Source organism: Petromyzon marinus, unplaced genomic scaffold (assembly GCF_048934315.1).
Source record: "Petromyzon marinus isolate PM22_M1 ecotype Great Lakes invasive population unplaced genomic scaffold, UKy_Petmar_22M1.pri1.0 PM_G_Scaffold_68, whole genome shotgun sequence".
In the NCBI taxonomy this organism is placed as follows: Eukaryota; Metazoa; Chordata; class Hyperoartia; order Petromyzontiformes; family Petromyzontidae; genus Petromyzon; species Petromyzon marinus.
Window position 1 is genome coordinate 639,552 of NW_027423022.1, and position 144,179 is coordinate 783,730.

General features: G+C 47.8%; 1 protein-coding gene and 4 long non-coding RNA genes across 6 annotated transcripts; 4 read left to right on the top strand and 1 right to left on the bottom strand.

Annotated features, from left to right (window-relative positions):
• Positions 1-10,001: 10,001 nt before the first annotated feature.
• LOC142920132 (uncharacterized) lies at positions 10,002-13,934 on the top strand. The gene is made up of 2 exons (XR_012938682.1): positions 10,002-10,072; positions 11,466-13,934. It is a non-coding gene; the product is annotated as an uncharacterized LOC142920132 (long non-coding RNA).
• A 1,286-nt stretch (positions 13,935-15,220) lies between these two features.
• LOC142920138 (uncharacterized) lies at positions 15,221-19,092 on the top strand. Its single transcript, XR_012938686.1, has 2 exons — positions 15,221-15,309; positions 16,441-19,092. It is a non-coding gene; the product is annotated as an uncharacterized LOC142920138 (long non-coding RNA).
• A 16,443-nt stretch (positions 19,093-35,535) lies between these two features.
• LOC142920133 (uncharacterized) lies at positions 35,536-47,078 on the top strand. Its single transcript, XM_076062591.1, has 7 exons — positions 35,536-35,603; positions 39,912-40,016; positions 43,253-43,737; positions 44,154-44,380; positions 45,070-45,292; positions 45,822-46,042; positions 46,709-47,078. Exons 3-7 carry the CDS (start codon positions 43,614-43,616, stop codon positions 47,054-47,056), a joined length of 1,143 nt encoding a protein of 380 aa, XP_075918706.1. The 5' UTR covers positions 35,536-35,603; positions 39,912-40,016; positions 43,253-43,613; the 3' UTR covers positions 47,057-47,078.
• A 17,221-nt stretch (positions 47,079-64,299) lies between these two features.
• On the top strand, positions 64,300-69,762 carry LOC142920139 (uncharacterized). Its single transcript, XR_012938687.1, has 2 exons — positions 64,300-64,557; positions 68,124-69,762. It is a non-coding gene; the product is annotated as an uncharacterized LOC142920139 (long non-coding RNA).
• A 20,257-nt stretch (positions 69,763-90,019) lies between these two features.
• Positions 90,020-108,324, bottom strand: LOC142920134 (uncharacterized). 2 transcript variants are annotated; one of them, XR_012938684.1, is made up of 4 exons: positions 108,220-108,324; positions 102,358-102,479; positions 101,963-102,028; positions 90,020-90,633 (listed from the first exon to the last, which is right to left on the bottom strand). It is a non-coding gene; the product is annotated as an uncharacterized LOC142920134 (long non-coding RNA). The 2 variants fall into 2 exon arrangements; XR_012938683.1 differs by having other exon boundaries at positions 101,963-102,031.
• Between the last annotated feature and the right edge of the window lie 35,855 nt (positions 108,325-144,179).

Below are 144,179 nucleotides of genomic sequence, written 5' to 3' on the forward strand. Positions count from 1 at the left end.
CACACACAGTGTATACACACAGTGTACACACACACAGTATATACACAGAGTGTACACACACACAGTGTACACACACACAGTGTACACACCCACAGTGTACACACACACAGTGTACACACATACACTGTCCACACACACACAGTGTACACACACACACAGTGTACACACACAGTGTATACACACAGTGTACACACACACAGTGTACACACACACAGTGTACACACACTGTCCACACACACAGTGTATGCACACAGAGTACACACACACAGTGCACACACACACAGTGTACACACACACAGTGTATACACACAGTGCACACACACAGTGTACACACACAGTACACACACACACAGTATATACACACAGTGTACACACACAGTGTACACACACACAGTGTACACACACACACACAGTGCATACACAATAATGTCCACGTTGTTTTTGTAGCTGAGCCCACGCACCCAAGGGAGGGAGCAATGGAAATGAATCTAAATCAACTAAAACTCCAATCCCGCTCTGTGACGTCACCTCTCAACATTACTTCATCGGCGTGAAACGCCAGGGGGAGGTGTGACTCGCTAGTGACGTCATGTAACCAAAGTATTCCACCGCGCTCTTGAGCGCGACGTCACCTCCGCTTGGGTCACTGCTGATTGCGTTCCAGTGCCAATCCTTATTTGGGCAAAGCTACGTCCAGTGACTGGTGGCTCATTAACATAATGTATTCGTTAAAGCCGTCGCGAGTTTATTGCGACCAGTTCATTGCCCACGACACATGGGACGGGTCACATTACCATAATATATTAATTCTCTAATTTATTTAGTTACGGAGCAGCTCATTGTGGGAGGAGCGTGTTTTGTACTCCAGAAGTGACGTCACGTCACCTGCTGCCGCGTGACGTCACGAGGTAACAGGAAGCTATCGCTTCCTGCACTGAAATCCGAGGTGAGAAATTCTCATTGCGATTGTGATTGTTGTGGTGGTTGTTGTTGTTTACCAATGTAGAGCCTCTCTCTCGTAGGGATGTCAGTTGAGTAGCAGCGAGCATTGGAATCGATGTCCAGGTTGGAACTTTACAACGCGGGGCCTAGCCACGCGTGGCCTTGCCTCCTGCCCTCGCCTGATTGCGTTTACTTTAATTATCTCGCTTAAGTTTAATTTGTCTTCACCCGGCTCGCCACTTTGTAACTTTGTTTTATTGTAAATATTCACTCAGTTTTTATTTTCTTTTGTTAGCAGGCCAAGCCCGCTTGAGCTGCTATACCGCTCTTGTTATCAGAAGCGACCTGCCCACAACAACACAAGGTGAGGCTTTGTCAACGTGTGTGAATGTTTTGACTTAAAACTTTGGTGACTGCAGGAATTAATATTCTTGGTTCTTTCGGTAAAGTCACGTAGATAGAAAATAAAATAACAGATAATAATTTTTCTTTTTTACAATGAAGCAAAAAACCCCACAACGTTTCTATGGCAACATTAATGTTGAAGATGCGAGGGCTTACAGGAATATTTATGACATTTGCCCTCTCATTGCGTGCCATGACAGTGCTGTTTGCACAATCACACATAGTCACTGTAAGATGTTTTTCTTGGTCCTGTTTTTGTTTTGTTGCTTGTTGTGGTTGCACCCGATTCAAGAGCCGAATGGCTCACAGGACTATAACCAAAATAAATCAAACTGAAAATCAAAAAACTGAAACCGCGTGATGAATTTTGGGAAAGTTTTTCACTGCATCTCCAAGTATATATAAAAGGCAAAGTTGTGATTGTGTGTGTTGTCTGTTCAAAATGTTTAGCGTACTTCCCGACATGCAACAAACTGGAAATTTGCCATGTGGGTACTTTCCAGACTGTACACCGTGCATACATTATACAAATACACTTTTGTTTCTAGGGGTGGGTGGGGGAGCTCAATAATGTATAGATTTTTTGCACGGCAAGTGAGCTGTAACGTCAAATTTGTCACGTGACCCTCGCATGTGGAAGCGTCACGCATTGTAGTGTAGCAGTTAGCGTTGTCTGTGTGTGTCTGTGTGTGTGTGTCTGTGTGTGTGTGTCTGTGTGTGTGTGTGTGTCTGTGTGTGTGTCTGTGTGTGTGTGTAAGCGTAACGCATTGCAGTGTAGCGGTTAGCGCTACGCCGCACTACGAACCCGGCGACCCGAGTTCGATTTCCGCTCACGGCCACCACCGGCGATGATTATTTGAACCGCTTCTGGGCCTCCCCTAGGTCGACTCAGCCTCAAACGAGTAACTGTTGTGGTGTGAACATCGCCACTGGGGAGACAAAGGCGGCCGGACGTGGTGGATCCAAGTCCCGGGCGAAGCCGGGTAGTACAGCTAGTCATGAATACATGAATGAATATAGACGTGTAAGTCACGTGTGACTGTATATATTCATTCCTCCATGGCTCGATACTGACGTGTCGATGGTGTGGATATTCTTATTTTCTGTCTGCAGCTGACCCTGGTCTGATAGAGCAAATGCACTCAGCACAGCAGCTCGGTACGACAAGTCAACAATGCGACCAGCGTGCATACGGCACGGATCGGACTGGAAATTTGACACAGCACCAGAGAACTCGCACAGGAGAGAAACCCTTCAAGTGCACTGTGTGTGACAAGGCATTTTCAGATTCATCGGCTCTTAAAAAACACCAGAGAACACACACGGGAGAGAAACCCTTCAAGTGCACTGTGTGTGGGAAGGCATTTTCAGATTCATTGACTCTTAAAAAACACCAGAGAATGCACACGGGAGAGAAACCCTTCAAGTGCACTGTGTGTGGGAAGGCATTTTCACAGTCATCTGCTCTTAAAATTCACCAGAGAACACACACGGGAGAGAAACCCTTCAAGTGCAGTGTGTGTGGGAAGGCATTTTCAGATTCATCTACTCTTAAAAAACACCAGAGAACACACACGGGAGAGAAACCCTTCAAGTGCAGTGTATGTGGGAAGGCATTTTCAGATTCATTTGCTCTTAAAACGCACCAGAGAACACACACGGGAGAGAAACCCTTCAAGTGCAGTGTGTGTGGGAAGGCATTTTCAGATTCATCTCATCTTCAAAGACACCAGAGAACACACACGGGAGAGAAACCCTTCAAGTGCAGTGTATGTGGGAAGGCATTTTCAGATTCATTTGCTCTTAAAACGCACCAGAGAACACACACGGGAGAGAAACCCTTCAAGTGCAGTGTGTGTGGGAAGGCATTTTCAGATTCATCTCATCTTCAAAGACACCAGAGAACACACACGGGAGAGAAACCCTTCAAGTGCAGTGTGTGTGGGAAGACATTTTCAGATTCATTTGCTCTTAAAACACACCAGAGAACACACATGGGAGAGAAATCCTTCAAGTGCAGTGTGTGTGGAAAGGCATTTTCAGATTCATCTCATCTTCAAAGACACCAGAGAACACACACAGGAGACAAACCCTTCAAGTGCAGTGTGTGTGGGACGGCATTTTCAGATTCATCTACTCTTAAAAAACACCAGAGAACACACACGGGAGAGAAACCCTTCAAGTGCAGTGTTTGTGGGAAGGCATTTTCACATTCATTTGCTCTTAAAACACACCAGAGAACACACACGGGAGAGAAACCCTTCAAGTGCAGTGTGTGTGGGAAGGCATTTTCAGATTCATCTCATCTTCAAAGACACCAGAGAACACACACGGGAGAGAAACCCTTCAAGTGTAGTGTGTGTGGGAAGACATTTCCAGATTCATTTGCTCTTAAAACACACCAGAGAACACACACGGGAGAGAGACCCTTCATGTGCAGTGTGTGTGGGAAGACATTTTCAGATTCATCTACTCTTAAAACACACCAGAGAACACACATGGGAGAGAAACCCTTCAAGTGCAGTTTGTGTGGAAAGGCATTTTCAGATTCATCTCATCTTCAAAGACACCAGAGAACACACACGGGAGAGAAACCTTTCAAGTGCAGTGTGTGTGGGAAGACATTTTCAGATTCATCTACTCTTAAAACACACCAGAGAACACACATGGGAGAGAAACCCTTCAAGTGCAGTGTATGTGGGAGGACATTTTCAGATTCATCTACTCTTAAAAATCACCAGATAACACACACGGGAGAGAAACCCTTCAGGTGCAGTGTGTGTGGGAAGACATTTTCATGGTCATCTGCTCTTAAAACACACCAGAGAACACACACGGGAGAGAAATCCTTCAAGTGCAACACACCAGAGAACACACATGGGAGAGAAACCCTTCAAGTGCAGTTTGTGTGGAAAGGCATTTTCAGATTCATCTCATCTTCAAAGACACCAGAGAACACACACGGGAGAGAAACCTTTCAAGTGCAGTGTGTGTGGGAAGACATTTTCAGATTCATCTACTCTTAAAACACACCAGAGAACACACATGGGAGAGAAACCCTTCAAGTGCAGTGTATGTGGGAGGACATTTTCAGATTCATCTACTCTTAAAAATCACCAGAGAACACACACGGGAGAGAAACCCTTCAGGTGCAGTGTGTGTGGGAAGACATTTTCATGGTCATCTGCTCTTAAAACACACCAGAGAACACACACGGGAGAGAAATCCTTCAAGTGCAGTTTGTGTGTGAAGACATTTTCAGATTCATTTGCTCTTAAAACACACCAGAGAACACACACGGGAGAGAAACCCTTCAAGTGCAGTGTGTGTGTGAAGGCATTTTCACGGTCATCTGCTCTTAAAACACACCAGAGAACACACACGGGAGAGAAACCCTTCTTGTGCAGTGTGTGTGGGAAGACATTTTCTGATTCATCTGCTCTTAAAAAACACCAGAGAACACACACGGGAGAGAAACCCTTCTTGTGCAGTGTGTGTGGGAAGACATTTTCTGATTCATCTGCTCTTAAAAAACACCAGAGAACACACACGGGAGAGAAACCCTTCAAGTGTAGTGTGTGTGGGAAGACATTTCCAGATTCATTTGCTCTTAAAACACACCAGAGAACACACACGGGAGAGAGACCCTTCATGTGCAGTGTGTGTGGGAAGACATTTTCAGATTCATCTACTCTTAAAACACACCAGAGAACACACATGGGAGAGAAACCCTTCAAGTGCAGTTTGTGTGGAAAGGCATTTTCAGATTCATCTCATCTTCAAAGACACCAGAGAACACACACGGGAGAGAAACCTTTCAAGTGCAGTGTGTGTGGGAAGACATTTTCAGATTCATCTACTCTTAAAACACACCAGAGAACACACATGGGAGAGAAACCCTTCAAGTGCAGTGTATGTGGGAGGACATTTTCAGATTCATCTACTCTTAAAAATCACCAGAGAACACACACGGGAGAGAAACCCTTCAGGTGCAGTGTGTGTGGGAAGACATTTTCATGGTCATCTGCTCTTAAAACACACCAGAGAACACACACGGGAGAGAAATCCTTCAAGTGCAGTTTGTGTGTGAAGACATTTTCAGATTCATTTGCTCTTAAAACACACCAGAGAACACACACGGGAGAGAAACCCTTCAAGTGCAGTGTGTGTGTGAAGGCATTTTCACGGTCATCTGCTCTTAAAACACACCAGAGAACACACACGGGAGAGAAACCCTTCTTGTGCAGTGTGTGTGGGAAGACATTTTCTGATTCATCTGCTCTTAAAAAACACCAGAGAACACACACGGGAGAGAAACCCTTCTTGTGCAGTGTGTGTGGGAAGACATTTTCTGATTCATCTGCTCTTAAAAAACACCAGAGAACACACACGGGAGAGAAAACCTTCAGGTGCAGTGTGTGTGGGAAGGCATTTTCAGATTCATCTACTCTTAAAAAACACCAGAGAACACACACGGGGGAGAATCCCTTCAAGTGCAGTGTTTGTGGGAAGACATTTTCACGGTCATCTGTTCTTAAAACACACCAGAGAACACACACGGGAGAGAAACCCTTCTTGTGCAGTGTGTGTGGGAAGACATTTTCTGATTCATCTGCTCTTAAAAAACACCAGAGAACACACACGGGAGAGAAACCCTTCAGGTGCAGTGTGTGTGGGAAGACATTTTCAGATTCATCTACTCTTAAAAAACACCAGAGAACACACGGGAGAGAAACCCTTCAAGTGCAGTGTTTGTGGGAAGACATTTTCACGGTCATCTGCTCTTAAAAAACACCAGAGAACACACGGGAGAGAAACCCTTCAAGTGCAGTGTGTGCGGGAAAGCATTTGCACATTAATCAAATCTTCAAGTACACCAGAGAACACAGACAGGAGAGAAACCGTTGAGGTACACTCTGTGTGGGATAATGTTTGCACAGTCATCACATCTTAAAGTACACCAGATAACACACGGGAGAGAAACCCTTCAGGTGCACTCTGCGGGAAGGCGTTTGCACATTCATAAAATATTCAAGTACACCAGAGAACACGGAAGCATCAGAAGATCTGCAAGGAGTGGAATCTGAAATCAGCTTGTCAAAGTCAAAGTGCCACAATAAGCCCATCCCTCATGAAACAAGAACCGGACGAAAATACCAGCTTGGACACTTTTAAAGGTTTCGAGGTGAAATATGAAGAGGTGATGGTGAAGAGGGAAGAAGTGATGGTGAAGAGGGAAGAAGTGAAGGTGAAATGTGAAGATGAAGATTCAACTCCAAAATGGGACCTTCACATCGATGGAGGCAACGTGAAGCAGGAGGAGAATTCTGACTGTGAGGCAGAGCGAGGCAACTCCCAGCAGTTTGTGGAAGTGGAGGTGTGGGTGGACTTCCTCCGAGACAATCCAAAGTCAAGTGGAGACCCGGTAGATGTGTAAGCCAGAGACGATGTCGCTACAATAGATGCACCTTTGTCACAGGCCTTTAATGACAATGTGAAGTTGAACACTTTGTGGACCCGTGGGTTGGGTAGATCTCTAACCAGGAGCCAGAGCCAATAAGCTCCCAAGCGTTCACTATGTTCTAATAATTGCTTTTACACGGTGCTTGCTTAATCGCCTCAGCAACTCGGAGTTTTGTGTCGTACCTCGTCTGAAACACTCGAAGAGCATCCCCAAGTAGCAGCTGCCCCTGTGTGGCACAAGGTGGTGGCCCTGCACCGGCCTGCATGTGGACAAGAGCCTGTCAGTAGGGGGCGATGATTGATGTGTCATCTCAGTTGTGTAGTTTGTAGGTAATGTTTAGAATCTGCTACATTTTCACTCAGACGCCAGCATGCAATGGCCTACTCGTTTTGAATGACACAATATGTTTTACATACACTCTGAAGCAGACTGCAACTTTTTTTTCAAAGCTTGTTAATACGATGTAATGTGATGCAGTATATTTCACTGCAGTAATCCAATTTTGTTAATATGCCTGTCAATAATTTAGAATGTATACTTGTCTGGTTTTGTGCATACTTGTAACATTTGATCTGTAAGGGTCAAACATTGAATAAGTGATGTTAGGACAAAGTGTGTGTGTGTGTGTGTTTGGAAGTAACCTGTACAGAGAACTCAGGTGAGACCCGTTGTTCTTGTGATACAGGTCAAACGGTGTTTTTGTGTTCCACGAAGCATCTGGAGCAACTCATTGTCTTTGAAATAGGTAGTACGCTCGGATCATTCATCAGTTACAAGGTATACCACTTAAAGGTTACACGTATAGGAGGAGGTACATTCTCTACAACACGAATTGTAGTTTTGTGTTACGTGTTGACGTAGATTTTGTCTAACTGGGACTAGAAATGCTCCTTGCTGATTAACGTCTGGATGTTCGTTACCTATCGGTTGAAGCAAACCCCACTGCTGTTGTTGAGACGCTGTGCACCATTTAATGCTCCAACACATTGACGGCCTTCAGGCCAGGAAAGTCACAACATTTGCACACGAAGGACGCATTCACGCAAGTACCCCATGCTCCGTTTTGAAGTTTTAAAATGAAACATCTTTGAATTGTGTTGTGTTTTGAATTAGATAATTTGTATTTCTTCATTAAAAGCTTGTTTCAATTTACATCTGGAACACTTCATTGAAAAGGACATTTCGTGTGAATTTTCTCTCGTCATTAAGTAGATGGCCTTGCCGGGGGTTCGGTTCAATGCGGACACAAACAGTGAACACACACACAGTGTACACACACAATGTACACACACAGTTTATACACAGTGTACACACAATGTACAGACAGTGTACACAGACAGTGTACACACACACAGTGTACACAGTGTGTACACAGAGTGTACACAGAGTGTACACACAGTGTACACACACACTGTATACACAAAGTGTACACACACACAGTGTACACACACAGTGTACACACACAGTGTATACACAGTGTACACACACAGTGAACACACAGTGTACACACACAGTGTCTGTACACAGTGTACACACACAGTGTATACACAGTGTACACACAGTGTACACACACGCACAGTGTACACACACAGGGTACACACAGTGTATACACAGTGTACACACAGTGTACACACACACTGTATACACACAGTGTACACACACACAGTGTACACACACTGTACACACACAGTGTACACACTGTACACACAGTGTACAAACATACAGTGTACACACATAGTGTACACACAGGGTACACAGTGTACACACACACAGTGACACATACACACAGTGACACACAGTGACACAGTGACACACAGCGACACACAGTGACACACACAGTGTACACACACACAGTGTATACAGTGTACACACAGTGTATACAAATAGTGTACACACATTGTACACACACAGTGTACATACACAGTGTGCACACACAGTGTACACAAACTGTACACACACAGTGTATACACACAGTGTACACACACAATGTACACACACAGTGTACACACACACAGTGTACAAACACGCAGTGTACACACACAGTGTATACACACAGTGTACACACAGTTTACACACACGCAGTGTACACACACAGTGTATACACAGTGTACACACACACACAGTGTACACACACACACAGGGTATACACAGTGTACACACACACAGTGTACACACGGTGTACATACAGTGGATACACCCAGTGTACACACACAGGGTACACACACAGTGTATATATACACACAGAGTGTACACACACAGTGACATAGTGACAAGCACACTGACACACAGTGACACGCACACAGTGACACAATGACACACACAGCGACACACAGTGACACAGTGTATACACACAGTGTACACACACACAGTGTATACACAATAATGTCCACGTTGTTGTTGCTGAGCTCACACACCCAAGGGAGGGAGCAATGGAAAATGAATCTAAATCAACTTAAACTCCAACTGTGTGACGTCACCACTCTGCATTACCTCATCGGCGTGAAACGCCAGGGGGAGGTGTACCTCGCTAGGACGTCATGTCACCAAGGTATTCACCCCTCCCCCGTCCACCGCGCTCTTGAGCGTGACGTCACCTCCGCCCGTGTCACTGCCGATATCGTTCTAGTGGCAATCCTTATTTGGGCAAAGCTACGCCCAGTGACTGGCGGCTCATTAACATAATGTTACCATTAAAGCCGTCGCGAGTTTATTTGCGATGGGTTCAGCGCCCACGCCCCCATCCCTCCACATATGGGCCGGCCTCATTAACATAATTTATTCAGTTACAGAGCCGCTCGTGGGAGGGAAGTGACGTCATGCTACTTCCTGCTGTCGCGAGGTAACAGGAAGCTGCCGTGTGAGCGCTTGCACTGAAATCCGAGGTGAGAAATTCTCATCGTTGTGGTTGTGGTGGTGGTGGTTGTGGTGGTGGTGGTTGTTGTTGTTTACCAAGGTAGAGCCTCGCTCTCTCTCTCAGGGATGTCAGTTGAGTAGCAGCGAGCATGGGAATCGATGTCCAGGTTGGAACTTTACAACGCGGGGCCTAGCCACGCGGGGCCTTGCCTCCTGCCCTCGCCTGATTGTGTTCACTTTAATTATCTCTCTTAAGTTTAATTTGTCTTCACCCGGCTCGCCACTTTGTAACTTTGTTTTATTGTAAATATTCACTCAGTTTTTATTTTCTTTTGTTAGCAGGCCAAGCCCGCTTGAGCTGCTATACCGCTCTTGTTATCAGAAGCGACCTGCCCACAACAACACAAGGTGAGGCTTTGTCAACGTGTGTCAATGTTTTGACTTAAAACTTTGGTGACTGCAGGAATTAATATTCTTGGTTCTTTCGGTAAAGTCACGTAGATAGAAAATAAAATAACAATAACATAATAAACATAAAAATATTAAATAAAGCAAAAAAACCCCCGCGTTTTGATTGCAACACAAGTGGTCTTTATTTAATGTAATTGTATTATCAGTTATTGTTATTTTTAATCTACGTAACTTTACCGAAGGAACCAAGAATACGTGTGTCAATGTCTATCGGTCAAAGACACTATACGTAGAGACGCGCAAACTCCAAATATACAGCAGGCGTCATGGTCGGGATCGAACCCACGACTTCCTGTATACCAGGTGAGGTAGTTAACATCTCACCACGGAGAGAGACACGCAAACTCCAGTTAGCCTCGGCTATGTTCGTTGATCCTCAATTAATTACTTGGTGGAGTGAGGAAGCATTAATGCTGAGCAGATGAAGGTGGCCAGGCATGGTTCTGGACATGCCACTGCCTCTTGACCCGTGCCAGTGTGTGACAGTGTCAAGTTTGTGTTTGCAGTAAAGTCTATGCTAAATTAGCCTGTTATGTAAACCCCTTTGTCAAGGTGCCTCACTTCTCTCAACCAGCTTAAAAGACTCTGCGAATCTTAGCAGCGTTCATTGTAGCTCTGTCGTCCCGACAGGTCTGTTCCTTTCACCTGAAGAAGGCCACTTGTGTTGTGGCCGAAACGTCGTGAGAATTTTATTGTTTTATTTTATTATTTTCTCATTCTACGTGACTTTACCAAAAGAACCAAAGAAGATCTATTAACTCTGTTGAACACGGAAGTTATATCAAAACAATAGTTTATTTTTGTTTTCCTCTGGCACTCTTTGTAAGAATGGAAACAGGACGTGAACACAGCACACACATTCAGCTGAAGTCGGAACTGTTCATCCCAGCATTTAAGGACATCTGAGCCTGGATTCACACCTCTAAGTTGCGATTGAACATTAATTTATGAATTTCTGCATAACACAAATAGTATTATTTTCAACACCCTTTGCTAGGTCAGCTGAATTTAGCTCTCATAAATATTCCTTTTGTAGCCAGTCAGCCGAAATTGTGTGCTCGGAGTTTTGGGTGAACATTCATTTTGAAGATACGAGGGCTTCCAGGCATGTTTATAACCATTTGCCCTCTCATTGTGTGCCATTACAGCCTGTGTGATGAATTTGGGAAACGTTTTTACTACATTATGAATATATGAATAAGTATAGACGTGTAAGTCACATGTGACAATATATATGCATTCCTCTCTGCCTCGATACGGTCGTGTAGATGGTGTGGATATTATTTTTTTCTGTCTGCAGCTGACGCTTCCTCTGACGCTTCCTCTGCAGAATTGGTCTGATGGAGCAAATGCATTCAGCGCAGCTCGGTAGGACAAGGCAACAATGCGACCGGTGTGCATACAGCACGGATCGAACTGGAGATTTCACACGGCACAAGAGAACTCACACAGGAGAGAAACCCTTCAAGTGTACTGTGTGTGGGAAGGCGTTTTTACGGTCATCTGTTGTTAAAAAACACCAGAGAACACACACAGGAGAGAAACCCTTCAAGTGCACAATGTGCGGGAAGGCGTTTGCACAGTCATCACATCTTCAACTACACCAGAGAACACACACGGGAGAGAAACCCTTCAAGTGCAGTGTGTGTGTGAAGGCATTTGCACATTCATCAAATCTGCAAAGACACCAGAGTACACACACGGGAGAGAAACCCTTCAAGTGCACTGTGTGTGGGAAGGCGTTTTTACGGTCATCTGTTGTTAAAAAACACCAGAGAACACACACGGGAGAGAAACCCTTCAAGTGCATTTTGTGCGGGATGATGTTTGCACAGTCATCACATCTTAAAGTACACCAGAGGACACACAGGAGAGAAACCCTTCAGGTGCACTCTGCAAGAAGGTGTTTGCACATTCATAAAATCTTCAAGTACACCAGAGAACACAGAAGCATCGGAAGATCCGCAAGGAGTGGAGTCTGAAATCGGCTTGTGAAAGTCAAAGTGCCGCAATGAGCCCATCCCTCATGAAACACGAACCGGAAGAAAATCCCAGCGTGGACACTTTTAAAGGTATCGAGGTGAAATATGAAGAGGTGATGTTGAAGAGGGAAGAAGTGATGGTGAAAAGCGAAGAAGTGAAGGTGAAATGTGAAGATGAAGATTCAACTCCAAAATGGGACCTTCACATCGATGGAGGCAACGTAAAGCAGGAGGAGAATTCTGAGTCAGAGTGAGGCAACTCCCAGCAGTTTGTGGAAGTGGAGGTGTGGGTGGACTTCCTCCGAGACAATCCAAAGTCAAGTGGAGACCCGGTAGATGTGTAAGCCAGAGACGATGTCGCTCCAATAGATGCACCTTTGTCAGAGGCCTTTAATGACAAGAATGTGAAGTTGAACACTCAGCTCCTAGGTTCAACTTGCAGAGTAAGAGCGGCCAGTCTTTGTGGACCTGTGGGTTGGGTCGATCTCTCACCAGGAGCGAGAACCAATAAGCTCCCAAGCATTCACGATGTTCTAATGATAATTGCTTTTACATGGTGCTTACTTAATCGCCTCGGCAACTCGGAGTTTTGTATCTCGTCTGAAACTCTCGAAGAGCATCCCCAAGTAGCAGCTGTCCCTGTGTGGCACAGGGTGGTGGCCCTGCACCGGCCTGCATGTGGACAAGAGCCTGTCAGTAGGGGGGGATGATTGATGCGTCATCTCAGTTGTGTAGTTTGTTGACAATCTTGATTCGAAGCTTTTGTGACTGCAGGAATCCACAGTCTCTAGTTATTTCGGTAAAGTCACCACGTGGGTAGAAACATAACAGACCACGGCGTTTAGATCACAACACGCACAATCGTCATCAGGTGGGACAACCACAGCAAGAGAAACTGCTGAAGTAGTAGGCGCCTACTCCAGCAGTTTCCTCTTATTGCTGCTGTGCTTGTCCCACCTGATGACGATTGCTTGTGTTGCCATCGAAGCGCCGTCATCTATTATTTGTAGCGTAATGTTTTAAATTTGCTACATTTTGACCCAGACGCCAGCATGCAACGGCCTACTCGTTTTGAATGACGCAACAATAGTACGGTGTACATACACGGTTAAGTAGACGGTGCGTATTTGTAAAATAACTTCTTGTTAATACGATTTAACGTGATGCAGTCAATTTCGCTGCAGTAATTCAATGTTAATATGCCCGTCAATTATTTAGAATGAATACTTGTCTGATTGTGCGCGTAAATGTAACATTTTGTCTGAGGGTCAAACATTGAATAAGTGAAGTTAGGACAAAGTGTGTGTGTGTGTTTTGGAAGTAACCTGTACAGAGAACTCGGGTGAGACCCGTTGTTCTTGTGATACAGGTCAAAGGGTACTTTTGTGTTTCACGAAGCGTCTGCCTCTGGAGCAACTCATTGGCTTTGAAATAGGGAGCACGCTCGGATCATTCATCAGTTGCAAGGCATACCACTTGAAAGTTACACGTATAGGAGGAGGTACATTCTCTACAACACGAATTGTAGTTTTGTCTTACGTGTTGACGTAGAGTTTGTCTAACTGGGACTAGAAATGCTCCTTGCTGATTGACGGCTGGATGTTTGTACCTATCGGTTGAAGCAAACCCCACTGCTGTTGGGGTCCAACACATTGACGGCCTTCAGGCCAGGAAAGTCACAACATTTGCACACGAAGGACGCATTCACGCAAGCACCCCATGCTCCATTTTGAAGTTTTAAAATGAAGCATCTTTGAATTGTGTTGTGTTTTGAATTAGATGAGTTTATTTCTTCATTAAAAGCTTGTATCAATTTACATCTGGAAGACTTAATTGAAAAGGACATTTCGTGTGAATTTTCTCTCGTCATTAAGTAGATGGCCTTGCCGGGGGTTTGGTTCAATGCGGACACAAACAGTGTACACACACAGAGTACACACACACAGTGTACACACACACAGTGTACACACACACAGTATACACAGTGTACACACAGTGTACACACACACAGTGTACACACAGTATACACAGTGTACACACACAGTGTACACACACAGTGTACAAACACAGTGTACATACACTGTACACACAGTGTACATACAGTATATACACAGTGTACACACAGGGTACACTGTATATACACAAAGTGTACACACACAGGGTACACACACAGTGTATATATACACACAGTGTACACACACACAGTGACACACACAGTGACAGCGACAAACAGCGACACACAGTGTATACACAGTGTACACACACACAGTGTACACACATACACAGTGTATACACAATGTACACACACAGTGTACACACACACACAGTGTATACACAATAATGTCCACGTTGCTGAGCTCACACACCCAAGGGAGGGAGCAATGAAAAATGAATCTAAATCAACTCCAACTCTGTGACGTCACCACTCTGCAATACTTCATCGGCGTGAAACGCCAGGGGGAGGTGTACCTCGCTAGTGACGTCATGTCACCAAGGTATTCACCCCGACCCCCGTCCACCGCGCTCTTGAGCGTGACGTCACCTCCACGTGGGTCACTGCCGATATCGTTCCAGTGCCAATCCTTATTTGGGCAAAGCTACGCCCAGTGACTGGTGGCTCATTAACATAATGTTTTCGTTAAAGCCGTCGCGAGTTTATAGCGACGGGTTCAGCGCCCACGCCCCCATCCCTCGACATATGGGCCGGCCTCATTAACATAATTTATTCAGTTAGAGAGCCGCTCGTGGGAGGGAAGTGACGTCAAACTACTTCCTGCTGTCGCGAGGTAACAGGAAGCTGCCGTGTGCGCGCTTGCACTGAAATCCGAGGTGAGAAATTCTCATCGTTGTGGTGGTGGTTGTGGTGGTGGTTGTTGTTGTTTACCAAGGTAGAGCCTCGCTCTCTCTCGTAGGGATGTCAACTGAGTAGCAGCGAGCATTGGAATCGATGTCCAGGTTGGAACTTTACAACGCGGGGCCTAGCCACGCGGGGCCTTGCCTCCTGCCCTCGCCTGATGGCATTCACTTTAATTATCTCGCTTAAGTTTAATTTGTCTTCACCCGGCTCGCCACTTTGTAACTTTGTTTTATTGTCAATATTCACGCAGTTTTTATTTTTTTCACCAGGCCAAGCCCGCTTGAGCTGCTATACCGCTCTTGTCATCAGAAGCGACCTGCCCACAACAACACAAGGTGAGGCTTTGTCAACGTGTGTGAATGTTTTGACTTAAAACTTTGGTGACTGTAGGAATTAATATTCTTGGTTCTTTCGGTAAAGTCACGTAGATAGAAAATAAAATGAAAATAACAAAAAAATGTAAATAAAGCAAAAAAACTCACGTCGTTTTGATCGCAACACAAGTGGTCTTTATATAATGTAATTATATTATCTGTTATTGTTATTTTCTATCTACGTAACTTTACTGAAAGAAACAAGAATACGTGTGTCAATGTCTATCGGTCAAAGACGCTAAACAGAGTGACACAAACTCCAAATATACAGCAGGCGTCAGGGTCGGGATCGAACCCACGACTTCCTGTATACCAGGTGAGGTAGTTAACATCTCACCACAGAGAGAGACACGCAAACTCCAGTTAGCCTCGGCTGTGTTCGTTGTTCCTCAATTAATTGCTTGGTGCAGTGAGGAAGCATTCATGCCAAGCAGATGAAGGTGGCCAGGCGTGATTCTAGACACGCCACCGCCTGTTTACCCAGTGACAGTGTACAGTTTGTGTTTGCAGTAACGTCTATTAACTCTGTTGAACACGGAGGTTATATCATAACAATAGTTTACTTTTGTTTTCCTCTAGAACTCTTTATACGAATGGAAACAGGAAGTTAACACAGCACGCACATGCAGCTGAAGTCGGAACTGTTCATCCCAGCATTCAAGGAGATCTGAGCCTGGATTCACACCTCTAAGTTGCGATTGAACATTGATTTATGAATTAATTTATGAATTAACACAGATAGTATTGTTTTCAACACCCTTTGCTATGTCAGCTGAATTTAGCGCTCATAAATATTCCTTTTGTAGCCAGACAGCCGAAATTGTGTGCTCGGAGTTTTGGGTGAACACTAATTTTGAAGATACGAGGGCTTCCAGGCATGTTTATAACCATTTGCCCTCTCATTGTGTGCCATAACAGCCCTGTGATTAATTTGGGAAAGTTTTTACTACATCATGAATATATGAATATAAACGTGTAAGTCACATGTGACTATATATGCATTCCTCTGTGCCTCGATACTGACGTGTAGATGGTGTGGATATTATTTTTTTCTGTCTGCAGCTGACACTTCCTCTGACGCTTCCTCCGCAGAATTGGTCTGATGGAGTAAATGCAGTCAGCGCAGCTCGGTAGGACAAGGCTCCAATGCGACTGGTGTGCATACAGCACGGATCGGACTGGAGATTTGACACGGCACCAGAGAACTCACACAGGAGAGAAACCCTTCAAATGTACTGTGTGTAACAAGGCATTTGCATGGCCATCAGTTTTTCAGAACCACCAGAGAACACACACAGGAGAGAAACCCTTCAGGTGCAGTGTGTGTGGGAAGGCGTTTTCACAGTCATCTCCTCTTGTAACACACCAGAGAACACACACGGGAGAGAAACCCTTCAGGTGCAGTGTGTGTGGGAAGACATTTTCAGATTCATCTACTCTTAAAAAACACCAGAGAACACACACAGGAGAGAAACCCTTCAAGTGCAGTGTGTGTGGGAATGCATTTTCATGGTCATCTCGTCTTAAAACACACCAGAGAACACACATGGGAGAGAAACCCTTCAAGTGCACTGTGTGTGGGAAGGCATTTCCAGATTCATATAATCTTCAAAGACACCAGAAAACACACACGGGAGAGAAACCCTTTAAGTGCAGTGTTTGTAGGAAGGCATTTTCACAGTCATCTGCTCTTAAAAAACACCAGAGAACACACACGGGAGAGAAACCCTTCAAGTGCAGTGTGTATGGGAAGCCATTTTCACAGTCATCTGCTCTTAAAGCACACCAGAGAACACACGGGAGAGAAACCCTTCACGTGCACTGTGTGTGGGAAGGCATTTTCACAGTCATCTGCTCTTAAAAAACACCAGAGAACACACACGGGAGAGAAACCCTTCAAGTGCAGTGTTTGCGGGAAGGCATTTGCACATTCATCAAATCTTCAAGTACACCAGAGAACACAGAAGCATCAGAAGATCCACAAGGAGTGGCGTCTGAAATCAGCTTGTGAAAGTCAAAGTGCCGCAATGAGCCCATCCCTCATGAAACACGAACCGGAAGAAAATCCCAGCTTGGACACTTTTGAAGGTATCGAGGTGAAATATGAAGAGGTGAAGGTGAAATATGAAGAGGTGATGGTGAAATGTGAAGAGGTGATGGTGAAGGTAAAATGTGAAGGTGAAGATTCAACTCCAAAATGGGACCTTCACATCGTGAAGCAGGAGGAGAATTCTGACTGTGAGGCAGAGTGAGGCAACTCCCAGCAGTTTGTGGAAGTGGAGGTGTGGGTGGACTTCCTCCGAGACAATACAAAGTCAAGTGGAGACCCAGTAGATGTGTAAGCCAGAGACAATGTCGCTCCAATAGATGCACCTTTGTCACAGGCCTTTAATGACAAGAACGTGAAGTTGAACACTTTGTGGGCCCATGGGTTGGGTAGATCTGTAACCAGGAGCGAGAGACAATAAGCTCCCAAGCATTCACTATGTTATAACAATTGCATTTACACGGTGCTTCCTTTATCGCCTCAGCAACTCAAAGTTTCGTGTCGTACCTCGTCTGAAACACTCGAAGAGCATCCCCAAGTAGCAGCTGCCCCTGTGTGGCACAAGGTGGTGGCCCTGCACCGGCCTGCATGTGGACAAGAGCCTGTCAGTAGGGGGCGATGATTGATGCGTCATCTCAGTTGTGTTGTTTGTAGGTAATCTTGATTCGAAGCTGTCGTGACTGCAGGAATCCACACTCTTGAGTTATTTCGGTAAAGTCACCACGTGGGTAGAAACATAACAGATCACGGCGTTTAGATCACAACACAAGCAATCGTCATCACGTGGGCCAACCACAGCAAGAGAAACTGCTGAAGTAGTAGGCGCCTACTCCAGCAGTTTCTTCTTAATGCTGCTGTGCTTGTCCCACCTGATGACGATTGCTTGTGTTGCCATCGAAACGCCGTGATCTATTATTTGTAGCGTAATGTTTAGAATTTGATACATTTTGACCCAGACGCCAGCATGCAACGGCCTACTCGTTTTGAATGACGCAACAATAGTACAGTGTACATACACTGTTAAGCAGACGGTGCGTATTTGTAAATAACTTCTTGTTAATACGATGTAACGTGATGCAGTCAATTTCGCTGCAGTAATTCAATGTTGTTGATATGCCCGTCAATCATTTAGAATTAATACTTGTCTGATTGTGCGCGTACATGTAACATTTTGTCTGAGGGTCACACATTGAATAAGTGATGTTAGGACAATGTGTGTGTGTTTGGAAGTAACCTGTACAGATATCTCAAGTGAGACCCGTTGTTCTTGTGATACAGGTCAAAGGGTGCTTTTGTGTTTCACGAAGCGTCGGCCTCTGCAGCAACTCATCGTCTTTGAAATAGGGAGCACGCTCGGATCATTCATCGTTACAAGGCATACCACTTGAAAGTTACACGTATAGGAGGAGGTACATTCTCTACAACACGAATTGTAGTTTTGTCTTACGTGTTGACGTAGATTTTGTCTAACTAGGACTAGAAATGCACCTTGCTGGTTCACGTCTGGATGTTCGTACCTATCGCTTAAAGCAAACCCCACTGCTGCTGCTGTTGAGACGCTGTGCACCAATGAGGGTCCGAGCATTTTAGGGCCTTCGGCCAGGAAAGTCACAACATTTACGGCACACGAAGGACGCATTCACGCCAGCGCCCCGTGCTCCGTTTTGAAGATTTAAAATTAAACATCTTTGAATCGTGTTGTGTTTTGAACCGCCTCAGCATCTTGGAGTTTTGTGTCGTACCTCGTCTGAAACACTCGAAGAGCATCCCCAAGTAGCAGCTGCCCCTGTGTGGCACAAGGTGGTGGCCCTGCACCGGCCTGCATGTGGACAAGAGCCTGTCAGTAGGGGGCGATGATTGATGCGTCATCTCAGTTGTGTAGTGTGTAGCTAATCTTGATTCGAAGCTTTCGTGACTGCAGGAATCCACACTCTTGAGTTATTTCGGTAAAGTCACCACGTGGGTAGAAACATAACAGGTCACGGCGTTTAGATCACAACACAAGCAATCGTCATCAGGTGGGACAACCACAGCAAGAGAAACTCCTGAAGTAGTAGGCGCCTACTCCAGCAGCTTCTTCTTGCTGCTGTGCTTGTCCCACGTGATGACGATTGCTTGTGTTGCCATCGAAACGCAGTGATCTATTATTTGTAGCGTAATGTTTAGAATTTGCTACATTTTGACCCAGACGCCAGCATGCAACGGCCTACTCGTTTTGAATGATGCAACAATAGTACGGTGTACATACACTGTTAAGCAGACGGTGCGTATTTGTAAAATAACTTCTTGTTAATACGATGTAACGTGATGCAGTCAATTTCGCTGCAGTAATTCAATGTTGCTAATATGCCTGTCAATGATTTAGAATGAATACTTGTCTGATTGTGCATGTAACATTTTGTCTGAGGGTCACACATTGAATAAGTGATGTTAGGACAAAGTGTGTGTGTTTTGGAAGTAACCTGTAAAGAGAACTCAGGTGAGACCCGTTGTTCTTGTGATACAGATCAAACGGTGTTTTTGTGTTTCACGAAGCGTCTGGAGCAACTCATTGTCTTTGAAATAGGGAGCACGCTCGGATCATTCATCAGTTACAAGGCATACCACTTAAAAGTTACACGTATAGGAGGAGGTACATTCTCTACAACACGAATTGTAGTTTTGTCTTACGTGTTGACGTAGATTTTGTCTAACTAGGACTAGAAATGCTCCTTGCTGATTCACGTCTGGATGTTCGTAACCATCGGTTGAAGCAAACCCCACTGCTGTTGTTGAGACGCTGTGCACCAATAAGGGTCCAACACATTGACGGCCTTCAGGCCAGGAAAGTCACAACATTTGCACACGAAGGACGCATTCACGCAAGTACCCCATGCTCCGTTTTGAAGTTTTAAAATGAAACATCTTTGAATTGTGTTGTGTTTTGAATTAGATGATTTTATTTCTTCATTAAAAGCTTGTATCAATTTACATCTGGATGACTCCATTGAAAAGGACATTTCGTGTGAATTATCTCTCGTCATTAAGTAGATGGCCTTGCCGGGGGTTTGGTTCAATGTGGACACAAACAGGGTACATACAGAGTGTATACACACACAGTGACACACACAGTGTACACACACACAGTGACACAGTGTGCACACGCAGTGTACACACTGTCACAGTGTACACACACACAGTGTAAACTGTGTGTGTGTACACACACACAGTGTACACACTCAGTGACACACAGTGACACAGTGACACAACAACAACCGCCATTCGCCACTAAGTGGCGGTGACGTCACCACGACGCTTGTGCCAGGCACAGTGACACACACAGTGACACACACAGCGACACACAGTGACACAGTGTATACACAGTGTACACACACAGTGTACACACACAGTGTATACACAGTGTACACACACACACAGTGTACACACACACAGTGTACACACACAGTGACAGTGACACAGTGACACATAGTGTGCACACACAGTGACACAGTGACACACAGTGTACACACACAGTGTACACACAGTGACACAGTGACATACACACAGTGACACAGTGACATAACCGCCATTCACCACTAAGTGGCGGTGACGTCACCACGACGCTTGTGCCAGGCACAGTGACACACACACACAGTGACACAGTGACACACACAGCGACACACAGTGACACACAGTGACACAGTGTATACACAGTGTACACACACACAGTGTACACACAGTGTATACACACGCAGTGTATACACAGTGACACACAGTGTACACACACACAGTGTACACACACAGTGTACACACACAATGTATATACGTACACACAGTGTACATACACACACTGTACACACACAGTGTACACACACAGTGACACACAGTGACACACACAGTGACACAGTGTACACACACATAGTGTACACACACAGTGTACACACACACACAGTGTACACACACACAGTGTACACATAATAAAGGTTTTTGGGTTAGATCGCGTTTATTTATAAATGTGTCGTAACCCTCCACCACCCGACACGGCCAATCAGCAAAAAAAAAGTGTCACGTTGACAAAAGACAAATAATTCACTACTTTTGCTGATTGGCCGTGTCGGGTGGTGGAGGGTTACGACACATTTATAAATAAACGCGATCTAACCCAAAAACCTTTATTATGAATAATATTGGTCGCGAAAGCCTACGTGTTAAACTGACAGTGTACACACATAGTGTACACACAGTGTATACACAATAATGTCCACGTTGCTGAGCCCACACACCCAAGGGAGGGAGCAATGGAAAATGAATCTAAATCAACTTAAACTCCAACTCTGTGACGTCACCACTCTGCATTACCTCATCGGCGTGAAACGCCAGGGGAGGTGTACCTCGCTAGTGATGTCATGTCACCAAGGTGTTCACCCCAACCCCGTCCACCGAGCTCTTGAGCGTGACGTCACATCCGCTTGGGTCACTGCCGATATCGTTCCAGTGGCAATCCTTATTTGGGCAAAGCTACGCCCAGTACTCTTTGGTTCTATTGGGTAAATTCTAGATTTAAAGCTTGGGTAAAGTCACGTAGGTGAAAATAAAATAAATAAAAAATTAACAAAAAATCACGACGTTTCGGCCACAACACAAGCGGCCTTCATCAGGTGAAGGGACGAGACTGTCTGGAGGACAGCGCTGGAGTGGAAGAAGCCACGCTTAGATCACGACCTTTAAGCTGTGTGAAAAGAAAAAGACCAAGCGCCTTGACAAAGGAATTAGCATATAATTAAGCATTGAAATGGCTCATTGAAATAGCTAAGTTAAAGTATACACAACCGCAGAGATACCCCTTGACAAAGGAATTAGCATAGAATTTAGCATTGAAATAGCTGAGTGATTAGCTGGTAACTGGTCACAGAAATAGCTATGTTAAAGTCAGAGCATATACATTCACCGAGGCACCTAGTACTCATCACGCACAGTGACTGGCGGCTCATTAACATAATGTATCCGTTAAAGCCGTTGCGAGTTTATTGCGACGGGTTCAGCGCCCACGGCCCCATCCCTCCACATATGGGCCGGCCTCATTAACATAATTTATTCAGTTGGAGAGCAGCTTTTGGGCAGGAAGTGACGTCATACTACTTCCTGCTGTCGCGAGGTAACAGGAAGTTGCCGTGTGCGCGCTTGCACTGAAATCCGAGGTGAGAAATTCTCATCGTTGTGGTGGTGGTGGTTGTTGTGGTGGTGGTTGTTGTGGTGGTTGTTGTTGTTTACCAAGGTAGAGCCTCGCTCTCTCTCGTAGGGATGTCAGTTGAGTAGCAGCGAGCATGGGAATCGATGTCCAGGTTGGAACTTTACAACACGGGGCCTAGCCACGCGGGGCCTTGCCTCCTGCCCTCGCCTGATTGCATTCACTTTAATTATCTCGCTTAAGTTTAATTTGTCTTCACCCGGCTCGCCACTTTGTAACTTTGTTTTATTGTAAATAGTCACGCAGTTTTTATTTTCTTTTGTTACCAGGCCAAGCCCGCTTGAGCTGCTATACCGCTCTTGTTATCAGAAGCGACCTGCCCACAACAACACAAGGTGAGGCTTTGTCAACGTGTGTGAATGTTTTGACTTAAAACTTTGGTGACTGCAGGAATTAATATTCTTGGTTCTTTCGGTAAAGTCACGTAGATAGAAAATAAAAAATAACATAAAATAATAATTGTAAATAAAGCAAAAAAACCCACGTCGTTTCGATCGCAACACAAGTGGTCTTAATTTAATTGTATTTGTTATTGTTATTTTCTATCTGTATTTGCAGTAAAGTCTATTAACTCTATTGCACACGGAGGTTATGTCAAAACAATAGTTTATTTTTGTTTTCCTCTGGAACTCTTAATAAGAATGGAAACAGGAGGTGAAGTCGGAACTGTTCATCCCAGCATTCAAGGACATCTGAGCCTGGGTTCACACCTCTAAGTTGCGATTGAACATTAATTCATGCATTTCTGCATAACACAAATAGTATTGTTTTCAACACCCTTTACTATGTCAGCTGAATTTAGCTCTCATAAATAATCCTTTTGTAGCCAGACAGCCGAAATTGTGTGCTTGGAGTTTTGAGTTAACATTCATTTTCAAGATACGAGGGCTTCCAGGCATGTTTGTGATCATTTGCCCTCTCATTGTGTGCCATAACAGCCGTGTGATGAATTTGGGAAACGTTTTTACTACATCATGAATATATGAATAAGTATAAACATGTAAGTCACATGTGACTATATATGCATTCCTCTGTGCATCGATACTGACGTGTCGATGGTGTGGATATTATTTTCAGTCTGCAGCTGACGCTGGTCTGATGGAGCAAAGGCAGTCGGCACAGCTCGGTATGACAAGTCAACATTGCGACCAGCGTGCATACAGCACGGATCGGACTGGAAATTTGACACAGTACCAGAGAACTCGCACGGGAGAGAAACACTTCAAGTGCAGTGTGTGTAACAAGGCATTTGCACGGCCATCTGCTCTTAAAATACACCAGAGAACTCACACGGGAGAGAAACCCTTCAAGTGCAGTGTGTGTGGGAAGGCATTGCAGGGTCATCTGCTCTTGTAGAACACCAGAGAACACACACGGGAGAGAAACCCTTCAAGTGCAGTGTGTGTGGGAAGGCATTTGCGCAGTCATCTGCTCTTGTAACACACCAGAGAACTCACACGGGAGAGAAACCCTTCAAGTGCACTCTGTGCAGGCAGATGTTTGCAAATTCATCAAATCTTTACGTACACCAGAGACCACAGAAGCATCAGAAGATCCACAAGGAGTGGAGTCTGAAATCAGCTTGTGAAAGTCAAAGTGCCGCAATGAGCCCATCCCTCATGCAACACGAACCGGAAGAAAATCCCAGCTTGGACACTTTTAAAGGTATCGAGGTGAAATATGAAGAGGTGAAGGTGAAATGTGAAGAAGTGAAGGTGAAATGTGAAGATGAAGATTCATCTCCAGAATGGGACCTTTACATTGATGAAGGCAACGTGAAGCAGGAGGAGAATCCTGACTGAGGCAGAGCGAGGCAACTCCCAGCAGTTTGTGGAAGTGGAGGTGTGGGTGCACTTCCTCCGAGACAATACAAAGTCAAGTGGAGACCCGGTAGATGTGTAAGCCAGAGACGATGTCGCTCCAATAGATGCACCTTTGTCACAGGCCTTTAATGACTAGAATGCAAAGTTGAACACTCAATTCCTAGGTTCAACCTGCAGAGTAAGAGCGAGCGGCCAGTCTTTGTGGACCTATGGGTTGGGTGGATCACTAACCAGGAGCAAGAGCCAATAAGCTCCCAAGCATTCAATATGTTATCATAATAATTGCTTTTACATGGTGCTTGCTTAATCGCCTCAGCAACTCGGAGTTTTTTGTCATACCTCGTCTGAAACACTCGAAGAGCATCCCCAAGTAGCAGCTGCCCCTGTGTGGCACAAGCTGGTAGCCCTGCACCGGCCTGCATGTGGACAAGAGCCTGTCCTTACGGGGCGATGATTGATGTGTCATCTCAGTTGTGTAGTTTGTAGGTAATGTTTAGAATTTGCTACATTTTCACTCAGACGCCAGCATGCAATGGCCTACTCGTTTTGAATGACAATAGTATGTGTTACATCCACTGTTAAGCAGACGGCGCATTTTTTTTAAATAGCTTAATCAGATGTTATCTGATGCAGTATATTTCACTGCAGTAATTAAATGTTAAAATGCCTGTCAATAATTCAGAATGAACACTTGTCTGATTTTGTGTGTACATGCATCACTTCATTTATAAGGGTCAAACATTGAATAAGTGATGTTAGGACAAAGTGTGTTTTGGAAATAACCTGTACAAATAACTCAGGTGAGACCCGTTGTTCTTGTGATACAGGTCAAAGGGTATTTTTGTGTTTCGGGAAGCATCTGAAGCAACTCATTGTCTTTGACATAGGAAGCACACTCGGATCATTCATCAGTTACAAGACATACCACCTTAAAGTTACACGTAGAGGAGATACATTCTCTGCAACACGAATTATAATTCTGTCTTACGTGTTGACTTGGATTTTGTCGAACTTGCACTAGAAATGCTCCTTGCTGATTAACGTCTGGATGTTCACAACCATGGGTTGAAGCAAGCCCCATTGCTGTTGAGACATTGTCCACCAAAACCGGTCCACAGTTGGCTTGCACACACTGTACACACAGTGTACACACACACAGTGTACACACAGTGTACACACACACAGTGTACACACAGTGTACACACACACACATAGTGTACACACAGTGTACACAGTGTACCCACACAGTATACACACAGTGTACACACACACACAGTGTACACACACACAGTGTACACACACACACTGTCCACACACAGTGTACACACACACACACAGTGTACACACACACAGTGTATACACACAGTGTATACACACACACACGGTGTACACACACACAGTGTATACACACACAGTGTACACACACACAGTGTACACACACACAGTGTACACACACACAGTGTACACACAGTGTACACACACAGTGTACTCACACAGTGTATACTCAATAATGTCCACGTTGTTGTAGCTGAGCTCACACACCCAAGGGAGGGAGCAATGAAAATGAATCTAAATCAACTTAAACTCCAATCCCGCTCTGTGACGTCAACACTCAGCATTACTTCATCGGCGTGAAACGCCAGGGGGAGGTCTACCTCGCTAGTGACGTCATGTCACCAACGTATTCCACCGAGCTTTTTAGCGTGACGTCACCTCCGCTTGGGTCACTGCCGATTGCGTTCCAGTGCCAATCCTTATTTGGGCAAAGCTACACCCAGTGACTGGCGGCTCATTAACATAATGGGTTCGTTAAAGCCGTCGCGAGTTTATTGCGACGGGTTCAGCACTCACGACATATGCAACGAGTAACATTAACATAATTTATTAATTATCCAATTTATTCAGTTACGGAGCCGCTCATTGTGGGATGAGCGTGTCTCGTACCCCGGATGTGACGTCACGTTACCTGCTGCTGCGTAACGTCACGAGGTAACAGGAAGCTATCTCTTCCTGCACTGAAATCCGAGGTGAGAAATTCTCATTGCGATTGTGGTTGTTGTTTACCAAGGTAGAGCCTCGCTCTCTCTCTCGTAGGGATGTCAGTTGAGTAGCAGCGAGCATGGGAATCGATGTCCAGGTTGGAACTTTACAACGCGGGGCCTAGCCACGCGGGGCCTTGCCTCCTGCCCTCACCTGATTGCGTTCACTTTAATTATCTCGCTTAAGTTTAATTTGTCTTCACCCGGCTCGCCACTTTGTAACTTTGTTTTATTGTAAATATTCACGCAGTTTTTATTATTTTCACCAGGCCAAGCCCGCTTGAGCTGCTATACCACTCTTGTTATCAGAAGCGACCTGCCCACAACAACACAAGGTGAGGCTTTGTCAACGTGTGTGAATGTTTTGACTTAAAACTTTGGTGACTGCAGGAATTAATATTCTTGGTTCTTTCGGTAAAGTCACGTAGATAGAAAATTAAATAAAAATATAAAAAAACCAACGACGTTTCGATCGCAACACAAATGGTCTTTATCTTATTAAATTTAATCTGTTATTTTTATTTTCTATCTACGTGACTTTACTGAAAGAACCAACAATACGTGCGTCAATGTATCTATCGGTCAAAGACGCTAAGCGCGTGCCGCTGTTGACTCTGAATGTGTGGAGGGGAACACCTTCACCACGGGGAGAGAGAGACAGAGACACGGATAGCCTCGGCTATGTTGATGATCCTCGATTCATTACTTGGTGGAGTGAGGAAGAATTAATGCTGAGCAGATGAAGGTGGCCAGGCATAGTTCTGGTCACACCACCACCTGTTTACTCATGGCAGTGTGTGACAGTGTCAAGTTTGTGTTTGCAGTAAAGTCTATTAACTCTTATTCTTAGTTTTTTCGGTAAAGTCACGTTGAAGAGAAACAACAAATATAATAAAATATATATAAAACAATAAAAATTCTCACGACGTTTCGACCATAACTCAAACGGTCATCTTCAGGTGTGTTGGTTTGCATACATTTATTTTTAAACGGCGCATTTATTTATTTAAAAAACGTTAGCGCCACGCGCAGCGATTTGGCAGTTTACCCAGGACTAGTCCATCTATATTCTGAAAAGAGGAGGGGGGGGACGACATTTTTTTATAATGTATGCTGTCTGAAAGCCACTGTAAGCGTGAACAATCAATTAAGAACTGAAATGGTTTATCAAATCTTTCCAATGATTGCTAAGATAGAATCCATCTTCTCGGTTGAAATTGTCTCTGTGCTTGTATATGTGGATAGCCTCATGAACGCCAGATGGTTTACAAAGAACCTCTGTCTTGGAAAAGTCAATGGCATGTGAGCCTACTGAATTAGAACAATGATCTGCTACGGCCGAGGTGTTGGTCCTACCGTGTTTAAGGTCTGCTTTGTGTTCACGAATGCGGTCCGAGACATGGCGTTTGGTTTCTCCAATGTAACTACTACCACAGAGGCAACTTAGTTTGTAGACACCAGGGTATTGTATGTCCGGAATCACATCTTTTACAGACGGAACCAGATCACGGATTTTATGTAATGTGTTGAAACGGACCTGGATCTTGTGTTTATTCAAGATTTTGGAGATCTTTTTTGTGATTCCAGCAATGTAGGGTAAAGTGATGTTTTGAAAGGCTCCTCAAGAGGGTTCTTCTTCATGGTTTGAGTGATAGCTTTGCGGATTGTATAGTCGGAGTAACCATTAGCCCTAAGAGCTTGGTGTATGTGCTTGAGTTCACTGCTTATGTGTTCCTGGTCGGATATGTATTGGGCTCTATGATACAGAGTCTTGATGAGAGAATTCTTCTGTGATGGATGGTGGTGGGAATCCGGTTTCAGATAAGCATCCGTATGGCTAGCTTTCCTGTAGACAGAGTGGCTCATTGAATCATCAGGTCTCTTTTTAATTAGGACATCCAAAAAAGGTATCTTGCCCTCTATTTCGACTTCCATGGTAAATCTGATGGCTGGGTGTATGGAATTGATGTGGTCGAAGAATTGGTCTAGAGCAGGCCGGCCATGTGGCCAGATGACAAAAGTGTCATCCACGTACCTCTTCCATAAGGTTGGGCGCAGAGTGGCAGTCTGGATGGCGTCAGTCTCAAATTTCTCCATGAAAATGTAAGGAAAACCTGATTTCCAAATTTAACCTCCTCTTCAACAAAAGACCGGACCCACACACCAAAAAGTTAGACGTTAATAAAGTCGTAATTAATTGCAGTAACAGTTCTATTTCCGATGGTCTGAAATCCGTTTTAGCTAAAGGTCTAAACTTTGCAGTCACACCTAAACACATACCAGTTAATGATATAATTGCCCAAGTAGACGTTGCTCTCAGGGGCCTGGGTCACATCGCTGCAGACGTAGCAAGATCTGAAATCGCTGCAACCCTCAAAAACGCGAAGATGCCAGCTAGCAACCTCAACAAAGATGAGCGTTTTGAATTATATAAATTAAAAAAGAGGAATGATATTGTAATCCTCTCAGCTGACAAAGGCAATGCTACTGTCATCATGGATAAAATAGAATACAACAACAAAATTAAAGAATTACTCGACGATGGTAGTTATACAAAACTAAAAAGAGATCCCACCAACAGCCTCGTCACACAAACCAACAAAATAATTTCTGATTCAACCGCATTAATTGATCAATCTAAACAGTTTTCGTTGAAACCTTCTGCTGCCAGGCCACCAAGATTATACGGCTTACCAAAAATACATAAAGTAGATACACCTCTTCATCCCATAGTCTCTACTATCAGCTCCCCCACCTACAAACTAGCTCGTTTTTTGTCTGAAATCCTGCGTCCTTTCACTGGAAAGACCACCTCTGCGGTACAAAATTCTACTCACCTGGCATCGACAATCAAGGGTATTTCCCTGTCCCCAGACGACCCGCTTGTCAGTTTTGATGTAGTTTCCTTATTCACCAAGGTTCCTGTACTTGACACCATTGCAATCATTGAAGACTTGGTTCATCAAGGACTAAACACTGAGGTACCCCCCCTGGTGAGACACTGTTTAACCAATACATACTTCACTTGGAATGGAACTTTCTACAAACAAACTGAGGGCACCCCAATGGGCTCCCCCCTTTCTCCAGTTATAGCTAACATTTTCATGGAGAAATTTGAGACTGACGCCATCCAGACTGCCACTCTGCGCCCAACCTTATGGAAGAGGTACGTGGATGACACTTTTGTCATCTGGCCACATGGCCGGCCTGCTCTAGACCAATTCTTCGACCACATCAATTCCATACACCCAGCCATCAGATTTACCATGGAAGTCGAAATAGATGGCAAGATACCTTTTTTTTGGATGTCCTAATTAAAAAGAGACCTGATGGTTCAATGAGCCACTCTGTCTACAGGAAAGCTAGCCATACGGATGCTTATCTGAAACCAGATTCCCACCACCATCCATCACAGAAGAATTCTCTCATCAAGACTCTATATCATAGAGCCCAATGCATATCCGACCAGGAACACATAGGCAGTGAACTCAAGCACGTACACCAAGCTCTTAGGGCTAATGGTTACTCCGACTATACAATCCGCAAAGCTATCACTCAAACCTTGAAGAAGAACCCTCTTGAGGATCATTTCAAAACCATCACTTTACCCTACATTGCTGGGATCACAAAAAGATCTCCAAAATCTTGAATAAACACAAGATCCAGGTCCGTTTCAACACATTACATAAAATCCGTGATCTGGTTCCGTCTGTAAAAGATGTGATTCTGGACATACAATACCCTGGTGTCTACAAACTAAGTCGCCTCTGTGGTAGTAGTTACATTGGAGAAACCAAACGCCATGTCTCGGACCGCATTCGTGAACACAAAGCAGACCTTAAACACGGTAGGACCAACACCTCGGCCGTAGCAGATCATTGTTCTAATTCAGTAGGCTCACATGCAATTGACTTTTCCAAGACAGAGGTTCTTTGTAAGCCATCTGGCTTCCATGAGAGATTCGTTCATGAGGCTATCCACATATACAAGCACAGAGACAATTTCAACCGAGAAGATGGATTCTATCTTAGCAATCATTGGAAAGATTTGATAAACCATTTCAGTTCTTAATTGATTGTTCACGCTTACAGTGGCTTTCAGACAGCATACATTATAAAAAAAATTCGTCTCCCCCCTCCTCTTTTCAGAATATAGATGGACTAGTCCTGGGTAAACTGCCAAATCGCTGCGCGTGGCGCTAACGTTTTTTTTATAAATAAATAAATGCGCCGTTTAAAAATAAATTTATGCAAACCAACACACCTGAAGATGACCGTTTGAGTTATGGTCGAAACGTCGTGAGAATTTTTATTGTTTTATATATTTATTATTTTGTTGTTTCTCTTCAACGTGACTTTACCGAAAAAACTAAGAATATGAATTACTGCAGTCACGAAAGCTTTAAATCAAAATTTCTATTAACTCTGTTGAACACGGAGGTTATATCAAAACAATAGTTTATTTTTGTTTTCCTCTGGAACTCTTTATAAGAATGGAAACAGGAAGTTTACACAGCACACACATTCAGCTGAAGTTGGATCTGTTCATCGCAGCATTCAAGGACATCTGAGCCTGGATTCACACCTCTAAGTTTCGATTGAACATTGATTTATGCATTTCTGCATAATACAAATAGTATTGGTTTCAACACCCTTTGCTATGTCAGCCGAATTGAGCTTTCATAAATTTTCCTTTTGTAGTCAGACAGCCGAAATTGTGTGCTTAGAGTTTTGGGTTAACATTCATCTTGAAGATATGAAGGCTTCCAGGCATATTAATGACATTTGCCCTCTCATTGTGTGCCATAACAGCCCGTGGAGAGAAACCCTTCAGGTGCACTCTGTGCGGGAAGGCGTTTGCACGTTCATCAAATCTGATGAATTTGGGAAACTTTTTCACTACATTATGAATATATGAATAAGTATAGACGTGTAAGTCACGTGTGCATTCCTCTGTGCCTGACGTGTAGATGGTGTGGATATTCTTTTTTTCTGTCTGCAGCTGATGCTTCCTCTGCAGAATTGGTCTGATGGAGCAAAGGCACTCAGCGCAGCTCGGTACGACAAGTCAACAATGCGACCAGCGTGCATACAGCACGGACCGGACTGGAAATTTGACACGGCACCAGAGAACACACACAGGAGAGAAACCGTTCAAGTGTACTCTGTGCGGGAAGGCGTTTTCAGATTCATATAATCTTGTAACACACCAGAGAACACACACGGGAGAGAAACCCTTCAGGTGCACTCTGTGCGGGAAGGCATTTGCACATTCATCAAATCTTAAAGTACACCAGAGAACACACACAGGAGAGAAACCCTTCAAGTGCAGTGTTTGTGGGAAGGCATTTTCAGGTTCATTTGCTCTTAAAACACACCAGAGAACACACACGGGAGAGAAACCCTTCAAGTGCAGTGTTTGTGGGAAGGCATTTTCATGGTCATCTGCTCTTAAAAAACACCAGAGAACACACACGGGAGAGAAACCCTTCAAGTGTACTCTGTGCGGAAAGGCGTTGTCAGATTCATGTCATCTTGTAACACACCAGAGAACACACACGGGAGAGAAACCCTTCAAGTGCACTGTGTGCGGGATGGCGTTTGCACAGTCACCACATCTTCAAGTACACCAGAGAACACACACGGGAGAGAAACCCTTCAAGTGCAGTGTCTGCATGAAGGCATTTGCACAGTCATCTGCTCTTGTAAAACACCAGAGAACACACACGGGAGAGAAACCCTTCAAGTGCAGTGTGTGCGTGAAGGCATTTGCACAGTCATCTGATCTTGTGAAACACCAGAGAACACACACAGGAGAGAAACCCTTCAAGTGTACTCTGTGCGGGAAGCCGTTTGCAGATTCATCAAATCTTCTAAGACACCAGAGAACACAAAAGCATCACAAGGAGTCGAGTCGGAGTCTGATATCAGCTTGTGAAAGTCAAAGTGCCGCAATGAGCCCATCCCTCATGAAACAAGAACCGGACGAAAATCTCAGCTTGGACACTTTTAAAGGTATCAAGGTGAAATATGAAGAGGTGAAGGTGAAATGTGAAGAAGTGATGAGCGAAGAAGTGAAGGTAAAATGTGAAGATGAAGATTCAACTCCAAAATGGGACCTTCACATCGTAAAGCAGGAGGAGAATTCTGACTGTGAGTCAGAGTGAGGCAACTCCCAGCAGTTTGTGGAAGTGGTGTGGGTGGACTTGCTCCTAGACAATACAAAGTCAAGTGGAGACCCGGTAGATGTGTAAGCTTGATATAATGTCTATCCAATAGATTCACCTTTGTCACAGGCCTTTAATGACAAGAATGTGAAGTTGAACACTTTGTGAGCCCGTGGGTTGGGTAGATCTCTAACCAGGAGCAAGAGCCAATAAGCTCCCAAGCATTCACTATGTTATAATAATTGCTTTTACATGTTGCTTGCTTAATCTCCTCAGCAACTCGGAGTTTTGTGTCATACCTCGCCTGAAACACTCAATGAGCATCCCCAAGTAGCAGCTGCCCCTGTGTGGCACAAGGTGGTGACCCTGCACCGGCCTGCATGTGGACAAGAGCCTATCCGTAGGGGGCGATGATTGATGTGTAATCTCAGTTGTGTAGTTTGTAGGTAATGTTTAGAATTTGCTACATTTTCACTCAGACGCCAGCATGCAATGGCCTACTCGTTTTGAATGACACAATAGTATGTTTTACATACACTGTGAAGCAGACTGCATTTTTTTAAAAAGCTTCTTGTTAATACGATGTAACGTGATGCAGGATATTTCACTGAAGTAATCCAATTTTGTTAATATGCCTGTCAATAATTTAGAATGAATACTTGTCTGATTTTGTGCATGCTTGCAACATTTGATCTGTAAGGGTCAAACATTGAATAAGTGATGTTAGGACAAGGTGTGTGTGTGTGTTTGAAAGTAACCTGTACAGAGAACTCAGGTGAGACCCGTTGTTCTTGTGATACAGGTCAAATGGTGTTTTTGTGTTCCACGAAGCATCTGGAGCAACTCATTGTCTTTGAAATAGGTCACGCTCGGATCATTCATCAGTTACAAGGCATACCACTTAAAAGTTACACGTATAGGAGGAGGTACATTCTCTACAACACGAATTGTAGTTTTGTCTTACGTGTTGACGTAGATTTTGTCTAACTAGGACTAGAAATGTGCCTTGCTGATTGACGTCTGGATGTTCGTACCTATCGGTTGAAGCAAACCCCACTGCTGTTGTTGAGACGCTGTGCACCAATAATAATCCAACATATTGACGGCCTTCAGGCCAGGAAAGTCACAACATTTGCACACGAAGGACGCATTCACGCAAGTACCCCATGCTCCGTTTTGAAGTTTTAAAATGAAGCATCTTTGAATTGTGTTGTGTTTTGAATTAGATTATTTTATTTCTTCATTAAAAGCTTGTCTCAATTTACATCTGGAAGACTTCATTGAAAACGATATTTCGTTTGAATTTTCTCTCGTCGTTAAGTAGACGATGGCCTTGCCGGGGGTTCGGTTCGATGCGGACTTTCACCTGATTGGGATTGCGGGATCGAGATAAGGCGACACGGAGCTGCTGGCCGTCTGCAGATCGATTCCAACGTAATCGAGTGTCTGCCCCTGCGACTCCGTCGTTGGTACAGGCGGTGCGTGTCTCCGTTGTGGAGTTTCTGGATAATGTTTGGAATTTCCGCAATTTTGACCGTGACACCAACATGCAATGTGCGTTGTGAATGACGCAACGTTATGTTTTACATCTGCCGTTTAGCAGACTGCGCATATTGTGGTGAATGTTACTGGGGTAGCCAGGTGTGCCTGTCAGATTTTAACCTTGAACCTCTGCAATAAATAGAGAATGTGCTACCACATTCTTGGTTCTTTCCATAAAGTCACGTAGATAGAAAATAAGAAAAACAAGAAAATTGGAAAATTATAAATTGATGAAAAGATGCCCATTGGTCGACTGAGATGACTGTGCCCCCCACAATTTACACACACACACAGTGCACACACAGTGCACACACAGTGTACACACACACAGTGTACACACACACAGTGTGTACGTGTACACACAGTGTACACACACACAGTGTACACACACACACAGTGTGTACGTGTACACACACACAGTGTACACACACAGTGTACACACACAGTGCACACACACAGTGCTCACACACACAGTGTACACACACACATAGTGTATACACACACAGTGTGTACGTGTACACACATAGTGTACACACACACAGTGAACACACACAGTGTATACGCACACACAGTGTACACACACACAGTGCACACACAGTGTGTATGTGTACACACACAGTGTTCACACAGTGTACACACACAGTGTACGTACACACAGTGTGTACACACACAGAGTGTACACAATAATTTCAGTTTATTTATTTTGGTATACCACTGTGAGCCATTCGGCTCTTGAATCAAGTGCAACCACAACAAACACGAACAAGAAACACATCTTAAAGTGACTACTTTGTGTGACTGCAAACAGAAAATCCATGAATAAAAAACAGCAAAATATTCCTGAAAAAAGCACCGTACACCAACGCTGTGTGCTAAAATTCCCAGTGGGATGCAATGTCCACGTTGTTGTTGTTGCTGAGTTCAAGGGAGGGAGCAATGGAAAATGAATCTAAATCAACTTAAACTCCAATCCCGCTCTGTGACATCACTACTCAGCATCACCTCATCGGCGTGAAACGCCAGGGGGAGGTGTCCCTCGCTAGGACGTCATGTCACCAAGGTATTCACCCCACCCCGTCTACCGCGCCCTTGAGCGTGACGCCACCTCTGCCTGGGTCACTTCCGTTATCTGTACAATCCTTATTTGGGCAAAGCTACGCCCGGTGACTGGCGGCTCATTAACATAATATATTCGTGAAGGCCGTCGCGAGTTTATTGCAACGGGTTTCAGCACCCACGCCCCATCCCTCCACGTATGGCCCGGGCTCATTAACATAATTTATTTAAATTAGGACCCGCTCGTTGCGGGAGGGGAGTGTCTTGTACCACGCAAGTGACGTCATCTCCTGCTGCCGGGTGACGTCACGATGTAACAGAAATCTGCCGCTCCGCGCGTGAACTGAAATCCGAGGTGAGAAATTCTCATCGCGGTTGTGGTGGTGGTCGTTGTGCTGGTGGTTGTTGTTTACCAAGGTAGAGCCTCGCTCTCTCGTAGGGATGTCAATTGAGTAGCAGCGAGCATGGGAATCGATGTCCAGGTTGGAACTTTACAACGCGGGGCCTAGCCACGCGGGGCCTTGCCTCCTGCCCTCGCCTGATCGCGTTTGCTTCAATTATCTCGCTTAGTTGAGCAATCTTTGTAAGAAAGTAATCTACCAGGCTATGCGTTTATTGTGTGTTGACCGACTCTCTGTGTTGCATTGCATTACATTTCCAAATTTTACTCAGTTTGTTTGATTAAGTGAGCTTTTGATTTAAAGCTTTCTTGACTGCAGGGATTCATATTCTTGGTTCTGTCGGTAAAGTTACCACCACGTAGAAGGGAAACAATAAAATAATAAAAATATAAAACAATAAAATTCTCACGACATTTCGACTGCAACACAAGCAATCATCATCAGGTGTGAAAACCATCAGCAAGAAAATGTTCTTGTGTTGCTGTGGTTTTCACACCTGATGATGATTGCTCGTCTTGCAGTCGAAACGTGAGAATTTTATTGTTTTATATTTTTATTATTTTATTGTTTCCCTTCTACGTGGTGACTTTACCGAAAGAACCAAGATTATAAGTGAGCTTTCTCTCTCTCTCTGCGTGTGCTCGTGTTATTATTATTTCCTGCAGTCACCAAAGTTCCAAATCTCTCATTGACACAAGGCCGTAATGATAATGTTATAATAGTTATGATATATATTGGTGGGGGACATATCCCCCCCCAATAATCAAATATGCTCAAAATATATTGCATTAAAAATGTTATTTAAAATAATAATTGCTATGCTATGTTAATAAAAACAATTTGCTAAACCTTGGCCACAAAATGTGGACTTGTCTTCACGTAACAATGCGTAGATTTGTGTTTGTATGATTGCCTTGTACTTTATGAATCCCTAATCTCTGCCAATACATACTATGAAACAAGAAAAGTTAAAGAATAAACAACACAGAGCAATGTAATACAATACAATATTATACATTATTGTATCAAATAAAACAAAAATTCCATCCCATGTGTTAGTGAAATTTTTCAATATTTTAGGAAATGTCAGGAAATTAGTTTTCAAATTTAGATTTTTCTTTCTGGGGGGGGGGGGACCCCAGACCCCCTGGTAGATTTGGTCCCCCCCAATGTTGACTCCATGGCTACGGCCTTGCATTGACTCACGGATTTCTCTACACCCCCTCCCCTCTCTCTCTGCCCCCCTCTCTCTCTATTTAAGGCCTCGACACTGAGGCGTTGTTTCTCTGTGTGCCTACAGTGAGGGAAAAAAGTATTTGATCCCCTGCTGATTTTGTACGTTTGCCCACTGACAAGGAAATGATCGGTCTATAATTTTAATGGTAGGTTTATTTGAACAGTGAGAGACAGAATAACAACAAGAAAATCCAGATAAACGCATGTCAAAAATGTTATAAATTGATTCGCATTTTAATGAGGGAAATAAGTATTTGACCCCCTCTCAATCGGAAAGATTTCTGGCTCCCAGGTGTCTTTTATACAGGTAACGAGCTGAGATTAGGAGCACACTCTTAAAGGGAGTGCCCCTTATCTCAGCTCATTACCTGTATAAAAGACACCTGTCCACAGAAGCAATCAATCAATCAGATCCCAAATTCTCCACCATGGCCAAGACCAAAGAGCTCTCCAAGGATGTCAGGGACAAGATTGTAGACCTACACAAGGCTTGAATGGGCTACAAGACCATTGCCAAGCAGCTTGGTGAGAAGGTGACAACAGTTGGTGCGATTATTCGCAAATGGAAGAAACGCAAAAAAACTGTCAATCTCCTTCGGCCTGGGGCTCCATGCAAGATCTCACCTCGTGGAGTTGCAATGATCATGAGAACGGTGAGGAATCAGCCCAGAACTACACGGGAGGATCTTGTCAATGATCTCAAGGCAGCTGGGACCATAGTCACCAAGAAAACAATTGATAACACACTTCACCGTGAAGGACTGAAATCCTGCAGCACCTGCAAGGTTTCCCTGCTCAAGAAAGCACATATACATGCCCGTCTGAAGTTTGCCAATGAACATCTGAATGATTCAGAGGACAACTGGGTGAAAGTGTTTTGGTCGGATTAGACCAAAATGGAGCTCTTTGGCATCAACTCAACTCGCCGTGTTTGGAGGAGGAGGAATGCTGCCTATGACCCCAAGAACACCATCCCCACCGTCAAACATGGAGGTGGAAACATGCTTTGGGGTGTTTTTCTGTTAAGGGGACAGGACAACTTCACCGCATCAAAGGGACGATGGATGGGGCCATGTACCGTCAAATCTTGGGTGAGAACTTCCTTCCCTCAGCCAGGGCATTGAAAATGGATGGTGGATGGGTATTCCAGCATGACAATGACCCAAAACACACGGCCAAGGCAACAAAGGAGTGGCTCAAGAAGAAGCACATTTAGGTCCTGGGGTGGCCTAGCCAGTCTCCTGACCTTAATCCCATAGGAAATCTGGAGGGAGTTGAAGGTTCGAGTTGACAAACGTCAGCCTTGAAACCTTAATGACTTGGAGAAGATCTGCAAAGAGGAGTGGGACAAAATCCCTCCTGAGATGTGTGCAAACTTGGTGGCCAACTACAAGAAACGTCTGACCTCTGTGATTGCCAACAAGGGTTTAGCCACCAAGTACTAAGTCATGTTTTGCAGAGGGGTCAAATACTTTTTTCCCTCATTAAAATGCAAGTAAATTTATAACATTTTTGACATGCGTTTATCTGGATTTTTTGTTGTTATTCTGTCTCTCACTGTTCAAATAAACCTTCCATTAAAATTATAGACTGATCATTTCTTTGTCAGTGGGCAAACGTACAAAATCAGCAGGGGATCAAATACTTTTTTTCCCTCACTGTATGTATCTCTCTCTGTGTGTCTCTGTGTTATCTCTCTCTGTCTATGTGTCTCCGTGTCTGTGTTTTGTCTCTCTTTCAAATTGAGCAATCTTTGGAAGAACGTTATCAACCAGGTGGGGTGTTGACTCTTATGTTGGCCGACTCTCTGTGTTGTATTGCATTACATTTCTATTCTAGATTTTAAAGCTTTCGTGACTGCTAGGATCCATACTCTTTGGTGCTATTGGGTAAAGTCACGTAGGTAAAAAATAAAATAACAAAAATCACGACGTTTCGGCCACAACACAAGCGGCCTTCATCAGGTGAAGGGACGAGACTGTCTGGAGGACAGCACATAATTACAAGTTACCGTTGTAATTATGTGTAAGATGTACCCTTTTTTGAGCTGCCGTTTTGTATTTACAAGAGGTGGTCCTTTTTTGAGTTGCCGTTTTGTATGTGTAAGATGTTGCGTGTTTGAGCTGCCGCTCTCGCTCTGGCCCCTCCCCCCCTCCAACCGTATTTCCTATTTAAGCTTCTGTTCATCCCTCCCCCCCCTCTCTCTCTGCCTCCCTGTCCGTCTTTCCTCCCTCCTTACCTCTTGGTGGACTTGTATATGTATTTCTACTGACCGTGTACCTCGTATTTTTCATTCTATCTATGCTGGTATCTGCAATCCAAAGGTTGAACATGAAATTTAACACTCTTCTGAAATTTGTGGTCCGCCAGGAGATCATACAAACTCCACTCACTCTGTAGAACAGGGGGAGATCATACAAACTCCACTCACTCTGTAGAAGAGGGGGAGATCACACAAACTCCACTCACTCTGTAGAACAGGGGGAGATCATACAAACTCCACTCTGTAGAACAGGGGGAGATCATACAAACTCCACTCACTCTGTAGAACAGGGGGATATCACACAAACTCCACTCTCTAGAACGGGGATATCATACAAACTGCACTCACTCTGTAGAACAGGGGGAGATCATACAAACTCCACTCTCTAGAACAGGGGGAGATCATACAAACTCTACCCTCGCTAACTTTGCAAAACAGAAGGATATAATACTAACTCCACTCGCTATTATCAGGTAAGCTACTTTACGTAACTTTCAGCCAAGGATTATTCAATGCGCACTATAACTGCAGTTTGTGTGTTTTCATGGTTTTGGTCGAACAGTTGGTTAATATAGCAGCAGACACAACACCGTGCATTACTAGGCAAGAACCAGGCTCTTCCACGTGGGCGACCCACTAGGCCCAAACTCGTGGTCGGCGAGGCACCGATGTCCGTGTGGACGTGGAACCGTGCCCCTAACGCTGTTCTTGCCATTGTTGTTGCTGCTTCTGCTGTTGTTGTTGTTGCTGTGACACCTCTCAGCGTGGTTGTCTCTCTTTCGTCTCATTGGGCACCCTGCCTCGTTCTCTCGTCCGGAAGACTCCACCGTCCATTTCAACTGGGTGGACCCCTTGCCCTCTGAATCTGGTAAGACCTTCACACATTCGAACCTCATGGTGTGACCTCGGGGTCCCGTAAGCCCCCGGCTCTCGCACGAACTGCGTTGCGACGCCATTGTATATCTGTTGAAGGCGAACTATTCCTCTCGACGAGCTTTACACGATGCGCTAATCAAAGTTTTGTTCAGTCTGCGCATTCGTCCTCGCTGCTGTGCTTGGACGACGCACGACGAGGACAGAATTATCTCAGCGCCAGGTGGGTCACGGCGTTTACGTGCGCGGTGGGAACGGAGTCGCCCAAAATAAATGAATTTCGATTTTGACTTCCGTTTGGTTCATTTCACGTCAGGGGCTCTTCGACAACATCGACCGCCGCTGAGTTGTCACGTGACTGTTCGTTACTGCACCCCCCACCACCCCCCACCCCCCCTTTGCATTTTACAATTCTCACGAAGAAAAATTAGTTGCAAAGAAAAATAAAATACAAACATCATCCCAATGTCTGTGTTCACTTTCATTATTTTTTTTGTATCTCGAAACTTAAACTCAAAATGTCAATGCCAAGACAACTATCTCCCCATCCCCATGTAGACTGTAACAGGTTGTAGGGGCAAGTGGTGCTAGTAGCGAGCAGCAGCACCTACGGCGACACCGCCCTCGGGGGGGGGGGGGGGGGCAGGGTCAAGGTCAGGCACGGGGTAAAGGTCAAAGTCAGGAGCATCAAGGTCAAGGTCACGACCGGGGTGATGGTCAAGAGCCAATCCAGCTCGTGCCCTCACACTTGGGGAGCAGGACCCCTCTGGAGGGTGCAGCTCCACGCCACCAAATCGCTGCACCGCCACCGCCGCTCCCACAACGCAGCAGGGACGTTGCAGCAGTCAGAACAAAGGTTTTGGATATCCACTGCGGTCATTCTCAATGCAGCAACGGACGGAGGCCTCCACCCACCCACCCCCCACTTTACATCGCCGTCGGTAAATCACGCGTCACGCATTGAGACTCTACAGGAGCACCGTCAGTAGTGGGCGCAGTGGTGGCTGGGAGATGTTAACTACCTCGCCTGGTGTACAGGAGGTCGTGGGTTAGATCATGTCTCTGAGAGATGTTAACTACCTCGCCTGGTATACAGGAGGTCGTGGGTTGGATCATGTCCCTGAGAGATGTTAACTACCTCGCCTGGTCTACAGGAGGTCGTGGGTTAGATCATGTCCCTGAGAGATGTTAACTACCTCGCCTGGTCTACAGGAGTTTGTGGGTTAGATCATGTCCCTGAGAGATGTTAAGTACCTCGCCTGGTGTACAGGAGGTCGTGGGTTCGATCATGTCCCTGAGAGATGTTAACTACCTCACCTGGTGTACAGGAGGTCGTGGGTTAGATCATGTCCCTGAGAGATGTTAATTCCTCGCCTGGTATTAAGGAGGTCGTGGGTTAGATCATGTCCCTGAGAGATGTTAACTACCTCGCCTGGTCTACAGGAGGTCGTGGGTTAGATCATGTCCCTGAGAGATGTGAACTACCTCGCCTGGTGTACAGGAGGTCGTGGGTTAGATCATGTCTCTGAGAGATGTTAACTACCTCGCCTGGTCTACAGGAGGTCGTGGGTTAGATCATGTCCCTGAGAGATGTGAACTACCTCGCCTGGTGTACAGGTCGTGGGTTAGATCATGTCTCTGAGATATGTTAACTACCTCGCCTGGTCTACAGGAGGTCGTGGGTTAGATCATGTCCCTGAGAGATGTTAACTACCTCGCCTGGTGTACAGGAGGTCGTGGGTTAGATCATGTCCCTGAGAGATGTGAACTACCTCGCCTAGTGTACAGGAGGTCGTGGGTTAGATCATGTCCCTGAGAGATGTCAACTACCTCGCCTGGTGTACAGGAGGTCGTGGGTTAGATCATGTCCCTGAGAGATGTTAACTACCTCGCCTGGTGTACAGGAGGTCGTGGGTTAGATCATGTCCCTGAGAGATGTTAACTACCTCGCCTGGTCTACAGGAGGTCGTGGGTTAGATCATGTCCCTGAGAGATGTTAACTACCTCGCCTGGTCAACAGGAGGTCGTGGGTTAGATCATGTCTCTGAAAGATGTTAACTACCTCGCCTGGTCTACAGGAGTTCGTGGGTTAGATCATGTCCCTGAGAGATGTTAACTACCTCGCCTGGTGTACAGGAGGTCGTGGGTTCGATCCTGACTTTGACGATGCCTGCTGCTGCTGTATATTTGGAGTTTGTGTGCCTCTCATCACGGTGGCTGAGATGTTACCGACCTCACCTGGTGTACAGGAGGTCGTGGGTTCGATCCTGACCCTGACGATCATCACGGGGGCTGTGAGATGTTAACTACCTCGCCTGGTGTACAGGAGGTCGTGGGTTAGATCATGTCCCTGAGAGATGTTAACTACCTCGCCTGGTGTACAGGAAGTCGTGGGTTAGATCATGTCCCTGAGAGATGTTAACTACCTCGCCTGGTATACAGGAAGTCGTGGGTTAGATCATGTCCCTGAGAGATGTTAACTACCTCGCCTGGTATACAGGAGGTCGTGGGTTCGATCCTGACCCTGACGATCGTCACGGGGGCTGTGAGATATTAACTACCTCGCCTGGTATACAGGTGGTCGTGGGTTAGATCATGTCCCTGAGAGATGTTAACTACCTCGCCTGGTATACAGGTGGTCGTCGGTTCGATCCTGACCCTGACGATGCCTGCTGCTGCTGTATATTTGGAGTTTGTGTGCCTCTCATCACGGTGGCTATGAGATGTTAACTACCTCGCCTGATGTACAGGAGGTCGTGGGTTCGATCCTGATCCTGACGATGCCTGCTGCTGCTGCTGTATATTTGGAGTTTGTGTCTCTCTCTCCGTGATCGTGTGGATGTTTCTCCGGGTCCTCCGGTATTTGGCTGCGATCCATGTCCACGTGATAAGCCAACTAAGTTGAACTTTCATTTGTGGCCAGGTCGCTTCTGAAAAATAGCTACGTAGCTCTGTGGAGACTTATAAATATATTTTTTACGTAAAAAATTGTTTATTATAACATATTAAATATAAAATATAATATAACCATTAAAATAAAATGCTATATTATATGAAATAAATCTATAAAAAGAATTATGAACAAAAAGGTGTATTATATATTTAATATTATAATATGAAATGTAATAAAACCATTAAGGGGCCATCAATTTAGTCGGCACGCAAAAATCTGTCAAAACTTGACCCCTCCCTCCCTGTACGCACGCGGAATTTTTACACCACCACCACCAGCACCACCCATCAGCACCACCCACCACCAGCAGCACCAGCAGCACCACCACTACCACCACCAGCACCACCAGCAGCAGCACCACCAGCAGCAACACCACCCATCAGCACCACCCACCACCAGCACCACCCCCCTCAGCACCACCACCAGCACCACCACCCCCCTCAGCACCACCAGCAGCAGCAGCAGCAGCACCACCACCACCAGCACCACCACCATTACGATCCACTACCACCACGATCCACCAGCACCACCACCACCACGATCCACCAGCATTACGATCCACCACCACGATCCACCAGCACCACGATCCACCACCACGATCCAGCACCACCACGATCCAGCACCACCACCATCAGCTCCATGGCTTCGGGATTTGTCCGCACGACGTCTCTGTACAGCAGCAGGAGGAGGAGGCGTCTGGGGTCTCTCCTCGCCGTCTGCGTCGCCGCCACCGCCGTCTACGCGGTGGTGACCGCTCACGAAGGTAACGAGACGAGTGGGGAGCTCACAAAGTGTGTCACACTGTCACACTGTGTGTGACAGTGTGACACTGTGTTAGTGTCACACACACAGTGTGTGTGACACTAACAGTGTCACACACACAGTGTGTGTGTGTGTGACACTGTGTGTGTGTGTAACACTGTGTGTTACACACACACACAGTGTGTGTATAACACACACACTGTGTGTGTGTGTGTTACACACAGTGTGTTATACACACTGTGTTATACACAGTGTGTTATATACAGTGTGTTATATACACTGTGTGTTACACACACTGTGTGTTATACACACACACTGTAACACTCCCTCCCTCCCTCCTTGACCCCGTGACCCCCGACGCTCGTCCTGACCCCGTCACCACCCGGGGGGCGGCTCCCCCCTCCCCCCTGCGTGCAGGGCGGGGCCAGCCCCAGCGCCCCTCCCTGCAGGACGGCCTCCCGGCCAACGTCACGGCGGTGGTGGGGAGCGACGCTCAGCTCCGCTGCGTCGTTCTGAAGGGCAGTGATGGCGGCGATGAACACCACCACCAGCAGCACCAGCACCACGTGCAGTGGCTCAAGCACGTGGAGGTGAACGGGAGCCTGGAGGCGCCCAACGGCTCGCCCTACGTGCGCATTGTCACGGTGAGCGAGCGAGGCACGGGGGCACTCACTCACCACTCACTCACCCACTCACTCACCACTCACTCACCCACTCACCCACACTCACTCACCCACTTACTCACCCACTCACCCACACTCACTCACTCAACCACTCACTCACCCACTCACTCACCCACTCACCCACTCACTCACTCATCCACTCACTCACTCACCCACTTACCCACTCACTCACCCACTCACTCACCCACTCACCCACTCACTCACCCACTCACTCACCCACTCACTCACCCACTCACCTACTCACTCACCCACTCACCCACCCACTCACTGACCCACTCACCCACTCACACACCCACTCACCCACCCACCCACTCACTCACCCACCCACCCACCCACTCACCCACCCACCCACCCACTCACTCACCCACTCACCCACCCACCTACCTACCCACCCACTCACTCACCCACCCACCCACCCACTCACCCACCCACCCACCCACTCACTCACCCATCCACCCATCCAAACTCAGTGGAGGCCGACATCACCCTCAACACAACAGGACCCAGCAGCTCCCCGCTTGGCTCAGACTCTACGCGTTCGCTGAGTGACGACAGATACAAAAAAATGAACCCCACGTTGGCGTGGGAACGCAAGATTCTGACTTCCTCTCGTCTCTCTCTCTCCGTGCCGCCCGTCGGTTCGCATCAAGACGGTCGGAGTGGAGGTCACGGACGTGGAGACGAACGTCCTCTACCTGCGCAACGTCAGCACGGACGACTCGGGCCGCTACACCTGCCTGGCGGTCAACGCCGTGGGGTTCGCTCGGCGCTCCGCCTGGCTGCTCGTCGTGCCGGGCGAGACGCCGGCGGGGGGCCGCACGCTCGCCGCCACGACGACCTCGGGGGCCGGGAAGATGTTGACCACCTCGCCTGGTACGCAGGAGGTCGTGGGTTCCATCCCGACCCTGACGACGCCTGCTGCTGCTGTATATTTGTGGAGTTTGCGTCTCTCTCTCTGTCATCATCATCATCCTCACGGTGGCTAGGGAGACGTGACAACAAGAGTGACCCCGGCAGTGTCTCTCGCCACTGCCGGGGTCACCGTGTGTCACCGTGTGTCACCGTGTGTCACCGTGTGTGTGTCACCGTGTGTCACCGCGTGTCACCGTGCGTGTGTCACCGTGTGTCACCGTCTGTGTGTGTGTGTCACCGTGTGTCACCGTGTGTCACCGTGCGTGTGTCACCGTGTGTCACCGTGTGTGTGTCACCGTGTGACACACAGTGTGTAACACAGTGTGTGACACACAGTGTCACACACTGTGTGACACTGTGTGTCACACTCCCTCCCTCCCTCTCCTCCCTCTCCTCCCTCCCTCCTTGACCCCGTGACCCCCGACGCTCGTCCTGACCCCGCCACCACCCGGGGGGTGGCTCCCCCCTCCCCCCTCCCCCCGGCGTGCAGGGCGGGGCCAGCCCCAGCGCCCCTCCCTGCAGGACGGCCTCCCGGCCAACGTCACGGCGGTGGTGGGGAGCGACGCTCAGCTCCGCTGCGTCGTTCTGAAGGGCAGCAATGGTGGCGATGAGCACCACAACAACCACCACCACGTGCAGTGGCTCAAGCACGTGGAGGTGAATGGGAGTCTGGAAGCACCCAACGGCTCGCCCTACGTACGCATTGTCACGGTGAGCGAGCGAGGCACGAGGGGACTCACTCACTCACCACTCACCCACCCACTCACTCACCCACTCACTCACTCACCCACTCACACACTCACACACTCACTCACCCACTCACCCACTCACACACTCACTCACCCACTCACACACTCACACACTCACTCACCCACTCACACACTCACTCACCCACTCACACACTCACTCACCCACTCACTCACTCACCCACTCACTCACCCACTCACCCACTCACCCACCCACTCACTCACTCACTCACCCACCCACTCACCCACTCACTCACTCACCCACTCACTCACTCACCCACCCACTCACACACTCACCCACTCACTCACCCACTCACTCACTCACCCACCCACTCACTCACTCACTCACCCACCCACTCACCCACTCACTCACCCACTCACTCACTCACCCACTCACTCGCCCACTCACTCACCCACCCACCCACTCACCCACCCACCCACCCAATCTCAGCGGAGTCCGACGTCGCCCTCAACACAACAGGACCCAGCAGCTCCCCGCTTGGCTCAGACTCTACGCGTTCGCTGAGTGACAACAAATACAAAAATATAAACCCCACGTTGGCGTGGGAACGCAAGATTCTGACTTCCTCCCGCCTCGCTCTCTCCGTGCCGCCCGTCGGTTCGCGTCAAGACGGTCGAAGTGGAGGTCACGGACGTGGAGACGAACGTCCTCTACCTGCGCAACGTCAGCACGGACGACTCGGGCCGCTACACCTGCCTGGCGGTCAACGCCGTGGGGTTCGCTCGGCGCTCCGCCTGGCTGCTCGTCGTGCCGGGCGAGACGCCGGCGGGGGGCCGCACGCTCGCCGCCACGACGATCGCGGGGGCCGGGAAGATGTTGACCGCCTCGCCTGGTACGCAGGAGGTCGTGGGTTTCATCCCGACCCTGACGACGCCTGCTGCTGCTGTATATGTGGAGTTTGCGTCTCTCTCTGTCATCGTCATCATCGTCATCATCACGGTGGCTAGGGAGATGTGACAACAAGAGTGACCCCAAGGTCACCGTGTGTCACCGTGTGTCACCGTGTGTGTGTCACCGTGTGTCACCGTGTGTGTGTCACCGTGTGTCACCGTGTGTGTGTCACCGCGTGTCACCGTGTGTCACCGTGTGTGTGTCACCGTGTGTCACCGTGTGTGTCACCGTGTGCCACTGTTGTATACGGCCCTTTTTCCACAATTAATATCCGTAAGAATATTTACGGATGCATACACCTAGATTTCTTTTTCCTTTCTTTCGTGACAAACAATATATATTTTTAATAATGAATCAAACCCATAAGCCAGAAACACGAAAAACCAGATGTCGGTCATAAACAGACCATTAAGAAATAAAGAAATAATAAAACTCTCGAGGCGAGGATGTAACAGCTATCGGCGAAAATCTCCAGAGGAACAAGAGTTTGATGGGCCCCTTAGGAAAGGTCCCCCCCGAGGTCAGAACACCAAGAGAGCAGACACCAGACGCCAACAGGGTAAATCGTATACATATTCTTTTCCTTATTTTCCAGTAAAACAACAACAAAAAAATTAAAAGGCAACAACAAGAATAAGATAAAAGTAGCGAGCCTAACGCTCACTCCAATTAAGAACAGGCCACCAGACACATCAGTGAATTATTATACAATGATTAATTCGCTATCAAATGATTTTCACCTTTAATACTTTTACTGTTAAAACAAAGCTTGGAGACAAAATACCGAGTCACATCAAAGGTTATCGAGAAGGAATGAGGCGAACGGGCAAACTTACGAAAGAGTTTAAACAATATCCCAAGCAACCCCGACCATCTTTGTCTCTCTCACAGCGCGGAGAAGCAGGAATTACACCTTATCACAAGGGGCCATCTGGAAAAGCCAGCCGTGTTTGATGAGGAGACACACCCCACCCCACACACGGCAACCAGACAAACAAGTTTTAAAGAAATTGCAAAATAACATTAACAATAATGTGTTAACCTTAAACGATATTCCATTATAGAACCTTACAGAACCAAGGGATATGGATTCCAACAATCTGGAAACGGACCTCTTAAACTCAGGATGAAAATTATTTTTCTTTTTAATAATTCCATCATAACATTTCGAACCTCGGTAAACCGAGAGGTGTCGGGAGGACGTAGTTACAAACACGAGTCGTGGCGAACATGGGACCAAATGGTATTTGAGAAATAAGTCGAAAGTATAAAGAAAGAGGTGCTCCCGGCCACCTTTGTCTTTCCCTGCAGAACGTGATAAAATGCATACGCTCGGAAGAGCATCTTCACTTGGAAATAAATCAAATACTATGAATCACAAGCAGGATCATAACTGTGTATGATAAGATACCAACTGTGATGTGAAATGTTAAACTTAAAAAAAAAAAATCTTAACCATTTCTTTGTGCGTCGGAACGCGTACGGAAAAGGGGGGGGGGAACCCGCCCCTCTCTCTGGGTGGAGGGATTAGACAACCAGACGCCACCAAGATGAATCGAGGTGTCTGTTGTCTTGATGTTTATGGCTTGAGGAAAGACCCCAACAGAGCCATGTCATAAATGACACACACACAAACATACACACTGACACACGAACCCCCCCCACCACCGACATACGATCAGATCAAAGATAGCTCCACCTCGTGAGGGGGAGCCGAGAAGGGGAGAGATTTTTGGCATAAAAGGAGCCGTTTCAGCATTGAAATCAACTCATCAGCCCTCGGGGGCAGCTCAACAGAAGAAGACTCATCTCAACTCAACTCAACAGAAGAAGACTCATCTCAACTCAGCTCAACAGAAGAAGACTCATCTCTACTCATCTCAGCAGAAGACCCGCTCAACTCATCTCAGCAGGAGAGCAGCCATCACCGACGCCGGAAACGTCTCTACAACTCGCCGAATTGGCGAGTGTCGCCAATTGGCGACCCGCTGCCGCTGTTAGCGGCCAGCGCCACCACGAGCGAATCGTGAGCCTGCAATCTACAACCGCCGACGACGGAGCACCAGCGCGCCGCTGCGGGCGTGCTTCTAACGCCATCAACCAGACGGTCATCTCAGCTACAACAACGCATCTACTCGTTCACCAACGTCCGTCGAGTCCGAACCAACTACTGAAAGAAGAATCAACTGATACGTATGATACACTGCCCCCCACTACACACAAACCAGACGTCTGCTTGACGCAAAGAATCGATTCTGAACATTGGCCTACTCTTACACCACTCACACCATTCAACACACACACACGGGTCATTAACAAAGCCTAAAAACCTCAAGCCATTGAACCATCCGTGATTGTGGAAACATCGCAACGACCGAGTGAATAATCCATCGTTTTTAAGAGTGTTCATAATTTTTCTCTGTAATATTGTGCTGGGGCTGTACTTCTAACCGCATAAATTACCAACTGACCCATTAACAAGGATTAATTCTTGGCTCCTCACCACGGAGCGCCGCTCGCGGGGATAGAGAGCTTGTTCAACCGGTTCCCTGTCAGGGGTCTGGCCACAATCAATTAAAAGATTGGCCCGAGATAAGGATCTCAAAAGGAAACATCGCCACCCATTGAGTCGCGTTGAGAAGTTGATTAGGAATACTTGAGTCGTTCGTTAATATTTGTCTTTCTGCATAATCTTGCCGGTATCCACGAATGAAATAACGAATTCAAACGCATATTTGTGCCTCCAAGAATAATACCGGTTGGAGTGCCCTGTCAACGAGTAGCGTTGCATAATAATCAGTCATCCTATTGTTAACAACGTGACAATAATTGCATTAAGGGCCGCGCATGATCAGTGACCGAATGCTGTTTTGTGTGACGATTCAAGTAACGAAGCTTTGTGGCCATCGAGTGGTGTTGATAAGGCAATTAGAAGTATTACAGTCGAACGCTTTAAATTCATAATCGTTATGAATCAATGAACGAACATCAACGTGGTACTGTGCTGACGATTTCAAGCATAATAACTTCGCATATCAGAATGTATTAAGGATTGGATACGAATCAAAGACCAAGTGCCGTGTTGTGTAACAATTCAAGCATACGAGTTTGCATATTATAAAGTTAAGGTTTGATAGAATAGTTCGCATGTTTTTAATCTCTCTCTCAACAACCGATCGATTGCGTTACGCGTCGGGAATTAACCACAGGTGCCGCTATCGAGGTGAAACAACGCAATCGTGATGGTATCATGTTAACGCTGTGTTGGAATTCCAAAATCCCGAGATTGAGTTTTCATATTATCCAAAAATTAAAGTTAGCTAGAAATAAAATTGATTAATGCAGAAGGTTTGCGTGTGATTCTTCCTGAAATTCTGCATAATATTGTTCTGCGTATGAGATCTGAATCTTGGGGACCTATCATAAGCACACTATCACCACACATAATCCATAACACACATAATCCGTAATGTTCAATCGAGAGTAATCGTATCCTTATCGATAATACGGAATTAAAGAGCAGAGTCGAATCGACTCTCTCTCATTCACGCTCACAACGCCTGCGTCACTGCATACGATTAATTGCGTTATTCCAATTCATAACACAATCCTCGTCACCGAGGCTCGACCTGATAATCCATAACGACCTGCATTATCATAACCACGCCCACTCGCATAAATTAATACGATTATCTCTCGAATCAGCATAATTTATGTGCATAATTTTATCAATTAACATAATTTCGGATAAATTATGCAAATCTCAAATTTCATTTAATTTTCATTATTTTCATCAATTTTCATAACACCTATATATACAACATATTGGGGGCTCGTCCGGGATCTCTCGCAGACAGTTTATGCTTGAATTAAGGAACAAATCACTGTTGTATTAACCAAGGTTTTATGATCTAACGTTACCCTGTGACTGTAACGGGTGTAAAGCAAACAAAAAAACGCACTCTGAAGGGAAATTCCAGAGTAGCAGGGTATAACAAAGACAATTGAAGTAAGATTATTTGCTCGAGTCAAACTGACCATATCCTGTGATACAATTGTTTATACGTGCTCCGAAGGGAATTTCCAGAGTAACTCACACCACAAATGAAATGTCAGAATTAAGATACACTCTTAAGTCTATCAAGTACACCACATAAGATAGATGGAACTGGATCTGCAACATTCGGAGGCTGACACCCCAACGCATACCACTGACTCAGAGGGGACCTCCCCGGAGGAGATGGAATCTATGGAAAAACAATATCGTGAACTTGTGTTAAAACGTACTGGCCGGACTGCTAAAGAGCAGGCAGAACAGAGAGACATATGGGAGGGGACACATATCGAGGACATTAAGGAACATCGGAAAAAACTTCTTAAGGACGTGATAAAATGTAACAAATCCGAACGTGATGTAAAAATTGCGGAAATAGCAAGGTTAGACTCACACCTCCTCATACAGACAGACAGGGAAAGGGCATGGAATGCGGAAAAATTTGAAAGGGAAAGAGAGGATAAACTGTCCCTGATGGGGGAGGTAGAACGTCTGCGCGCCCTCGTGGGAGAGAAAGGATCAGAGCTAGCTGCACCAGTGAAACCCCCAGACGTTGATACACATAACACATACGGGAGTAGCAGTTTACCATACTCCGAGCCACGCATACGTAGCCCAGGGCCAAAATCCCCAAAAAGTATGACCACCAAAGAAAGCAATTTTGACAGAGAGACCCCCTTGCAATTCGAGAGGAAGGAAGGAGAAACAGTGATAAAAGTGGAAAAACATGCGGATGACAACCTCGAAATTAGAGAGACACAAAAACCCAAAATAAAATTGCCAGGATACGCAGTACGAATAGCACCAAAAGGGGCGGAACCAGGGCGGAATGAGCGGCACAGAGACAATTCGCCAGGAAGACGCACGCTACGCAAAAATGACCGATATGATGCAGAGGACAGAGACAGCTCACTAGGAAGACACATTCCACACAAGCCCGACCGACGTAGAACCCACAGCTCTCCAGAGAGACGCACAGCACGCAAAAGTGACCAGTCAGACACAGACGGCTCACCAGAGGAACGCACCTCACGTAAACATGACCGACATGACACGGGTACCAGGGAGAGCTCCCCAGAGAGACGCGCAACACATAAAACTCACCAACGCAAAACAACCCGCACCACAGAAAACAGACACAGGAATCCTGACAGTCACAAAATACGAGACCAACGTAAACGCAGCATATCACCCAGCAGACACCACGCACGTGATAGACGGTATGAAGGTCAAGGACAAAGACACTCACCACATAGACACAGCTCAAGGAGATCACACACACCAACCCACAAGCACGATTCACCAGACCCACATAGGAAAAACAAAGGACACAAGCCACGGGACAGATACAAATCCTCGGACAGAGGGAGACCACGGCACAAGCAAGGGAAACATGATAGCAGTGATAGCGAAGACAGGGACAGCTTGAGTGAGCACTCCTCAGGAACAGACACCACTGACGACGAACAACACACTTTTAACAGTAAAACCCTCAAACGAATGGATAAAGCGCTCGTGAGAATTCCCTACTTCGATCCACACAACAAGAACAGGGATATCCACACTCACATAGCCACAGTAGGACAGGAGGCTAAGATCCGGGGTCTGTGTAAATCAGCAGAAAAAGCATGTCTATTATCAAGAAGCTTGCATGAGTCAGCCAGACCATGGGTAACCTCCCTGCCCAACAGGGTCAGGAGCGATTTCAAGCAATTAAGCCGAGTAGTAGTTAAGAGATTCGGGGAATACTCCACACTGTCTGAAGGATTGAATGCGGCAAAATTGATGACTCAGCGTGCAGACGAGGACCCACGAGATTATCTCCTACGCCTCAAGAGAGCGTATTACGCAGGCGACGTGGATAACGCCCAAGAAGAAGGGAAAATATTAAAAGTTATGTTCTTCCAATCCCTAAGACCTGAAATAATGAAGATAGTAGGAATGATGTTGGATCCCGAGACTGCCTCCCTGCGCCAGATTGAAAGCAAGGCTCACACGGCCTGGGTGAATGGCCGAAGAACCACAAACATAGCCAAAACACACATCATCACCAAAGATAGAGAACGACTTGATCTGGAGGGAAGCGAATGTCCAAGAAATAATAACCACACCATACGGGACGGACATGAAACCCCCCTGGAGAGGGCGCCTAATCTACTACAATCAACACCCATCAACGGCATGCTGAATAACACTCCACGTGGGGAGAGGAGCGAGGCAAGAGGGACTTGGCATCCACGGACAACACAGCCATGGAATACCGAAGGAGGCGGATCCTGGAACTATGGAGGAGGAAGAGCGAGTGATGAATCATACCTACACCACGGGGGCCGACGCCCACCGAATCAAACACCATATCGTCTTCCACTGCCGCCTCCACTAGCAATCGAGCATAGACCACAGTCAGCCAACAGGAGTCGATACGCCCACCACATTCGGATGGAAAGAGGACACCAAGAGAGTATGAAGACTCCGATACCAACACCAAAGACAAGAAGACCAACAGAACACACACAGGAAGAGGGCACACCCAACGCCAGAGTAGACCAAGTAAACATAGGAAACTCAAGAAACACCAAAGCAGTCGCCGAGGTGATACCAGAGGGCAAAGGGTACCATCTGGGAGAATTAATTCCCGCAGGACCGGTCGGGCGAGTCCACATGGAAGTAACACTGCAAGACACACTGACCAGCCAGGGCCTTTGTGATACTGGAGCAGAAATATCAATGATATCCAGGGACCTATTTGACGAACTCCAGACTGCCCTCCAGAGGAAGAATGAAGCACTGCAGATGATGCCAAGCAAGCTTACCTACTCTGGATGCGAAGGGACCCACATGCGACCATTGGGCAAGGTCACGATGAAGCTCAAGTTCAACGAAGTCAACATGAGCCATCCATTATATGTCGTACAGAACCCAGGAAAAGAGCTGATCATTGGGATCGAACTACTGAATCGCCTTAAACCCATTATGAACCTTGAATCCCGACAAATATGGGCACAGTCAATGCCGGAGCAGCATAGGGATCCAGAAGAGGAAGAAGTCGCAGAAGACTCTATGGGAATTCAAGTAACCACACCAGAACTCAACGACCTATCACAGACAACCAAGAACAGAACCAAGCGTCCAGCAGGAATACGAACCACTCAACTGCTGACAAATAAACCGGGAAAGGACCTTGAGGAAGCAGACCTACGACCAGCAGTTCCCAAGGACTGTCCCCTCGTGGGGTATATGCCGCCTACTAGTGGTCAAACAGGTGAACAGGGGACTTTTGAAGGACAACACAAGATCAAGAGCATATTCCACTCTAGTGAAGCAAAGGCAATTCAACCGATAATAACGCAAGGGAAACAACCCACTGAGCTACCAGGAATCACAGAAGCTTTAGACCCAGACCAAGGAAAAAGAGTCCCTACAATAGAAGAACAAATTGAACAACAAATTGAAGCGGCAGACGCCCTTGAAAATGACACTCAACGAAACGAGCTCCGACAACTGCTCCAGAAATACCACTTCCTGTTCTCAGAAGACTCCTATGACTGCGGCAAAACCGACCTACATGTGGTATCTATTCCCACCCTGGAGGGAGCACCAGCGGTATACGTGAAACAATACAAGATTCCACTGGCCGCCTACGAATCAATCCAAGAAACCTTGGGAAACCTACTCAAGAAGAATATAATTCGGGAATGCAATTCAACCTACAACTCACCAATTTGGCCTGTGCTAAAACCCACTGGCAAGTGGCGACTCACCATCGACTATAGGCAACTCAACAAAACGGTTCCCCTATCTCGATGGCCCATGGCGGAAATCGACCAAAGTCTCAACCAAATAAAAGGCGCAAAAATACTCACCACAATGGACCTATCAAATGGTTTCTGGACCATGCCCGTGAAAGAAGCAGATCAATACAAGTTGGCCTTCACATTCAACGGGATACAGTATACTTGGAACCGATGCCCATTTGGATACTCAAATTCACCTGCAGACTTCAACATATTCCTACACAAGGCAATGGGTGACGCAAAAGAGCGAGGCACCATCGTCTATGTCGACGACATTCTGGTCAAGGACTCCTCATGGGAAGAACACCTCGAGAACCTCCAGCATACCCTCGAGCAGTTAAAAGAAGCAGGTGCAAAGATATCAATACAAAAGGGACAGTGGGCACGTAAAAGGGTGGACTACCTCGGGTTCCAGATCGGCACTGAAGGAATGTTACCCCAAACGAAAAGACTTGAAGCCCTCCACGCGCTCAAACCGCCCACCACAGTCACGACCCTTCGGAGCTTCTTAGGGATCTGCAACTACCTTCGACAGTTCGTGGACGACTACGCAGGGATCGCTCGACCCCTAGTCAAACTACTTCAAAAAGACGAACCATGGGAATGGGGACAAGAACAGGAATCTGCAGTGGAGGAATTAAAACGACAGATCACAGGGGCATCCTGCCTGGCATACCCAGAGAAAGGAAAAGAATACTACCTAGAGACCGCATACTCAGATCATAGTATCAGCTCGGTACTATACCAGATACAGGAAGCAGGGAAACGAATTATTGCCTATGCCAGCAAGGCCCTCCGTGGGGTAGAGACAAAGTTCTCTGAGTGCGAGAAGGCAATATTCGGAAACATCTGGGCTATACAGCATTTTCGGAACTTGTTGAACGGAGAGAAAATCATCCTAGAAACGAATCATGAATCCTTGGCGTACCTCAATAGTAAGAAGATTCGAGAGGGCCGCGTAACCAGCAGCCGGATAGCCAATTGGGCACTGACACTCCAAGGCCTACCAATCACAGTAAAATACGCAAAAAACAAGAAAAGTCCAATGGCCAAAGGTCTGGCTGACTTACATGATTGCACGCTAGACAGCATAGAAGCATGTGCCGCAAAGGTACCTCCGGAGGACAACAGGCACCTGCCCTTCAAAAAGGAAACATGCGCCGACCTACCAATGGTGTACATCGATGGATGCTCCAAAATGAAGGAAAACAAACTCCACGCCGGATCAGGAATCGTTTGGGAAACTGGCCCACTCACAGGGATTCAAGCGGGATTTCAACTGGGACCAAAGTCCAACCAGTATGCAGAATTGGCCGGGGTACACATCGCCGTCCAAATGGCATCCAATAACCAAATACAGACCATGGTGGTGTGTACTGATTCCAACTACGTACAGCACAGCTTCCTACACCACTTGCCCATATGGAAAAAGAACGGTATGAAGAACCATAGAAATAAACCAATTCACCATCAAGAACTGTTCGAGGCCATAGATACGATGGTTCAGAACAAAGATATGAAGATATTTTGGAAGAAGGTCAAAGGGCACTCCAAGATACCTGGCCAAGAGAAAACTGGAAATGACCAGGCAGACGCCCTCGCAAAAGCGGGAAGCCTGGAAGGCACACCGTGGAAGCTAGAAAGCCAAACTGAAAGAGACGGACAACAAGAGTCGACGAACCAAGACCCTGCCGTAATAAGACTGATCACCAGGAGTGGGAAGAACCCTGCAGAAGCTGGAGTCAGAGCCCAATTGAACAGTGCACAGCCTTCCGAAGATCTAGTCAGAATGCAACAAGAGGACGAAACCCTAAAAACACTGGCTGATCATATCCAGGATCCAACAGGAAAACCAATCACTACCGACAACCTGAACGACAACAAAGAGCTCGAGATCATGCATAACCAAATCAAAAGGTTCTCAATACGAAAAGGGCTACTGGTATATACGAACGAAAAAGACGGTAAAACTAGATGGGTAGTCCCCTCACAATATCGAGAGATAATGTTACAACATGCCCACGACGAACCATGCAGCGGCCACCGATGCGAGATGAACACAGGACAGATGCTGCGGCAGGTGGCCTACTGGCCTAAAATGAGTCAAGACATACACGAACATGTGTCCAACTGCCTCGTGTGTTGCAAGTACCAGCCAACGACCTCACAGCATAGGGCACCCCTACAGAAGAGGGGAACAGACTATCCATGGTCCAACCTACAAATCGACTGGATAGGACCTGTCAACCGATCAACCAAAGGAAATAAATACATGCTGACTGTGACCTGTGCATTCTCCAAATGGATAGAGTGTTTACCAGCACCCAACAACACCGCGGAAACGACAGCTATCCTACTGATCAACCAAATATTCAGTAGGTGGGGCCTACCGTCAACAATCGATTCAGACAAAGGAAGCCACTTCACAGCCGAAGTCATCACAGAAGTGTGGAAGATGTTGGGAGTAAGAAGACAACTACACATCGCCTACCATCCACAATCCTCAGGACAGGTGGAAAGAGCCAACAGGACCATCGTGAGCCTCCTAAAGAAATATGTGTCCACCACGGGACGCGACTGGGATACGAAACTACCCCTAGTATTGATGGCCATGCGAGCCACACCCAACCGAGCTACAGGCAGGACACCATTCGAGATCATGACAGGGAGACTAATGACCCTCCCAGTGCACCTGCTGTATGTCCCACTGGAGGACGAGACCCCGACGGCAATGACGCCCACTGAATACCTAGCAGGACTGAACAGTCACCTACAGAGCACATTCGCTATGGTCAGAGACCAGTTGCAAGCAGAGGCTCAGGGGAGCAAAGCATACTATGACCAAAAAGCCAGCCACGCAGAATACCAGCTCGGAGACCAGGTGTTGTACCTCAATTACGAAAAAAGAAAGCAGAAGTGCAGGAAATTCCTCCCTTCCTGGACAGGACCACACGAGATTGTTGACAAAATGTCCCCAGTTGTATATCAGCTAAAAATCACAAAGACAGGAAGAGAGCAGCAGTACAAGTGGGTACACATCAATCAAATCAAACCGTACCCTGTGCTGGCAGAACAAGAGGAAGAATAAAGAGACAAAAAGGGGGGGGGCTAAACTAAATTGGGCATGTGACACTAAGATAATGTATAAATGTTTTCCAGGGAATGGCAGCCCTCCTGCTCGCGCTCCTGCTGACTTGCTTTGCCAAGCTAGAGGGCAGCCAAGATCTACTCAAGCCAGGACCAGAATCCGGGGTGATGCTGAGAGACTCTTCCGGCTTCCTAGTGACCGAAACGAAAATAATAACCCAACAAGTCTATGTTTCCTTGGAACCTGCCGTAGTAATAGAGAAACACTTCGGGAAGATACCACCCTCAGCTACCAGAGCAACCCTAATCTGGTACCACGACTTCCTAAGATACAGTGAACTGAATATCGGAACGATCCTGAAACAATTACAAAGAACCATGATACTTCCCCCCACCACTCCCAACACCACACGCCCCAAGAGATCGATTGGCCTGGGAGGGGCCTTCGGAATACTCTCCGGCCTTAGCTCCTTAATCACACTAGGAGTATCCATATCCAACGCCGTGAAGATTGGACACCTCACACAAGGCGTCGAGAATTTACAGCTTGATATGCGTCAAATCCGTCGGCAAATCCAACACCAACAAAATAATCTGATCGAAATGGGATCTACCCTCAGAGACACCGTAGTTCTTGTTAACCTGCATTCCGCCATGATTAACTTAACAATTCAAGAATTGGGTTTCGCAATCCAAGACCTATACGAAGAAGAGAGTACTCGACAGCCAATTCAATGGTTGATCCAAGACTGGTTGCGTAGCACCAGCGGCAGCATCAGTGATCTTATCCAAGGACAAATCCCTTCATATCTGGTAACTCCAACACTGATAAAGAATGTGCTGCAAGCAGCATCCCCAGAAACGATCAGTCCAACACAAGTACAAATTGCCTTTAACATGGGTACAGCCACACCCATACATGTAGACCCCCAAACCAGACAGCTGGCATTCCTGTTAAATTTACCACTGGTTAAACCCGGAAATGTATTTCGATTGCGGACAGTATTGAACGTGGGTACATGGAATAATGACATTTACTCCAAGATGGAAACCCCCTTAGTGGTGGCCTACCAGGAAGAGGGTCCCCTTAAGTACCTAGTGCCCGACCTCAACATGTGCCAAATAATGAAAGAAGTTCACTGGCTCTGCCCAGGGGAGCCATTCCTAATCAATACAGCAGAAATAATGTGCGGTCTGTCAAACCTAAGCTCTAGGGAAACGTGCAAGTTCAAGTTAAGTAAACCCAAAGAAAAAACCGAAACAGTAGCCATGATAGCCGATGCTCAGTGGTTAGTAAGCACCCCTCTAGATACGGCAACCGTTTCCACGGACCAACACTCCGTAACCATGAAAGTGCCGATTCCAAGCCACGTCGCACTGGTCACAGTACCAAGAGGAACATTCGTACACATAGGGGACAAGGTATTATATAATTTAGACAAAAGCCTACATCAAGCAGAAGTAGAAGTAGTAAACACCCTCCGAAGCCACAAGTTTGAAATAAGCAGCACTCTGTCTAACCTGTTGAACAGCAAGGAATTTCATACAGTGAAATTAGCCATCAGCGAGTCAGAGATCAACGTAACAGACCTAACTTGGGCAACCGAAGAAGCCGGATATCAGAGGAATAAACAGATGGGACTGGGAATCACAGGGGCAACAGGAATGATCGTATTAACCATGGCTATCCTAACCCTAGCATACCATATGGCCAAAATGAATGCCGAACTTAAGAGACTAATCGCGGGTACAAGCCACATACCATTCGAGCCCAGGAACAAAGGTAGAGTCAAGGCCTGACAACCCCCCCCCCAAAAAAAAAAAAAAAAAAATTCAATCAACAACTTCCCCTATAACATGTAGTCAGTAGAATACTTCCTTATCTTATAAAAAAAAAAAAAAAAATCCCTTATTAATTCAAATATAATCATGCTAAGTTGTGACACGTACGCGCGCGTTGTAAGGAAAAATCACAAACTTGATGGTTCATGGTGGAAAAAGGCATTTTTCTTTAATATTAAAAATAACCGGTGGCAGACCACCGATCATTTTTAAAAGGGCGGAATGTTGTATACGGCCCTTTTTCCACAATTAATATCCGTAAGAATATTTACGGATGCATACACCTAGATTTCTTTTTCCTTTCTTTCGTGACAAACAATATATATTTTTAATAATGAATCAAACCCATAAGCCAGAAACACGAAAAACCAGATGTCGGTCATAAACAGACCATTAAGAAATAAAGAAATAATAAAACTCTCGAGGCGAGGATGTAACAGCTATCGGCGAAAATCTCCAGAGGAACAAGAGTTTGATGGGCCCCTTAGGAAAGGTCCCCCCCGAGGTCAGAACACCAAGAGAGCAGACACCAGACGCCAACAGGGTAAATCGTATACATATTCTTTTCCTTATTTTCCAGTAAAACAACAACAAAAAAATTAAAAGGCAACAACAAGAATAAGATAAAAGTAGCGAGCCTAACGCTCACTCCAATTAAGAACAGGCCACCAGACACATCAGTGAATTATTATACAATGATTAATTCGCTATCAAATGATTTTCACCTTTAATACTTTTACTGTTAAAACAAAGCTTGGAGACAAAATACCGAGTCACATCAAAGGTTATCGAGAAGGAATGAGGCGAACGGGCAAACTTACGAAAGAGTTTAAACAATATCCCAAGCAACCCCGACCATCTTTGTCTCTCTCACAGCGCGGAGAAGCAGGAATTACACCTTATCACAAGGGGCCATCTGGAAAAGCCAGCCGTGTTTGATGAGGAGACACACCCCACCCCACACACGGCAACCAGACAAACAAGTTTTAAAGAAATTGCAAAATAACATTAACAATAATGTGTTAACCTTAAACGATATTCCATTATAGAACCTTACAGAACCAAGGGATATGGATTCCAACAATCTGGAAACGGACCTCTTAAACTCAGGATGAAAATTATTTTTCTTTTTAATAATTCCATCATAACATTTCGAACCTCGGTAAACCGAGAGGTGTCGGGAGGACGTAGTTACAAACACGAGTCGTGGCGAACATGGGACCAAATGGTATTTGAGAAATAAGTCGAAAGTATAAAGAAAGAGGTGCTCCCGGCCACCTTTGTCTTTCCCTGCAGAACGTGATAAAATGCATACGCTCGGAAGAGCATCTTCACTTGGAAATAAATCAAATACTATGAATCACAAGCAGGATCATAACTGTGTATGATAAGATACCAACTGTGATGTGAAATGTTAAACTTAAAAAAAAAAAATCTTAACCATTTCTTTGTGCGTCGGAACGCGTACGGAAAAGGGGGGGGGGAACCCGCCCCTCTCTCTGGGTGGAGGGATTAGACAACCAGACGCCACCAAGATGAATCGAGGTGTCTGTTGTCTTGATGTTTATGGCTTGAGGAAAGACCCCAACAGAGCCATGTCATAAATGACACACACACAAACATACACACTGACACACGAACCCCCCCCACCACCGACATACGATCAGATCAAAGATAGCTCCACCTCGTGAGGGGGAGCCGAGAAGGGGAGAGATTTTTGGCATAAAAGGAGCCGTTTCAGCATTGAAATCAACTCATCAGCCCTCGGGGGCAGCTCAACAGAAGAAGACTCATCTCAACTCAACTCAACAGAAGAAGACTCATCTCAACTCAGCTCAACAGAAGAAGACTCATCTCTACTCATCTCAGCAGAAGACCCGCTCAACTCATCTCAGCAGGAGAGCAGCCATCACCGACGCCGGAAACGTCTCTACAACTCGCCGAATTGGCGAGTGTCGCCAATTGGCGACCCGCTGCCGCTGTTAGCGGCCAGCGCCACCACGAGCGAATCGTGAGCCTGCAATCTACAACCGCCGACGACGGAGCACCAGCGCGCCGCTGCGGGCGTGCTTCTAACGCCATCAACCAGACGGTCATCTCAGCTACAACAACGCATCTACTCGTTCACCAACGTCCGTCGAGTCCGAACCAACTACTGAAAGAAGAATCAACTGATACGTATGATACACTGCCCCCCACTACACACAAACCAGACGTCTGCTTGACGCAAAGAATCGATTCTGAACATTGGCCTACTCTTACACCACTCACACCATTCAACACACACACACGGGTCATTAACAAAGCCTAAAAACCTCAAGCCATTGAACCATCCGTGATTGTGGAAACATCGCAACGACCGAGTGAATAATCCATCGTTTTTAAGAGTGTTCATAATTTTTCTCTGTAATATTGTGCTGGGGCTGTACTTCTAACCGCATAAATTACCAACTGACCCATTAACAAGGATTAATTCTTGGCTCCTCACCACGGAGCGCCGCTCGCGGGGATAGAGAGCTTGTTCAACCGGTTCCCTGTCAGGGGTCTGGCCACAATCAATTAAAAGATTGGCCCGAGATAAGGATCTCAAAAGGAAACATCGCCACCCATTGAGTCGCGTTGAGAAGTTGATTAGGAATACTTGAGTCGTTCGTTAATATTTGTCTTTCTGCATAATCTTGCCGGTATCCACGAATGAAATAACGAATTCAAACGCATATTTGTGCCTCCAAGAATAATACCGGTTGGAGTGCCCTGTCAACGAGTAGCGTTGCATAATAATCAGTCATCCTATTGTTAACAACGTGACAATAATTGCATTAAGGGCCGCGCATGATCAGTGACCGAATGCTGTTTTGTGTGACGATTCAAGTAACGAAGCTTTGTGGCCATCGAGTGGTGTTGATAAGGCAATTAGAAGTATTACAGTCGAACGCTTTAAATTCATAATCGTTATGAATCAATGAACGAACATCAACGTGGTACTGTGCTGACGATTTCAAGCATAATAACTTCGCATATCAGAATGTATTAAGGATTGGATACGAATCAAAGACCAAGTGCCGTGTTGTGTAACAATTCAAGCATACGAGTTTGCATATTATAAAGTTAAGGTTTGATAGAATAGTTCGCATGTTTTTAATCTCTCTCTCAACAACCGATCGATTGCGTTACGCGTCGGGAATTAACCACAGGTGCCGCTATCGAGGTGAAACAACGCAATCGTGATGGTATCATGTTAACGCTGTGTTGGAATTCCAAAATCCCGAGATTGAGTTTTCATATTATCCAAAAATTAAAGTTAGCTAGAAATAAAATTGATTAATGCAGAAGGTTTGCGTGTGATTCTTCCTGAAATTCTGCATAATATTGTTCTGCGTATGAGATCTGAATCTTGGGGACCTATCATAAGCACACTATCACCACACATAATCCATAACACACATAATCCGTAATGTTCAATCGAGAGTAATCGTATCCTTATCGATAATACGGAATTAAAGAGCAGAGTCGAATCGACTCTCTCTCATTCACGCTCACAACGCCTGCGTCACTGCATACGATTAATTGCGTTATTCCAATTCATAACACAATCCTCGTCACCGAGGCTCGACCTGATAATCCATAACGACCTGCATTATCATAACCACGCCCACTCGCATAAATTAATACGATTATCTCTCGAATCAGCATAATTTATGTGCATAATTTTATCAATTAACATAATTTCGGATAAATTATGCAAATCTCAAATTTCATTTAATTTTCATTATTTTCATCAATTTTCATAACACCTATATATACAACACCACCGTGTGTCACCGTGCGTCACCGTGTGTCACTGTGTGTCACCGTGTGTGTGTCACCGTGTGTGTGTCACCGTGCGTGTGTCACCGTGTGTCACCGTGTGTCACCGTGTGTGTGTCACCGTGCTCACCGTGTGTCACCATGTGTGTGTCACCGTGTGTCACCGTGTGTCACCGTGCGTGTGTCACCATGTGCTCCCCGCTTGTCACCGTGTAACACCGTGTGTGTGTCACCTTGTGTCACCGTGTGTCACCGTGTGTGTGTCACCGTGTGTCACCGTGTGTCACAGTGTGTCACCATGTGCTTCCCGCGTGCGTCAGCGATGTTTACCAACGTCCCTGTCACAGTGGAGGCGGGGTCACCGTGTGTGTGTCACCGTGTGTCACCGCGTATCACCGTGCGTGTGCTCCCCGTGTGTCACCGTGCGTGTGTCACCGTGTGTCACCGTGTGTGTGTGTGTGTGCTCCCCGTGTGTCACCGTGTGTCACCGTGTGTCACCGTGTGTGTGTCACCGTGTGTCACCGTGTGTCACCGTGTGTCACCATGTGCTTCCCGCGTGCGTCAGCGATGTTTACCAACGTCCCTGTCACAGTGGAGGCGGGGTCACCGTGTGTGTGTCACCGTGTGTCACCGTGTGTCACCGCGTATCACCGTGCGTGTGCTCCCCGTGTGTCACCGTGCGTGTGTCACCGTGTGTCACCGTGTGTGTGTGTGTGTGCTCCCCGTGTGTCACCGTGTGTCACCGTGTGTGTGTATGCTCCCCGTGTGTCACCGTGTGTGTGCTCTCCGTGTGCGTGTCAGCGATGTTTCCCGATGTCTCCGTCACGGTGGAGGCCGTCTCGGCCGCTCCCTTGACGGCGGGCGACGTTTCTTGCACCGCCGGCTTCCTCCTGCTGACCGCCATCGCCGGCGTCGCCGCCTTCTGCCTCACGCAGACGCGGAGGGCGAGGAGAGAGTCGACCGGCGGAGAGGTGGAGATGCAGGTACAGTTGAGGTGGTGGTGGTGGTGGTGGGGGTGGTGGTGGTCGTGGAGGTGGTGGTGGAGGTGGTGGTGGAGGTGGCGGTGGCGGTGTGTTGTGGTGGTGGTGGCGGTGGAGGTGGCGGTGACGGTGTGTGGTGGCGGTGGTGGCGGTGGCGGCGGTGGCGGTGGCAGTGGCGATGGCGGAGGCGGCGGCGGAGGCGGAGGCGGCGGCGGCGGTGGCGGTGGCGGCGGAGGCGGTAGTGGCGGTGGTGGTGGCGGAGGCAGTGGAGGTGGCGGTGGCGGTGGAGGTTGTGGTGGAGGTGGAGGTGGCTGTGGCGGTGGTGGTGGAGGTGGTGGTGGTGGCGGTGGTGGTGGTGGTGGAGGTGGTGGTGGTGGTGGTGGATTGGCAGTCACTTGTAAGTGCAATAAACTAGTTTTAATAACAATGATAATGATAAAAACAACGATAATAATGGTAACAATGATAATAAAGGGGGAGTAGTTTGCATGTCTCTGCCATCATCATCATCATCCTCATCACGGTGGCTACGTAGATGTTCACTGTGAAAAGAGTGACCCCGGCACTCTTTTTCACAACATTAAACAAACGTTAAACAAACGTTTGGCGCTGAGCAGTAATGTTTAGTGTGCCTCCCAACATGCAAAACAAACTTGAAATTTGGCATTTGGGTAGCTTCCAGACTGTACACAATGCAAAAAGTATAAAAATAGACTCGTGTATTTTGCACGTCAAGTGAGCGGTGACGTCGCGTCTGTGATGTCACCGGCATGCGGCAGCGTCACGCGGTCTGCCTGCTGACGTCATCCCTCCCCAAGCCTCCGCGTAGGCCGTGTGTCCCGCACAGACGCGCCGCATCATTGTCTCGATGTTCTGAGTCAACGCGGCTGTTTCCAGTTCGCCCTCATAAACACAAAGCAGAAGGTTCGTCTTCTTAGCTCTTTCGGTAAAGTCACGTTGAAGGGAAACAATAAAATAATAAAATAAAGTCTTCTTTGGTTCTTTCGGTAAAGTCACCACGTAGAATGAGAATAAAATAATAAATTGATAAAATAAAATAAGACAATAAAATTATCTTATTTTATCAATGTATTATTTTATTCTCATTCTACGTGATGGTGACTTTACCGAAAGAACCAAAGAAGATGAATCCTTGCAGTCACGAAAGCTTTAAATCGAAATAAAATAAAGATTCGTCTGTTTGTGCGAAGCGGCAAAAAACTCTCGAACGCTGACCCTCCAACGTCATGAAATTTCGTTTTTGGTTCTTTCGGTAAAGTCGCTGCGTAGAATGAGAATAAAATAATAAATTAATAGAATAAAATAACACAATAAAATTCTCACGACGTTTCGGCCACGACACAAGTGGCCCTCTTCAGGTTGGACGACAGGTCTGTTCCTTTCACCTGAAGAGGGCCACTTGTGTTGTGGCCAAAACGTTGTGAGAATTTTATTGTGTTATTTTATTAATTTATTATTTTATTCTCATTCTACGTGTTGGTGACTTTACCGAAAGAACCAAAGAAGATGAATCCTTGCAGTCACGAAAGCTTTAAATCGTCATGAAATTTGCACAGCTTACGCCGTCTGGAATTTCTAAGGGAACGCGACGATTCTCAGCTCGCCACATCATTCCATTTCCGAGTTGCCTGGTTAAGGTTCAATTTCCTTGAGTGAAAGACATCCGATTTAGTTAAATTGATTTGTTTCGGATGTTTTTCTTTCTTGCAGGCATCAATGTTTTTTCAGGGTTTTCCAGTGAAATAAAAGGGAATATTAAATTAATCCAAGACGATAATCCAAGTCCCGGGCGAAGCCGGGTAGTAAAGCTCGTTCGTAATAAAGGCTGTCACAAGTCCTACCTGCCTCACGTGGATTTACAATTCCAGTTACGTACGAATAAGGTGCGCAGAGGTTGATCAAATACAACTGTAAAAGCGAGGTATTGTTGTATAAGCTGCGTGGAATTAACTGCGTATAGTCTTACTCGGGGTCAAGAGGTTGATCAAATACAACTGTAAAAGCGAGGCTATTGTATAAACTGAGCGGGATTAACTTCGTATAGTCTTACTCGGGGTCAAGAGGTTGATCAAATACAACTGTAAAAGCGAGGTTATTGTTGTTTAACCTGAGCAGGATTAACTGTGTATAGTCTTACTCAGGGTCAAGAGGTTGATCAAATACAACTGTAAAAGCGAGGTTATTGTTGTTTAACCTGAGCAGGATTAACTGTGTATAGTCTTACTCAGGGTCAAGAGGTTGATCAAATACAACTGTAAAAGCGAGGCTATTGTTGTATAAGCTGCGCGGGATTGACTGCGTATAGTCTTACTCGGGGTCAAGAGGTTGATCAAATACAACTGTAAAAGCGAGGTATTGTTGTATAAGCTGAGCAGGATTAACTGTGTATAGTCTTACTCGGGGTCAAGAGGTTGATCAAATACAAATGTAAAAGCGAGGCTATTGTATAAGCTGCGCGGGATTGACTGTGTATAGTCTTACTCAGGGTCAAGAGGTTGATCAAATACAACTGTAAAAGCGAGGTTATTGTTGTTTAACCTGAGCAGGATTAACTGTGTATAGTCTTACTCAGGGTCAAGAGGTTGATCAAATACAACTGTAAAAGCGAGGTTATTGTTGTTTAACCTGAGCAGGATTAACTGTGTATAGTCTTACTCAGGGTCAAGAGGTTGATCAAATACAACTGTAAAAGCGAGGCTATTGTTGTATAAGCTGCGCGGGATTGACTGCGTATAGTCTTACTCGGGGTCAAGAGGTTGATCAAATACAACTGTAAAAGCGAGGTATTGTTGTATAAGCTGAGCAGGATTAACTGTGTATAGTCTTACTCGGGGTCAAGAGGTTGATCAAATACAAATGTAAAAGCGAGGCTATTGTATAAGCTGCGCGGGATTGACTGTGTATAGTCTTACTCAGGGTCAAGAGGTTGATCAAATACAACTGTAAAAGCGAGGTGTTGATGTATAAGCTGAGCGGGATTAACTGCGTATTGTCTTACTCGGGGTCAAGAGGTTGATCAAACTCAACTGTAAAAGCGAGGTGTTGTTGTATAAGCTGAGCGGTATTAACTGTGTATAGTCTTACTCGGGGTCAAGAGGTTGATCAAATACAACTGTAAAAGTGAAGTGTTGTTGTAAAAACTTAGCTGTATTAACTGCGTATTGTCTTACTCGGGGTCAAGAGGTTGATCAAACACAACTGTAAAAGCGAGGTGTTGTTGTATAAGCTGAGCGGTATTAACTGCGTATAGTCTTACTCGGGGTCAAGAGGTTGAACATTCAAATGAAAGTCGAAGTTCGACTTGGGCCATAATCCGTCAGAGGTGATAACAAAAAAACCGAGCACCACAAAGGCCCTTCTCTCTTAAAAAACACATCCCGAGTAGGCGTATGTATTAATATATAACGCGAGACACGGTCGTGCACACATCAAACTCTCCCGTACTGCAGCCTGAGCTGCCAATGCGCCCAGTCGCCGCTATCCACATCTTCAGTTGCATTGTCGTTGTAAGACGCTGTTTGTAATCGTGGTCGTCTTTCGCGTCGCAGCAATGAGGGATCTTCACGACGAGCTCACAGCTGCCAATCTGGGAAGGGTGGCGGCAATGCTTGGGTGAGCAGTAGCAGCAGCAGAAGAAGAGACGCTTTGAAATGGGTTCCATTGGCAAAGAAGTCAGCGGCTCTCGTCTGGTACGGCCACCGAGGGAGGAGGAAGTGGGGCAAGCCCCCCCAAGTTCGGGGTTTGCTCCGACAAGCCCACAGCTGCGAGCCACAGCGGTCTCCGCCGCTGGCAGCAAACTCTGAGTCTGAACCGACGACGTTCCACAAATACGCAGCCCCCTACGCGCCAACACCGACGTCGCATCGAACAAACATCCACTGAATTAATCTTTGGTTTTTTCGGTAAAGTCACGTAGAAATGAGAAAAAATAAAATTACATAATATGCGACTTTTCGATTGCAACGCAAGCAATCATCATCAGGTAGAGGAAACACAACCGCAGATATATATACTGACCTTAAGGAGAAGGAATTAACACAGATATACCAGGGGATACAGAGAGACGGAGCATCACACTTATCAAACAGGGTTTTTGCAAAATTTGGAAACTGTACAAAGCAACACAGACGGTCGGTTAAAACACAACGCATGGTCTGGTTGAATACGCTATTTCAAAGATTGTTAAATTGTAAGTTGAGCGTGAAATTTAAGATAGTGATAGAATACATACCGTAGAGAGACCTATGGGGGGAGACACGCAAACAGTTAAGAGGTGAAGCAGCTCTGTACCGAGGCCTTAAATAGCCAGAGATGGAGGGACTGGGTTTCAGAGACAATGGGACATAAATTAGCATGTACCGAGGCGCAAACCGTTTAGCTATTGCGAATCGTGTGTTGTGTTTCACATCGATATTCTCGGTTCTTTCGGTGAAGTCACGTAGACGTAGACGGCAAATGAGGAATATTTTAATTCCTGCAGCCGCAAAAGTTTTCGGTGAAAATTTCATCTTTCAATAACGCGTGGGGTGGAGCGGTTGTCGCCGCGGTGAGCGCGGTGCGCGATGAACTCCACCGCCCGAGTTTGAGTCTCCGTCACGGCTAACCGTCAAGTGGCGGAGTGACACCTGAGCCAGACCTGGACACCGCCTCATTCAGTCAACCCGCACACTGTGTGTACACGCACAGTGTGTATGTACACAGTGTATACACACTGTATACACACTGTGTATACACACACACAGTGTACACACAGTGTATATGTACATTGAGGGAAATAAGTATTTGATCCCCTGCTGATTTTGTACGTTTTCCCGCAGACGAAGAAATGATCAGTCTGTAATTTTAATGGTAGGTTTATTTGAACAGTGAGAGAACAGAATGACAACAAAAAAATCCAGAAAAACGCATGTCAAAAAATGTTATAAATTGATTTGCATTTTAATGAGGGAAATAAGTATTTGACCCCTCTGCAATTTGTCGCTAATGTTTAGAATTCGCCAGCATGCAATGGCCTACTCGTTTTGAATGACACTACAATAGTATGTTTTACATCCACTGTTAAGCAGACGCTGCATATTTTTTTAAATAGCTTCTTAATCAGATATTATCTGATGCAGTATATTTCACTGCAGTAATTAAATGTTGTTAAAATGCCTGTCAATTATTTCGATTAAACACTTGTCTGATTTTGTGTGTACATGCATCATTTCATTTATAACGGTCAAACATAGATTAAGTGACGTTAGGACAAAGTGTGTGTGTGTTTGGAAGTAACCTGTAGAGAGAACTCAGGTGAGACCCGTTCTTGTGATACAGGTCAAAGGGTACTTTTGTGTTTCACGAAGCGTCTGGAGCAACTCATTGTCTTTGAAATAGGGAGCACACTCGGATCATTCATCAGTTACGAGGCATACCACTTAAAAGTTACACGTATAGGAGGAGGTACATTCTCTACAACACGAATTATAGTTTTGTCTTACGTGTTGAGGCCACGTGATGTGTCGAAGGCTCTCTGCCAGCTCACAGGACAGACCCAAGTGCCGTGTGCTCAATAAGATGACTGACAGAGGCACCACTGCACCGACTTGGTGTGGCCGGCGCTCCGCTGGTTGTTGTGAGCGTCGCTCATCCGCCCTCCGTTGTTACTGGAGGGCGACTGCCTCCAACTGCCCAGCAGCGTGCTTCACGAGCCTCCTCCACAGAGGCCGATCTTGACACCGCTGGTACCGGTCATCGGCAAGCCCACTCAGCTCCACATCCTTCTTGTACAGCATCAGTCCATACATCTTTAAGAGGGTTATCGAAATGCCATGCTACAGACAGATGGGCAGTTATGAACGAACAGAGCTAATGCATTAACATCTCAAACTTGGTTGGAAAGCGTTAAAAAGGAATGTCTTATTTGACCTGAACTGCATATTGATTGATTTGCATGTAATTTCTAAGACAATGCAAATTTGGCCCAATATGTACAAATCTTTTCCACTAAGCATACATGTTCCAGGCAACGGTTATTCACCGTGAAACGCGATGCAGTGAAGGACAATAAAAACAACTGTAATACAGAAATCGTGCACTCACATCAGTCTGGGTTAGCCCGTGAGAGGATCTGTAATACTATGATCTTCTTCTTTGGTTCTTTCGGTAAAGTCACGTAGAATGATAATAAAATAATAAATTGATAAAATAAAATAACACAATAATATTCTCACGACGTTTCGGCCACAACACAAGTGGCCTTCATCAGGTGAAGGGGGCGAGACTGTCTGGTAGGACAGCGCTGGAGTGAAAGAGCCACGTTCAGATACGGCCTTTAAGCTGTGTGAGAGGAACAAAGCGCCTTGACAAAGGAATTAGCATATAATTTAGCATTGAAATGGCTGAATGATTAGCTTGTGACTGGTCACAGAAATAGCTATGTTAAAAGTTAAAGCATACACACCCGCAGAGGCACCCATTGTTAAAGGGATTAGCATAGAATTTAGCATTGAAATAGCTAAGTTAAGGCATACACATCTTGACAATGGAATTAGCATAGAATTTAGCATTGAGATAGCTGAGTGGTTAGCTTGTACCTGCTGCAGAATACGGAGACAAATTGGCATTAATGCAGATTTGAGGCTATGCGGATGGCTTTGAACCCAATGCACCCTTCAATGGTAATGCACATAATAGAGACATGCTTTGTTCACTTTTTTAAACCCATGCTTTTAAAATAATCTCAAGCAATTTTCTCTGCCAGTCATTGCCTGATCTTATTGCACACACTCACTCACACACTCACACACACACATAAAGATCCCCCGTACAGCCTTCAACAGACTGCTGGGGCAAGTGCTGATGGTGAGCTATAAACGCCGGCACGCACGGCACTCTAGGGGGAGGGTGGCCAACACCGCACCGGGCCGCCTTTGTCTCCCCTGATATTTACACACCACACTCGGAAGTCATTCAAGACGACATCGATGTAGGGAAAACCCAGGACTGGTTTAAATATCTGCCACTGTTGTGTGTCATGAGCAGGAATCCAATTTGGGTCACCGGTTTAATGAGTGCAGTGCGATAGCCACTAAATTACCGCTCCCCACTCGTACACAACGACAAGAACAAAGATCCCTGGTAGAGCATTAACAGACTCTAGGGGCAAGTGCTGTTAGCGAGCACCTATGAAGGATGGCACGGCACACGAGGGGGTGGGTAGCCAGCACCGCGCCCGGCCATCTTTGTCTCCCGAGTGGCGATGCTCACATCACACTGGGTACTCATTTTTAGGCTGAGTCGACCTAGGGAAGGCCCAGGACCGGTTCAGATAATCGTCACTGGCGGTGTTGGCCGTGAGCGGGAAACGAACCCGGGTCTCCGGGTTCGTAGCGCAGCGTAGCGCTAACCGCTGCCCTACCGCTCGTACAAAGATACGTTTAAACACGCGCACGCAAATACACATTCTGTTTGACTAACACTTCTTTCAAACCGTACGTAGCCAAACATTTCCGTTGTAGAGTTTCTGGACAATGTTTGGAATTAACCACAATTTTTGACCGTGACACCAGCATGCAATGACCTGTGCCTTGTGAGTGACACAATACTCTGTTTTACATCCGCCGTGAAGCAGAACAGCGCATATTGTGGTGAATGTTACTGGGGTAGCCAGGTGTGCCTGTCGGATTTGAACTTTGAACCTCTGCAACAAATAGAGAATGCACTACCATATTCCTGGTTCTTTCAGTAAAGTCACGTAAATAGAATACAAAAAATAAACTAAATTAAAGATTAAAAAATAAAAAATATACAAATAAATAAAAATAATAATTTTTCTAAATTAATTGATGATAAGATGCCATGGGTCGACTGACTGAGATGACTGGCCAATGCACCGCCTTTGCCCCCCACTACACACACAGTGTACACACACACAGTGTACACACACACAGTGTACACACACACACAGTGTACACACACACAGTGTACACACACACAGTGTACACACACAGAGTGTGTACGTACACACACACAGTCTGTACGTGTACACTGTGTACACACACACATACAGTGTGTGTGTACACACACAGTGTGTACACACACAGTGTATACACATAGTGTACATACACACAGTGTACACACACACTGTACACACAATAATGTCCACGTTGTTGTTGCTGAGTTCACGCACTCAAGGGAGGGGGCAATGAAAAATGAAGATAAATCAACTTAAACTCCATCCCCGCTCTGTGACGTCACCACTCAGCATGACCTCATCGGCATGAAGTGCCAGCGGGAGGTGTACCTCGCTAGTGACGTCATGTCACCAAGGTATTCACACTCCCCCAACCTGCTTCCGCGTGACGTCGCGAGGTAACAGGAGGCTGCCGATCCACGCTTGCACTGAAATCCGAGGTGAGAAATTCTCATCGTTGTGGTGGTGGTCGTTGTTGTTTACCAAGGTAGAGCCTCTCTCTCGTAGGGATGTCAGTTGAGTAGCAGCGAGCATGGGAATGGATGTCCAGGTTGGAACTTTACAACGCGGGGCCTTGCCTCCTGCCCTCGCCTGATTGCGTTTACTTTAATAATCTCGCTTAAGTTTAATTTGCCTTCACCCGGCTCGCCACTTTGTAACTTTGTTTTATTGTAAATATTCACGCAGTTTTTATTTTCGTTATTTTTTTGACCAGGCCAAGCCCGCTTGAGCTGCTATACCGCTCTTGTTATCAGAAGCGACCTGCCCACAACAACACAAGGTGAGGCTTTGTCAACGTGTGTGAATGTTTTGACTTAAAACTTTGGTGACTGCAGGAATTAATATTCTTGGTTATTTCGGTAAAGTCACGTAGATAGAAAATAACAATGAAAATAACAATAAAATTAAATGAAAAATATATATTTTTTTAAATAAAGCAAAAAACCCACGACATTTCGATTGCAACACAAGTGGTTTTTATCTTATTAAATTTAATCTGTTATTTTTATTTTCTATCTACGTGACTTTACTGAAAGAACCAACAATACGTGTGTCAATGTCTATCGGTCAAAGACGCTAAGCGTATGCCGCTGTTGACTCTGAATGTGTGGAGGGGAACACCTTCACCACGGGGAGAGAGAGAGAGACACGGATAGCCTCGGCTATGTTCATTGATCCTCGATTCATTACTTGGTGGAGTGAGGAAGAATTAATGCTGAGCAGATGAAGGTGGCCAGGCATGGTTCTGGTCACACCACCACCTGTTTACTCATGGCAGTGTGTCACAGTGTCAAGTTTGTGTTTGCAGTAAAGTCTATTCACTCTGTTGAACACGGAGGTTCTATCAAAACAATAGTTTATTTTTGTTTTCCTCTGGAACTCTTTATAAGAATGGAAACAGGAGGTGAACACACCACACACATTCAGCTGAAGTCGGAACCGTTCATCCCAGCATTCAAGGACATCTGAGCCTGGATTCACACCTCTAAGTTATGATCGAACGTTAATTTATGCATTTCTGCATAACACAAATAGTATTGTTTTCAACACCCTTTGCTTTGTCAGCTGAATTTAGCTTTCATAAATATTCATTTTGTAGTCAGACAGCCGAAATTGTGTGCTTAGAGTTTTGGGTTAACATTCATCTTGAAGATATGAAGGCTTCCAGGCATATTTATGACATTTTCCCTCTCATTGTGTGCCATAACAGCCCGTGGAGAGAAACCCTTCAGGTGCACTCTGTGCGTGAAGGCGTTTGCACAGTCACCACATCTTAAAGTACACCAGAGAACACACACGGGAGATAAACCCTTCAAGTTGCAGTGTGTGCGTGAAGGCATTTGCACGGTCATCAAATCTGATTAATTTGGGAAACTTTTTCACTGCATCATGAATATATTAATAAGCATAGACGTGTAAGTCAAGTGTGCATTCCTCTGTGCCTGACGTGTAGATGGTGTGGATATTCTTTTTTTATGTCTGCAGCTGACACTTCCTCTGCAGAATTGGTCTGATGGAGCAAAGGCACTCAGCGCAGCTCGGTACGACAAGTCAACAATGCGACCAGCGTGCATACAGCACGGATCGGACTGGAAACTTGCCACGGCACCAGAGAACTCACACAGGAGAGAAACCCTTCAAATGTACTGTGTGTAACAAGGCATTTGCATGGCCATCAGTTCTTCAGACCCACCAGAGAACACACACGGGAGAGAAACCCTTCAGGTGCACGATATGCGGGGTGGCGTTTGCACAGTCATGTAATCTTGTAACACACCATAGAACACACACGGGAGAGAAACCCTTCAAGTGCAGTGTGTGTGGGAAGACATTTTCATGTTCATTTGTTCTTAAAACACACCAGAGAACACACACGGGAGAGAAACCCTTCAAGTGCAGTGTGTGTGTGTGAAGGCGTTTTCACGGTCATCTGCTCTTAAAACACACCAGAGAACACACACGGAAGAGAAATTCTTCTTGTGCAGTGTGTGGGAAGACATTTTCTGATTCATCTGCTCTTAAAACACACCAGAGAACACACACGGGAGAGAAACCCTTCAAGTGCAGTGTGTGTGGGAAGGCATTTTCACAGTCATCTGGTCTTAAATCACACCAGAGAACACACACGGGAGAGAAACCCTTCAAGTGCAGTGTTTGTGTGAAGGCATTTTCACGGTCATCTGGTCTTAAATCACACCAGAGAACACACACGGGAGAGAAACCCTTCAAGTGCAGTGTGTGCGGGAAGGCATTTGCACATTCATCAAATCTTCAAGTACACCAGAGAACACACAAGCAATAGAAGATCCACAAGGAGTGCAGTCTGAAATCAGCTTGTGAAAGTCAAAGTGCCGCAATGAGCCCATCCCTCATGAAACACGAACCGGAAGAAAATCCCAGCTTGGACACTTTTAAAGGTATCGAGGTGAAATGTGAAGAAGTGATGGTGAAGAGTGAAGAAGTGATGGTGAAGAGCGAAGAAGTGAAGGTGAAATGTGAAGATGAAGATTCAACTCCAAAATCGGACCTTCACATTGGTGGAGGCAACGTGAAGCCAGAGGTGAATTCTGACTGAGGCAGAGCGAGGCAACTCCAGCTTGGACACTTTTAAAGGTATCGAGGTGAAATGTGAAGAAGTGATGGTGAAGAGTGAAGAAGTGATGGTGAAGAGCGAAGAAGTGAAGGTGAAATGTGAAGATGAAGATTCAACTCCAAAATCGGACCTTCACATTGGTGGAGGCAACGTGAAGCCAGAGGTGAATTCTGACTGAGGCAGAGCGAGGCAACTCCCAGCAGTTTGTGGAAGTGGAGGTGTGGGTGGACTTCCTCCGAGACAATACAAAGTCAAGTGGAGACGCGGTAGATGTGTAAGCCAGAGACTATCTCGCTCCAATAGATGCGCCTTTGTCATAGGCCTTTAATGACAAGAATGTGAAGTTGAACACTCATTTCCTAGGTTCAACCTGCAGAGTAAGGGCGGCCAGTCTTTGTGGACCTGTGGGTTGGGTAGATCTCTAACCAGGAGCGAGAGACAAGCCCCCAAGCATTCACTATGTTATAATAATTGCATTTACACGGTGCTTGCTTAACGCCTCAGCAACTCGGAGTTTTGTATCTCGTCTGAAGCACTCAAAGAGCATCCCCAAGTAGCAGCTGCCCCTGTGTGGCACAGGGTGGTGGCCCTGCACCGGCCTGCATGTGGACAAGAGCCTGTCAGTAGGGGGCGTTGATTGATGCGTCATCTCGGTTGTGTAGTTTGTAGGCAATATTGACTCGAAGCTTTTGCGACTGCAGGAATCCACACTCTTGAGTTCTTTCGGTAAAGTCACCACGTGGGTAGAAACATAACAGGTCACGGCGTTTAGATCACAACACGCACAATCGTCATCAGGTGGGACAACCACAGCAAGAGAAACTGCTGAAGTAGTAGGCGCCTACTCCAGCAGTTTCTTCTTATTGCTGCTGTGCTTGTCCCACCTGATGACGATTGCTTGTGTTGCCATCGAAGCGCCCTCATCTATTATTTGTAGCGTAATGTTTAGAATTTGATACATTTTGACCCAGACGCCAGCATGCAACGGCCTACTCGTTTTGAATGCCGCAATAGTACGGTGTACATACACTTTTGATTTAAAGCTTTCGTGACTGCAGGGATTCATATTCTTTGTTCTTTTGGTAAAGTCACGTAGAAGGGAAACGATAAAATAATAAAAATATAAAACAATAGTATTCTCACGACGTTTCGACTGCACTGAGAACCAAGAATATGTACATACACTGTTAAGCAGACGGTGCGTATTTTTAAAAATAGCTTCTTGTGAATACGATGGAACCTGATGCAGGATATTTCACTGCAGTAATTCAATTTTGTTAATATGCCTGTCAATAATTAAGAATTAATACTTGTCTGATTGTGCGTGTACATGTAACATTTTTTCTATGAGTGTCAAACATTGATTAAGTGTTCAAATCTAGATTAAGTGATATTAGGACAAAGTGTGTGTGTGTTTGGAAGTAACCTGTACAGATCACTCGGGTGAGACCCGTTGTTCTTGTAATACAGGTCAAAGGGTACTTTTGTGTTTCACGAAGCGTCTGCCTCTGGAGCAACTCATTGTCTTTGCAATAGGGAGCACGCTCGGATCATTCATCAGTTACAAGGCATACCACTTAAAAGTTACACGTATGGGAGGAGGTACATTCTCTACAACACGAATTATAGTTTTGTCTTACGTGTTGACGTAGATTTTGTCTAACTGGGACTAGAAGTGCACCTTGCTGATTGACGTCTGGATGTTCGTTACCTATCGGTTGAAGCAAACCCCACTGCTGTTGTTGAGACGCTGTGCACCATTTAATGGTCCAACACATTGACGGCCTTCAGGCCAGGAAAGTCACAACATTTGCACACGAAGGACGCATTCACACAAGTACCCGATGCTCCGTTTTGAAGTTTTAAAATGAAACATCTTTGAATTGTGTTGTGTTTTGATTTACATTATTTCTTCATTAAAAGTTCATTTTACATCTGGAAGACTTCGTTGAAAAGGACATTGCGCGTGAATGTTCTCTCGTCGTTAAGTAGACGATGGCCTTGCCGGGGGTTCGGTTCGATGCGGACTTTCACCTGGTAGGGGATCGCGGGATCGAGATAAGGCGACACGGAGCTGCTGGCCGTCTGCCGATCGATTCCAACGTAATCGAGCGTCTGTCCCTGCGCCTCCGTCGTTCGCATGCAGGGGGCGCATGTAGGTTTACAGCGCCCCCTGCAGGAAAACGACAAAGTGCAGCGTTCATCACGGATAAAGTTGTGCGCTTATATATTAAATGTTATTCTTTTATAAGTTGATGTTGATATCGATAACTGACACATAACCGGCATGCCATAAATAGGAAATTAACTCTGCTTATTCGAATCAATGTATTCATATATGTTGATAAACTGTTTCAAGCAGATTTTGTGTCTCTAAGGACGACTACAGGGACCACGTGATTGTTTAAAAATGTCTTTGATTATAACTATAATTGCCTACAATTCGTCATGTGTAGCTTATTTAGACTATAATTTATTCACTACCCAAAATGTATTTACTTGAAAACATAGAGCTGATATTTGTAAGCAATGATTTTTATTTATACGTTTGAAAAAAATATTTGCACAAATTGAACTTGTTCATCAGATACAAGGTGAATTCACAAGACTTTGTTAAAAATCCAATATTTCAGAATTTTGCCTTAACGGAGAATATTTTAAAAAATGTTAGTAAAAATAAAGATTCAGAAATATATATTGTGCCGTGTCTACAATTTTATTGTAAAGTGGAATTGGTAAAAAACATTATTTGTACACGTAGAGGCGTTGTGGTCCATAAGTCTGGTGACACAGGCGTTGTGGTCCATAAGTCTATGGGCAGTGTTGAGTCTATGGCAGTGTTGAGTCTATGGCAGTGTTGAGTCTATGGACAGTGCTGCGTGTATGGGCAGTGTTGAGTCCATAGTAGTGTTGAGTCTATGGGTGGTAGTGTTGAGTCTATGGGTGGTAGTGTTGAGTCTATGGGTGGTAGTGTTGAGTCTATGGGTAGTGCTGAGTCTATGGGCAGTGCTGAGTGTATGGGCAGTGTTGAGTCTATAGTATAGTGTTGAGTCCATGGGTAGTGCTGAGTCTATGGGCAGTGCTGAGTGTATGTGCAGTGTTGAGTCTATAGTAGTGTTGAGTCTATGGTAGTGTTGAGTCTAAGGGTGGTAGTGTTGAGTCTGTGGGTGGTAGTGTTGAGTCTATGGTAGTGTTGAGTCTATGGTAGTGTTGAGTCTATGGGTGGTAGTGTTGAGTCTGTGGGTGGTAGTGTTGAGTCTATGGTAGTGTTGTGTCTATGATAGTGTTGAGTCTGTGGGTGGTAGTGTTGAGTCTATGGTAGTGTTGTGTCTATGGTAGTGTTGAGTCTATGGTAGTGTTGAGTCTATGGTAGTGTTGTGTCTATGGTAGTGTTGTGTCTATGGTAGTGTTGAGTCTATGGTAGTGTTGAGTCTATGGTAGTGTTAAGTCTATGGTAGTGTTGAGTCTATGGTAGTGTTGAGTCTATGGTAGTGTTGAGTCTACAGTGAGGGAAAAAAGTATTTGATCCCCTACTGATTTTGTACGTTAGCCCCATGACAATGAAATGATCAGTCTATAATTTTAATGATACGTTTATTTGAACAGTGAGAGACAGAATAACAACAACAAAATCCAGAAAAACGCTTCGCTACGTGGCCACGAGTGACGGTGAAATATGAAGAAGGGGCGACCTTGAAGCGTGAAGGTCAGGAATCTTCTCCGGGTGCTCATCCTCCCACGTTTGCAGTCGCCTATCAACGTCATCACAGCATCCCAATGGCAGTATTCTCGACACGAATATCTCGAGACTGAAGGAGGCTATTCTGGACAAAAATCATTCGCGTTATTATGATTATTGTAATCCTCATGTGTGTATGTTGAACTTCTTTCGCACAGTACGTAGCCAACCTTGCTATACATCTTAAATAGAATAGAAGAGTCATCCTATGCAGAGACCGGTGCCTGCCAATAAATGTGTAACTTCCACCCTCGAGCTCAGATAGATATATATTTGACAATGGTGACACTTTGCTTTGTGTTTCTGGATAAGGTTAACATATAGGTTGCATTTTGCATTCAAACATGATTATACAGGAATACAGCTTCTGACCTTCAAGTGTGCATAACGTTAATTTTATTTAAGCCGAGATGCCATTCATTAATGTGAATGGAAATAAGCTCAAATATACGTTTTATGAAAGTATACCACATTGATGAAATTTATGGTGTGCATTATTGAAGGTCTGTGAACTTTCTAACAGTCTTCCCAGGAAGTTGAAGAAATTTGTCAAGCATTTCTAAAACACTTTATATAAACAAGGTTAATGTTTTAATGGTATCTGTGAAAGCAGAGGATGGAGCTCTTTTTTTCATCAGCGGAGTACGGTGCCCACACTCCTCTTACACAGCAACTCTGAGTTTACGGATCACGCAGAGATCGTAAAACTCTGCACGCCCGACTTGCAGGGCAGCACTGTGGTGTCTGTAAGAGCATTCATTTTTATCTATGCACGTAGTCTTCAGTCTCGGTGGTGCTTTCCTGGGTAAATATTCTAATGAAATATGGATGATGAATGTTAGCAACTGCTCAATCTGCTGTGTGTATATTTACATTTCTGCTCTAATTTGATGCGTGAGAAGGGGAGATCCATTTTTCACTTAATGGGAACCAGTCTTCCCGAAAAAAGACTGCAGTATAGTGGCTGTACAAATATACTTACAGCTTTGTTGAACAGCACCACTCACCTTCATTACAGTGGAGATAACCCATGTATATCGGTTCACCAACATTGATCTGTTGTTCACACATTACTAAGGTTGTGGTTATGGTGGTGGAGACAGAAAAATGCGCATTTGTGGGGGCTACCATCCCCCGCCATCACCGAATTGTCGGGGCCGTTGGCCCCCGACTCCTCCGTTAAATTCATGCCACTACCACAACTGCAACACCCGGTGTATGATTATGCCCGTGGGTACCCGTGTACCTCACGGCGCAGCTCTACTCACGCGGTAACCACCGCCAGCAGCATCGCGTGCTTGAATTGTGTAATCTTGTTTCATTTACCTTCGCAGCCGGTCGGAAGCAACAAATTAGGCTGCGCTGCGGAATACCCGCTCACCAATTGATCTCTACGGCGCGTGCCGTGAGCGCCGCTGCTCCTGCACGCCCCCGTACTGGCGCGGGCGAAGTGCAACCAGTACCACACGATGCAGAGGCTCACTACACCACGCACGAGTGCATTTAATGATCGAAGGACCCGTACTTTAATTCCCAGGGCGATAGCACGTTACTGCTGCCCCGGCATGCGCGTCGAGCCCCGAGTGGACCCACCCGTGCGGGCGTAAACACGTGGGTAAAATTACTCACTCACGCGCAAACAAAAGAATCACCGCGGGTAGGCTCGCCACACCATGCACCGCCCCTCCGTAATCACAGAGACAACAGGACACGGTTTATACCCTACAGACGGTTTATTCCCCACGAATAAACGAACTAGACTGTGCGTGTCAGTACGGACCAGCAGGACAGGTCTAACCTATCTCGCTACTGCCTGATACCTAATCGACCTGTCTGCCCTCTATTTTCTCTCCGAATTTCGTCCCTTTGTCTTACCTCTCTCCCTCGTACTTACGGTCCAACCTCGCAGCGATGGAGGTCGCGGATAAATGATGCTGTAAACAGAATCTGGCTGTTCTCTTCCCCATCTCACGGACGTGCGAGTAACAGTCAGGTGACGGCTCCTCGATCCCTCCCTCCTGTTGATCTCCAGTCAAATAAAAAATGGCCCGTGCTTCCCCAAAGCGTCCCTTTTTATGCTCCTTTCAAAGCCCTCGCACCGCCCATCCGCGGTGCATCACGGGTCAGGCCGTTAATCCGCGGTGCATCATGGGTAGAGACGCTAGCCCGCGGTGCACCATGGGTAGAGACGCTTAACCCGCGCTGCCCCGCTCCCCACCTGTCTGCTGGTCCGCGTGTGTCTTGAGCATCTCCTCACTGCGGTTCTCAGTGAGTTCGCCGTGGTCATTTAATTCTAAGTTAAGCCACGGCGCCGCAGTGCCATTTGGCCTGGGGGGGGGTGCCAATTCCCTGACCCTGAGAAACCGTGGAGCATCCCCACGAGGGGGCCTCTCGGGTAACAACTCAGGGCAGGTGCCCCCCCCCCCTCCCCATGAGGCCCTACTTGAGTGTGTGTGTGTTTAAGGGGGGGGGGGGGGGGTGGCGGTTGAAGTGCTGTGATGGGAGCCGGGTGGCTTCTCGGTCGCAGCAGCACAGCGACGGCCCCTATTTCGACGGAGCGGCTTCGCTGTTGTGGCACCACAATTACATCCAGCATCATCGGGCAATTCACCAGAATGGTAAAGCCCTCGCTTGCTCCCAGTCTTAAATAGAGCAGCAGCAGGCTGACGTCATCATTTAACTCATATCAGGTGCAGTGATTAGAGGCGGATGGGGGGTATTGAAATTATATAATCGATTGGTAATCAGTCAATGGTTATGATTAGTAATGAGTTGTAGATTAGTAATTAGTTGTAATGTGTGTTATTGTGATTATATGCTACGTTAGTAGTCCGTTTATTAGTATGTTTCCCCTATAAGGAATTGTAATATGTATTATTTAATAATACGCTTCCAAGCCGCACTAAGCCTGTAGCTATCAGAGCGATTAAAGTTATTTCTATTCCTCTCAATTTCAATGGATTCTCTAATTAGTCTTTGCCAGTAATAATTAGTTTTACACAACACTTCAACGTTATCAAAATCAATTGAGTGTCCTTGTTGACAAGCATGTTCTGCCACTGCCGACAGTTGTGTTTGAGATAATTTAATATTTCTTTGATGTTCTTTTAGTCTTATGCTGATGTTACACCGGTTGATAATTTTGGTAATGCGTCTTTAGTGCAAGATACTAGTTTTTGAATTTTGTGTACTGTACCAAATCTTACTGTAATGTTTTGCTTTTGCAAAACACGGGCTAATTTGTCAGTTACTCCTGAGATATATGGAATTTTTATTGTTTTAACAATCTGATCGCTTTCAGCAGTATTGCTTTGCGATCGTGATTTGGCATTCAGTGCACTGTTAATTTGAGCATTATTGTAGCCATTCTGTCGTAGTGCTTCTGTAGAGGTGTTAACTACGCGCTGTTGCGTAACCTGCATTGCCGCCAGGGCAGTGCAGCATTACCCCTGGGTACAACGGTTGGGGTCAGTCGAGGTGAAACGGATCGTGGCCAGGGTTTGGTGCGAACCAATCAGACGGTTCCACGTGGGAATGTATGATTGGTTCTACCTGGCCACGAAGGGGTATAAGACGGGTGACCCAACGGACCTCGGGGAGTTCTCTCCCCGCACGAAGATAGAAGACTGGGCTGAAGCCTAGCTAGGACCCTGGACCAGCCCTTCAGCTCGGCATACCCAGTGGTCAGGACCCACCGGGCCAGCGGTGGGTCAGATAGCCTCCCCTAGGTCCTAGCCGGAGGACTAGGATAGCGGTAGACGTGTGAGTCCCGCCAAGTCCGGAGGTTGTACCTCCTTAGGTATCAAGGAGGTTAGCGGTAGACGTGTGAGTCCCGCCAGGTCCGGAGGCTGTACCTCCCTAGGGTATCGGGTGAGGGGACCGAATATCCCTCTGTGTGTGTTAAGCATTGTATAAGGAAATAATACAATAAACAGAGTGTGCCTCCTAAAGAAGTCTGCTCGTCCTTACAACACTACAACTGGAGTCAGAAGTGGTTGGAAATGGAAACCAGAAGTTCAGCCCACGCGCGGAGCCAAAACGAAGATAACGCTGTCTCACCTGCAAGCACCGCCAGCTCCGCTGAAAACACTGCCGCGTTGACGGCCGCCCAGCCACCGGTTGAGCAGCCGGTTGCTCCCCCTGCCATGGGGGACGGACTCAGGGCAGCACACGGCCGTCTCGCTCAACTCCTACACGCCGCGGCCTTCATTTTCGAAGAGATCAACTTGGAGGTTGCGGGCAGGCCGAGTCAACAGCCGGCAGACGTTCCCGCCATCGGCCAGGGCAGACATTTTGATTTTCCCGCCGGGGAACCACGTGATTCCGCCGGAAGCGGAAGCCAGGGGCATCCTGGGAACGCGGGGGGCCAATCACAACCCGCAACGTCATCAGCACGCGACGCTGCGGATTCAAGTTCCTCAGCGGACGCCGCGTCATCACTGTACCGACACGGTACAGTAGACTCTATCGGCCGGGAAATCGCCGATCTCCGGCTCGAGACGGTACAAGCTGAGGGGGAGACGACGTCCGCCCTCCAACAACGCCTGCCCATCTTCCGAGAATTCACATCTGAAGGGGGCGACTGGGCGGCGTTCCAGCGTCGCTTCCTGAGCCACCAAGAGATGGTGGGCTGGTCGGACGCACAGGCGCTCCGAGCACTACCGGCCACTTTGGATGACGACGCTCTCGCCTCGCTCCTCACCATCCCCAGGCAACAAAGGGCGACTCTTCAATCGGCCCTCTGACGGATGTCCGACGTGTACGGGCCTCCATCCGACGTCCGCAGCCGATTTTACGACAGGCGACGCCGCCCTAAAGAGTCTCCGTTGGCATTCCGGACTGCTCAACTGGCGATGGCAAGAGCGGGTTACCCTCGCATGGACGACGAGGCCATCGATGCCATCGTTCTCCAGAAGATGCTGGAGCTGGCGCGCGAGCTGCTCATCGTCATCCAAGCGGTGGACGACGACGGTATGTGCTCGCTACGAGCCGCTCGGTGCATCCACGCACATTTGCTGCTCCACACGGAATCGACCATCGCCGCTTCGGCTTCGACGTCGGAGCCTGCCAGCAGGGGCGCCGAGTTCTCCCCCAACCGGGCCTTCATGGCGACCAGGTCAACGGGCCGGCGATCGTCCGACCACGCTGGTCCCCGCAACGACCAGCAGCGGGGACGGCCTGCTCCACGCGGCGACTTGACGTGCTTCAACTGTGGCCGACGAGGCCACATCTCCTCTGACTGCCGTGCGCCTCGACGACGCCCCTCCGCATCCCGGGGCCAGGACTACAGGACGTCCACGGCATCGCGGCAAAACCAGGCAAGTCGCGACGCCTCTCACGCTCGGCCCTCATTCACACCATACACACTGCAACGCACCATAAGAAGGGCTCGCGATTCGGCGTGTGATGGGGGGTATTCTGGCGTTTGTTCGTGGCCACTCAAACCTGGGCAGTGGTCTGAGTTGGCCCATAGGGTAGTCGCGGCGACGGCAGGTTCGTCCGTGGTTGTCGGATCAATCGAGGGTGTGGAATTTCGCGTGTTGGTCGATACTGGTGCGTCGGCTACGATCATTTCGGATCTGATTTACAATATACTGCCCGTACGATGCCGCCCCTTGGAACGGGTTTCTATCCCGTGTTTCGCCGCTAATGGCAGTTCACTTGGCATTATTGGGCAAATTCGGGCGCAAATTTCGATTGGAGACATTAAATTGGCAGGGCCTATTTTGGTCTCTTCTTCCCTCGCCGTGCCGTGTTTGTTAGGCACTGATTTTCTCGCGAAAATGCCTATTAAGATCCTTGTAGATCAAGGCTGCATCGAACTCCCGTCGGGTTGACGGATGGCGTTCTTGCCCACACCCTCACATCCGCGCATGGCTAGTGCCTCGGTGCAGGCGTTTGTTGCGAGCACAGTCCGCATTCCGCCAGGGACACAAATGCTCGTGCCCTTGCAACTTAAAAAAACCGCTAGCCCCGGAGGCCTCGGCACATGGCATTTTGCTGGGGCCTTCAAACGCAGCTGCTAAGGGGTTAGATTTGGTGGCTGCACAGACCCTCGTAGCAGCCGACAGGGAGCCGTTCTTGCAGGTTTTGAATGTCGGATTGTCCACAACCGTCATTCCGCAAGGAACTGTGCTCGCTCACGCGACCCCGGTGCCGTTGGGAACCGGAGTCGCGGGACACGTGCATGACACGCCGCAGGTCCCACCTCCTTCCGAATCGGATGAGAAATGGTTGGGCGCGCTCTGCACAGACACGGGTGATCTGTTTCATTCGCAGCGAATTAAATTGCGCGCTCTTCTGCGAGAATTTTCCGATGTCTTTAGTAAATCTAAATTTGATATTGGCTGCACCAAGCTGCTGCGTCACCACATTGATACTGGTGACGCTGCCCCGATTCGACAAAACCCGTTTCGGCTTAGCCCGGCGGAGAAACAGCATGTTAAATCGGCTGTGGATGACATGCTGAAGGCCGATATAATTTCTCCCTCCACTAGTCCCTGGGGTGCTCCAATAGTGCTGGTCAAAAAGCACGATGGTAGTCTCCGTTTTTGCGTTGATTTTCGGTGCCTAAATAAAATCTCGGTAGCGGACGCCTACCCTCTTCCTCGTATGGACGAGTCATTGGATGCCCTGGCAGGGGCGCACTATTTCTCCACCTTGGACCTTCTGTCGGGGTTTTGGCAACTCCCCCTCGACGAATCGTCAAAACCTAAGACTGCTTTTCGGACACCACAGGGCCTTTTCGAGTTTAATAGATTGCCCATGGGTCTCCACTCGGCCCCAGCGACGTTCCAGAGGCTCATGGAGCTGGTCCTCGCTGGGCTCCAGTGGGACTCATGTCTCATTTATCTTGACGACGTCATCGTCTTTAGCCGCACGTTCGGCGAACACATCGAACGGTTGCGTGCTGTCTTCTTGAAAATGCGGGCCGCTAACTTGAAATTCAAGCCGCAGAAGTGTCACCTTCTGCGTGAGTCTGTGCGCTATCTGGGCCACATAGTTAGCCGCTCGGGCATCTCTACCGACCTTGAAAAAACCAAATGTGTTCAACATTGGCCGACCCCTACATCTGCGGGCGATGTTCGTAGTTTTATTGGTTTTGCGTCGTACTACCGCCGGTTTGTTGCTGGCTTCGCGACGATTGCCAAGCCGCTCCACGCCCTTACGTCAAAAGGGGTGGCGTTTCATTGGGGGGACGCAGAACAGGCTGCGTTCGACTCCTTGCGGAACGCGTTCGTGATGGCACCGTCCCTTGCGTACCCCGATTTTTCCGTGCCATTCGTGTTGGACACCGACGCTAGCAATACGGGGATTGGGGGTGGTTCTGTCCCAAAAAGTTGATGGCATTGAAAGGGCTGTTGCCTATGGTAGCAGAGTCTTGTCTCTTGCTGAATAAAGATACTGTGTGACCAGACGTGAGCTGCTGGCCATTGTGTTTTTTATTCAGCAATACAGGCCGTACCTGTATGGTCAGCATTTTACCGTGCGATCTGATCATTCGGCTTTACAGTACGCTCTGCGGGTTGACCAACCGTCCGGGCAGCTTTCTCGGTGGCTCGAAGTCCTTCAGGACTACGATTTCAATGTCACTTACCGTAGGGGTGCACAACACACGAATGCCGATGCGTTGTCTCGCCTTCCGCCGGCTCAAAAATGTGCGTGTTTTTTGGGCTCGGGCCATTGTAAGCCGCCACTGCCTGCGCAGGTCGCGCCTCTCACAACGGTGTCAGCCGCACTTCCCGCCGCCTCAGCGCCGATGTTGGATCACGCAGATCCAATGGCCAGTGACGATTTGCTGGGGCTAACTTTGACCAAATGGGGTCGGCACCAGGGCGAGGACATGTCGTTATTGAGGTTGCGTCGCCACGCGAATAATGCGGTTCCAAGACAGGGCAAATTTAATTCATTTGTCATGAAGCGCGGCTTGTTGATGCATTGGGATGCTGACTCGTGTCAACATAAAATCGTCGTACCATCCGCCTTGCGATGCAAGGCCGTATGGGCGGCGCATGAGCGTTTATTGCACCTGGGTGTTCATAAGACCATTGGGTTGTTGCGGTTGCAATTTTTCTGGCCGGGCATGCTGCGCGACGTCACTGACATTTTGCTGGGGTGCACCCATTGTGCGCAACGTAAACCGCCGGCTAAACCGGCATGTCCACCCCTGCAACCCATTTCGGTCTCTCGTATAAATGAGTTGGTGGCTCTCGATATTTTGGGCCCTTTTCCTACTACGCCACGGGGTAATAAGTACCTTCTGGTTGGGGTAGAGTATTTTACACGGTGGCCTATGGCCTGGGCCCTCCCCAACCAGTCGGCGGCGGCCGTTGTGGACGCCTTTGTTCAAGGCTACGTCCTGGACAAGGGCGCACCAGAACGGTTGCTGACCGATCAGGGAAGAAATTTTTCAGGAGCCTTGCTGACTGATGTGTGCCGCCTGTTGGGCACTAAGAAAGTGCGCACTTCGCCCTACCATCCCCAGACCGACGGCATGGTGGAGCGCCTTCATAGAACTCTCACCGCTATGTTATGCCATCAGGTCGATGAATCCCACCTCGATTGGGACTTGCAGGTTCCGGGGGTCCTCACCGCATACCGTATGGCACCTCACGCGGCGACGGGATTTTCCCCGTTCTTTCTAATGTACGGCAGGGATGCCTTTCCTCCCGCCGACGTTCGGCTGGAAATCGAACAGCCACCGCAAAAGTCAAAGCTCGTTGACCACTTGCGATTCAACCTCCGTAAGTTGGCCGAGGCACGGGAGGCCGCCATTGAAAATTCGGCTTCCCGCCAACGGGCGAATTTGCGACTGCGGGACCCTCGGTCGTACACGCATCGGTGGCCACCGGGAGACAGGGCATGGCTCCACTGCCCCCAGGTGCCGGTGTCCACGTCGGCCAAACTCCTCAGACCATGGCGAGGCCCGGTTGAGGTAGTGGAAGTCCTGCGTCCCCAATGTGTTAAAATTAGCTGGGGACGGCGTCGCTGGTGCGTTCACCCCTCTCGGTTAAAACCCTTCGTCACGCCACGCGTCCCTCCACAACACACACGACATGGGGGCCGAGTGTGCGACGCGTCCGACGAGCCGGATGTTGCCCCGTTGGTGCCTAACCCACAGCGCAGGCGTGTCATTCCTCCTGCAGATGACGCGGGAGTGACGGCTCCATGCAGGCCACGTTCGGCCTCAATGGACCGTGGAGCAGCAGGTGTCCCCGTGGAGATGCCTAAAGGCCCACCGGATGCTCTGGCTCATCCTCCTCCTTCCCTTGTGCCGCCGACAAAGCCTGCCATCCCCTACGATGGCCCCGCGAAACGCACGCGCGCGAAATCTCGCCGGTTGTTATGTTTTTTTTGGCATGTCTAGTGCCTTGTACATACGTTATGTTGTTAAGGGGGGTATTTATAGTGGTTTAATTGTTCTTGTTGTTCGTGAGGCACACTCACAATTCTTCTACCATTGATAATTTCGGAGTTTCTCATTGTTGCAGCCGGGACGGCTGGAGCTTCCGAAGGAGGGGGTGATGTAGAGGTGTTAACTACGCGCTGTTGCGTAACCTGCATTGCCACCAGGGCAGTGCAGCATTACCCCTGGGTACAACGGTTGGGGTCAGTCGAGGTGAAACGGATCGTGGCCAGGGTTTGGTGCGAACCAATCAGACGGTTCCACGTGGGAATGTATGATTGGTTCTACCTGGCCACGAAGGGGTATAAGACGGGTGACCCAACGGACCTCGGGGAGTTCTCTCCCCGCACGAAGATAGAAGACTGGGCTGAAGCCTAGCTAGGACCCTGGACCAGCCCTTCAGCCCTTCTAAGGGCTAAGGCTCGGCATACCCAGTGGTCAGGACCCACCGGGCCAGCGGTGGGTCAGATAGCCTCCCCTAGGTCCTAGCCGGAGGACTAGGTTAGCGGTAGACGTGTGAGTCCCGCCAAGTCCGGAGGTTGTACCTCCTTAGGTATCAAGGAGGTTAGCGGTAGACGTGTGAGTCCCGCCAGGTCCGGAGGCTGTACCTCCCTAGGGTATCGGGTGAGGGGACCGAATATCCCTCTGTGTGTGTTAAGCATTGTATAAGGAAATAATACAATAAACAGAGTGTGCCTCCTAAAGAAGTCTGCTCGTCCTTACAACACTACAGAACCAAAGAAGATAAATCAAACAGAGTATAGCAAGATTTGGAAACCATATAATGCAACACAGATGGTCAAAACACAACGCAAGGTCAGGTTGATTACGTTATTATTACTGGTAGGAACGAAGTTGTAAACTGAGTGTACCAGCCTGCAATAGATTAATGTGTCCGTCCGTCCGTCCATCCGTCCCCTTTCAATACTTTAGAAGTGAAATCTCGTGCTGTTGGGTGTAAAAAAAAATCCAATGTTCCTACCAGCCCACCCTGCAAGGACCTGTTAATTTATCTTCCGTCCTGCTGTCCACGCCCCCACGCTACTCTCCCACTACTTCCTGTCTCCCTTCCCCCCTCTCTCTTCACCCACTTGGGGTAAACTGTCCCTCAAGGATCGTAGATCGAAGCCCCCCACCGCACCTCGCTCTCTCCCTCCCTGGCCCCCCATCTCTCTCCCTCCCTGCCCCCCCGTCTCTCTCCCTCCCTGCCCCCCCGTCTCTCTCCCTCCCTGCCCCCCCGTCTCTCTCCCTCCTTCCCAACTGAACCCCCCTAACCTCTCGCTCACAAGTCGCTGAAGGTGAGGCGCCCTCTGATGTCTCTCTCTCTCTTCCTGCCGTGCCCTCGCCTCCCCGTCTCTTTGCCTCTCTCTCGCCACGTCTTTGCCCCTCGACTCTTCCAGCCCCGTCGTCTCTCTCGCTCCTTCCGAACTGTGCGCCCCTAACCTCTCCCTTAAAAATCGTTGCATGAAATTGCTCTGATGGCGATCTCTCTCTCTCTCGCTGCATCCCCCACGCCGTCAGGTCTCGCTGCCTCCCGCTCGCCACGTCTCCGCCCCTCGACTCCTGCCTCCCCATCTCTCTCTCCCCTCTTCCCCTCCCGCTCCCCGGTTCCGCCAAGTTCCTGTGCCCCTCGAAGCGAGCCCCGGTCCCTCGCTGCCATTCGTCCGCCCCCCTTCGATGCTCTCCCTCAGGCCTCCCTCGCCCCGTTCCTTGGCCCCCTCTCTCCCTCGCCCCGCTCCCGCCTCTCTCCATGGAAGCTCTCCGCGGGTCGCGTCTCCTCACTCCTCCGGACGCCGTTCGGCCTCCTGCGCACACCTCCTGCACCGCCGCCACCGCCAAAGATCCCCCGTGCAGCCTCGAACAGGCTGTCGGGGGCAAGCGCTGTTAGTGGCGAGCAGCAGCACCTACGAAGGCTACCGGCACTGTGGTACACGAGGGGGGTGGGTGGCCAGAAACCACGGCCGGCACCCCTTTGTCTCCCCAGCGGTGATGTTTTACACGTCCCACAAGGTACTACTTTTAGGCGGAGTCGATCTCGGGGAGGCCCACGACCGGTTCATATAATTGTCACACTTCTAGATTTTTGTTGTTTTTATTTTTTTACCTACGTGACTTTATCGAATAGAACCAAAGAGTATAATTGTCACACTGTTTTTGGGCCGTGAGCAAGGAAATCCAACTCGGGGTCTCTGCAGAGTTCGCTCGAGTTTGCAAACGAAAAAACTAAAACGTGTAGCGCTAAACGACCAAATCGGTGATGACAATTCCTGCTGAACGCCGCAGAAGACCAGGCCCACAACGTGGATAGCAGAGCCACGCCCCACCGGCATCAAACTCTGCCCACACATTGTAAACAAATGCAACTCGTGTAACGCGTAGGCTTTTCGCAAGCAGCATTATTCGTGAATGTTTTTGGGGGTTAGTTCGCGTTATTGTTAATGTGTCGTAACCCTCCACCACCACCGCCCGACACGGACAATCAGTAAAACAAATGCCATTGCTCCACTGTAGGGGCGGCCAGGTGGATTTTCAAGAACGCCAATGTTGGTTTCACTGTTGTTAGATTTACACATTTTGGCCGAGGAGGCGAAAATCCACGAGTTGTTAATTCACGTCAAAATCTGAGAATTCGCGGTGAATCCACAAATTTGGCCTAGTCTGCTGTATCCATCAGTCACTTTCCGCATCAGATATTAACCAACATATCCATGATGCAACGTAACAACTGCAGTCTAACTGCATTTTAAATGGATTAAATAAGCATGGACTGAATGACCATTCATTATGAATATCCCGAGGTAACACCAAAACACACTTTACGCACATTCAACAATCTAACAACAATTCTACACTATGTGCCTGTGTTCAACCAAGTTAGCGATCTTAAAACCATTCAAACTCACCACCACCACCACCACAACCAAACCACCAGAATCGTCAAATCGAAATCCCAACGAAGCGAACGGCGGTCCACAGAAGTACGTCCTGGCACGAGAAAACATTCCCCGCTCAAACACAAAGAACACCACCACCCATACACTCCACACCACCACCACCACCACCACACCACCACCACCACACCCCACACCACCACCACCACCACACCACCACCACCACACCCCACACCACCACCACCACCTCCCCTACACCACCACCACCACACCCCACACCACCACACCCCACACCACCACTACCACACCCCACACCACCACCACACCACCACCACCATACCCCACACCACCACCACCACACCCCACACCACCACCACCACACCCCACACCACCACCACACCACCACCACCACTACCACACCCCACACCACCACCACACCCCACACCACCACCACCACACCACCACCACCACTACCACACCCCACCACACCCCACCACACCACCACCACCACACCCCACACCACCACCACACCCCACACCACCACCACCACCACATCCTACACCACCACACCCCACACCACCACCACATCCCACACCACCACCACCACACCACCACTACCACACCACCACACCCACACCACACCACCTCCCCTACACCCCACACCACCTCCCCCACCCCACCACAACACACCACCTCCCCTACACCCCACACCACCACACCCCAAACCACCACACGCTACACCACCACTACCACACCCCACACCACCACCACACCCCACACCACTACCACACCCCACACCACACTCACCACACTCACCACACACACGCTCACCACACTCACCACGCTCACCACGCTCACCACACACACCACACTCACCACACACACACCACACACACCACATTCACCACAAACACACACCACACACACCACACTCACTCACCACGCTCACCACAAACGCTCACCACACACTCACCACACACACCACACCACACACACTCACCACACACTCACCACACACTCACCACACACACTCACCACACACACCACACTCACTCACCACACTCACCACACACTCACCACACACACACACCACACTCACCACAAACACACACCACACACACCACACACTCACCACACACTCACCACACACACACCACACTCACAAACACCACACTACACTCACCACACACTCACCACACCACACTCACCACACTCACCACAAACGCTCACCACTCTGTTCACACACACTGTTCACACACACTGCTCACCACACTGTTCACACACACTGTTCACACACACTGCTCACCACACTGTGCCCCGGAGAGGCCTACCCACCTGCTGGGAGGCCTACCCACCTGCCGCTGGGAGGCCTACCTACCTGCTGGGAGGCCTACCCACCTGCTGGGAGGCCTACCCACCTGCTGCTGGAGAGGCCTACCCACCTGCTGGAGAGGCCTACCCACCTGCCGCTGGGAGGCCTACCCACCTGCCGCTGGAGAGGCCTACCCACCTGCCGCTGGAGAGGCCTACCCACCTGCCGCTGGGAGGCTTACCCACCTACCGGGAGGCCTACCCACCTGCCGCTGGAGAGGCCTACCCACCTGCTGGAGAGGCCTACCCACCTGCCGCTGGGAGGCCTACCCACCTGCTGGAGAGGCCTATCCACCTGCCGCTGGGAGGCCTACCCACCTGCTGGAGAGGCCTACCCACCTGCCGCTGGGAGGCCTACCCACCTGCTGGGAGGCCTACCCACCTGCTGCTGGGAGGCCTACCCACCTGCTGGAGAGGCCTACCCACCTGCTGGGAGGCCTACCCACCTGCCGCTGGGAGACCTACCCACCTGCCGCTGGGAGGCCTACCCACCTGCTGGGAGGCCTACCCACCTGCCACTGACAGTGGTACCTGGAGCGTGCTGACGCTCAGCTGATGTGTCACACCGTGGCGAACCCCGCAGCTAACTCATTCACGTGGAGCAGGCCAAGAAACGACATTCCAGTCGTGGGCTGAGCTCAAAAGGGCTAACTCGAGCACCATCCTGCGGCGGGGAAAGGAGGCGGTGCAAGAGGTTCAGCCGAGCCCACAACAGCCAAGAATCTGCTGTCTGGGAGAGGGGGGTGGGCGCTGTTAAACCCTAGCACATGGGCGAGAAGCCGTGCATGTGTGACGAGTGCGGCAAGACGTTTTTCTCACGCTCGGCCTACAAGTATATATATTTTTCTATTCCACTTGTGTGTAAATCTGTGTATACCCCGGATATTTTAGAGATGGCAATTCTCCTGCTGTGTGTCCTACTGCTGTCCCTCCCGGCCATATCTAGTGTCACACTCAACTCTACAAACGGCTACCCTCGTTATTTTGCGTCAATACTTGTTGCTCGATTTGCCACTACACCTGCAAATGAAACAGCTCATAGACACTTCTACACTCCATCATTGTATCCTTTTAAACCCTATCTTTGTCCCATTACTTCACCAGCACTCCTTCCAAACTTCATTTTGCTCTTAAAAATAACACCATCTGCGAGCTGCTGCTATTCGTCCAAGGTTCGCCGCTCTTCATCCTTTCACAGAAAATACTTATGCAAACTGTTAATTCTACATTTCTTATTCCTGGGTGGTATTGAGCTTCATCCAGGCCCAAATGAAAAGAGCTCGTATAATTCTGTAGATTTTTCTGGCAGGAAAGGTGTTGGTGTTCTACATATCAACATCAGAGGGCTTGTGATTAAATTAAGTCAACTAAAACTAGAAGTGGCAAATCTTGATCCGGACATTTTTTGCCTAACAGAAACATTTCTCACTCCTGCCGTCAATAACTTGCAGATTACGATTGAAAACTACAACCTTTTTCGGCTTGACTGAGGATCTAAAGGAGGTGGAATTGCCATCTATGTTCGTAACACTATTGCATGTTCACCAGCTCACTCTTTGTTTAAAAAATGTTGCTTTGAAGGTCTGGCTCTCAGAATAACTCTCCCAAATAATCAACAGATATTGGTAGTGTGCTGCTATAGACCGCCTTGTGGGAAGGATGTTGAAGCTGCATCGGCACTGAGAGAGCTTTTTGGGGGCCTCCCTAAAGGTGAAATAATTTTAGTGGGTGATCTAAATTGGAATTGGCTAAACCTGCCGGCCGTGGCCACAAATTTTACAAATGAATTTAACTTGTTTCAATTAATAAATGTCCCCACAAGACCCAACCTAAAAAATCCGGGACAGTCAACTCTGCTTGACGTCCTATTGACAAATGCCCCTCACAATTTCGCACTGACTGGTGTTCTGGGTAATAACCTTAGTGATCACTCCTTCATTTTTGGTGTGAGATCATCAGCCAGACCCAAAGCCCCCCTAAAATTGTTGAGAAGCACTCTTTGAGGCACTTCAGCACTCAGGCATTTACAAATGATGTGCTTCACTCGGATATTGATAAGGTCTGTGATATACCCAACCTGACTACGGCTTGGGAGACTTTCAGGTACACATTTCTCCAAATTCTTAACAAACATGCTCCGTTGGTTAGATTTAAAACTAAAGGCAACCGCCCACCATGGTATGATCCTTTGATTACAAAGCTCATGAAAACTAGGGACAAGGCTTGGGCATGTGCTCAGAAAAGTAATTTGGTAAATGACTGGCTAGAAAACAGGATTTTAAGGAATAGATGCGTAAAAAATACGGCATGCAAAAAATGCCTATTTTTCCTCCACTCTCCTGGAATCACATGGAAATGCCAGGATTTTTTGGAAAACAATCAAATCTATCGAAAAGGCATCCAAAACAGAAAATCTGCCCGTTGAGCTTCACCGAAATGGGGAATATTTTTCAGATCCCAAAAAAATAGTTGACAATTTTAACCTTCATTTTTCTGAAGCTGGTAATCTTTTTGATAATGTATTGGGAGTCACCCCTGCTCCTGCAAATTCCTACACCCCTGTCCAAACATTAAACGAATTTAGTTTCCAACCAATCCACGAAAGTAATGTTCTGAAACAACTGTCCTACCTCAAAGGGTCCTCCTCTACCGGAGCAGATAGTTTTCCCGTCTTTGCTCTACTGTTGGTCACCTAATATACAAACCTATAGCCCATATTTTCAACCTGTCCATCAAAGAAGCATCAGTTCCTCTAGAATGGAAACATTCCTATGTCCGCCCACTTCACAAAGGGGGCCCTAAAGATGATCCCAATAACTACCGACCTATCTCAATTTTGTCCCCATTGATGAAAATTTTTGAAAAATTATTGAACTACCAAATTAGCAGTTTCCTGTCCACCAACAATCTACTACATCTAAAACAATCTGGGTTCCGGAAAAAATACAGCACCACATCTGCTGCATTAGACTCTTTGAATCAAATTTACAATAGCCTTGATAATAAGCAGTACTGTGTCTGTCTTTTTCTTGACCTGTCCAAAGCTTTTGATACAGTTGACCACAACACCCTGCTTAGTAAACTAAGTTGCCTCGGTTTTTCCGAGAACACAGTACAATGGTTAAAAAATTACCTCTTTTCTCGCACCCAAACTGTATTCACAGATGGTTGGAGGTCAAACAGTGTTAAGATAACAAAAGGGGTTCCACAGGGTTCCATCCTCGGCCCCCTCTTGCTCTCTCTTTATGTCAATGACTTGGGCACTGAACTGGATCATTCCAGGGTAAATCTTTTTGCAGATGACACGATACTGATTACTGCTGGCCGCTCTCCGGATGACGTGATTGCTAAGCTCCAGGGTGATTTCAACAAACTACAACATCAGCTAGTTTCTCTTAAACTAGTCCTGAATACCTCCAAAACCAAGGTGCTATGCTTCTCTCCGGGACTAAAGCAGGAAGTTATTTTTCCCCAATTACATTCCTTGAATAATTATCAAATAGAGCAAGTCAAGATCTATAAGTATCTTGGGGTCATCCTGGATTCAAAACTTAGTTTTGAAGATCACATTGATTATATTGGTAAAAAGACAAAAATAAAAATTGGTTTTCTGTATCGACACAAGCACTGCTTCCCCCCAATGTTCCGTTTGGAATTGATAAAAGCTACCATACTGCCTCTACTTGACTACTGTGACATCGTGTATAAATCAGCCCCAAGTACTGTACTGAAGAAGCTTAATTCCATCTATCACTCGGCCTTAAGATTTGCATTGAACTGCCCATATAGGACTCACCACTGTGATCTCTACATTGAGTCAAACTTAACATCTCTTAATGTTCGACGGCTTGTGCACCAGATCTTATTTATTCACGATGTCCTTACAAAAAATTCCGCAGACTACCTACTGGATCTCCTCTCTGTTTCAAAGAACAAATATGACCTCAGGTCTTCGCTCATTTACCAGCTTCACATTCCCTATTGCCGTACAAAAACTGGAGGAAGGTCCTTTGCTATTGATGCCCCCAGGGTCTGGAATGCTATTGCCAATAAACTGCAACTTGAATCACTACCTATGAGATCTTCACTCAAAACTGCTCTAGAGGAGTTGTACAACCCTAGCTGCCACTGCTATTCAGTGGCCTAAAATATGGGTCTAGATTTTGGTGTTATAATTTATTTATGTAGTTTATTGTTAAAAATTCGGTCACAGTCCCTATGATCACTGTTACATTGGATTCATGGCTTTTATTTTGGTGATTTTCGAAAAGTTTTTTTTTGTTTTGGCCATGTTTTTGTTTATAGTAGTACGGAGTTAGACTGATGGCCTTAATCTTAGTTGTCTTGTGGTTGTTGTTGTTATTTGACTTGCATCCCACTGGGATTTTTGCACACAGCATTGGTGTACGGTGCTATTTTAGGAATATTTTGATATTTTTTTCCTGTATTTTCTGTTTGCACAGTCACATAACCACTGTAAGATATTTTCTTGTTCATGTTTTTGTTTGTTGCGGTTGCACCCGATTCAAGAGCCGAATGGCTCACAGGGCTATACCAAATAAATGAACTATGAACTATGTCCTAGTTCGACAAAATCTACGTCAACACGTAATACAAAACTACAATTCGTGTTGCAGAGAATGAACCTCCTCTACGTGTAACCTTTGAGTGGTATGCCACGTAACTGATTAATGATCCGAGTGTTCTCCCTATTTCAAAGACAATGAGTTGCTCCAGAGGGAGATGCTTCCTGAAAACACAAAAATACCCTTGTTTGGTTCTTTCCTCCAGTCTCATCCCTTCACCTGATGAAGGCCACTTGTGTTGTGGCCGAAACGTCGTGAGAATTTTATTGCGTGATTTTATTTGATCAATTTATTATTTTATTCTCATTCTACGTGGTGACTTTACCTAAAGAACCAAAGAAGATGAATCCTTGCAGTCACGAAAGCTTTAAATCGAAAAACAAAAATACCCTTTGACCTGTATCACAATAACAATGAGTCTCACCTGAGTAAGCTGTACAGGTTACTTCCATAACACACACTTTGTCCTAACATCACTTATTCAATGTTTGACCCTTACAGACAAAATGTTACATGTACGCACACAATCAGACAAGTATTAATTCTAAATTATTGACAGGCATATTAACAAAATTGAATTACTGCACTGAAATATACTGCATCAGGTTACATCGCATTAACATGAAGCTATTTTTAAAAATACGCACCGTCTGCTTAACAGTGTATGTACAACGTGCTATTGTATTGTCATTCAAAACGAGTAGGCCATTGCATGCTGGCGTCTGGGTCAAAATTGCTCAAATTCTAAACATTACCTACAAACTCCACAACTAAGATGCCACATCAATCATCGCCCCCTACTGACAGGCTCTTGTCCACATGCAGGCCGGTGCAGGGCCACCACCTTGTGCCACACAGGGGCAGCTGCTACTTGGGGATGCTCTTCAAGTGTTTGAGACGAGATACAAAACTCCGAATTGCCAGAGGCGATTAAGCAAGCACCATATAAATGGATTTTAAAACCGAGTGAATGCTTGGGAGCTTATTGGCTCTCGCTCCTGGTTCGAGATCTACCCAACCCACAGGTCCACAAAAACTGGCCGCTCTAACCATGCAGGTTTAACCTAGGAACTGAGTGTCCAACTTCACATTCTTGTCATTAAAGGCCTGTGACAAAGGTGCATCCATTGGAGCGACCAGAGTGGAGTCGGCTCCGGGAGAGGCAACCACCTTGCCCCACGGCGCTCCTCCACTTCGAGGTCTGCGGAGTACTTCGCCACCACCACCAGCGTGGCGATCTTCACGGCTGTGCTCACTTTGGTTCTGCTGCTATCGCAGCCAGTGGTGGAACTCCTCGGAGGATCTCGGCGTGGGGGTTCGAACATCAACGGCTCCAACACCACCACCACCACCACCACGATCAACAACTACTCGGGACTCGTGAAGGACGTCTCTCCACCGGCAGCGGTCGCCACCTGGGGACCGATGTTCACCAGTGCCAGGACATAGTGGACAGCGTGCTCCCTGCTCTACTGCAGGCTATGGGTCAGCTGAGCGGCAGCTGCCAGGACATAGTGGACAGCGTGCTCCCTGCCCTGCTCCACGTCGTGCGTCAGCTGTACAGCGGCTGCAAGGAGGCCATCGGCTCCACCGTGCCGCTGAACACCCCGCACATCGCCGTGCGTCTCCGGCGTTTCGTACGTCGCAGAGTTGAGTGAGCAACATCCATCGTCGTCGTCACCATCAGCCACGGTCAATCCACTAGCGGGTAGAGACCTCCCCCGTGCCGTCGCCACCTCCCACGATGCCGCTGTGCGGTGATCCACCCAGCGCCTGACACGTGGAGCGATTTCATTGCTTGATCTCCCCACTGGGCATCCTCTCGGATGACCCCCTCGCCGCCCATCGGCATCTCTCGCCCCCTTCGCGCCCTCCACCGTCACCCTCAACTCTACTCGCGGTTAAATTTTGATTTAAAGCTTTTGTGATTGCAGTAATTCATATTCTTAGCTCTTCCGGTAAAGTCATGTTGAAGGGAAACAATAAAATAAATATATATAAAAAATATAAATTCTCACGACGTTTCGACACACCTGAAGACGACCGTTTGTGTTATGGTCGAAACGTCATGAGAATTTTTATTGTTTTATATATATTTTATTATTTTGTTTCCCTTCAACGTGACTTTACCGAAAGAGCTAAGAATATCCACTCACGGTGTTTTCAACAGCCTGGTTGGGCACTGGAACGATATCCCGGACAGTACCGGATTAAGCTCGTGCGGGTCCTGTGGCATATATTATAATGGTGCCCAAAATAAAATAAAAAAACACAATTATCAAAACGCAAAGTTTACACATCTACCGGGTCTCCACTTGACTTTGGATTGTCTCGGAGGAAGTCCACCCACACCTCCACTTCCACAAACTGCTGGGAGTTGCCTCGCTCTGCCTCACAGTCAGAAATCTCCTCCTGCTTCACGTTGCCTCTGTCGATGTGAAGGTCCCATTTTGGAGTTGAATCTTCATCTTCACATTTCACCTTCACTCCTTTGCTCTTCACTTCTTCACATTTCACCATCACCTCTTCATGTTTCACCCCGATACCTTTAAAAGTGTCCAAGCTGGGATTTTCTTCCGGTTCTTGTTTCATGAGGGATGGGCTCATGGTGGCACTTTGACTTTCACAAGCTGATTTCAGACTCCACTCCTTGTGGATCTTCTGATGCTTCTGTGTTCTCTGGTGTACTTGAAGTTGTTGTTGCTGTGCAAACGTTATCCCGCACGGAGTGCACCTGAAGGGTTTCTCTCCTGTGTGTGTTCTCTGGTGTACTACAAGAGTAGATGAATGTGCAAACGCCTTCACGCACATACTGCACTTGAAGGGTTTCTCTCCCGTGTGTGTTCTCTGGTGTTCTACAAGAAGAGATGAACGTGGAAACGCCTTCATGCACACACTGCACTTGAAGGGTTTCTCTCCCGTGTGTGTTCTCTGGTGTGCTACAAGAGTAGATGAATGTGAAAACGCCTTCATGCACACACTGCACTTGAAGGGTTTCTCTCCCGTGTGTGTTCTCTGGTGTGCTACAAGAGTAGATGAATGTGAAAACGCCTTCCCACACACAGTGCACTTGAAGGGTTTCTCTCCCGTGTGTGTTCTCTGGTGCTCTGTCAAATTTCCAGTCCGGTCCGTGCTGTATGCACACCGGTCGCATTGTTGACTTGCCCTACCGAGCTGCGCTGAGTGCATTTGCTCCATCAGACCAATTCTGCAGAGGAAGCGTCAGCTGCAGACAGAAAAAAATAATATCCACACTATCTACACTTCAGTATCGATGCACAGAGGAAAGCATATACACACAGTAACACGTGACTTACACGTCTATACTTATTCACATATTCATGATATAGTGGAAAAGTGTCCCAAATTCATCACACGGACTGTTATGGCACACAATGAGAGGGCAAATGGTTATAAACATGCCTGGAAGCCCTCGTATCTTCAAAATGAATGTTCACCAAAAACTCCGAGCACACAATTTCAGCTGTCTGGCTACAAAAGGAATATTTATGAGAGCTAAATTCAGCTGACATAGCAAAGGGTGTTGAAAACAATATTATTTGTGTTAGGCAGAAATGCATAAATTAACGTTCAATCGCAACTTAGAGGTGTGAATCCAGGCTCAGATGTCCTTGAATGCTGGGATGAACAGTTCCCACTTCAGCTGAATGTGTGTGCTGTGTTCACCTCCTGTTTCCATTATTATAAAGAGTTCCAGAGGAAAACAAAAATAAACTACTGTTATGATAAAACCTCCGTGTTCGACAGAGTTAATAGACGTTACTGCAAACACAAACTGTACACTGTCACTGGGTAAACAGGCGGTGGCGTGTCTAGAATCATGCCTGGCCACCTTCATCTGCTCAGCATTAATGCTTCCTCACTGCACCAAGTAATTAATTGAGGATCAACGAACATAGCCGAGGCTAACTGGAGTTTGCGTGTCTCTCTCCGTGGTGAGATGTTAACTACCTCACCTGGTATACAGGAAGTCGTGGGTTCGATCCCGACCCTGACACCTGCTGTATATTTGGAGTTTGCGCGTCTCTCCGCTGAGTGTCTTTGACCGATAGACATTGACACACGTATTCTTGTTTCTTTCATTAAAGTTACGTAGATAGAAAATAACAATAACAGATAATAGAATTACATTAAATAAAGACCATTTGTGTTGCGATCAAAATGACGTGAGTTTTTTTGCTTTATTCACAATTATTTATTTATTGTATTGCTATTTTTATTTAATTTTCTATCTACGTGACTTTACCGAAAGAACCAAGAATATTAATTCCTGCAGTCACCAAAGTTTTCAGTCAAAACATTCACACACGTTGACAAAGCCTCACCTTGTGTTGTTGTGGGCAGGTCGCTTCTGATAACAAGAGTGGTATAGCAGCTCAAGCGGGCTTGGCCTGCTAACAAAAGAACGAAAATCAAAACTGCGTGAATATTTACAATAAAACAAAGTTACAAAGTGGCGAGCCGGGTGAAGACAAATTAAACTTAAGCGAGATAATTAAAGTGAACGCAATCAGGCGAGGGCAGGAGGCAGGGCCCCGCGTGGCTAGGCCCCGCGTTGTAAAGTTCCAACCTGGACATCGATTCCAATGCTCGCTGCTACTCAACTGACATCCCTACGAGAGAGAGCGAGGCTCTACCTTGGTTAACAACAACAACCACCACCACAACCACCACCACCACGACAACCACAACAACCACAATCGCAATGATAATTTCTCACCTCGGATTTCAGTGCAGGAAGCGTTAGTTTCCTGCTACCTCGTGACGTCACCCGGCAGCAGGTGACATGACGTCACATCTGGGGTACGAAACACGCTCCTCCCACAATGAGCCGCTCCGTAACTGAATAAATTAGAGAATGAATAAATTATGTTAATGTAACATGTCCCATATGTCGTGGGCAATGAACCCGTCGCAATAAACTCGTGACGGCTTTAACGAACACATTATGCTAATGAGCCGCCAGTCACTGGGCGTAGCTTTGCCCAAATAAGGATTGGCACTGGAACGCAATCGGCAGTGACCCAAGCGGAGGTGACGTCACGCTCAAGAGCGCGGTGGAATACCTTGGTGACATGACGTCACTAGCAAGGTACACCTCACCCTGGCGTTTCACGCCGATGAGGTAATGCAGAGTGGTGACGTCACAGAGCGGGGTTGGAGTTTAAGTTGATTTAGATTCATTTTACATTGTTCCCTCCCTTGGGTGTGTGGGCTCAGCTACAACAACGTGGACATTATTGTGTATACACTGTGTGTGTGTGTACACTGTGTGTGTATACACTGTGTGTCTGTGTATACTGTGTGTGTGTGTACTGTGTGTGTGTACACTGTGTGTGTGTACACTATGTGTGTACACTGTGTGTGTGTACAGTGTGTGTGTGTGTACACTGTGTGTGTGTGCACTGTGTGTGTGTACAGTGTGTGTGTGTGTACACTTCTAGATTTAAAGCTTTCGTGACTGCAAGGATCCATACTCTTTGGTTCAAAGGGTAAAGTCACGTAGGTCAAAGATGTTGTACTGTCCCCTGACGATATCCTTGTCAGCTTCGATGTGGTCTCTTTGTTCACCAAGGTCCCAGTACCTGATACCATTGAAATAATTGAAAATTTGGTCCAACATGGACTAGACCCCGACACACCTGCACTGGTTAGGCACTGCCTCAACAATACCTACTTTACTTGGAATGGCTCCTACAAACAAAATGAGGGTACCCCCATGGGATCCCCCTTATCACCAGTGATAGCCAATATTTTCATGGAGAAATTTGAATCAGACGCCATCCAGACTTCCACCCTCAGACCTTCCCTGTGGAAGAGATATGTGGATGACACTTTCGTCATTTGGCCACATGGCCTCCCAGCTTTGAACCTTTTCCTACACCACATCAATTCCAAACATCCCGCCATCAAATTCACCATGGAAGTGGAGAAAGATGGCAAGCTACCATTCTTAGATGTTCTGTTTGAGAGGAGACCTGATGGCTCATTGGGGCATTCTGTCTACAGGAAACCCACCCACACAGATTCCTACTTGAAACCTGATTTCCACCACCACCCAGCCCAAAATAATTCTCTCATCAAAACTTTATACCATAAGGCTCATTGCATTTCGGACGAACACCACCTGACCAGTGAATTAAAACATGTACACCTGGCCCTCAAAAGGAATGGTTACTCTGACCGTATAATCCGCCAAGCTGTTTCTCCCTCCATACAGAAACAACAACTTGATACTCCGGTCAAAACCATCACACTACCATATATAGCAGGCGTTACTAAAAAGATTTCCAAAATTCTAAACAAACACAAGATCCAGGTTCGGTTCAATACAGTACACAAAATTCGTGATCTGATCCCATCCGTGAAGGATGTCATTCCTGACTTACAGTACCCCGGGGTTTACAAATTGAGTTGTACCTGCGGTGATTGCTATATCGGGGAGACAAAGCGACATGTCTCTGACCGAATCCGCGAGCACAAATCAGATTTGAAACACGGCAAAACGAATTCTTCTGCCGTGGCTGATCACTGTTACAACGCTGTGGGTGATCACGATATCATTTTCTCCGATACCAAGGTTCTTTGCAAACCCACGGGTTTTTATCAGAGATTTGTTCACGAGGCAATTCAGATCTACAAACACAGACACAATTTCAACCGAGATGGTTTCAAATTTAGCAACCATTGGAAAGATGTTCTAAATCGAACTAAACATTAAACTAATTTCAATGGTACAGTATATTTTTCAAGTAGTGGTACCCCAAACTTTCGCAGCTCTTATAAATTCCCTTTTCACACCATCAATAGGTAAACTCTCCCCCCCCCCCTCCCGCGCCAAACGGCAAGTCCACCGGCACGTACAACACCTCTTTTCTAAAATCGGCCAATCAAATGCTAATTTTTCTTTGCTAATTTCTTTGTCAGGACACCATGTTTGCTCGCACAAAGTTTAAAGGTCCGCGGTCTGAGCGTGGTTGTGTTTCGCTAAATTCTCCTGTTTGATTTGTACTAGGTGCCTCAGTGAATGTATATGCTCTGACTTTAACATAGCTATTTCTGTGACCAGTTACAAGCTAATCATTCAGCTATTTCAATGCTAAATTCTATGCTAATTCCTTTGTCAAGGGGTGCCTCTGCGGATGTGTATACTTTAACTTATCTATTTCAATGAGCCATTTCAATGCTAAATTATATGCTAATTCCTTTGTCAAGGTGCTTTGTTTCTTCTCACACAGCTTAAAGGTCGTGATCTGCGCGTGGCTTTTTCCACTCCAGCGCTGTCCTCCAGACAGTCTCGTCCCTTCACCTGATGAAGGCCGCTTGTGTTGTGGCCGAAACGTCGTGATTTTTGTTATTTTATTTTTTACCTACGTGACTTTACCCAATAGAAGCAAAGCGTATGGATCCTAGCAGTCACGAAAGCTTTAAATCTAGAATAGAAATGTAATGCAATACAACACAGAGAGTCGGCCAACATAAGAGTCAACACCCCACCTTGTTGATAACGTTCTTCCAAAGATTGCTCAATTTGAAAGAGAGACAAAACACAGACAAGGAGACACACAGACAGAGAGAGATAGAACACAGAGACACACAGAGAGAGATACACACATACAGTGAGGGAAAAAAGTATTTGATCCCCTGCTGATTTTGTACGTTTGCCCAATGACAAAGAAATGATCAGTCTATAATTTTAATGGAAGGTTTATTTGAACAGTGAGAGACAGAATAACAACAAAAAAATCCAGATAAACGCATGTCAAAAATGTTATAAATTTATTTGCATTTTAATGAGGGAAAAAAGTATTTGACCCCTCTGCAAAACATGACTTAGTACTTGGTGGCAAAACCTTTGTTGGCAATCACAGAGGTCAGACGTTTCTTATAGTTGGCCACCAGGTTTGCACACATCTCAGGAGGGATTTTGTCCCACTCCTCTTTGCAGATCTTCTCCAAGTCATTAAGGTTTCGATGCTGACGTTTGTCAACTCGAACCTTCAGCTCCCTCCAGATTTCCTATGGGATTAAGGTCTGGAGACTGGCTAGGCAACCCCAGGACCTTAATGTGCTTCTTCTTGAGCCACTCCTTTGTTGCCTTGGCTGTGTGTTTTGGGTCATTGTCATGCTGGAATACCCATCCACCATCCATTTTCAATGCCCTGGCTGAGGGAAGGAGGTTCTCACCCAAGATTTGACGGTACATGGCCCCGTCCATCGTCCCTTTGATGCGGTGAAGTTGTCCTGTCCCCTTAGCAGAAAAACACCCCAAAGTATGTTTCCACCTCCATGTTTGACGGTGGGGATGGTGTTCTTGGGGTCATAGGCAGCATTCCTCCTCCTCCAAACACGGCGAGTTGAGTTGATGCCAAAGACCTCCATTTTGGTCTAATCCGACCAAAACACTTTCACCCAGTTGTCCTCTGAATCATTCAGATGTTCATTGGCAAACTTTAGACGGGCATATATATGTGCTTTCTTGAGCAGGGGAACCTTGCAGGCGCTGCAGGATTTCAGTCCTTCACGGTGAAGTGTGTTATCAATTGTTTTCTTGGTGACTATGGTCCCAGCTGCCTTGAGATCATTGACAAGATCCACCCGTGTAGTTCTGGGCTGATTCCTCACCGTTCTCATGATCATTGCAACTCCCCGAGGCGAGATCTTGCATGGAGCCCCAGGCCGAAGGAGATTGACAGTTTTTTTGCGTTTCTTCCATTTGCGAATAATCGCACCAACTGTTGTCACCTTCTCACCAAGCTGCTTGGCAATGGTCTTGTGGCCCATTCCAGCCTTGTATAGGTCTACAATCTTGTCCCTGACATCCTTGGAGAGCTCTTTGGTCTTGGCCATGGTGGAGAGTTTGGGATCTGATTGATTGATTGCTTCTGTGGACAGGTGTCTTTCATACAGGTAACAAGCTGAGATTAGGAGCACTCCCTTTACGAGTGTGCTCCTAATCTCAGCTCGTTACCTGTATAAAAGACACCTGGGAGCCAGAAATCTTTCTGATTGAGAGGGGGTCAAATACTTATTTCCCTCATTAAAATGCGAATCATTTTATAATATTTTGACATGCGTTTCTCTGGATTTTCTTGTTGTTATTCTGTCTCTCACTGTTCAAATAAACCTAACATTAAAATTATAGACTGATCATTTCCTTGTCAGTGGGCAAACGTACAAAATCAGCAGGGGATCAAATACTTTTCTCCCTCACTGTAGGCACACAGAGAAACAACGCCTCTGTGTCGAGGCCTTAAATAGAGAGAGAGGGGTGCAGAGAGAGAGAGGGGAGGGGTTTAGAGAAATCCGCGAGTCAATGCAAGGCCGTAGCCATGGAGTCAACATTGGGGGGGGAACAAATCTACCAGGGGCTCTGGGGTCTCCCCCCCCCAGAAAGAAAATCTAAATTTGAAAACTAATTTTTAAAATATTGAAAAATTTCACTAACACATGGGATGGAATTTGTATTATTTGATACAATATTGTATAATATTGTATTGTATTACATTGCTCTGTTGTTTATTTTTTAACTTTTCTTGTTTCATAGTATGTAATGGCAGAGATTAGGGATTCATAAAGTACAACGCAATCATACAAACACAAATCTACACATTGTTACATGAAGACAAGTCCACATTTTGTGGCCAAGGTTTAGCAAATTGTTTTTATTAACATAGCATAGCAATTATTATTTTAAATAATATTTTTATAGCAATAAATTGGGGGAGACATTTTGAGCATGTTTGATTATTGTGGGGGGATATGTCCCCCACCAATATATATTATAATTATTATAATATATTATAATTACGGCCTTGTGTCAATGAGAGATTTGGAACTTTGGTGACTGCAGGAAATAATAATAACACGAGTACACGCAGAGAGAGAGAAAGCACACTTATATTCTTGGTTCTTTCGGTAAAGTCACCACGTAGAAGGGGAAACAATAAAATAATTAAAATATTAAACAATAAAATTCTTACGACGTTTCGACTGCACCACAAGCAATCATCATTAGGTGTGAAAACCACAGCAAGAAACCACAGCAAGAAAATGTTCTTGCTGTGGTTTTCACACCTGATGATGATTGCTCGTCTTGCAGTCGAAACGTCGTGAGAATTTTATTGTTTGATATTTTTATTATTTTATTGTTTCCCTTCTACGTGGTGGTGACTTTACCGAAAGAACCAAGAATATGAATCCCTGCAGTCAAGAAAGCTTTAAATCAAAAGCACACTTAATCAAAGAAACTGAGTAAAATTTTTGAAATGTAATGCAATGCAACACAGAGAGTCGATCAACACACAATAAACGCATAGCCTGGTAGATTACTTTCTTACAAAGATTGCTCAACTAAGCGAGATAATTGAAGCAAACGCGATCAGGCGAGGGCAGGAGGCAAGGCCCCGCGTGGCTAGGCCCCGCGTTGTAAAGTTCCAACCTGGACATCGATTCCCATGCTCGCTGCTACTCAATTGACATCCCTGAGAGAGAGAGCGAGGCTCTACCTTGGTAAACAACAACCACCACCACAACAACCACCACAACAACCACGACCACCAACACGATAATAATTTCTCACCTCGGATTTCAGTGGAAGAGCGAAACGAACGCTTCCTGTTACCTCGTGACGTCGCGCGGCAGCAGGTGATATGACGTCACGTCCGGGGTACAAGACACTCCCCTAGCACGAGCGGCTCCGTAACTGAATAAAATTATGTTAATGAGCTCGGGCCATATGTCGAGGGATGGGGGCGTGGGTGCTGAACCCGTCCCAATCAACTCGCGACGGCTTTCACGAACTCATTATGTTAATGAGCCGCCAGTCACTGGGCGTAGCTTTGCCCAAATAAGGAATGTACAGGAACAGATATCGGCAGTGACCAAGCAGAGGTGACGTCACGATCAAGGGCGCGGTGGACGGGGGTGGGGTGAATACCTTGGTGACATGACGTCACTAGCGAGGCACACCTCCCAACGGCGTTTCACACCGATGAGGTCATGCTGAGTGGTGACGTCACAATCAGGGATGGAGTTTAAGTTGATTTAGATACATTTTCCATTGCTCCATCTCTTGAACAGAGACCCTTGCGTGCGTGAGCTCAGCAACTACAACGTGGACATTACTGTGTGTACACGCTGTTTCTGTGTGTACACACTGTTTCTGTGTGTACACTGTGTACAGACTGTGTGTGTACACAGACTGTGTGTGTGTACACACACACACAGTCTGTACACAGAGAAACAGTGTGTACACAGTTTTTGTGTGTACACACTGTTTGTGTGTACACACTATGTGTGTACACTATGTGTATACACTGTGTGTGTGTACACTGTGTATACACACTGTGTGTATACACTGTGTGTGTACACTGTGTATATACTGTCTACACTGTGTGTGTGTACACTGTGTGTACAGTGTGTTGTGTGTACACTGTGTGTACACACTGTGTGTGCCTGTATCTCTGTGTGTGCCTGTGTCTCTGTGTGTGTGCCTGTGTGTGACACCTGATAATGATTGCTTCTGTTGCAGTCAAAACGTCGTGAGAATTTAATTGTTTTATATTTTTATTATTTTATTGTTTCCCTTCTACGTGACTTTACCGAAAGAACCAAGAATAAATATCAGCTCTATGTTTTCAAGTAAATACATTTTGGGTAGTGAATAAATTATAGTCTTAATAAGCTACACATGACGAATTGTAGGCAATTATAGTTATAATCAAAGACATTTTTAAACAATCACGTGGTCCCTGTAGTCACCGTTAGAGACACAAAATCTGCTTGAAAACAGTTTATCAACATATATGAATACATTGATTCGAATAAGCAGAGATAATTTCCTATTTATGGCATGCCAGCTATGTGTCAGTTTTCGATATCAACATCACCTTATAAAAGAAAAACATTAAAAAAATAAGTGCACAACTTTATCCGTGATGAACGCTGCACTTTCCGTCATTTTCATGCAGGGGGCGCTGTAAACCTACACGCACCCCCTGCATGCGAACGACGGACGCGCAGGGACAGACGCTCGATTACGTTGGAATCGATCTGCAGACGACCAGCAGCTCCGTGTCGCCTTATCTCGATCCCGCGATCCCTTACCAGGTGAAAGTCCGCATCGAACCGGACCCCCAGCAAGGCCATTGTCTACTTAACGAGGGAAAATTCACGCGAAATGTCCTTTTCAACGAAGTCTTCCAGATGTAAATTGATACAAGCTTTTAATGAAGAAATAAAATAATCTAATTCAAAACACAACACAATTGAAAGATGTTTCATTTTAAAACTTCAAAACGGAGCACGGGGCGCTTGCGTGAATGCGTCCTTCGTGTGCCGTAAATGTTGTGACTTTCCTGGCCGAAGGCCCTAAAATGCTTGGACCCTTATTGGTGCACAGCGTCTCAACAACAGCAGTGGGGTTTGCTTCAACCGATAGATACGAACATCCAGACGTGAATCAGCAAAAGGCATTTATAGCCCTAGTTAGACAAAATCGACGTCAACACGTAACACAAAACTACAATTCGTGTTGTAGAGAATGTACCTCCTCCTATACGTGTAACTTGTAAGTGGTATGCCTTGTAACTGATGAATGATCCGAGCGTGCTCCCTATTTCAAAGACAATGAGTTGCTTCAGAGGCCGACGTTTCGTGAAACACAAAAATACCCTTTGACCTGTATCACAAGAACAACGGGTCTCACCTGAGTTCTCTGTACAGGTTACTTCCAAAACACACACACGCACTTTGTCCTAACATCACTTATTCAATGTTTGACCCTCAGACTTACATGCACACGCACAATCAGACAAGTATTCATTCTAAATTATTGACAGGCATTTTAACAAAATTGAATTACTGCAGTGAAATATACTGCATCACGTTACATCGCATTAACAAGAAGCTATTTTTAAAAAAATATGCACCGTCTACTTAACAGTGTATGTACAACGTACTATTGCCATTTGCACGCTGGCGTCTCGGTCAAAATTGATAACATTCTAAACATTACCTACAAAGTCACGTAGAAGGGAAATAATAAGATAATAAAATAATCAAATAAAATTCTCACGACGTTTCGGCTTCTTGCGAACGTCGTGAGAATTTTATTTCGTTTCATTTTTATTATGTTATTTCCCTTCTACGTGACTTTACCGAAAGAACCAAGAAGATGAATCCCTGCAGTCACGAAAGCTTTAAATCGAAAAATTACCTACAAACTACACAGCTAAGATGCCAGATCAACCAACGCCCCCTACTGACAGGCTCTTGTTCACATGCAGGCCGGTGCAGGGCCACCACCTTGTGCCACACAGGGGCAGCTGCTACTTGGGGATGCTCTTCGAGTGTCTGAAACGAGATACAAAACTCTGAGTTGCTGAGACAATCTTGATTTGAAGTTTGTGACTGCAGGGATCCATACTCCTTGGTTCTTTCGGTAAAGTCACGTAGAGGCGATTAAGCAGGCACTATATAAATGCAATTGATAAAATAGTGAATGCTTGGGAGCTTATTGGCTCTCGCTCCTGGTTAGAGATCAACCCAACCCACAGGTCCACAAAGACTGGCCGCTCTTACCATGTAGGTTGAACCTAGGAGCTGAGTGTTCAACTTCACATTCTAGTCATTAAAGGCCTGTGACAAAGGTGCATCTATTGTAGCGACATCGTCTCTGGCTTACACATCTACCGGGTCTCCACTTGACGTTGTATTGTCTAGGAGTAAGTCCACCCACACTTCCACAAACTGCTGGGATCCATACTCTTTGGTTCTATTCGATAAAGTCACGTAGGAAAAAAATAAAACAAAAAATCACGACGTTTCGGCCACAACACAAATGGCCTTTTTTGTTGTTTTATTTTTTACCTACGTGACTTTACCGAAGAGAACCAAATAGTATGGATCCTTGCAGTCACAAAAACTTCAAATCTAAAACTGCTGAGAGTTGCCTCACTCTGCCTCACAGTCAGAATTCTCCTCCTGCTTCACGTTGCCTCCATCGATGTGAAGGTCCCATTTTGGAGTTGAATCTTCATCTTCACATTTCACCTTCACTTCTTCCCTCTTCACCATCACTTCTTCACATTTCACCTTCACTTATTTCCTCTTCAGCCATCACCTCTTCATATTTCACCTTGATACCTTTAAAAGTGTCCACGCTGGGATTTTCTTCCGGTTCGTGTTTCATGAGGGATGGGCTCATGGTGGCACTTTGACTTTCACAAGCTGATTTCAGACTCCACTCCTTGTGGATCTTCTGATGCTTCTGTGTTTTCCGGTGTTCTATAAGATGTGGTGACTGTGCAAACGCCTTCCTGCACCGAGTGCACCTGAAGGGTTTCTCTCCCGTGTGTGTTCTCTGGTGTATTACAAGAGCAGGTGACCGTGAAAATGCTTTCCCACAAACACTGCACTTGAAGGGTTTCTCTCCCGTGTGTGTTCTCTGGTGTGCTACAAGAGTAGATGAATGTGCAAACGCCTTCTCACACACATTGCACTTGAAGGGTTTCTCTCCTGTGTGAGTTCTCTGGTGCCGTATCAAATCTCCAGTACGATCCGTGCTGTATGCACACCGGTCGCATTGGAGCCTTGTCCTACCGAGCTGCGCTGACTGCCTTTGCTCCATCAGACCAATTCTGCGGAGGAAGCGTCAGAGGAAGCGTCAGCTGCAGACAGAAAAAAATAATATCCACACCATCTACATGACAGTATCGAGGCACAGAGGAATGCATATATAGTCACATGTGACTTACACGTCTATACTTATTCATATATTCAGGATGTAGAAAAAACGTTTCCCAAATTCATCACAGGGCTGTTATGGCACACAATGAGAGGGCAAATGGTCATAAACATGCCTGGAAGCCCTCGTATCTTCAAAATGAATGTTCACCAAAAACTCCGAGCACACAAATTCAGCTGTTTGGCTTCAAAAGGAATATTTATGAGAGCTAAATTCAGCTGACATAGCAAAGGGTGTTGAAAACAATACTATTTGTGTTATGCAGAAATTCATAAATTAATGTTCAATTGCAACTTAGAGGTGTGAATCCAGGCTCAGATGTCCTTGAATGCTGGGATGAACAGTTCCGACTTCCGCTGCATGTGCGTGCTGTGTAAACTCCCTGTTTCCATTCTTATAAAGAGTTCCAGAGGAAAACAAAAGTAAACTACTGTTATGATATAACCTCCGTGTTCAACAGAGTTAATAGACGTTACTGCAAACACAAACTGTACACTGTCACTGAGTAAACAGGCGGTGACGTGTCTAGAATCATGCCTGGCCACCTTCATCTGCTTGGCATGAATGCTTCCTTACTCCACCAAGTAATTAATTGAGGATCAACGAACACAGCCGAGGCTAACTGGAGTTTGCGTGTCTCTCTCCGTGGTGAGATGTTAACTACCTCACCTGGTAAACAGGAAGTCGTGGGTTCGATCCCGACCCTGATGCCTGCTGAATATTTGGAGTTTGCGTGTCTCTCCGTATAGCGTCTTTGACCGATAGACATTGACACACGTATTCTTGTTGATTTCGGTAAAGTTACGTAGATAGAAAATAACAATAACTGATAATACAATTACATTAAATAAAGACTACTTGTGTTGCGATCAAAACGACGTCAGTTTTTTTAGCTTTATTTACAATTTTTTAAATTATTTTTATTATCTGTTATTTTGATTTAATTTTCTATCTACGTGACTTTACCGAAAGAACCAAGAATATTAATTCCTACAGTCACCAAAGTTTTAAGTCAAAACATTCACACACGTTGACAAAGCCTCACCTTGTGTTGTTGTGGGCAGGTCGCTTCTGATAACAAGAGCGGTATAGCAGCTCAAGCGGGCTTGGCCTGGTGAAAAAAATAAAAACTGCGTGAATATTTACAATAAAACAAAGTTACAAAGTGGCGAGCCGGGTGAAAACAAATTGAACTTAAGCGAGATAATTAAAGTGAATGCAATCAGGCGAGGGCAGGAGGCAAGGCCCTGCGTGGCTAGGCCCCGCGTTGTAAAGTTCCAACCTGGACATCGATTCCCATGCTCGTTGCTACTCAACTGACATCCCTACGAGAGAGAGAGGCTCTACCTTGGTAAACAACAACAACAAAGACCACCACCAGCACCACCATGAGAATTTCTCACCTCGGATTTCAGTGCAAGCGTGGATCGGCAGCCTCCTGTTACCTCGCGACGTCACGCGGGTAAGCAGGTAACGTGACGTCACTTCCGGGGTAAGAGACACGCCCCTCCCATGAGCAGCTCTGTAACTGAATAAATTATATTTTGATTTAAAGCTTTCGTGACTGCAGTAATTCATATTCTTAGTTTTTTCGGTAAAGTCACGTTGAAGAGAAACAACAAAATAACAAAATATATATAAAACAATAAAAAAAAAAAATTTCTCACGACGTTTCGGTCGCAACACAAGCGTCCGTCTTCAGGTGTGTGGGGAAAAAGCGATATCACAAAACTACTTCTGAGATTTGAGATTCCTTCGAGTGGCTTTTGTTAACAAAGTCGGGGCCAGCACTTCCACAGCCACTCTGTCACTGGGAGTCATGTTCAGCACGTGACAGTTAAATAAAAATGTTACATTCTCATAGATGGAATGGAGCCCAGTTAGTGCAGAATTAGTTTATTGATTATAATGTTTGTGTGTGTATGTGTAGTCGTTGTGGGGAGCGGTGGCGCAGTGGTTAGCTCACTGCACTTCAAACCCGACAACCCAAGTTAGATTCCCGCTCACGATGTGTAAACATCGCCACGAGGGAGACAAAGGCGGCCTGACGTGGTGTTGGCCACTCTCTCGCGTACCGTACAGGCCATCGTAGGTGCTCGCTAACAGCACTTGCCCCAACTAGTTTATTAAATCTTGATTTGAAGCTTTCGTGACTGCAGGAATCCATACTCTCTGGTTCTTTCGGTAAAGTCACACCTGAAGACGGACGCTTGTGTTGCGACCGAAACGTCGTGAGAATTTTTTTTTTATTGTTTTATATATATTTTGTTATTTTGTTGTTTCTCTTCAACGTGACTTTACCGAAAAAACTAAGAATATGAATAAATTATGTTAATGTTAACTGGCCATATGTCGAGGGATGGGGCGTGGCTGCTTAACCCGACGGCTTCAACGGATAGATTATGTTAATGAACCGCCGTAACTGGGCGTAGCTTTGCCCAAATAAGGATTGCCACTGGATTGATATCTGCAGTGACCCAAGGGGAGGTGACGTCACGCTCAAGAGCGCTGTGGACGGGGTTGAGGGAGTGTGAATACCTTGGTGACATGACGTCACTAGCGAGGTACACCTCCCGCTGGCAGTTCACGCCGATGAGGTCATGCTGAGTGGTGACGTCACAGAGCGGGGATGGAGTTTAAGTTGATTTATATTCATTTTCCATTGCCCCCTCCCTTGGGTGCGTGAACTCAGCAACAACAACGTGGACATTATTGTGTGTACGTACACACACACACACATTTGAGGCTGAGTCGACCTAGGGGAGGCCCAGAACCGGTTCAAATAATCGTCACTGGGTGTTGGCTGTGAGCGGGAATCAAACTCGGGTCGTTATGTTCGTAGTACAGTGCACTAACCGCTAGACTACCACCACACACGTTACACACACACGTTACACACACACAGTACACACACACACAGTACACACACACACGTTACACACACACAGTACACACACACACAGTACACACACACACGCACGGTACACACACACGCACGTTACACACACACACAGTACACACACACAGTACACACACGGTACACACACACACACAGTATACACACACAGTACACACACAGTATACACACACACAGTACACAAACACGCACAGCACACAGTACACACACACGCACGGTACACACGAACAGTAAACACACGCACAGTACACACACACGGTGCACACACACACGCACAGTACACATACACGGTGCACACACACGCACGACACACACGCACAGTACACACACACACTCACAGTACACACGCACAGTACACACGCACAGTACATACACACACACGGTACACACACGCACAGCACACACACACACGTTACACACACACAGTACACACACACACACAGTACACACACACACGGTACACACGCACGACATACACGCACAGCACACACACACGCACAGTACACACGCACGGCACGCACACACACACGCACAGTACACACACACACGCACAGTACACACACACGCACGATACACACACACACGCACAGTACACACACACGCACAGTACACACACACGCACAGTACACACACACACGCACACACTCACAGTACACACACACGCACGTTACACACACAAGCACAGTACACACACACGCACAGTACACACACGCACAGTACACACACACACGCACGGTACACACACGCGCACGGTACACACGCACGGTACACACGTACGCACGGTACACACACACACGCACGGTACACACACACACACGCACAGTACACAGACGCACAGTACACACACACGGTACACACACACGGCACACACACACACACAGTACACACACAGTACACACACACACGGTACACACACACACACGACACGCACGGTACACACACACACACGCACAGTACACACACAGAGTACACACACACGTTACACACACACAGTACACACACACAGTACACACACACACAGTACACACACGTACGCACGGCACGCCCACACTCCTTCAGTCACGTGACTAAGGTTGACGCGCCGCCCCGTCTCCCGAGGTGACCTCTTGGCTCTCTCGTCTCTCCTCGACACGTAGATTCATTTCTTACTCTTACCTAGAAACGTCATTGTCTGTCTGTCTCTGTGGACGCAACTTGCGAGGAATTGTACTCACAAACTGTGGGGTTTACGTTTCAAATAAAGTGCCCAGATACCACGCGATAAGCCCCGTGGTGAGACAGTGCTATTCGTAGTTCCAATCCGTCAACATGAAAGTAGTTAAATTAACAATTTATTACTAATCTCCATATGTATCAAAGGCAAAGTTGTGAATGTGTTCAAAATGTTTAGCGTACTTCCTGACATGCACCAAGCTTGAAATTTGCCATGTGGGTAATTTCCAGACTGTACACCGTGCAAACATTATAAAAATACACTTTTGTATATTTTTTTTGGGGGGCACGCAATAATGTATAAGCATGAAAACACCACGATACATAGGACTTACTTTTATTAGAATGTTGGAATTGATTGTGTACATGTTGCAATTGTTAAATGAGCATTTTGAGCACACTGCTGTTTTAATAAATGTTCATGATTCTGAGAATATAAGTGTAATTCTGAGCATCATAATGACCACACTGGAATTGTCATGAATGGGGGGTACAATGATTTTTAATAATAGGAATGCGGTTTTGAGCATGACTATTGATATTTCGGACTCATTTATGACAATAGATTCACGATTAAATTGCGGTTTTGTTTTGCTCATCAATCAGGATACTGTTAATGATGCGCATGCCCATAAATTGTTGAAATTACTAGAACTACAAGTTGTGTATACTCTCCAACCCCATTCCTCTACCTACCCATTCCCTTGACGGGCTCCGTGCCCACTTAAACCCATGGCGGTGACGATTTCACCTCTCGCTGTAACAATCAAAGCACCTCCAACTTCTGAATGCAAAGGTGCTGGTTGGTGTAACGCCAAAACACATCGTCAACGCCGCTCCCAAGCCCGCCGTACGTTAAGTTACATCGTTAGGATCAACGAAATAAAAAGTTCCACAGAGGAAACTAAAATGACATTACGCAATCCCCAAAGTCGCACGCGGTAGGCTACACGACTCGGAGAACAGCGTCAGACTTCAAGACTTGCATCGCCATCATTATCATTCTTCCTCTCCACAAGTCATCGCACGTCAATATTCAACAAGCTGCACACACGTGCAAGTAACCTCTCGACCCCCACCCACTGCACAGTTAACGCGATCAGACCCGGGGGTCAAATTAAAATTGTGTCTTTGGTGACGTTTTGCAATCGGTGTAATTTTAATGATGCACGTACAGCAACTGCTGTACGTGCAACTGCTGTACGTGCATCAAATTATATCATTGACAATGGGGTCCGCTTTTGCGGTATCTGCGTGTGGTATTTTAATTATATAGATACGTAGTCAGTTCATTAGTATGGGGTTCCTCTATAAGGAATTGTAATTGTAAAATGTATTACTTAATTATACGATTCCAGGCCGCACTTAGCTTGTAGCAGTCAGAGCAGTTAAAATGACTGTACATGTGTAGGTATAAAATAAAATAAATTTAATTAAAATAACATTTAATCTAATGTAGGTATAAAATAAATTTAAATGAAATAAATTTACTAAAAAATTTAACATAGGTATAAAATAAATGTAAATGAAATTTATTAAAAATTTAATTTAACGTAGGTATAAAATAAATGTCATTTAAATAAATGTAATTTATTAAAAATTCAATTTAACGTAGGTATAAAATAAAATCAATTTAAATGTAATTTATTAAAAATTTAAATTAAACGTAGGTATAAAATGAATTTAAATAAATTAAATTTATAAAAATTTTCAATTTAACGTATGTATGAAATAAAATTTTATTTATTACAAAATTAAATTAAATTCAACGTAGGTATAACGTAAAATACATTTAATTTAAATTATAAAAAATATTCATTTATAAAAAAATACGTAGGTATAAAATAAGTTTCAATTAACTTAATTAAAAATTTAAATTAAATTTAACATAGGTATAAAATAAAATGTAATTAAATAAAATCATAAATAAATTTTATTTTCTACCTCCGTGACTTTACCGAAAGACGCAAAGAGTGTGGACCCACGTGACATCAAGGCTGCCCTAGTCTAGGCAAGGCCTCAGGGTGTACCAGGCCTTTCACAACAACAGCAGCAGCAACAACGGTTCTCTTGACAAAATGCTTTAAAAAGAAAAGTCAACGTAGCTTATCTTGACACTCGCGAACTTTAATGATTAAAATAATTAAAACAAAACTAAACACTCACACGCACATGGGCGCGCGGCTTTCAGCGTGTAAGGCATTAAAAATGGTAGCGTCCTCCCGCGATCTGATTGGTCGCAGCGTGCCAAAGTGGGGAGGAGGGAGGGCCAGCGATCTGATTGGTCGAGAGGCAAACCTGGGCGCGTCTCCAGCGATGGTGCGCAGCGATTGGTCAACGGTTGACCTATGCTAATTTTGGTATGCTAATATATTTTAAACTTGACTTAAAGCTTTCGTGACTGCAGTAATTCATATTCTTAGCTCTTTCGGTAAAGTCACGCTGAAGGGAAACAATAAAATATATATAAAACAATAAAAATTATCACGACGTTTCAACCATAACACAAACGGTCGTCATCAGGTGTGTTGGTTTGCAATAATTAATTTATTTTAAAAGGTGTATTTATTTATAAAAAAACGTCAGCACCACACGCAGCGATTTGGCAGTTTATTTAGAAGGACTAGTCCATCTATGTTCTGAAAAGAGGAGGGAGACGAAAAATTAATTTGTTGTCTGAAAGCCAATACCAGCGACAATTAGGGGCCGTCCGTGAATGACGTCACGCACCTAGAGGGGGGGCGGGGTCAGACGTTTGTGACGATGACAAGAATAGTTTAAAGCGATTTGAAGCATGTTTTATTTTTTTGGGGGGGGTGGGGGGGCAGAGCTTTGTGACGTCAGAATTGAGGGGGGAGGGGTCTGACTTTTTGTGACGTCGTGTGACGATGGGGCGGGGGTCAAAAATCCTCTAAAATCGCGTGACGTCATTTAAGGTCGGCCCCTTACCTGAAGCAGTCCTGAGCGTCACTTAGGTGGACTCAGCCATAATTAAGGAGGTGGTGAGGTGGGTGGGGGTGCTAACATCAGAATCTGAGAGACGAGCGGCCAGCCGTGGTTCTGTCCACACCAGCCCCTGGTGTTGTTCCATTGCGACCCTCACCGGTGCTCGCTAACAGCGCACGCCCAGTGGGAGTCGATGAGTCCGTGGGTTTCGATGCGAGTCCGTGGGTCCATGTGTGGGTCTGTGGATGCGTCAGTCTATATTGGGGAGCCTTTGTCTATGCAGTTTGGGGACTAGTGCAGCACTAGTGTGTAGTAGTGTATAGTAGTGTAGTGTATAGTGTAGTGTATAGTGTAGTATATAGTGTAGTGTATAGTGTAGTGTATAGTAGTGTATAGTGTAGTGTATAGTGTAGTATATAGTGTAGTGTATAGTGTAGTGTGTAGTGTATATTGTAGTGTAGTGTATAGTAGTGTATATTGTAGTGTATAGTGTAGTGTATAGTAGTGTATAGTGTAGTGTATAGTGTTGTGTGTAATGTGGTGTATAGTGTAGCATATAGTAGTGTATATTGTAGTGTATAGTGTAGTGTATAGTGTAGTGTATAGTGTAGTGTATAGTAGTGTAGTGTATAGTGTAGTGTATAGTAGTGTATAGTGTAGTGTATAATAGTGTTTAGTGTAATGTATAGTGTAGTGCATAGTAGTGTAGTGTATAGTGTAGTGTATAGTGTAGTGTATAGTTTAGTATACTAGTTATCACGTGACTAGTGTAGCTAGCCAGGTGATGACCACACTCGTGCGTGCATCTCCACTCGTCCGTGTCTGCAAGTAAGCGCTCGTGTGTGTATGTGCACCCGCGTGTTTGTTCGTGTCTGTATGTACGCACACTGTTGCATGTGGTTCGCTCGTGTGGATGTGTAGTGGAACGCACTGCTCATGAAAACGTTGCCTCGTTACGCGGTAAATGCTGCGGCACAACAGGAGGGAACTGCAGGGATGAGGCTCTCCGCTCCTGGTGCTGTGAATTAAAACAGCGCCAGGGTGGAGCGTCCCATCCCTACAGATCGTAGCTGAGACGGAGCGAGAGTGATCAGCGGACAGCCACCATGGTTGCCAGGTAAGGGGAGACTTCACCCGGAACTCTCCTCCACACGTGTTCCCCGTGAACATTGTCGCAATAAACGTACGATCAGGAATCTTTAAAATATCCGACCTTTGTTGTTCCGCAAGAATATTAACGCTCAAACTCGTATCGAACTCTTCATGAATTCACTTGGTCAAACAGTTCAGGTACTCGGCAAAGCATTTCACCACCCGGTATGCAACAGTTAAACAATCTACTCCAAATCAACACCGAAATGTCAAATTATCATCCACAATTGACTTCCACATCGATGGAAGCCATTTGCCATGATGTCCAAGCCATTAAACACCGGAACAACGAACGTGCCATTAAAGTACATCTTGAAACCCATTATCAGAAGTAGTTTGTATTAAACAATAACTAAATAATAGAAATACGTTTACAATATTGAGCGAAGTTATATTCACGGACTTTTTCCAACTTTATCCAGCACCGCATGTTCACACAGCGTGAGAGAGTGTGTTGCTTGTGAATCTCACCGTGTGTGTGCCGTGTGTGCGTGTGCGTGTGTACGTGTGTGTGTGTGCTGCAAGTGGCGGGAAGTCGTGGGCCGTGTTCAAGTCGGCGACGCGGGCACGAACCTTCACTTGGCTGCTCGCGTTCCCAAGGAAGAAGTTGTAACGCCGCTTGCTGTAGTTGTAACCCTGAGGTTGTAGTAGTAACAACGCCGCTTGCTGTAGTTGTAACCCTGAGGTTGTAGTAGTAACAACGCCGCTTGCTGTAGTTGTAACCCTGAGGTTGTAGTAGTAACAACACCGCTTGCTGTAGCTGTAACCCTGAGGTTGTAGTAGTAACAACACCGCTGTAGTTATAACCCTGAGGTTGTAGTAGTAACAACACCGCTGCTGTAGTAGTAACCCTGAGGTTGTAGTAGTAACAACACCGCTGTAGTTATAACCATGAGGTTGTAGTAGTAACAACACCGCTGTAGTTGTAACCCTGAGGTTGTAGTAGTGTAGAGGTGTTAACTACGCGCTGTTGCGTAACCCGCGTTGCCACCAGGGCGGTGCAGCATTACCCCTGGGTACAACGGTTGGGGTCAGTCGAGGTGAAACGGATCGTGGCCAGGGTTTGGTGCGAACCAATCAGACGGTTCCACGTGGGAATGTATGATTGGTTCTACCTGGCCACGAAGGGGTATAAGACGGGTGACCCAACGGACCTCGAGGAGTTCGCTCCCTGCACGAAGACAGAAGACTGGGCTGAAGCCTAGCTAGGACCCTGGACCAGCCTTTCAGCCCTTCTAAGGGCTAAGGCTTGGCATACCCAGTGGTCAGGACCCACCGGGCCAGCGGTGGGTCAGATAGCCTCCCCTAGGTCCTAGCCGGAGGACTAGGATAGCGGTAGACGTGTGAGTCCCGCCAAGTCCGGAGGTTGTACCTCCTTAGGTATCAAGGAGGTTAGCGGTAGACGTGTGAGTCCCGCCAAGTCCGGAGGCTGTACCTCCCTAGGGTATCGGGTGAGGGGACCGAATATCCCTCTGTGTGTGTAAGCGATGTATAAGGAAATAATACAATAAACAGAGTGTGCCTCCTAAAGAAGTCTGCTCGTCCTTACAACACTACAACTGGAGTCAGAAGTGGTTGGAAATGGAAACCAGAAGTTCAGCCCACGCGCGGAGCCAGAACGAAGATGACGCTGTCTCACCTCCAAGCACCGCCAGCTCCGCTGAAAACGCTGCCGCGTTGACGGCCGCCCAGCCACCGGTTGAGAAGCCGGTTGCTCCCCCTGCCATGGGGGACGGACTCAGGGCAGCACACGGCCGTCTCGCTCAACTCCTACACGCCGCGGCCTCAATTCTCGAAGAGATCACCTTGGAGGTTGCGGGCAGGCCGAGTCAACCGCCGGCAGACGTTCCCGCCATCGGCCAGGGCAGACATTTTGATTTTCCCGCCGGGGAACCACGTGATTCCGCCGGAAGCGGAAGCCAGGGGCATCCTGGGAACACGGGGGGCCCATCACAACCCGCAACGTCATCAGCACGCGACGCTGCGAATTCAACTTTCTCAGCGGACGCCGCGTCATCACTGTACCGACATGGTACAGTAGACTCTATCGGCCGGGAAATCGCCGATCTCCGGCTCGAGACGGTACAAGCTGAGGGGGAGACGACGTCCGCCCTCCAACAACGCCTGCCCATCTTCCGAGAATTCACATCTGAAGGGGGCGACTGGGCGGCGTTCCAGCGTCGCTTCCTGAGCCACCAAGAGATGGTGGGCTGGTCGGACGCACAGGCGCTCCGAGCACTACCGGCCACTTTGGATGACGACGCTCTCGCCTCGCTCCTCACCATCCCCAGGCAACAAAGGGCGACTCTTCAATCGGCCCTCCGACGGATGTCCGACGTGTACGGGCCTCCATCCGACGTCCGCAGCCAATTTTACGACAGGCGACGCCGCCCTAAAGAGTCTCCGTTGGTATTCCGGACCGCTCTACTGGCGATGGCAAGAGCGGGTTACCCTCGCATGGACGACGAGGCCATCGATGCCATCGTTCTCCAGAAGATGCTGGAGCTGGCGCGCGAGCTGCGCATTGTCATCCAAGCGGTGGACGACGACAGTATGTGCTCGCTACGAGCCGCTCGGTGCATCCACGCACATCTGCTGCTCCACACGGAATCGACCATCACCGCCTCGGCTTCGACGTCGGAGCCTGCCAGCAGGGATGCCGAGTTCTCCCCCGACCGGGCCTTCATGGCGACCAGGTCAACGGGCCGGCGATCGTCCGACCACGCTGGTCGCCGCAACGACCAGCAGCGGGGACGGCCTGCTCCACGCGGCGACGTGACGTGCTTCAACTGTGGCCGACGAGGCCACATCTCCTCTGACTGCCGTGCGCCTCGACGACGCCCCTCCGCATCCCGGGGCCAGGACTACAGGACGTCCACGGCATCGCGGCAAAACCAGGCAAGTCACGACGCCTCTCACGCTCGGCCCTCATTCACACCATACACACTGCAACGCACCATAAGAAGGGCTCGCGATTCGGCGTGTGATGGGGGGTATTCTGGCGTTTGTTCGCGGCCACTCGAACCTGGGCAGTGGTCTGAGTTGGCCCATAGGGTAGTCGCGGCGACGGCAGGTTCATCCGTGGTTGTCGGATCAATCGAGGGTGTGGAATTTCGCGTGTTGGTCGATACTGGTGCGTCGGCTACGATCATTTCGGATCTGATTTACAATATACTGCCCGTACGATGCCGCCCCTTGGAACGGGTTTCTATCCCGTGTTTCGCCGCTAATGGCAGTTCACTTGGCATTATTGGGCAAATTCGGGCGCAAATTTCGATTGGAGACATTAAATTGGCAGGGCCTATTTTGGTCTCTTCTTCCCTCGCCGTGCCGTGTTTGTTAGGCACTGATTTTCTCGCGAAAATGCCTATTAAGATCCTTGTAGATCAAGGCTGCATCGAACTCCCGTCGGGTCGACGGATGGCGTTCCTGCCCACACCCTCACATCCGCGCATGGCTAGTGCCTCGGTGCAGGCGTTTGTTGCGAGCACAGTCCGCATTCCACCAGGGACACAAATGCTCGTGCCCTTGCAACTTAAAAAAACGCTAGCCCCGGAGGCCTCGGCACATGGCATTTTGCTGGGGCCTTCAAACGCAGCTGCTAAGGGGTTAGATTTGGTGGCTGCACAGACCCTCGTAGCAGCCGACAGGGAGCCGTTCTTGCAGGTTTTGAATGTCGGATTGTCCACAACTGTCATTCCGCAAGGAACTGTGCTCGCTCACGCGACCCCGGTGCCGTTGGGGACCGGAGTCGCGGGACACGTGCGTGACACGCCGCAGGTCCCACCTCCTTCCGAATCGGATGAGAGATGGTTGGATGCGCTCTGCACAGACACGGGTGATCTGTCTCATTCGCAGCGAATTAAATTGCGCGCTCTTCTGCGAGAATTTTCCGATGTCTTTAGTAAATCTAAATTTGATATTGGCTGCACCAAGCTGCTGCGTCACCACATTGATACTGGTGACGCTGCCCCGATTCGACAAAACCCGTTTCGGCTTAGCCCGGCGGAGAAACAGCATGTTAAATCGGCTGTGGATGACATGCTGAAGGCCGATATAATTTCTCCCTCCACTAGTCCCTGGGGTGCTCCAATAGTGCTGGTCAAAAAGCACGATGGCAGTCTCCGTTTTTGCGTTGATTTTCGGCGCCTAAATAAAATCTCGGTAGCGGACGCCTACCCTCTCCCTCGTATGGACGAGTCATTGGATGCCCTGGCAGGGGCGCACTATTTCTCCACCTTGGACCTTCTGTCGGGGTTTTGGCAACTCCCCCTCGACGAATCGTCAAAACCTAAGACTGCTTTTCGGACACCACAGGGCCTTTTCGAGTTTAATAGATTGCCCATGGGTCTCCACTCGGCCCCAGCGACGTTCCAGAGGCTCATGGAGCTGGTCCTCGCTGGGCTCCAGTGGGACTCATGTCTCATTTATCTTGACGACGTCATCGTCTTTAGCCGCACGTTCGGCGAACACATCGAACGGTTGCGTGCTGTCTTCTTGAAAATGCGGGCCGCAAACTTGAAATTCAAGCCGCAGAAGTGTCACCTTCTGCGTGAGTCTGTGCGCTATCTGGGCCACATAGTTAGCCGCTCGGGCATTTCTACCGACCCTGAAAAAACCAAATGTGTTCAACATTGTCCGACCCCTACATCTGCGGGTGATGTTCGTAGTTTTATTGGTTTTGCGTCGTACTACCGCCGGTTTGTTGCTGGCTTCGCGACGATTGCCAAGCCGCTCCACGCCCTTACGTCAAAAGGGGTGGCGTTTCATTGGGGGGACGCAGAACAGGCTGCGTTCGACTCCTTGCGGAACGCGCTCGTGACGGCACCGTCCCTTGCGTACCCCGATTTTTCCGTGCCATTCGTGTTGGACACCGACGCTAGCAATACGGGGATTTGGGGTGTTCTGTCACAAAAAGTTGATGGCATTGAAAGGGTTGTTGCCTATGGTAGCAGAGTCTTGTCTCTTGCTGAACAAAGATACTGTGTGACCAGACGTGAGCTGCTGGCCATTGTTTTTTTTATTCAGCAATACAGGCCGTACCTGTATGGTCAGCATTTTACCGTGCGATCTGATCATTCGGCTTTACAGTACGCTCTGCGGGTTGACCAACCGTCCGGGCAGCTTTCTCGGTGGCTCGAAGTCCTTCAGGACTACGATTTCAATGTCACTTACCGTAGGGGTGCACAACACACGAATGCCGATGCGTTGTCTCGCCTTCCGCCGGCTCAAAAATGTGCGTGTTTTTTGGGCTCGGGCCGTTGTAAGCCGCCACTGCCTGCGCAGGTCGCGCCTCTCACAACGGTGTCAGCCGCACTTCCCGCCGCCTCAGCGCCAATGTTGGATCATGCAGATCCAATGGCCAGTGACGATTTGCTGGGGCTAACTTTGGCCGAATGGGGTCGGCACCAGGGCGAGGACATGTCATTATTGAGGTTGCGTCGCCACGCGAATAATGCGGTTCCAAAACAGGGCAAATTTAATTCATTTGTCATGAAGCGTGGCTTGTTGATGCATTGGGATGCTGACTCGTGTCAACATAAAATCGTCGTGCCATCCGCCTTGCGATGCAAGGCCGTATGGGCGGCGCATGAGCGTTTATTGCACCTGGGTGTTCATAAGACCATTGGGTTGTTGCGGTTGCAATTTTTCTGGCCGGGCATGCTGCGCGACGTCACTGACATTTTGCTGGGATGCACCCATTGTGCGCAACGTAAACCGCCGGCTAAACCGGCATGTCCACCCCTGCAACCCATTTCGGTCTCTCGTATAAATGAGTTGGTGGCTCTCGATATTTTGGGCCCTTTTCCTACTACGCCACGGGGTAATAAGTACCTTCTGGTTGGGGTAGAGTATTTTACACGGTGGCCTATGGCCTGGGCCCTCCCCAACCAGTCGGCGGTGGCCGTTGTGGACGCCTTTGTTCAAGGCTACGTCCTGGACAAGGGCGCACCAGAACGGTTGCTGACCGATCAGGGAAGAAATTTTTCAGGAGCCTTGCTGACTGATGTGTGCCGCCTGTTGGGCACTAAGAAAGTGCGCACTTCGCCCTACCATCCCCAGACCGACGGCATGGTGGAGCGCCTTCATAGAACTCTCACCGCTATGTTATGCCATCAGGTCGATGAATCCCACCTCGATTGGGACTTGCAGGTTCCGGGGGTCCTCGCCGCATACCGTATGGCACCTCACGCGGCGACGGGATTTTCCCCGTTCTTTCTAATGTACGGCAGGGATGCCTTTCCTCCCGCTGACGTTCGGCTGGAAATCGAACAGCCACCGCAAAAGTCAAAGCTCGTTGACCACTTGCGATTCAACCTCCGTAAGTTGGCCGAGGCACGGGAGGCCGCCATTGAAAATTCGGCTTCCCGCCAAAGGGCGAATTTGCGACTGCGGGACCCTCGGTCGTACACGCATCGGTGGGCACCGGGAGACAGGGCATGGCTCCACTGCCCCCAGGTGCCGGTGTCCACGTCGGCCAAACTCCTCAGACCATGGCGAGGCCCGGTTGAGGTAGTGGAAGTCCTGCGTCCCCAATGTGTTAAAATTAGCTGGGGACGGCGTCGCTGGTGCGTTCACCCCTCTCGGTTAAAACCCTTCGTCACGCCACGCGTCCCTCCACAACACACACGACATGGGGGCCGAGTGTGCGACGCGTCCGACGAGCCAGATGTTGCCCCGTTGGTGCCTAACCCGCAGCGCAGGCGTGTCATTCCTCCTGCAGATGACGCGGGAGTGACGGCTCCATGCAGGCCACGTTCGGCCTCAATGGACCGTGGAGCAGCAGGTGTCCCCGTGGAGATGCATAAAGGCACACCGGATGCTCTGGCTCATCCTCCTCCTTCCCTTGTGCCGCAGACAAAGCCTGCCATCCCCTACGATGGTCCCGCGAAACGCACGCGTGCGAAATCTCGCCGGTTGTTATAATGTTTTTTTGGCATGTCTAGTGCCTTGTACATACGTTATGTTGTTAAGGGGGGTATTTATAGGGGTTTAATTGTTCTTGTTGTTCGTGAGGCACACTCACAATTCTTCTACCATTGGTAATTTCGGAGTTTCCCATTGTTGCAGCCGGGACGGCTGGAGCTTCCGAAGGAGGGGGTGATGTAGAGGTGTTAACTACGCGCTGTTGCGTAACCTGCATTGCCACCAGGGCAGTGCAGCATTACCCCTGGGTACAACGGTTGGGGTCAGTCGAGGTGAAACGGATCGTGGCCAGGGTTTGGTGCGAACCAATCAGACGGTTCCACGTGGGAATGTATTATTGGTTCTACCTGGCCACGAAGGGGTATAAGACGGGTGACCCAACGGACCTCGAGGAGTTCGCTCCCTGCACGAAGACAGAAGACTGGGCTGAAGCCTAGCTAGGACCCTGGACCAGCCTTTCAGCCCTTCTAAGGGCTAAGGCTCGGCATACCCAGTGGTCAGGACCCACCGGGCCAGCGGTGGGTCAGATAGCCTCCCCTAGGTCCTAGCCGGAGGACTAGGATAGCGGTAGACGTGTGAGTCCCGCCAAGTCCGGAGGTTGTACCTCCTTAGGTATCAAGGAGGTTAGCGGTAGACGTGTGAGTCCCGCCAAGTCCGGAGGCTGTACCTCCCTAGGGTATCGGGTGAGGGGACCGAATATCCCTCTGTGTGTGTAAGCGATGTATAAGGAAATAATACAATAAACAGAGTGTGCCTCCTAAAGAAGTCTGCTCGTCCTTACAACACTACAGTAGTAACAACACCGCTTGCTGTAGTTGTAACCCTGAGGTTGTAGTAGTAACAACACTGCTGCTGTAGTTATAACCCTGAGGTTGTAGTAGTAACAACACCGCTGCTGTAGTTATAACCCTGAGGTTGTAGTAGTAACAACACCGCTTGCTGTAGTTGTAACCCTGAGGTTGTAGTAGTAACAACACTGCTGCTGTAGTTATAACCCTGAGGTTGTAGTAGTAACAACACCGCTGCTGTAGTAGTAACCCTGAGGTTGTAGTAGTAACAACACTGCTGCTGTAGTTATAACCCTGAGGTTGTAGTAGTAACAACACTGCTGCTGTAGTTATAACCCTGAGGTTGTAGTAACACCGCTGCCGCTGCTGCTGCTGCGATGTTGGCGGGGTAATGAACTCTGGCGATATCAAAAGTGTCGGGAAATCACGTGACGGGAAATCACGTGACGTTGCAACGCCTCTTTAGTTCCATCTGTCTGTTACAAACCCCCCCACCCCCACACCGGGATACAGAGGTCGCTGTTTTCACAACTGACACAGCCACCAAAGACAAAAGACCCCCCCATACCGGTGGTGTTGTTGTTGTAGCCTGTGGCGGACTTCTGGGGCAAGTGCTGTTCAGCGAGCAGCGCCTCTTGAATGCCGGAACGGTACACGGAAAGGGGTGGGCGGCCAGCACCACGCCCGGCTGTCTTTGTCTCCCCGAGTAAACCGAATTTATTATCAAACGCATCACAACATTGTACCGCTAAAATAAAATGCAAAGACAATTTAACAAAAAAATGTTTTAAGTAGCGGCTTTGATTAGACGCCGCATCGGCTACTCAATTTGAGGCTGAGTCGACCTAGGGGAGGCCCAGGACCAGTTCGGATAATCGTCACTCGCGTTTGCTGACCGTGTGCGGGAATCGAACTCGGCGAGGCCGCTAACCGCTGCGCCACCGCTCCTCTCGTCTCTGAAACAGAGGTCGCTGTTTTCACACAGCCTCGGGTCACTTAAGCATCATGGCACCGAGACAGAGGTTACAGCCTCGAGTTGCTTCTGTCTGTTACGAAGACAGAGGTTACTGAAACAGAGGTCGCTGTTTTCACACAGCCTCGGGTCACTTAAGAATCATGGCACCGAGACAGAGGTTACAGCCTCGAGTTGCTTCTGTCTATTACGAAGACAGAGGTTACTGAAACAGAGGTCGCTGTTTTCACACAGCCTCGGTTCACTTAAGCATCATGGCACCGAGACAGAGGTTACAGCCTCGAATTGCTTCTGTCTGTTACGAAGACAGAGGTCACTGTTTGGAAGAAAATAAGAATTAATGTTGATTTGAAGCTTTCGTGAATGCAGGAATCTATACTCTGGTTAAAATTCTGATTTATTTTATACCTACGTGACTTTACCGAAAGAACTAAAAAAATAAGAATTAAGTTTTACCCTGTCTGGCAATAAAAAAAAACCCTTTTTTGCGAGGAATCAACTCTGCTGCATTAACCGCACGCACTTGTGATGAACACGCTAACACAACATGCTCTGATAATATATGCAAATCTAGAATTAATATATGGCGTGTCTCCCGCACACAACGCGTCATCCACCACCAGACACCCCCCGGCGCCTCTGCAGCCCCCGGCAACAGTCCCAGCCAATCACCGCCGTCGCTTCTCGTCTACCTTTGATTGGGCCCAACCGATGACGTCACCTCACAGCTTCTGCCTCCTCTCAGACACCCCCCGGCGCCTCTGCAGCCCCCGGCAACAGTCCCAGCCAATCACCGTTAGCGCCACGGGCAGCGATTTGTCACTGGGTAAACAGCGGGAGGGGGGCGGGGGCGGTGGCGCGGGTGGGGGGGATGACGAGACTCCTCCCCCCCCCACCACCCCCCAACGGCCGGGGGCGTTCGATTGGATGCGCAGGATGACGTCAGATGATCCGGGTACTAACGGGTTTTTGTTGCCATATAAGGGAGTGGGAGCGGAGCAAAAAAATTCTGCGGAGTCATTCAGGAACGTCGGCACGAAGTTCAGGCGGCCTCAGCCGTCCTCAACATTCCGCGTGAGGTTCGCAGGGTGGAGTTCAGGGCGAGCCTTTCCCCCCCCCCCAAGCCCCATCGGGCAGCGTAAAGAAGAGATGAGTGGATACCGGTAAAAGGCGAGGTCGGCTGTTCCGGTCGAGCTTAGGCGATAGACTGCGCTCGGCGACGAGGCCTATTCTCTCACCCTCTCCTAGCCTCTCCACTGCTAGCCTGTTCTCTCTCACGCTCCTAGCCTCTCTACTGCTAGCCTGTCCTCTCACTCTCCTTAGCCTCTCCACTGCTAGCCTGTTCTCTCACGCTCCTAGCCTCTCCACTGCTAGCCTGTTCTCTCTCACGCTCCTAGCCTCTCCACTGCTGCCCTGTTCTCTCTCTCCGAGCCTCTCCACTGCTAGCCTGTTCTCTCACCCTCTCCTAGCCTCTCCACTGCTAGCCTGTTCTCTCACCCTCTCCTAGCCTCTCCACTGCTAGCCTGTTCTCTCTCACTCTCCTAGCCTCTCCACTGCTCGCCTGTTCTCTCTCTCTCTCCTAGCCTCTCCACTGCTAGCCTGTTCTCTCTCACGCTCCTAGCCTCTCCACTGCTAGCCTGTTCTCTCACCCTCCTGGCCTCTCCACTGTTAGCCTGTTCTCTCACGCTCCTAGCCTCTCCACTGCTAGCCTATTCTCTCTCTCCTAGCCTCTCTACTGCTAGCCTGTTCTCTCACGCTCCTAGCCACTCCACTGCTAGCCTGTTCTCTCACCCTCCTAGCCTCTCCACTGCTTGCCTGTTGTCTCACTCTCCTAGCCTCTCCACTGCTAGCCTGTTCTCTCACACTCCTTAGCCTCTCCACTGCTAGCCTGTTCTCTCTCACGCTCCTAGCCTCTCCACTGCTGCCCTGTTCTCTCTCTCCGAGCCTCTCCACTGCTAGCCTGTTCTCTCACCCTCTCCTAGCCTCTCCACTGCTAGCCTGTTCTCTCACCCTCTCCTAGCCTCTCCACTGCTAGCCTGTTCTCTCTCACTCTCCTAGCCTCTCCACTGCTCGCCTGTTCTCTCTCTCTCTCCTAGCCTCTCCACTGCTAGCCTGTTCTCTCTCACGCTCCTAGCCTCTCCACTGCTAGCCTGTTCTCTCACCCTCCTGGCCTCTCCACTGTTAGCCTGTTCTCTCACGCTCCTAGCCTCTCCACTGCTAGCCTATTCTCTCTCTCCTAGCCTCTCTACTGCTAGCCTGTTCTCTCACGCTCCTAGCCACTCCACTGCTAGCCTGTTCTCTCACCCTCCTAGCCTCTCCACTGCTTGCCTGTTGTCTCACTCTCCTAGCCTCTCCACTGCTAGCCTGTTCTCTCACACTCCTTAGCCTCTCCACTGCTAGCCTGTTCTCTCTCTCACTCTCCTAGCCTCTCCACTGCTAGCCTGTTCGCTCTCACACTCCTAGCCTCTCTACTGCTAGCCTGTTCTCTCACTCTCCTTAGCCTCTCCACTGCTAGCCTATTCTCTCACGCTCCTAGCCTCTCCACTGCTAGCCTGTTCTCTCTCACGCTCCTAGCCTCTCCACTGCTGCCCTGTTTTCTCTCTCCAAGCCTCTCCACTGCTAGCCTGTTCTCTCACTCTCCTAGCCTCTCCACTGCTAGCCTGTTCTCTCACCCTCTCCTAGCCTCTCCACTGTTAGCCTGTTCTCTCACGCTCCTAGCCTCTCCACTGCTAGCCTATTCTCTCTCTCCTAGCCTCTCTACTGCTAGCCTGTTCTCTCACGCTCCTAGCCACTCCACTGCTAGCCTGTTCTCTCACCCTCCTAGCCTCTCCACTGCTTGCCTGTTGTCTCACTCTCCTAGCCTCTCCACTGCTAGCCTGTTCTCTCACACTCCTTAGCCTCTCCACTGCTAGCCTGTTCTCTCTCTCACTCTCCTAGCCTCTCCACTGCTAGCCTGTTCGCTCTCACACTCCTAGCCTCTCTACTGCTAGCCTGTTCTCTCACTCTCCTTAGCCTCTCCACTGCTAGCCTATTCTCTCACGCTCCTAGCCTCTCCACTGCTAGCCTGTTCTCTCTCACGCTCCTAGCCTCTCCACTGCTGCCCTGTTTTCTCTCTCCAAGCCTCTCCACTGCTAGCCTGTTCTCTCACTCTCCTAGCCTCTCCACTGCTAGCCTGTTCTCTCACCCTCTCCTAGCCTCTCCACTGCTAGCCTGTTCTCTCACCCTCCTGGCCTCTCCACTGCTAGCCTGTGCTCTCACGCTCCTAGCCTCTCCACTGCTAGCCTGTTCTCTCTCCTAGCCTCTCCACTGCTAGCCTGTTCTCTCACCCTCTCCTAGCCTCTCCACTGCTAGCCTGTTCTCTCTCACTCTCCTAGCCTCTCCACTGCTAGCCTGTTCTCTCTCACTCTTCTAGCCTCTCCACTGCTAGCCTGTTCTCTCACGCTCCTTAGCCTCTCCACTGCTAGCCTGTTCTCTCTCTCACTCTCCTAGCCTCTCCACTGCTAGCCTGTTCTCTCTCACGCTCCTAGCCTCTCCACTGCTGCCCTGTTCTCTCTCTCCAAGCCTCTCCACTGCTAGCCTGTTCTCTCACTCTCCTAGCCTCTCCACTGCTAGCCGGTTCTCTCACCCTCTCCTAGCCTCTCCACTGCTAGCCTGTTCTCTCACCCTCTCCTAGCCTCTCCACTGTTAGCCTGTTCTCTCACGCTCCTAGCCTCTCCACTGCTAGCCTATTCTCTCTCTCCTAGCCTCTCTACTGCTAGCCTGTTCTCTCACGCTCCTAGCCACTCCACTGCTAGCCTGTTCTCTCACCCTCCTAGCCTCTCCACTGCTTGCCTGTTGTCTCACTCTCCTAGCCTCTCCACTGCTAGCCTGTTCTCTCACACTCCTTAGCCTCTCCACTGCTAGCCTGTTCTCTCTCTCTCACTCTCCTAGCCTCTCCACTGCTAGCCTGTTCGCTCTCACACTCCTAGCCTCTCTACTGCTAGCCTGTTCTCTCACTCTCCTTAGCCTCTCCACTGCTAGCCTATTCTCTCACGCTCCTAGCCTCTCCACTGCTAGCCTGTTCTCTCTCACGCTCCTAGCCTCTCCACTGCTGCCCTGTTTTCTCTCTCCAAGCCTCTCCACTGCTAGCCTGTTCTCTCACTCTCCTAGCCTCTCCACTGCTAGCCTGTTCTCTCACCCTCTCCTAGCCTCTCCACTGCTAGCCTGTTCTCTCACCCTCCTGGCCTCTCCACTGCTAGCCTGTGCTCTCACGCTCCTAGCCTCTCCACTGCTAGCCTGTTCTCTCTCCTAGCCTCTCCACTGCTAGCCTGTTCTCTCACGCTCCTAGCCTCTCCACTGCTAGCCTGTTCTCTCACCCTCCTAGCCTCTCCACTGCTAGCCTGTTCTCTCACTCTCCTAGCCTCTCCACTGCTAGCCTGTTCTCTCACGCCCCTAGCCTCTCCACTGCTAGCCTGTTCTCTCACCCTCCTAGCCTCTCCACTGCTAGCCTGTTCTCTCACGCTCCTAGCCTCTCCACTGCTAGCCTGTTCTCTCACGCTCCTAGCCTCTCCACTGCTAGCCTGTTCTCTCTCACGCTCCTAGCCTCTCCACTGCTGCCCTGTTCTCTCTCTCCAAGCCTCTCCACTGCTAGCCTGTTCTCTCACTCTCCTAGCCTCTCCACTGCTAGCCTGTTCTCTCACCCCCTCTCCTAGCCTCTCCACTGCTAGCCTGTTCTCTCTCACTCTCCTAGCCTCTCCACTGCTAGCCTGTTCTCTCTCACTCTTCTAGCCTCTACACTGCTAGCCTGTTCTCTCACGCTCCTTAGCCTCTCCACTGCTAGCCTGTTCTCTCACGCTCCTAGCCTCTCCACTGCTAGCCTGTTCTCTCACCCTCCTAGCCTCTCCACTGCTAGCCTGTTCTCTCACGCTCCTAGCCTCTCCACTGCTAGCCTGTTCTCTCACCCTCCTAGCCTCTCCACTGCTAGCCTGTTCTCTCTCACTCTCCTAGCCTCTCCACTGCTAGCCTGTTCTCTCACCCTCCTAGCCTCTCCACTGCTAGCCTGTTCTCTCTCACTCTCCTAGCCTCTCCACTGCCTGCCTGTTCTCTCTCACTCTCCTAGCCTCTCCACTGCTAGCCAGTTCTCTCTCACGCTCCTAGCCTCTCCACTGCTAGCCTGTTCTCTCACGCTCCTAGCCTCTCCACTGCTAGCCTGTTCTCTCTCACGCTCCTAGCCTCTCCACTGCTGCCCTGTTCTCTCTCTCCAAGCCGCTCCACTGCTAGCCTGTTCTCTCACTCTCCTAGCCTCTCCACTGCTAGCCTGTTCTCTCACCCTCTCCTAGCCTCTCCACTGCTAGCCTGTTCTCTCACCCTCTCCTAGCCTCTCCACTGCTAGCTTGTTCTCTCTCACTCTCCTAGCCTCTCCACTGCTAGCCTGTTCTTTCTCACTCTTCTAGCCTCTCCACTGCTAGCCTGTTCTCTCACGCTCCTTAGCCTCTCCACTGCTAGCCTGTTCTCTCTCACTCTCCTAGCCTCTCCACTGCTAGCCTGTTCTCTCTCACGCTCCTAGCCTCTCTACTGATAGCCTGTTCTCTCACTCTCCTTAGCCTCTCCACTGCTAGCCTGTTCTCTCACGCTCCTAGCCTCTCCACTGCTAGCCTGTTCTCTCTCACGCTCCTAGCCTCTCCACTGCTGCCCTGTTCTCTCTCTCCAAGCCTCTCCACTGCTAGCCTGTTCTCTCACTCTCCTAGCCTCTCTACTGCTAGCCTGTTCTCTCACCCTCTCCTAGCCTCTCCACTGCTAGCCTGTTCTCTCACCCTCTCCTAGCCTCTCCACTGCTAGCCTGTTCTCTCTCACTCTCCTAGCCTCTCCACTGCTCGCCTGTTCTCTCTCTCTCTCCTAGCCTCTCTACTGCTAGCCTGTTCTCTCTCACGCTCCTAGCCTCTCCACTGCTAGCCTGTTCTCTCACGCTCCTAGCCTCTCCACTGCTAGCCTATTCTCTCTCTCCTAGCCTCTCTACTGCTAGCCTGTTCTCTCACGCTCCTAGCCACTCCACTGCTAGCCTGTTCTCTCACCCTCCTAGCCTCTCCACTGCTTGCCTGTTGTCTCACTCTCCTAGCCTCTCCACTGCTAGCCTGTTCTTTCACACTCCTTAGCCTCTCCACTGCTAGCCTGTTCTCTCTCTCACTCTCCTAGCCTCTCCACTGCTAGCCTGTTCTCTCTCACACTCCTAGCCTCTCTACTGCTAGCCTGTTCTCTCACTCTCCTTAGCCTCTCCACTGCTAGCCTGTTCTCTCACGCTCCTAGCCTCTCCACTGCTAGCCTGTTCTCTCTCACGCTCCTAGCCTCTCCACTGCTGCCCTGTTCTCTCTCTCCAAGCCTCTCCACTGCTAGCCTGTTCTCTCACTCTCCTAGCCTCTCCACTGCTAGCCTGTTCTCTCACCCTCTCCTAGCCTCTCCACTGCTAGCCTGTTTTCTCACCCTCTCCTAGCCTCTCCACTGCTAGCCTGTTCTCTCTCACTCTCCTAGCCTCTCCACTGCTCGCCTGTTCTCTCTCTCTCTCCTAGCCTCTCCACTGCTAGCCTGTTCTCTCTCCCGCTCCTAGCCTCTCCACTGCTAGCCTGTTCTCTCACCCTCCTGGCCTCTCCACTGCTAGCCTGTTCTCTCACGCTCCTAGCCTCTCCACTGCTAGCTTGTTCTCTCTCTCCTAGCCTCTCCACTGCTAGCCTGTTCTCTCACGCTCCTAGCCTCTCCACTGCTAGCCTGTTCTCTCACCCTCCTAGCCTCTCCACTGCTAGCCTGTTCTCTCACTCTCCTAGCCTCTCCACTGCTAGCCTGTTCTCTCACGCTCCTAGCCTCTCCACTGCTAGCCTGTTCTCTCACCCTCCTAGCCTCTCCACTGCTAGCCTGTTCTCTCTCACTCTCCTAGCCTCTCCACTGCTAGCCTGTTCTCTCACCCTCCTAGGCTCTCCACTGCTAGCCTGTTCTCTCTCACTCTCCTAGCCTCTCCACTGCTAGCCAGTTCTCTCACCCTCCTAGCCTCTCCACTGCTAGCCTGTTCTCTCTCACGCTCCTAGCCTCTCTACTGCTAGCCTGTTCTCTCACGCTCCTAGCCTCTCCACTGCTAGCCTGTTCTCTCACTCTCCTAGCCTCTCCACTGCTAGCCTGTTCTCTCACTCTCCTAGCCTCTCCACTGCTAGCCTGTTCTCTCTCTCCTAGCCTCTCCACTGCTAGCCTGTTCTCTCTCACTCTCCTAGCCTCTCCACTGCTAGCCTGTTCTCTCTCACTCTCCTAGCCTCTCCACTGCTAGCCTGTTCTCTCTCACGCTCCTAGCCTCTCTACTGCTAGCCTGTTCTCTCACTCTCATAGCCTCTCCACGGCTAGCCTGTTCTCTCTCACCCTCCTAGCCTCTCTACTGCTATCCTGTTCTCTCACGCTCCTAGCCTCTCCACTGCTAGCCTGTTCTCTCACGCTCCTTAGCCTCTCCACTGCTAGCCTGTTCTCTCTCTCACTCTCCTAGCCTCTCCACTGCTAGCCTGTTCTCTCTCACGCTCCTAGCCTCTCTACTGCTAGCCTGTTCTCTCACTCTCCTTAGCCTCTCCACTGCTAGCCTGTTCTCTCACGCTCCTAGCCTCTCCACTGCTGCCCTGTTCTCTCTCTCCAAGCCTCTCCACTGCTAGCCTGTTCTCTCACGCTCCTAGCCTCTCCACTGCTAGCCTGTTCTCTCTCTCCTAGCCTCTCCACTGCTAGCCTGTTCTCTCACGCTCCTCGCCTCTCCACTGCTAGCCTGTTCTCTCACCCTCCTAGCCTCTCCACTGCTAGCCTGTTCTCTCACTCTCCTAGCCTCTCCACTGCTAGCCTGTTCTCTCACCCTCCTAGCCTCTCCACTGCTAGCCTGTTCTCTCTCACTCTCCTAGCCTCTCCACTGCCTGCCTGTTCTCTCACTCTCCTAGCCTCTCCACTGCTAGCCTGTTCTCTCTCATGCTCCTAGCCTCTCCACTGCTAGCCTGTTCTCTCACCCTCCTAGCCTCTCCACTGCTAGCCTGTTCTCTCACCCTCCTAGCCTCTCCACTGCTAGCCTGTTCTCTCTCACTCTCCTAGCCTCTCCACTGCCTGCCTGTTCTCTCTCACTCTCCTAGCCTCTCCACTGCTAGCCTGTTCTCTCTCACGCTCCTAGCCTCTCCACTGCTAGCCTGTTCTCTCACCCTCCTAGCCTCTCCACTGCTAGCCTGTTCTCTCTCACGCTCCTAGCCTCTCTACTGCTAGCCTGTTCTCTCACGCTCCTAGCCTCTCCACTGCTAGCCTGTTCTCTCACTCTCCTAGCCTCTCCACTGCTAGCCTGTTCTCTCACTCTCCTAGCCTCTCCACTGCTAGTCTGTTCTCTCTCTCCTAGCCTCTCCACTGCTAGCCTGTTCTCTCTCACTCTCCTAGCCTCTCCACTGCTAGCCTGTTCTCTCTCATTCTCCTAGCCTCTCCACTGCTAGCCTGTTCTCTCACGCTCCTTAGCCTCTCCACTGCTAGCCTGTTCTCTCTCTCACTCTCCTAGCCTCTCCACTGCTAGCCTGTTCTCTCACTCTCCTAGCCTGTACACACACAGGACACACAGAGAGGCACACGCTGTACACACACAGGACACACAGAGAGACACGCTCTACACACACAGGACACACAGAGAGACACACGTTGTACACACATAGGACACAGACACAGAGAGACACACGCTGTACACGCACAGGACAGACACAGAGACACACGCTGTACACACACAGGACACAGACACAGAGAGACACGTGCTGTACACACACAGGACACAGACACAGAGAGACACACGCTGTACACACACATGACACAGAGAGACACACGCTGTACACACACAGGACACAGACACAGAGACACACGCTGTACACACACCGGACACAGAGAGACACACGCGGTACACACACAAGACACAGACACAGAGAGACACACGCTGTACACACACAGGACACAGACATAGAGAGACACACGCTGTACACACACAGGACACAGACACAGAGACACACGCTGTACATGCACAGGACACAGACACAGAGAGACACACGCTGTACACACACAGGACACAGACAGACACACGCTGTACACACACAGGACACGGACACAGAGAGACACACGCTGTACACACACAGGACACAGACACAGAGAGACACACGCTGTACACACACAGGACACAGAGAGACACACGCTGTACACACACAGGACACAGACACACGCTGTACACACAGAGGACACAGAAACAGAGAGACACACGCTGTACACACACAGGACACAGAGAGACACACGCTGTACACACACAGGACAGACACAGAAAGACACACGCTGTACACCCACAGGACACAGACACAGAGAGACACACGCTGTACACACACAGGACACAGACACAGAGAGACACGTGCTGTACACACAGGACAGACAGAGAGACATGCTGTACACACACAGGACACAGACACAGAGAGACACACGCTGTACACACACAGGACACAGACATAGAGAGACACACGCTGTACACACACAGGACACACAGAGAGACACACGCTGTACACACACAGGACACAGACACAGAGAGACACGTGCTGTACACACACAGGACACAGACACAGAGACACGCTGTACACACACAGGACACAGACACAGAGAGACACACGCTGTACACACACATGACACAGAGAGACACACGCTGTACACACACAGGACACAGACACAGAGAGACACACGCTGTACACACACAGGACACACAGAGAGACACACGCTGTACACACACAGGACACACAGAGAGACACGCTCTACACACACAGGACACACAGAGAGACACGCTGTACACACATAGGACACAGACACAGAGAGACACACGCTGTACACACACAGGACACAGACACAGAGAGACACACGCTGTACACACACAGGACACACAGAGAGACACACGCTGTACACACACAGGACACACAGAGAGACACGCTCTACACACACAGGACACACAGACAGACACGCTGTACACACATAGGACACAGACACAGAGAGACACACGATGTACACGCACAGGACAGACACAGAGAGACACACGCTGTACACACACAGGACACAGACACAGAGAGACACGTGCTGTACACACACAGGACACAGACACAGAGAGACACACGCTGTACACACACCGGACACAGAGAGACACACGCGGTACACGCACAGGACACAGACACAGAGAGACACGATGGACACACACAGGACACAGACAGAGAGACACATGCTGTACACACACAGGACACAGAGAGACACACGCTGTACACACACAGGACATAGACACAGAGAGACACACGCTGTACACACACATGACACAGAGAGACACACGCTGTACACACACAGGACACAGACACAGAGAGACACGTGCTGTACACACACAGGACACAGACACAGAGAGACACACGCTGTACACACACCGGACACAGAGAGACACACGCGGTACACGCACAGGACACAGACACAGAGAGACACGATGGACACACACAGGACACAGACAGAGAGACACATGCTGTACACACACAGGACACAGAGAGACACACGCTGTACACACACAGGACACAGACACAGAGAGACACACGCTGTACACACACATGACACAGAGAGACACACGCTGTACACACACAGGACACAGACACAGAGAGACACGCTGTACACACACACACAGAGACACACGCTGTACCCACACAAGACACAGACACAGAGAGACACACGCTGTACACACACAGGACACAGAGAGACACACACTGTACACACACAGGACACAGACACAGAGACACACGCTGTACACGCACAGGACACAGACACAGAGAGACACACGCTGTACACACACAGGACACAGACAGAGAGACACGCTGTACACGCACAGGACACAGACAGAGAGACACGCTGTACACGCACAGGACACAGACACAGAGAGACATGCTGTACACACACAGGACACAGAGAGACACACGCTGCACACACACAGGACACAGACACAGAGACACACGCTGTACACGCACAGGACACAGACACAGAGAGACACACGCTGTACACACACAGGACACAGACAGAGAGACACGCTGTACACGCACAGGACACAGACACAGAGAGACATGCTGTACACACACAGGACACAGAGAGACACACGCTGCACACACACAGGACACAGACACTGAGAGACACACGCTGTACACACACAGCACACAGAGAGACACACGCTGTAAACACACAGGACACAGACACAGAGACACACGCTGTACACACACAGGACACAGACACAGAGAGACACACGCTGTACACACACAGACACAGAGAGACACACGCTGTACACACACAGGACACAGACACAGAGAGACACACGCTGTACACAGGACAGACACAGAGAGACACACGCTGTACACGCACAGGACAGACACAGAGAGACACACGCTGTACACACACAGGACACAGACACATAGAGACACACGCTGTACACACACAGGACACAGAGACAGAGAGACACACGCTGTACACACACAGGACACAGACACAGAGAGACACACGATGTACACGCACAGGACAGACACAGAGAGACACACGCTGTACACACACAGGACACAGACACAGAGAGACACGTGCTGTACACACACAGGACACAGACACAGAGAGACACACGCTGTACACACACCGGACACAGAGAGACACACGCGGTACACGCACAGGACACAGACACAGAGAGACACGATGGACACACACAGGACACAGACAGAGAGACACATGCTGTACACACACAGGACACAGAGAGACACACGCTGTACACACACAGGACACAGACACAGAGAGACACACGCTGTACACACACATGACACAGAGAGACACACGCTGTACACACACAGGACACAGACACAGAGAGACACGCTGTACACACACACACAGAGACACACGCTGTACACACACATGACACAGAGAGACACACACTGTACACACACAGGACACAGACACATAGACACACGCTGTACACGCACAGGACACAGACACACACGCTGTACATGCACAGGACACAGACACAGAGAGACACACGCTGTACACACACAGGACACAGACACAGAGAGACGCACGCTGTACACACACAGGACACAGACACAGAGAGACACACACTGTACACACACAGGACACAGACACATAGACACACGCTGTACACGCACAGGACACAGACACAGAGAGACACACGCTGTACACACACAGGACACAGACAGAGAGACACATGCTGTACACACACAGGACACAGAGAGACACGTGCTGTACACACACAGGACACAGACACAGAGAGACACACGCTGTACACACACATGACACAGAGAGACACACGCTGTACACACACAGGACACAGACACAGAGACACACGCTGTACACACACCGGACACAGAGAGACACACGCGGTACACGCACAGGACACAGACACAGAGAGACACACGCTGTACACACACATACACACACAGAGAGACACACGCTGTACACACACAAGACACAGACACAGAGAGACACACGCTGTACACACACAGGACACAGACACAGAGAGACACACGCTGTACACACACAGGACACAGACACACACGCTGTACATGCACAGGACACAGACACAGAGAGACACACGCTGTACACACACAGGACACAGACAGACACACGCTGTACACACACAGGACACAGACACAGAGAGACACACGCTGTACACACACAGGACACAGAGAGACACACGCTGTACACACACAGGACACAGACACACGCTGTACACACAGAGGACACAGAAACAGAGAGACACACGCTGTACACACACAGGACACAGAGAGACACACGCTGTACACACACAGGACACAGACACAGAGACACACGCTGTACACACACCGGACACAGAGAGACACACGCGGTACACGCACAGGACACAGACACAGAGAGACACACGCTGTACACACACATACACACACAGAGAGACACACGCTGTACACACACAAGACACAGACACAGAGAGACACACGCTGTACACACACAGGACACAGACACAGAGAGACACACGATGTACACACACAGGACACAGAGAGACACACGCTGTACACACACAGGACACAGACACAGAGAGACACACGCTGTACACACACAGGACACAGAGACACACGCTGTACACACACAGGACACAGACACACGCTGTACACACAGAGGACACAGAAACAGAGAGACACACGCTGTACACACACAGGACACAGAGAGACACACGCTGTACACACACAGGACAGACACAGAAAGACACACGCTGTACACCCACAGGACACAGACACAGAAAGACACACGCTGTACACACACAGGACACAGACACAGAGACACACGCTGTACACACACAGGACACAGAGAGACACACGCTGTACACGCACAGGACACAGAGAGACACACGCTGTACACGCACAGGACACAGACACAGAGAGACACACGCTGTACACACACAAGACACAGACACAGAGAGACACACGCTGTACACACACAGGACACAGACACAGAGAGACACACGCTGTACACACACAGGACACAGACACAGAGACACACGCTGTACACGCACAGGACACAGACACAGAGAGACACACGCTGTACACGCACAGGACACAGACACAGAGAGACACACGCTGTACACGCACAGGACACAGACAGAGAGACACGCTGTACACGCACAGGACACAGACACAGAGAGACATGCTGTACACACACAGGACACAGAGAGACACACGCTGCACACACACAGGACACAGACACAGAGAGACACACGCTGTACACACACAGCACACAGAGAGACACACGCTGTAAACACACAGGACACAGACACAGAGACACACGCTGTACACACACAGGACACAGACACAGAGAGACACACGCTGTACACACACAGGACACAGACACAGAGAGACACGTGCTGTACACACACAGGACACAGACAGAGAGACACGCTGTACACACACAGGACACAGACACAGAGAGACACACGCTGTACACACACAGGACACAGACACAGAGAGACACACGCTGTACACACACAGGACACACAGAGAGACACACGCTGTACACACACAGGACACACAGAGAGACACGCTCTACACACACAGGACACACAGAGAGACACGCTGTACACACATAGGACACAGACACAGAGAGACACACGATGTACACGCACAGGACAGACACAGAGAGACACACGCTGTACACACACAGGACACAGACACAGAGAGACACGTGCTGTACACACACAGGACACAGACACAGAGAGACACACGCTGTACACACACATGACACAGAGAGACACACGCTGTACACACACAGGACACAGACAGAGACACACGCTGTACACACACCAGACACAGAGAGACACACGCGGTACACGCACAGGACACAGACACAGAGAGACACACGCTGTACACACACATACACACACAGAGAGACACACGCTGTACACACACAAGACACAGACACAGAGAGACACACGCTGTACACACACAGGACACAGACACAGAGAGACACACGCTGTACACACACAGGACACAGACACACACGCTGTACATGCACAGGACACAGACACAGAGAGACACACGCTGTACACACACAGGACACAGACAGACACACGCTGTACACACACAGGACACGGACACAGAGAGACACACGCTGTATACACACAGGACACAGAGAGACACACGCGGTACACGCACAGGACACAGAGAGACACACGCTGTACACACACAGGACACAGACACAGAGAGACACGCTGTACACACACACACACAGAGACACACGCTGTACCCACACAAGACACAGACACAGAGAGACACACGCTGTACACACACAGGACACAGAGAGACAC

Excerpts from the sequence above, each read along its gene's own strand:
- LOC142920133 (XM_076062591.1), top strand. The coding sequence starts at position 43,614 with ATGGCTTCGGGATTTGTCCGCACGACGTCTCTGTACAGCAGCAGGAGG. Across the intron at positions 43,738-44,153 it reads GGTGGTGACCGCTCACGAAG|GGCGGGGCCAGCCCCAGCGC; the intron begins GTAACGAGACGA and ends CCCTGCGTGCAG. Across the intron at positions 45,293-45,821 it reads GATGTTGACCACCTCGCCTG|GGCGGGGCCAGCCCCAGCGC; the intron begins GTACGCAGGAGG and ends CCCGGCGTGCAG.